The sequence below is a fragment of the Neolamprologus multifasciatus genome, chromosome 22 (genome assembly GCF_963576455.1).
Source record: "Neolamprologus multifasciatus chromosome 22, fNeoMul1.2, whole genome shotgun sequence".
Taxonomy (NCBI): Eukaryota; Metazoa; Chordata; class Actinopteri; order Cichliformes; family Cichlidae; genus Neolamprologus; species Neolamprologus multifasciatus.
In genome coordinates, this window is record NC_140459.1 from 20,091,601 (window position 1) to 20,234,530 (window position 142,930).

A 142,930-nucleotide genomic window follows, 5' to 3' on the forward strand; every position below is an offset into this window, starting at 1 on the left:
GAAGAGAGCCAAAAATACTTAGTAAATAACTGAACGTTTTATCCACGAGGAAAACAGCCACGAAGCAAGAAAACACTAGCAACCCAGACCATCTTTGGCCTGCTCGTATCTGGTGGGGGTCTTCAAGGTAAAAGAAACAGAATCAGAATCGTGTTTATTGGCCAAGTATGTGTGCAGACACATACAGGGAATTTGGTTCCGGTAGATGGTGGCTCTCAAGCACAGCATGTAAAAAAAGAATGAAAAGAAAGAAAGAAAGAAAGAAAGAAAGAAAGAAAGAAAGAAAGAAAGAAAGAAAGAAACTCTAGTCTTGTCTTGGCTCCTGGTGAATGCGCCAACGCGCAGCAATAAGATCGTGCTTATCTGCTCTTCTTTGGCCTCCATCTGTTGCTCAGGAGCCTGGAGCAGACCCAGCCGGCCTCTCCTCTCATTCATTCATCCATTCATTCACATAATTTGTCCAATGGGAATTTTTGGAGTGCTGACACCTCCCCATCCACACTCCAAGCAGTCACCCTCAATTATGATAATGATGCAAACACACACCCCACTGTTTTCTAAGTGTGTGAAACATCCCTGAAAAGCAGCTTCCACGCAGTCTCTTTCTTTCTCTCTCTCTCTCTGCCCAGGCTCAAGTCTCTCCTCTCTGCAGGCTGAAGGTGACAGCGACGGTTTCGTGGTGACCAGAGGGCATAAAAAATAGAGGTATTCACTGCTGAGCAAACTTGATAATGGACTCCAGTGTAAACAGGTCCTCTGCCCTGGTCATCAGCACTGGCCTACATCACTATCTTAATGACAGCTGTCATTGTTGTTAACCCGACACAAGCCACTCTTCCTCCGAGTCATTCCTCCCCCACCTTTCCCACCTCCACACCCTCCTCCCCCTTCTCTTCCCTTTCTTCTCCCCCTGCTATGTTTGTGTTAGCAGTCGGCTGGGCTTTCCATCACGCTGGTCTGGCCTCATCGTTCTCCAAACACACACACACGCACACACACGCACACACACACATGCATGTGTGCACAAACACATACATACCATACTCTATTTTGAAGCATCTCAAACACCTGCCCAACTTTATTCTTTCTTTCTTTCTTTCTTTCTTTCTTTCTTTCTTTCTTTCTTTCTTTCTTTCTTTCTTTCTTTCTTTCTTTCTTTCTTTCTTTCTTTCTTTCTTTCTTTCTAAGTGGTCATTCAGAGAGTTCTCAGTGATTTTCTCTCTGAAGCCTCGCCCTCACTCTCCATTCAGCCTCCCATTCTTTGGATAAGCTGATGCGAGGACAAAGTAAGGGGTCAAATGTGAGAGAGGAGCAGAATGGGGATTCTCATACATGGATCCAAACCAGCCACCACAAGTGCACAGAGTGACTGACGTTTGGGGAGATTTGGCACAAATTTTTCTTTGTGTTTCTAAATGTCAGCATTTTTGAGCCTTTTGTTATCGAGTGGAACCGAACAACCACACAGTCATAACAAATTTGCATTTCATCATGATTTAACACTCGACAGTCTAATCTGAAATCCCCTCTTACATTTATATGTCAGCATTTGGCCTTTGGTGAAATGAATTCCCCCTCAAAAATCAGAATCACCTATCATCACCTTCCTACTCATTTTTTTTTCTTCTGATGCTGAATTGTTTTTTTGTTTTGTTCAATTTTATGTTAGGGAGGTGGAGGAGGAGTCGAATCTCAAATTTCCGCTTCTATCAAAATGTCAGTCTAAATAAGGTATTATGTAAAGCAGAATCAAATGTGCCTACTGCTATTATTCACACGCTGACAGCAGCCACGTTTCAGTTTACGTCTGGGAGGTCTAAAAATAGGAAGACCTACTTCTGTTCCTGTTTTGAGTGAATCAGGAAATTTGACACAGAACTGAAATTTTTTGAAGTCATAAAAAAACAGTGTTTTTATTTCACTGTCACACTCTGATCTAGTCTTTTGTTGTGGGTAACCACTAGATTATTTTTAATATGAACAGGAAGCTGCTATGTGAACTCCATATTTGGTCAATGTGAAACGGTAGTGATCAGGTGGTCTAATTTTCTTTTGCGTAAGGTTCAGATGATGTAAAGTTCAGAGTATTTTAATATTTTTAACGATAACATCGGAAAAGTCATTTTGACTCAAGGAAATGTCAACATGGGGAAAAAAACCCAGCATCGCCATGAATACAATAAATTTAGCTGTGAAATCATTTTTTCTAAAGCAATTATAAGAATAGTTTTTTTTTATATGAAAACCTGGGCTTTTAGGAAATAGTACTCTTATAGTAAATAAATAGCAGACATATTTCACCTGAATATCAGTGAAATGGCATAACAAAAAAATAACTATGAAATGTGTCAGTTTTAGTTTACCCCTTGCCACAATCTTGCCTCTTTCCATCAAGACCAAGAAGAGCCCACGAGTCCAAATGACCCCCAGGTTTCAATTTCAAATCCCCAAAGGATTTGCTGGACTCCCAGATTTCCACTCAGAATTATTTTAGTGGCACAAGGGAAATCTACACTGCATTAAGGAGCTAGTTTTGTTCCTGACTGTTATGATTCCAAGGAAAGATCTTTTGAGTATTAGGCTGCTAGCAAGATAAAATCTGTCCTCAGTTCATTGTTGATTTTGGCCTTTAATTTCTTGTTTCTTCAGCTGATAGTCTCGAACTCAAAAAACATTCTACCGCTTACATCCAGCTCTGACTTTTATGCTTACGTGGTGGAGACAGCAACACTGATATCAAAGTTGCTCTTCAATATAAAAAGAAATCTGTCTTTGAAAAAAAAACAAACCCAAAACACATCATGTGGTTGACGTGTGGAGGACATGATGAGTCTTCAGGAAACATAAATGAGAACAAACATTCAAAATAAAGCAAGATGCTGCTTTAACAAAGACATCCTGAAGAAACGAGGCAGCATTTGTTACATAAACAGTAAAATCATTCAGCATAATTTAAACACCTAAAACACAAAGTAATTATCCAAATGTTTTTATTCAGATTAAGATGTCTCTGCTATGCAGTAATCATTTTATCATATTCAGTCTTCTGGTTCGTTAGCTCGTGTGACAGTAATACCCTCACTGGCCACTTTATTAGGCACACCTGTCCAACGGGTTGTTAATAATAAATGTCTAATCAAAAAATCACATGGTAGCAACTGGATGCATTTAGGCACATAGACGTGTTCAAGGCGACGTGCTGATTTTCAAACTGAGCATCAGAGTGACCTTAAATGTAGCAGGGATGCTGGTGCCAGATGGGCTGGTCTGAACACTTCAGAAACTGCTGATCTGTTGGGTTTTTCCCACACAATCATCTCCAGAGTTTACAGAAAATGTTGCAAAAAAAGAAAAAATGTCCAGTGAGGGACAGTTCTCTGAGTGAAAATGACTTGTTGATGCCAGAGGTCAGAGGAATAGCCAGACGGCTTGGAGCAGATGGGAAGGCTACAGTAACTCAAACAGCCAGTCATTACCTCTGAGTTACACAGAAAAGCATCTCTAAAAGTAAAATATGCTGAACCTTGTGTACCCATCTACTGATGGCTGCTTCTAACAGGAAAACTTCCCATGTCACAAAGCTCAGATCACCTCAAACTGGTTTCTTGAACATGACAATGAGTTCACTGTACTCTGATGGCCTCCAGAGATCTCAACTGTTTGGGTAGAAAACAAGAGTCACGTCATGCATGTATAGCTGACCAATCTGCAGCAGCTGTGTTATGCTATTGCACCAACATTGACCAAAATCTCTAAAGAATGTTTCCAGGACCTTGTTGAATCTGTGCCATGATAAATTAAAGCAGTTCTGAAGGCAAATGGGATCCAACTGCAACATGTGTTCGTTTAACTCAATTTAAACTCTGAATTATGTTTCTAAAGGTGAAAATTCAGAACACTTAATTTTTTATGTCACTAGCAGTGTGGGCAGTGGGCCCACACAAAGACTTTGTTCCCCTACAGAAGACCAGCTTCTGTGTAAGTAGTTTCTATACATATAACCAGCCTGTCAGATACCCTTTGAAGTAACTGTAATAGAAGCAACATGAAACATCTTTAACCCGTGGTATAGTTCGCGTGAGAGTTTTTCCATATTAAAACCACAGTACCCATAAACCCCATCGCAGCTGTTTCAAAAACGATGCAGCTACCAGACAAAGTTCCTCCTCGATCTTTCACTTTCATGAAGACATCAAGCCTGATGCTCTACATGGGAATTTCAACGGAAGCACTTCGGCGTTATCAGTAGCATTGAATTTCCGCCTTTGAAGCAACTGATTTAGCGTTCGTATACAATAACACCAAGAAATTTTGCATGTATTTCTTCGAATTGAGTCTGAATTCTTGTGAGGTTTCACGGTTGGAATGATGGCATGTGCTAAGGTTTCAGAAAACATCCGTTTACTCTCCGCTGGACATACCCAAGGAAACCCCGTGGTCACTGCGATGTCACAGCTGATATTTATGGTGGCCTTGTGGCTGAATGCAGACGCAGACAATAGTACAGAAACATGCAGACAGCTACACTTCACTCAACCACGAGCATGACTGTCAGCACATACAAGAACTTCCACAGCAACACATGTTTTTTTGTCATTGTTTTTTCAAAGAAACTGTGGTTTCAGTAAACGATTACAAAAGAAATTATCCCAAATGACTCACTGCTGCTTTCTTGGGCTACATTATCATGATCTGGGATCAGAACTGGTAGTTCTTATCAATCTCTAAAACAGCAGTGTGAACATTTAATCTGTGTATCTTAGCGTCATTTCATAGATTCAGTTTCTAAGGTCAGATGGAGAGTTTACTTGGGTGGCCTAAAACTCTACTATTGCATTTGTGGGGTTTTTAGATTATCCAACTAGAGCAATCAAATCGAACGGAGGCAGCTGCTTCTGGCAAACTACTCGTAGGCAAGACTAGAGCGAAAGACCTGTAATCAGCAAGGATCCTGTAACCAAATGGATGCTGTTTAGTGGTTGTAGAGTAGACAAGGAATATTTCGGATGACTAAGCAGTCCTCAAACTACACACGAAACGAGAAGCAGTCAGAGTGCACAAACATCCGCCAAGACATACTTTTAAGGGAATACTGTTGTATTTTCTATATATTCCTTTTTTATTTTTTTCTTCTTTTTAAAATGAACTTTAAGGAGTGTGTAGCACAGTTGTTTGTCTCTCTGTGTTAGTGCTGCGACAGACTGGTTCACGGTGTACCTCTCGCCCTATGGAAGCTGGAATAGGCTCCAGCAACCCTGATAATGATAAATGGATGAATGATTAGCAAGAAATAGGAAGTGAAAAACTATTTTGAATGTGTTTATTTAAAAAAATTCAATAATATTAATAACAATAATAATAAAATAAATGCCACCAATACAAAACAGAGGCAGTAGAATTTTAAGCATAGTTTGAAAGTTTTAAAGATATTTTAAGAGAGTTTGACTTTATTTGACATTAAAGAAGAGGTCAGAGGTCCAAACTATGGTTATATTTAGATATATATCCCATATATTATTCCTTATATGCTGTAATACAACTAATGGCATTATAGGAAACACCATTTTAAATAGCTCTATACACAGTAGCATTATTATCATTTTAACCTTCAGATCAGTCTAATGAGCAGGAAAGGTTAGAGGTCAAATGTGTTAGGATATTTTAAACATTTATATGGTGCTTAAAAATCATAATCACACTTATTGGAGATTAAGTATCAGAATTTCAGGAGCAGGACCACGCCTCCAAACACGCTCCTTCCTGTTCTCATCTATATAGGTTCCCCCAGTCCTACAAGCTGTTCATTCTCATTTACGTGCCCCACCCTCCTGCCCCTTTTCAATTCTTTAACTTCTTCACTTCTATTTAGTACATGGCGATCTGCCAGGCCCGGGAGCTGCCACCAGTCCCCTTTGAGGCCTTTCCCAAACCGCAGCTCAATTCATGTCCAAGCCAACCTTTACCTGCTAAAATGCTGTCAAACATAAATGAGGACGTGGGCCCAGCTAGTGAAAGACTCATAGTTTCTTAAGTTACAAGCCTTTTTGTCATCTTTCATCCAATAAATCATCAAGCTGACCTTGAAGATCTCGATGGATGTCAGCCTAATTTTAAGCGATGACCTCACTCTACATTCCTACAAAGTTTTATCATCACACATTCAAAACTTTTCAATGAAAACTTTACAGACAGAACGACATGCACACATACAAACCCTACCTACACTGGCAGAGGGAGCAAAGCTATGAAGACTGTGAGATACAAACAACAGCTCGGCCAAAAAAAAATGATTTCAGTCTCGCAATTTAAAGTTGTTTTTCTGTATAATTAAGTACAAAATCTGCATAGCTGAGACAGACATCCTGAATTTCCCATGATTGGGTCAAGCACATAAACACTCCCTTTATTACAGGCTCTTGAGTCTGCAATAAAAATGACCTATAATCAGTTTGTCCTCTCCCAGGTCTCCTGTCTGGTAAATGCCCACATCCATCCTTGTAATTTATTTGCAGAAATAATAGTATCAGGTGCTCAGGGCACCTGTCAGAGATGCACACTCACTGTCCCCTGAATGTGAAAGTGAAACCCAATAATACGGAGATCTTGGTTATCTATGCTCCTCATTGTGCCCACTTCCACTTAACCAGGAGCTGGAATGCCCCTGATTTTCACACACACATCATGGGTGCCGGCTGCACTTTGCACTTTGTTACTGTATTTCTATGAAGGCCAGCAGAGCAGGAGCTCTCTGGCTCAGCGCCATGAGAAAGAAAGGGAGCGTCAGGGAAAGCGAGGAGTGAGGGAAGGAGGGAGGGAAGGAGCGAGGTCACAGCTCTGAAGGACTTTCAGTTATATTCAGGGGAATAACACAATCTGGCCTGCAGGGCTGCAACATGAATGCGTAATGGTGATATGCCACTCTGTGGTTTACGCATACACATCCAGACTCACCGCCGGTTCCTCTAAATCTCCACCCAGGTTGTATTTCCCTGACACAACTGCACTGCTGTGTAATGTGAAGTCACCCAGGAGTCATGTGGGAATCAGATCCGATTCCCAGGTGAATGTCCGGTGATTCAAGGCCAACACAAACACAGATCAAATCTGCAAAATTACATGGCAAAATCAGTGAAAACTAATGAAAGCGACAAAAGGAGAGCCTATTTTTAAAAAGCTTTTGATCTGTGTGTTCTGCTTATAAATGTTACTACAAGGTCAGAGGAAATGAGGAATCACTTTTCACTATTTGACTGAGAAGTCAAGTGTAGAAAGGAAATCTACTTTGTACCAGCAACAGACTGAGCTAAAGGAGAGGAGAAAATAGGATGGGCAGTGATGCTCAAAGATAAGGAAGAAAAGGTCAAACAAGCCGACACAAATGAATCGTTTGTTTTCATCACCCACAGAGAGACGTTTAAAACAGTGTCACCACCAGGGACAGTTCTGGTAAAATCCACCAAATCACATGAAGCATGTCAGTTTTCTGCTTCACCTTCCAGTATTTTTCCTCCTTCTTTCCAAGTAAGTCATAACAGCTAAGACACATTGTAGCTAGCAGATACCAAGGACAGCCAGTACTGTAAACAATAAGTAGAGAAAGATAAGCAGCTTCACACAGTCTCACATCTTTAGCAAAGAACTCATGAATCCATTGCCAGGATGTTCTAGAATGAAACAGATAGTAAGATCAAAAGCATTTGTTAAATAAATGATTACGGTAAATGTCAGGTCAGAGCGTGGCTCATAGAGCAGGAATGCTAAAAAGAGACGGCAGGCTCTTTTTATCCTCAAACTGCATGGAAAAGAAAAATAATTCAGTGATAATTTATTAAAACTGAATGTCATTGTTATCTTTTAATTATTCAGGAATTGAATATCCATTAGCTACCATGAGACCAGCTACCAGAGCAACCGTGCCACCATGAGACTGTTTCATTGTGGTTAATGGCTCAGTCATGTTAAACACGAATAATCAATTACATCACTGCAGTTCTTACAATGACTACAGAGCCTATATTTAGAACATGAGTAAACTATTCCACTAATTCAAAGAGGAAAATGTGCTCAAACAAAATCTTCAAGATCTGCTGAAAACTTCTGTGTAGCTTTAAGGTTTTTTTTTTCCTGATTCAACAGAAGGCTGTGGTGCAGGAGATCTCAGAAACACGCTGCTTCTGTTCTGGTACAAACAAAACCGAAGGAGTAAAGAGAAAGAAAGGAACCTTTTTATGTCAGGGTTGTGGAAAACAACTCGCAGCAGTGATTTCAAGACAGAGGCCAAGCTTTTGCATTGTTATTTTTGTTAAGCGTGACATAACACAGACATGCAGGTTAGGAAGGTGAATCCGATAACCCAGAGTGCTTGGAGCATACTGGAAGTCTTTTTAATGCATCCATTGTAAGTACCGTCTTACAGTTGGCTGAGGCCTGAAGAGGTTTTTCGCCAGTAACTCCAGGAAGCTATTGCATCACCTCTACAACTGTGTGGTTCGTCGGTTAATTGTTTCTCCAAGCATGGCAAGTGTCCCATGTCCCTCCTCCTCCCAAAGTGTGATTCATGAATTTGTCATAATACAATAGAACTTCTTATCCATAGTTTACATTTCACTGTGCTCTGATCTCCTTCATACTGGCAGCGGATATTAAAGAGGACTAAAGTGCTTTGAGAACATATGAGGTGGGATGGGATTGTTTTTACAAGTTAAAAGAAGCTGCGAGTATCAGTATGAGGCTCTCCGATGGTTTACGGTACACTTGAATGAACTGGCTATTGACACAGCTCGCCCCCCTTTCCTCTTTCTGTTTCAGAAACACAAACAAGCACACACACTCACACACAGCTGTAAATCCTGTGCTGACGTCCTTTGGGAAAACAGGGAGTTTCCTTCCTGGGTGAACAAGCTTCGTCGTCATTCAGTGTACTGCTGCCTCTGTGGCCAGGAGTGAGGTGGAGAATGAAAGCATCAAAGTGGCACTTTTCACCCTCAGGGTGGATGTGAACTCCACTCCTGCCTTATACTGAACAAATGTAAGCCCAGCCTTCCTTTACTTGCTTTCTTTGGAATATAATCCCACTTCCTTTCAACTTGGCATATAAATAAAACCACTGCTTTGGTCACAAAGTACAAACATGTGTTTTATAGAATTGCGTTAATTGTAATTTACATAATTTCAAATTAAATCTGATTGAATGTGATGAGGTTTATGACTCTTGAACAAAGAAACATATTTGAGGAAGCTGGACACTGTTATTACTTACTTATTAGAAGAACAAGGATTAAATCAAGCAGTGTAATGGCTGATTTAAGGAACATCAGTCCCACAGTACGTAATGATCTTCACTAACTTGCTGTGATGTTGCTGTATTTAAGTAACCAGCCATTTTTGGGCTTTAACTGTGTGACAGAGCCCCCTAGTGGTTAAACCTTGCAATCATAAATAACGATATGAGATATGCAGCTGAGAGAAATATCCAAGATCTTACATTTTTGTCTCCTTCCAGCATTCCTAGTTTAACCTTACTGCTCAGAAACAAGCATTAGGTGAGTGTCGTACAAATGCGAGAGTAATCTCCGGAGTTTCAGGGCACATCTGTCCTTAATTTAACTTCAGGACGGTATCTGGTGGTTACTCACATGGCGTACTCGCTAGAGAGAAAGAGAGAGAGCATGTTTCAATCTCCCAGGAGTGAGTGGTAGAGCTGAATCAGACTGGCAAGCACTCTGCTTACTAAGTCATTCATGCCTCTCGCCCAATAGAGGGCGAGAGGGGACGTGGACAGCCTGACGTTAGAGCGTACAACCTCCTCAAAGAGGATGGAGAGAGACGGAGCGATCTAATTTCACTGTGACTGAAAGAAAAAAAAGAAGCTACTGACTCTGCACATTTACCTACTCTTCAAACGTACTTGCATTTGTGCAACTTTGTGTTAATGTGCAAAGCTGTATGTGTGTGCGTGGCTGCTTTGCGGTCCCTGCTGTGAAGTGTTTAATAGTTAATAAGAGCCTTGTTTACTTGGCAGGGCTGCGGCCCACACAGCAGATGCTGCTCAAATGCTGAGAGACACAACTTACGCAATACGGGAAACAGATCCAGAATGTAGTTTGGATATTTTAACAGTTTGAAAACAAAGCGATGCTCATTGTTTGAGAGTTTGTTCCAGTCTTCAGATTTATGTGGTGTTGTTTTTTGTGTTTTTAAAGAGGAAAATGTTGGGAAGCCTAACAGTAAGAGCCGTGTATTTCTTCTTCTGCGTAAACATTTTAACAAAATGAAATGTTGTCAGCATTTGAAATTGAGTGTAATTCAAACCCCCACGACCAAAGACGCACTCTCATTCCACCGTTTCTCGCTGTTTTATTTTTCTGTAAACAAAAATCACGCAAAATATTTATGAACCACAATTAAAACACAGCTCACACACACACTCACAGCCTGGCTCCAGACACTACACAAAGGACACACAATAAATCATCCTTCATCGCTTGTTGCACAAACACATATTTGCTTCATTTCACTCTGGTACAAACACACTCTTGTTGTGATAAATCCTACCACGTTTCAAGTACTGTCAACTTTCCCCTCTTTACAATACAAGAAGGAAAAAACAACACAAATAAGAGAGATTTGCATCTCAGGACCATGAACAACCACCAGAGGTGGGAGGGAGAACCTCATGGTACCCTGTGCAGCTGTTTGTGTGTGTACTCTATAGTGATGGATAATGCATGAACCGTAGTTTAAAATTTAAGGGTGATAATGTAACCGTGGCAAAACAAATAACCTTACTGACAGGTGAGCCAGGCCACATCGGGACAGAGAACGAAGGAACACTTAAAAGGCCAAAAAGTGCCTGAAGAACAAAAGCACTGAGGCAGACCTGCAGAGAGAGTCAGCAGCAGGCGTTCATATATAAGCAGGTGAGGAGTTTCTCTCCCTGTTTGTGGTTTGTTTTAATTACACTGTCTGTCTGTGAGTAATGACAGTGGATGTCATGTCATCTTCTGCAGGAAGGAATCATTTATTTTACATGCACTGATGGTTTTAAGAGGCTTCTATATTTTATTGTCTGCTATTTTTTGGTCTATTTCAAACAGCTGCAATAAAGAAACACAAGTTTATAGTCGGCTGACAGCTGATAAGTTACTGCTGTTGCAGTAAATAATATCTCTCTGCAGCTGGATGAAGATTTTTTCTTATCATAGATCTCTGTTTATCTTTTTTTCCCACGCCAGTGGAAGTCATTTCCAAGTTTTTTGCACAGCTTTGCACATTATTTGCAGATAATGGGGGGGGGGGGGGGGGGGGGGGGCTGAGTGAAAATGTATTTTTACATCATGTTTCTTGGTGACATCATTTCTGACATTATGTCTATCCATCTGCACCTTCCCTCATTTCAGCAAAAAAAAATGGAATTTGATCCACGTGATATGGGATATCACACATTGGCCTGGGAGTTGTGGACAAGTTTATAGGGCACATCATCCTGAAGCAACAGTCTGTTGAGACCTGGTATTTCCAGCTTTTGATAAATGAAGAGTTGATTAGATGAAAATCTTCGATTGCAGGCAGAGACCGCAGAGACTGAACGCGTCATTATCCAAGATTTCAATTGGTTGTGCCAAACCATACGCACATACAGCTCACTGACAGCAAATGACCCAAACCCCCTTGCTCTTAGAGAAACTGTGCTTAGTGTCTTAGTGTGTGGGCATGCTTTATTTAGTCTGTCTGAATTATAATAGTTTGAATGGTCTGACATGGGATGATTCACTCTCATATACTACCCAAAACTACAGCCGGCCAGTGACAAGGCTGTAGAATTACACTGTACAAAGCAATAACTTTGTCCTTATAATCAGTGTTGTAACTATAACAAATTTTAATATCTTATTTTGAGGCAACGTCAGCAGCGATTTTAAGTGACATGCAGTTTTTATACTCTGGTGACCACTGAAATCAAACTTAATTCTGTTGTAAGCTTTAAAATTCCTAAATAATTTAATTCCCATAATATCTGAAGAGTGACTTTTTCTATAAGGCTGTGGCTACAGTCATTATTTTCTGGGTCACATATTTTCAAGGCTCAGCATGAACGTTTTTGGCTTCCATCAAGTTGTGTTTTTGGATCCATAAGTGACAATAATTGGAGAAGAGGTCTGAGTACATTATCCTAAGTTATCCTAAACACTAGCATGTTGGGTTATCAGCATGCATCATCTTGGTTATCAGCTGTATGAATGCATAGCACAGACACAGATACCTGCTAATTAATGCTAATTATAAGCCCAGAATGTCACTCACCACACTGGAGCACAGTCTTCTTGGCTGGGCTGTGCTAAACAGCAGGTCTGGCAGTTCCTATGCTATTAGCTTAACTTCACATAAAAAAAAAAAATAGTGCAAAAAAAAATCCTTTGGACCACATTAAGATAAGATAGAGCACTCCAGTTCAGTGACATCAGTTACCTGAGGTAAGCTGCCATGTTAGCACCTGTTAGTCAAAGTGACCACATCCCTCACTTTGATCCTCTTTAGAAATCCAACAGCATCTGTACAGTTCTTATGATTGGAGAAACAGATCATATAGATATGAACCTGTTTAGTTTGCACAAGAATATAAAAACATTAGCTTCATAGCTTTTTAAAAATATTTTTAACCTGGAGGAGTTTGGGTCTGATTCACATTTGGCGTTAACCTCAGGTGGAGGTTATGGAGATTATGACACCTCCTGTATTATTTATTTTAGCTAACCTGATGTCGTGCTGGTTGTAGCTTACGTCTGAGAGAAGTAATGTGAAAATGCCTGTTGAATTAGCGAGCTCTAGAAGTGCTTTCATGAATTTGTTTAACTGCTCGACAAAGAGCCTAAATGTTTTAGTTACTTGTGCTATGCTATGCTATGCTAGGTGCTGCTGAAACGTCAGCCAAATGGGGAAGTTATGGTTCAAAGGTGGCAGCTCTTCAGCAGTCCGCAGGCAACTTAAGACTGCCCGTCAACCTGTAGACAGCGTCTACACTCTGTGGGCTACTCTTGCTTGTGTTGTTGTAAGTACATCACCTAGCCATGGAGAAGAGCCCGGTTATAACACAAGAGCAGCCATTGTCTGTGCTTTTCATGCTGTATTTTTCATCCTTAAAGTCTTTTCCTTTTTTCCTGGTGAGCTCTGTTGTTGCTTCTTCCCTTTTTTGGCCCACGCATGGACCAATCAGCTTTGTCCCAGCTTTGCACAATGTCATCCACGTCAACAGGAAACAAGAAAAGACAAAAACAGAAATCTCATATGTGGTGTTTGTGGAGTCTGTGTGAGTGGCAATTAGAGGTTTTCTTGCTCTCTTTCTTTTTTTGGGGGGGGACACCAAGACAGTAGCCAACTCCCGTGTCTCTCTCTGTCTCTCTGTGTGTATGTGTGTGTGAGTGTGTGTGTCTGTCCTGTGTTCAAGGGCATCCCCCACCAGTCTCTTGGCTCTGACTACAGTAACATGCCCTGGAGTTGAAAGAAATGCACATTTTCACGCTGCATGCCCCATCACTTGAAGCCAGCACGCATATGCAGAATGAAAAAGCACTTTGCTTGTGTTATGAAACAGGAAATGGGTGCTTTGCTTCATGGTTTTTGACCTGATGTGACAGGTGATTTGAAGCCTACGTCTCCTCAGGGTGAAGGAGCAAAATGACTTAGTGACTTCACATGTTTGCTAACAGACACACAGAAGTTACTTTACACTCAGGGTGGTGTCACCTTTTCACGTGAGCAACCTGACCCTTTTTTATTGACCTTTCCCACTGCAAAGGCATTCATTAAGCAAGCCATCGATGTGACCTTTGATCTCCAGTGGCTGGTGCTATCTCGTTGTCAGGAGCTGATGGAGGTGAGGGTGGATATTTGAGCACTGCTAATGTATATAGATTCAACAGCGTACATTGAAAAAGTCATTAGAAGAGCAAAATCGAGAGGCAGTAAGGGAGAAAGGGAGAAAGGGAGAGCGTTACCTCTTTGCTATGAGCCTCAGAGAGGGAATTGATTTTAGAATTGGTTGTTCTGGTCAGAGCACACACAGTAAGAATCTATTGATTGATTGCACAATCTTTCTTCATCTCCTCCTCCTCCCTCGGCTTACATCCTCAGTTCCTCTTTCCTTCATTCCCCTGTACCCATGTCCTCACTTGTCCATTTATTCATTTACCACAGTTTCTGGATGGCTTTTTTATTCTCCTTTCATTTCTCCTTTTCCTAACAGTCCCACTCCAGACACATTCACACACACAGAGGCAGACGTCAATCTCTCAGGTAGATTCTGGTATGTAAAACACTGACCTTCTCATATCTTACTCCTTAAGAGAAAGAAAGAATGAATGAATTGCAAAGCCCCAGTTTGAATGGAGTTGTGTGTCTGAATGTGTGGGTGGTTGGCAGCAACTGCAGAATAGGATAGTGACAGCTGACCAGCTCTCCATATCTGCTGGAATTAATTAGAGTGGAACAGAATGAGACGTTTCTGCACATTATGGAGCTCACCAACGGGTCCAAGCCGGCCCACAGCATGGTTTTAAAAAGAGTGAAACTTGAAGAAAAGGAAAGACGTCAACCGCAGTGTTGGGTTTAACTTGCTACAAAGTAATGGATTACTGTAACGTAATGCATTCCTGTACTAAACAGGGATCGTATCACAGTTAAAATTATTTCATTACTAGTGTTACAAAGATTCCTCATTTATCTGTGGTGGATGGAAAGAAGAAGGGAGGAGAATGGTGAAGCAGTACAGCGATAAAGCTTTTAAGGAGCGGAGATGGGCATTACTTTTACTCAAAAGGACAAGAGCGCAATGGGGAAGCAGAAAATGCATTACATTGCTAACAGGAATACTGCTCTCTGCAAGCATTTGCACAAACAGCATGCTAACACTAAGCTAGCAAAGAACCTAAGGTGATGTTAAAGTTGAGTGAATGCTGGCCCCAGCCCAGCAGCCAGACCCTGAACCTTAACAGGTAACCGAAGCAGTGATGAGCAGTCAGCCTGCAGTTTCTACCTGTTCATGTCTCTAAAGTAGAATCTATGTGCTGCGAAGTCGCTTTTGGCTGGTTTTCATCTTTGCTTCATGTTGTTGGCTTTGTGTTCAAACATAAAAACTAAAAGAACAACAGTGTGTGTGTCCTCATTACACCGTGTGCACAATTATTAGGCAAGTTGTATTTTTGAGGATTAATTTCATTATGGATCAAGGACAGTGCTCTCGGTCAATCCAAAATGTTAATGAGCCTAAACTTAAATGTTTAAGAATGTAAAAGTGAGGTTTTGTCTTTAAGAGAATATATATATTTATGTGCAGAATTACTACGCAACTAATTGAAAAAAACAAACATTTTCCCATCTCACTAGTTTATTTACAAATGTTAAACTGGGAATAATAAAACAACTCAAAATGTACATATAAACATTTCTGACATGTCAAAATAAAAAAAATAAAAAAATCAGTGACCAGTATAGCCTCCCTTCTTTTCAATAACTGTCACAAGCCTTCCATTCATGGAGTCTGTCAGTTTCTTGATCTGATGACGATCAACATTTTGTGCAGCAGCAACCACAGCCTCCCACACACTGTTCAGAGAGGTGTACTGTTTCCCTACACTGTAAATCTCCCGTTTAAGCAAGGCCCACAGGTTCTCAATAGGGTTTAGGTCAGGGGAGGAAGGGGGCCATGTCATTATCTTTTCATCCTTAAGGCCTGTCCTGGCTAGCCATGCAGTGGAGTACTTCGATGCATGCGAGGGAGCATTGTCCTGCATGAAAATCATGGTCTTCTTAAAAGATGCAGACTTTATCCTGTACCACTGCTTGAAGAAAGTGTCTTCTAAAAACTGGCAGTAGGTTTTGGAGTTGATTTTCAGGCCATCTTCAACCCGAAAAGGTCCAACCAGCTCATCTTTAATAATCCCAGCCCATACCAGTACCCCACCTCCACCTTGCTGCCGTTTGAGTCGAAGTGGGGCTCTGTGTCCATTACTGATCCAGCCACTGGCCCATCCATCTGGTCCATCAAGAGTCACTCTCATCTCATCAGTCCATCAAACCTTTGAAAAATCTGTCTTCAGATATTTCTTGGACCAGTCTTGTCGTTTCAACTTGTGTGCTTTGCTCAGTGGTGGTCGGGTTTCAGCCTTCCTTACCTTGGCCATGTCTCTAAGCACTGAACACCTTGTACTTCTGGACACTCCGGGTAGGTTGCAGTTCAGGAATATGGCAGCACTGGAGGATAATGGGTTCCTGGTAGCTTCACATTTGATTCTTCTCAAATCTTTGGCAGTTAACTTGCGTCTTTTTTCTCAACACGTTTCTTGTGACCCTGTTGGCTATTTGCAACAAAACGTTTGATGGTTCTGTGGTCAAGCCCCAATATCTTCGTAATTTGCTGCATCCTTGTGAAAGACTTTTTACAATTTTTGACTTTTCAGAGTCCATTAAATCTCTTTTTTGCCCATTTTGCCTGAGGGAGAGAAGCTGCCTAATTATAATGCACACCTTTATATAGAGTGTTGATCTCCTTTTGCCACACCCTCACTCGTTATGCAAATACAGATCACCTAATATACTTAAATCCAATAAGCACTCAAGTTTATACAGCTTGAAGTTGAAAAATATGCGTAAAAATTATGATATGGCCAAAATACCCACTTGCTTAATAATTGTGCACACAGTGTAGGATAGAAATTTGTATTGTTGTGTGGGACTGTAGCCTCAGGTTTTTGTTGTTAACTCGTAATTATCAGACAATGTTTCATTTTACAGTGTAACAAGAGAGTAATGTAGTGTCACGCATTACTTTCTACAGTGAGTAATTAAGTAAAATACTGCATTACCTTTAAGAAAAGTAATGAGTATACGTAATACATTTTGCTGATGTCAAGGAGCTGCACTGTCGGATTTCTTTGATTTACAGCACTAATGTTTCTTTGTAATGACAGCAGGTTGAGTGTAGCGCATCTCTTTTTAAATTGTTTTTATGGAGTCAGTTAACTGGTCCTGCTTAAGATCGAATTACAAATGACTTTGACACCCTTTGTGTGTTTGGAGTGATACAATCGATGCAGTCGAATTACTTGGTAATGCTTGGCAGTGTGTTTTTTTTCTTGTACTGCATATACAATACAATGCTCTTTAAAAATATTTATGCCTGAAACTGTGAAGGTGAGTCTTTGTGTATTTGACGTTTGAGTTAATGATGCCTGGTCGTCTCATTTCTTTCATATTAACACTTTTTTTCCAAATTGAGAGAAGAGGATGTTTAAGTAGTTTGAATAAACAGCACAGAAAGACGTCCCTGAGGGGAAAGACCTTTAAAACCAGGTTTCTCTGCCAGGTTGATCATAGCTGCAGACTTTAAGTACAGTTGCTCTTTAATCAGTGTCTCTCAACTGTAGAGCAAACAAATCAGTGTAACCTACTGCCAGATGTGACAGCCCAGTACCAAAAAAAGGTGGTCTTACAGTGTTTCATTATTCCTCGCTGCTATCAGTATATCTCAACAGCTCTTGAAATCTGCAGGAGGCAATAAAACAGTAAATTTGCTGTCACAGCTACGGTGAAGCATCTGGGGTACAAAGGCAGTCTCCAAGTGGCCTGTGGTATCTTCGATTTCCTTCACTTATCTCGTATCCTGGGAGCAATGACAGATAGACATTTGCCCACTGCTACACTAATTATGTGCCGGCAGCCATATATCTCCTAGTGATTCTAAGTCACCCAGAGAAGCAGTATAATGGGCCTCTGGGGACGCTGTACTTCCAGGCTCTTCAGGAGATCTCGCATCTTTATCCACTTAGCTAGATAGGAGTACATATGTCTTCTATATCTGCACTCTGCTGCTGCATTGGTTCACTAAAATGGAAGAGTTTGTGGAAAAGCAGGATTTTATGATTGTTTTACTGGAGTTTCAGCTTCGTTCAGTGTAGCAAATCAGTACTACGAGACTAAATGATTTTTCAGAACTGAAAAGAACACCTTAAACATCTTCAAACTCGTAGAAGGCAGTTATTGTATTTGTTGTTTGTAACAAGTTGTTATTTGACTTGCTGTTGCTTTCCTACTGGCTTGAAGCACTCTGACTATTTTCTCTGTTTTAGATTATTCTGTGTGAACCCTAGACATGACCTTGTTGGAAAATCACAGCAGATCAACAGTTTCTGAAATATTCAGACCGGCCTGTGTGGCTCACAACCATGCCACGTTTAAAGTTACATAAATCACCTTTCTTCATATTAATTCAACCTTTTCTCCATGTTTCTTCCCCTGCAGTGGCTCCCGCCCCACAGTTTGAGAACCACTGCTGTAGATCACCACACAGAAATTTACATGCACTCTTAAAATGCACACGGGAACACAAATAAATCCACAAGTGTTTTGAGAACACGGGAAAAGAACAAAGAAAGGGAAAGAAAGAAAGGACGATTCAATGAGACATTAAATTCTGCTGATATGGTGGAGACAAAATAATTAATTGGGTGGTGTCTGTTGGTTTGAAAACCAAAGCAATAAGAGAGAAATCTAGAGTGTCATCAAGTCTGCCATTGATCAGAAGTTTATTGGTTCACATGCAGCAAGCCAAAAGCAACATCTTATCCCAAACTAATAGCAGCCTGCTGGACCAAGACAACAGCAATTCACTACTGTGAAACATTCTTATGTAACCAAAGGTTTCAAAGTATTCCACTAATGCTTATTTAATCTTTTTTATTTTATTCTGAAAAAGTGAAAGTTTGTGGTTTAGCATGTCTACATTATGAGACTCACTCAGACAGACAGCTGACAGAGGGGGAGACAAGACTATACTCACACTGAGCTGAATGGACACAGGTGGAAGTAAAGAGGGAAATGCAAAGACAGCAAAGACCCAAACACAGAAAGTTATCATCACAATAAAACAGGAAGTGAATATTTCTGAGAAGCACGTAGGCAACACCAGGGAAGAGAAATTCACAGAAACAAAGATGTGAGAAAGGGAAACAAAAAGAAAAACAGGAACCAAAAATCCATTTGTAAAAATTCATTATTAACGATGGACAAAAGAAACCAGAACAATCTCACGTGAGGGACTTTATGAACTATATATAGTGTATGGCCAGGGTTTTAAACATAAGGCACGTGGACCAGAATTAGCCCAGCAAAAACTCCAATCTGGCCCACTAGATTTCTTTGGAAAATGTGAAGGAAGCCATACATTTGTGGACTTTTAAATGTATTTTAGTAAGTTTTGGGTCTTTTCCTTCTGATAAAGACTCTCCCCATCGCTAGTTATACTACAGTAATAGATTACATTAAATAACAGAAAATTTCCCTTTTTTCACTACAGACTTTTTTCTTCTGTTTTTTCTACAGTGGGCCACCAAAAAGCGCATTTGCTATTCGGCTTTGTAATTACAGCACCATCTGTGTGAGTGCAATGAGGTATCAGGATGATTTTTTCTGTAATTTTACACATTTATTTCTTACAATTTAAACCCAAAGATTAATGCTGAAAGATGTTTCCCATTTATTACAGCATTTCTGTGCTGCTGATATTGCACTTATTTTCTAATATTAATTTATCTATATGTTATGTGTCTTTATGTGGCCCACGATGTAAAATGGGTTTCACATCCCTGGTGTATCGCCTCCTATAGCCTTTCATAACACAGCAACACAGTTACAAAAAATAATTTCCAATCATTCAAGCAATCATAGCATATATGGATTTCCAGCTTTATAGCCGGCTGTCCAACACATTTCAGCTGGTCTCCCCCTGGTTCAGTACATCTACAACTTCTGCATCTATCAACTCAGCTTCATCAAGAATTCAATCAACAGCTTGACAAAGACAAAGATTGGAAGATTGTTCTCCCGACATTTGTAAGGAACACTCAGTGCTTAGTCCATATCTGTCTCTGTGACCTTTTCAAAACAAAGCACCTCACTGAAAGATTCTCCTAAATTAGTCCTTTTGATAATCTGTCTTAACCCAGTTGTCACTAGAGTCTTAGTGTAACACGTTGTCATCAACAAAGTACATGTCACAGCATCTAACATTTACACATGGCTCTTCATCTGCAATAAAAGCATCTACACACACAAACCAAGACAAAAAACCTTTGTCAACACATGACATGTTAGTACTCAACAAATACTAAACCAAAAAGCAGAAGCAGTGTGTGAAATGCTGAGTACACGCTTGCTGCCTCTATAGGAATCAACAGGGTAGGTATCAGTGAGCTGCTACTAATCGAATGCACTTAATTAACTGGTCATCATGATGGCAAGTGTGAGCAACTCTGTAAAAGTAGGTTTGGCATTCAGGTGTGTGTTCACACAATGCCAAGGAGGAAAAACACCAGCAATGATCTCAGTATATATTTTGCTCTCTAGTAATACAGAGCAAAGGCTCTTCTATAGAATCTCTATTTAAATATTTCCCAGACTTACTTCACTTGTTCTTTGTTTTCTATGTCTGCTTGAAGCATTCACTTTGAACTCACTCACCTGTCCCTAGAGTCCCCTCTGGCTTGTGAGGACACTCACCTCACTTATGCTGCTCTGTGAATAAAGTCTGCAAAGCTAGTGTCACACTGTCACGGTGTCTGTGTTCAGGTCCACAGTTCTTGTGAAGCCATGACAGTGTTGTTGAGAAAACAGTTCCCCAACAAAGTCTACTGAGAGCCGAATAATCTTGATAAGCAGGCACATTATGATATATTAGCAAACCAAATGTCCAATTTTTTTCTCAAGCAGAAAAATCATTATCGAAGACAAAAGCTGAGTTTTGGCCCCTGTTTCCTCGGATCTGTGGTATTCTAAAATAAGAAGATAAAAAATTGGCCAAACTGGATGTGCAGCAACGGGGAAGAAAGGCAGCAAAGACAACTTTTTAGCCTTGCAATAATCAGAACTTGATTACATGCACACTACAGGCTAAAGTAAACTTAAGGACTGTGTGTGTTCACCATGCAGTTCATCTGCAGCAGCTGATACTGGAAGTGAACTCATGTTGAGCTCCGAGTAAACACTCCCCTGAAACAGCACAGCGTACAGTAACACAGCTCGATGATGCTGTATCCCACAGCAGCTGCTTAGCCTCTGTCAATCTATCATCGATCAGTTGGAAACCTTTACGTGCAGAAAACACATTTAAAAAGCCAGAATCAGTTAATTATCTTTAAGCTGCTTGGCTAGCTCTACCATCTCCTGAAGGTGAGTTCAAATGTTTTGATTTTTTGTAGTGGGAAAGGCGGTATGTGGGATTACTGAATATTTAAGTAACGTTGAAAAGGCTGGGAGCAGCGCGCTTTTTTTTTTTCTTTTTTCTTTTGCTTATAACCAACAAGTCCAAAGGTGTTTTTCTGTTTTCTGCCTGTGTCTGGCACTTTTAAATCGCAGACGTCACTCATCTGATGTTTCTGAATGCATCCACCCTGAATATTAACCCTTTATCTCAGAATTGTATCTCTGATAAAGCATTAGCGTGACTAATGAGTAGGCGGGGCATTGGCCAAATGTAAAAGAAAAACCCCAAAACATGGTGTTTTGAAACCTCTACTTTGATTTTCACTCAAATCTGTGCAGTTCTATGGTGGCTCACAAAGAAAGTATCAGGTTGTCTCTGTAAGTTTTATTTACCTTTGCAAAGGCGTCAAACAACAATACACAGAACGACAGCAGTATCTTTGACCAAAGAGCGATTGTAAACCTACAATATTTATAGACACAAGTCGTCAATCTGCCACGGTCACAGGATGCTGTTAGAACACCGTGTGATAAACATTAACTCGTACATCAGCATGTGCTGTAGTTGAAATATGACATGTAGACACAATAAGGCAATGCGGAGCTTGTTGTTCAGTTAGGACAGTTTGACACAAAGAAGTAGTTTAGTTATAAAATCTTCCACAACACTTTGAAATCGTCACCAGTTGTCTTTTACTGAAAGGTATTATGAGAATTTTCCCCAGCGTTGCCCCTGAGTCCCTCCTCGGTTTGAATAAGGTAAATGAGGCTTATATGAGATATTTTAATTGGTGAGGATTCTGCACTGAATGACTGATGGAGTTCACATCTGCAGTATGAACTGTGGTTAAAATAAATCAATACATTACAGTGGTTAAGTTTTTATTTAGAGAACAGCTCTGACATGAATATCTACCCAACGTCCATTATTAGCATCATGATTGCAAAGCTTTGCTGTCCTTCAGCTTAAACAATCTATTTAATTCAATATAGCACACACGAAACAACTAATACACCACTGGATTGGTTCTTTCTTGACCCAGAAGCTGTCATTTTTAGTTTGCAGAACTAACACATGCTCAATTTCATGATAAATTCACATTATTTACAATTTTTTTGTCACATTTTCACAAATAACAGCAAGTCACCTGCCTCTAGAGTCTTGTTTTCCACATCAGCTTCAGATTACGTCACTCAAAATGTCCCATGTTGCTTAAATATTTATGAGTTGATAGAGAGCAGAGATCACAGCAGATGCTCACGATCTAAACTAACATTCACTGTTATTGAGTTAACCATATTAAATGCAACTTCCTTCAGGTGAAACTCTCAGAAAAGCGAATTAAATCCAGGAATAGAAGAGCGCAGAAGTGTGAAAACATGGTTAATCATTTCTGGTTGTAGACATGCACATGCTGGAAAAGCAGAGTCACGAGCTGTCACCTAAAGACTGTAAATATCACTAAAGACGCAGAAGTGGATAAATCTATTACCCAAAGTTGGAACTAATATATAAAGAGAACAAAACTGAGTTCCAGAATGTTTGAAGAAAACAACAAAAACAAACAAAAAAACAAGAACTAAACAAGTTTTTTTTCAGTTTTTGATAAAATAATCGCTGTTCTGTTTTATCCATTTATAAAACTTACATATCAGTGTAGCTTTTATATTTATATTTAAGTGACAGGTGTTTCCTGTCTGTGGTTCCGTTTAACGAACGTCACCATATATTACGTTTCATCGCTGTGGGCGGAGGCTGAGACTCACGAACTCCTAGTAACGGCCCTGGATGTGCACGCGTGCACTGTTTGTGTGTGTATATGGGTGCATGCTTGCGCGCGCCACGGCGTTTAAGTACCCTGGACAGCGCCGTGCGTTGTGCACAGAGGAACTTCAGCCGAACGCTCCTTTACCACAATAATCTCCAACCAGAGAGCAAACGCTTCCCCCACCTCCTTGTTTAAATAGTTTGTTAGCCGCTTCTGTAAGTTCGCTCCTCTTCTCTTTGCGCTTGGATACACTTTTTTCGCCTCTTCCAGTCGGATATGAAGCAGTAGAGCAGCGCCGCCCTCGGAGCATCGAGAAGCGGACTCCCGCCTCAGCGCCTCCCTCCTGCTGGAGCTGGAGAGATGCCCGGGGCAGGATGTGCTCCAGCCGCAAGATTCTGTGGAGCCTGCTCCTACTGTCCTTGGTGGAGGTGGGCCTGGGTGTGGCGAGCATCGTCCTGGGAGCGGTGGGCATCAGCTGGGTCCGGGGCGATCATAAACCGCAGCAGGGAGACGCTTCTCCGGTCTGGAGTGGACTCTGTGTACGTCCTTGGAGCAACTCTTGTCGCTACTTTTTGTCTTTGTCTCACTTCCCCAGAGGATAAGTATCTCCAGGGATCGTGCTGAAAGATGAGACCGTTAAAACTCAAGGGAATTACCTTGCTCTTTATAGAGCCTGCTAGAGACAGCATGTGCTGCATGTCTGTAAGCATTAGAATATCAAAATAAGGGAAACATATTCTGGTCATATAAGGGCTGAAGGACTAGACTAGAACTTTATTATATTTATACACCATAAATTACAGCACCTAGGTTAACACTGATATTTAAAATGTGCAGAAAATCAAAGAAAAATCTGAAAGATTTTTGTATTTTTCCCTCTAAAACTTCTCAAAAAACTAATTGACTCCAAATATTTTTGTCTTATTTAAGCTCCTATCAAATAAATCCATTCTGCTTACAGAAATTCTTTGTTTGAAAAAGTGGAATTTCTGTTCATATTTGTGGTTGTTTTCAAACTTTCAATACCTGGCGTGGTTTTGCTGACACAGCTTCATATGGTATTTGCCTATAAAAGCCTGGCAGACACACAGCCATTTGGCCTGGCGCACTGGAGCTAAAGATTGGCTTTATTAATTGATGCTTGATTTACTGCTCATTGCTCGGAAGGGTCGGAGCTTTTAGACCCATCTACGTCCTCTCAGTCTATTGAATGTGTCTGCTCCTGTTTCTGCGCTGCTCTGAGCCTCATTGTCTCGATTTTGCCACAGAACATTTAAAAAGTTTTGTTCCTGGCGTCTTAAGCAGCCACATACCTTGAATCATCTACTTTACTGTGACAGTCGCTCCAGCGGGGGATATATAGTCTATCTGTCAGCATTTATAGCTGAGAATTACTATAAATGCCAGGAGCTGAAGCACTATGAGTCATAAAGAGTCATCTATAACATTATCATTGGTGTGAGATGGCTGCTTTGAAAGACTGCTTAAGTGTAAATATGTGGGTGTGCATCAGACGGAGAAAAAAAAGCATTTACTGATATATCACAGTATATAGGTTCCATATCTGGGCGTGAGTGCACTTAAAGTGCGCGTGATTCCAGCGGTGTAGATGAAGTTCCTGCAAAGATGTTATGCAACGGGTCGTCTGTGAGTTCAACCACGCAGCTGTTGAGCTCTGTCTGCTGAGTCAGCCACCCAACTGTCCAAGAGTTTCAGTCTTCTTTCGGGACCTGGGAATTATTGTAACCCACTGACCGGTGACTTTAGAGGACACTGACTCTCCAACCTTTGGTGCCTTATTGTGTTGAAACAGTGTGCATTAATAATTTATCATTTCTGCAACTTTGGATTAAGTTTCAGAACAGTGGAGCAGTTTGGGTTTTGGTTTGTTTTTCTTTGCAATGAACAGCAAACCTGAATCATGAGAGTTTTTGTAAAACAGGAGAATTGTCTATTTAAAAGATCTCCAGTTTTGAAAGCAGGCAGAGCCCTAAAATGATAAAATCATATATTCTAATCTATCTACTGTCTAATTACCTGATTAGGTTAGATTGTAAGAATGTTTTTACAGTGAAACAAGAAACTAAACCACAATTTTAAACTGGCAAATATTATCCTATAAAGTACACATGAAGATTTGTGTGTGTGTGTGTGTGTGTGTGTGTGTGTGTGCGTGTGTGTGCGTGTGAGTGTGTGTGTGTGTGTGTGTGTGTGTGTGTGTGTGTGTTGTAGGTATGTGTGTGTGTGTGTGTGTGTGTGTGTCAGCTCAACAACTTGATCCATAGGTAGGAGACTTTATAAAGAGCTGAAAGCTCTTGAGGGACTCTAATAAGTGCACCTGGCTCTTAGAAATATTTATCCATCCATTTTCTTCTCCTTATCCAATTATCTAAGGTTGGGGTGGGGCTGGAGTTTATCCCAGCTGCCATAGGGTGAGAGGCGAGGCTAACACGGAGAGGCTGTCTAGAAACATTTATATATTAAATAATAATAACCAGACAGTGTAAATTATCCTGGAATAAAAAATAAGAGGACGTGTCTCCTTTTTCCACCAAGATCCTTCTGGAAATGTTATTTTTAGAGGGAGAAAACCACACGTGAATAACTGATTTCAATGACTGTTATTTTCAGCATTTCCCATTGTTGCATCAGGGACGGGTGCCATAAAAAAAGAAACTAAAAATTTCTCATGACAAACTAACTTGAACTCACAGAGGTGTTAATTTACTTGCTGTCTTTCTTTGTTTCCAGTTTCTGGTCTGCGGGATGTGCGGAGTGCTGTGTGCTCGAAAGAGGACTGGCCTTATCGTAAGTACATACATCCTGAAGGAGCTCGGTTTATTTCTCCAAGTAATTTCCTTTTTTTAATGCCTGTTAGTCTGTAGTGTACAAACAACAGGAGCCCTATGTGAATGCAGTGAAATGATATGATGCATGGGAGGGGTACCAAAATCCAACTTTAAACACACTCCAGGTCATTAGTGATTCACATTTCAGCAGTTTGTACTGAGCTATTTCCAGGATGGTACCAGTTTCTAGGAATTAGGCAGAGACACCAGGAAATAGTTCGAGAAGGCCTGTAGCCTTTGCTAGAGGTAGAAGGTGGATATTGTTTTTTTAGCTTTGAACTGAGACAGGTTGTTTTCTTGTTTCTACCTTTTATGCTGAGCTCAGTGAAGCTAACTGTCACGTGCCTGCGAGCCTTTTTCATTTAGTATTTGCTGGAATTATGATGCAGATGTCTTCTGTTGTGGATGTCAGATGCAAAGTCATCTGTATCAGGAATACTGAACGCAAAGCATACACAAAGTCTGCATATTCGACAATGAAAGAACTCCTAAAGGTGTGTGTGTGTGTGTTGCAGCAGGTGCAGTCAGTGTGCTCTGAGAGAGACATCTGAGGAAATAAGAGGAGACAAGCAGTCACCTCTCTTCCCTTTCTGTCGCTCTTTCTGTCTTTTTTACAGTCTCTCAGTGTCTCCCAGTCCTGGTGTTTCTCTCTGACTCCCTGTCTCCTGCAGGGAGGAGACTAATGATGGATCAATGTCAGCGCAATCTGCTGTAACAGAGACATCCCTCAACCTTTCTTTCCCCCATCTCACCCTGTCCAACTTTTGTCTCTCTGTCTATCTCCTCCTACTCATGCTTTTCCTTTTTTTCATCACTATATCTATCCATCTGCCTCTTCCATTCACTCTGTCCCGGCCGTTATGTCGACGCTGCGACTCTCTCCATTTTTCTCTCCATCCTCCTCCAGCGCCCTCCCCATGTCTGCCTGTGGGGTGATGATTGTATTAGGTTGGTTTGGCTCCGGACCCCTGCCAGCCACTTTCCACACTTCCCTGGGTAACGACTGAAATAGGAGATGCCGTTTTCCATGTGGTTAAAGGCACTAACGGCATCTGCACAGGGAGCGGTGAAAGAGGGCTCGCTCTCCAGATGGAATACAAACACATTCACAATTAGTGGAAAGTATATGAATCATCTGGATTTTATTATCTTGATAAGAAGGTGATGGAAGTCTAACCGTTTTCTCATCAGATTCTACCCAGAAACAAATAAATAAAAAGATGAAAAAATTGGATTCTGAAACTGGGATTTAGTTTTCCCGGTTCCGATCACAATTTCCGGAGAAGTAATCTGTAAAATGCGATTCATTAAACACACAAATCAGACACACACTTTAACACAGACACGCACACACAAATACAGCAAGTGAGTGATGCAAGCATATTTACAAGCTGCACATCGCTCCTGGAACCGGCAGTCGGCTTTGAGAGTGATCCAATTTTCTAATGGCGAATGAGATTTATTTTGACTGATAGCCATTACTCATCGCTGCAGCCTCGTTCGAAAACAGCAGAATGATGGAGATGGAAGTTCAGTAGTAATTTGTATATCTCCGGTCTCATCGCATTTTGTCACTTGGTTTACAGATTGGTTGATAAGGTCTCAATTTTGCAGCTTACCTCCCTTGTCTTTCAGATGATCCTCTTTTCAGCGTGCTGCATCTGTGGTCTCATTGCCGGGATCTTAAACGTCCAGTTTGTTCGGGCACTGAACAAACGGCCGGACAAGATGCAAACAATCCACCTGGCTGCAATGACTCTGGCTTGTCTAGGTAAAGATAATAACAAGGACACAAGACGTAACACAATCTGATGTGACGCAATTGAAAACAATTCACGTCTTTGTCTATTTTTCATCGTAAGATAAGAACGTTATTAGTCTCTGTTCAAGTATTTGAAAGGGACTAAATGTGGGGGTAAAGATAAAGCATCTCTTTATTAGTCACCTGTCAATACTAACAGTATACCAAGCATTTCTTATTACTGCTAATCACATTTATCTCAGCTCTATCTCAACAACTCTCCAGTGCTCCTCCACCCTCCCCAAAAAAGCTTTGTCAGTTTTATTCAGAGAAGAAGTGCCTCTTCGTTTCTTTTCTGAAGGTCTGCCGGTGTACTAGTCGCTCCATGAGGTTGTGCTTGGAGCTAAATGTTGATGCCAGTGTTAATATGGATCCTTTAGTAGGTATGTAACAGTTTTAGCATGCAAACCACATTAGGAACATAATATTTGCTAGTTAGCGATACATCAAAGTCACTTTGGCTTAAAGAAATTGTCAGGGATTAAATGCCCTAGAAGTCTCTGAATGGGGCCATAATTTCAAAAGTAATCAACCAGCAACTGAGTCCATAAGCCCATTAGGAGAGAATTTACAGAGGACATAAATCAAGAGCGAGGTAGTTTAATTTTCTCATAGATATTACACACACACACACACACAACTCTAATTTGGATAAGTGGAAGAAAATGGATGGCTTGATAACTAAATAACTGAAATCAAACGAGGCATTGCAGCGTTGGCTTCACTTGTACCCGAAGGCTACATCCATCTTTTATGCAGTCCATATACAGACTTTGGCTGAGACATAGAACTTCATAAGTGAAACTCTTTTCATACTAGCATTAAAAAATAGAAATCAGACGATCATCCAGTACAGTATGTTTTATCCTCTGGGGACTGAGTCTTTTTCTGTTCACTTCTGTGTAAAATACCCTTTTCCGGTCTTATCCAGGGATCTCGACCTGTACCTTATCCACGTGGCTGACTTGTCGTCTGGCAAGCTCGGAGCAGCAAAGGATGTTCTTGGAGAGGGAACACTCGCTACATCATTCCCATGAGATGACAGAGAAGGTAGTAAACTGCATGATTCATCTTTAGCTGCTGTCAGAAGTTTTTTTCCTAAGCAGGTTTGTGTTTGTGTGTCTCTAACAGGAGGTCCTGGACAACTCCAGTAATGGTATTCCTCAGATCTCCTATAATGGACACACCGCGGCGTCTCCTTGAGGAAGTTTCAGCAGGAGGTGACTTGCAGACTTAAACAGAAGCAGTTACTAAAACTCGTGCTGTCACGCAGCTAATGCAGCTTGTAGTAGACTGCATTTAACTGTATCCTGACTGCAGGAACTGAACCAAATTTGTCGCCTTGGAACCCGTTTACCTGCTGACTGATGAAACGGAGAGCATGAAGGAGCTGTTTGTGCTTCTGAATATTATGCAAACATGGGTTCAAATACCTTCGGTTTAAATCTCACCAAAGCTGGGATTGTGAACATGACAAATGAAGCGACAGACATCTGCGTGAAATCCTCCAATTTGTGAGCGGGAAGGATACATTTCATCCAGTCAGATCAAAGCGATGAGCACAAACCAAGCATGCAACTGATTCACTTGTTTAGAAGAGCTATTTCAGTCTCATCGTCCTTATTCTCTCTCTCTCTGTCATGTTATTGGTTTATGGAATCCAGATATTGAGATAGCCTTTGGTAAACTGTATGTATCATCTGATAATGGAATGCTTTGAGAGAAAAAAGTTACAGTGATGCACAATGTACTGTATGTATCCATGCTTGTAAATCAAACATATTTTTATAATGCTTCTTATAAAGTTCATTCAATTAAAGTACGACTAATAAAAGAATTGCACAGTCTTGCATTTTGTTTTACTGCTGCTCTGTTAAATACGTGTTGAGATGAATCTGGTTTTATGATCACAGTTTATGCAGATTAGCCTTTTTTTTTAATTATACAGTTGCCAATTTGTGTGTTTATAGTACATGAACACACACGTTTGAGGAAGTGTGTTTGTGTTTGTGAAGTATGTGAGGTTTGAGTAAAAATGTGATGGGAGTGACTTTTCAGTTTGTAAGCCAGATTACAGCATTTTAATCAATACACTACATCATTGTAGGTGATAGTAACACACTGAAAAATCGCACACTATGAAGAACCGTATTTAAATGACTCAGTCATATTAACGAGATCCATGTGTTTTTTAAAAGCAAACAAAACAAAACACACACAGAGCAACCATCTCACACCTTGTGGGCTGTCTTCAAGCTCAGGTCCTCTACCAGAACCTGGGAGCTTGAGGGTCCTGCGCAGTACCTTTGCTGTTTCTAGGACTGTGCTCTTCTGTACACAGATCTCACATGTTGTTCCTGGGATCTGCTGGAGCTACTCGCCCTGTTCAGGGAGTCACTGCACAGAGTAATCCGATTACCACTGGGACCACTGTTACCTTCACCCTCCACATCTTCTAGAGTTCCTCTCTCAGCCAGTGGTACTTCTCAAGCTTCTCGTGATCCTTCTTCCTAATTGCTATCACTCGGTATACAGCCGTCTTCCTCTGTTTGTCCACCACTACTCGTTGGTTAGCCGTTACCAGTTTGTCTGTCTGTATCTGGAAGTCCCACAGGGTCTTAGCTTGGTCATTCTCGACAACCCAGGGGGTGTGTCCCATTTTGATCTTGGGACTTCAAGGTGATACTCAGCACGGATGTTTCTGTATCCTATGTCGGCCACTTGGTTATGGCGTTCCACGTATGCCATGCCTGTCAGCATCTTGCATCCTGCTGTTATGTGTTGGATTGTCTCAGGGGCATCTTTATACAGCCTGCACCTGTGGTCTTACCTGGTGTGGTAGACCCCCTCTATGGATCTTGTACTTAGAGCTTGTTCCTGTGCTGCCATTGTTGGTGCCTCTGTGCTGTTGCTGTCTTTCAGTCCAGCTTCGTCTACCACTTGTGGATGTCAGCCACTTCCTCTATCTGCCGGTGGCACATACCATGCAGTGCCTGTCCTTCCGTGATGGTCCTTATTTTTTGTGTTATACCTCATCAGTCACTTATTGCAATAGTAGTTGCATCTTGTGGATGTTGGAGCACTGAAGTTCAAGTAGTTTTGATGTTAGTCTAAATGCTGGGTGTCAAAGAACCCATAGGTCCCACATCTTCATGTAATCCCTGTGTAATACCATCCACCAGTTATCTATTTTCTCTTGTAAACTCATGCCTTATACTTGTCCTTCTTTCATTTTATATGCCATTTTATTTATTGAGTCATTTACAAACTATGTACTTATGCACTATTTCCTCTACCACATTTGTCCCCAATATATTTAACATTTTTAATTTCTTTATCCAGTATGGTTCTTTTATAACTAAGCTATTAAATAATGATAAAATCAGTAAATAACAAGGGAAGTTATATTGAAAAATACATAACAGGAGAATTTATAGAGATTGGATTAAATACAAAGAAAAGCAAAATATCCATGTTGATATCCATGGATATAATGAACCACAGTTTAAGGCAATGATGATGCTGTTCAGGGTTCCCACTCTTGTCGTAAAGTTAAGTGACAAAGTAAATCAGTTTCATAGCACCCGTCAGACCTGCAAGCTTAAAATGCTTCACAGAGGAGGAAGAGCAATAAAAACCTGTTTCCTCCACACACATGCTTGCACACAAACACAGCTGTGACCTGTTATGAAGATAAGCTCTGACAACATCATTGCTGCTCAGCACCTCATTACAGTGTTTGCCTACTCCAGAGAAAAGCTCCAAACAGAGATGTGTGTGCATCTGCGTGCATTTATGCGTGTTTGTGTGTTGACTGGGGCCCACAGCAGCAGAAGCCGCAGGGAGCTAAGAAATCATGCACTATTTATCACTGTGACAGCAGACAGGAAAGGGCCATGGCTCCTAACAGAGCACCGGGTCTGCGATTCCTGTGAGAGTGTGTGTGATAAAGAGAGAGAAACGCTGAATCATGTGACCTCCTGCGGTGCTGCCCTGTCAGAAAACAGTAACACTAGATTCATCGGTGCATGTGTCAGGATATTTTCAGTGTATACCTGTGTGTATGGCTGGACACGCTGCACTAGTTGCACTAATTGACACCTCAGGTCACCCTAATGATCTTAATGTGGCTCTGCGGGTGAGAATGGGATACAGAATCAATGATCATCTCCTACCACACGAGCTCCCTAACAGCATCCCTGCTAGGACTATCAGGGCCGAACTTGTAGATACATAACAAAGGGCATCAGGTAACTTACGTAAGCATCATAACAGCTACTTACAACAGCAAAGCTGCATGGTGTTCATTTGAATTTGCTAAAATTTTGTCTAAAGTTAAAAGTGATGCCGGTGAATGCCTGGGCCTACTTCTGCAGGAGGTTTTCTTCCTGTTAAAGAGCAGTTCTTCCTTCCCACTGCCACCAGGTGCTTGCTCAAATGAAACACATTTATCTGTGGCTGCAGTTACTTTGCAGGGCTAAATTTTATTTATAAATTTAAAATGTGAAAATGAAATAGCCACTCAGAATAAGTTCACCATGTTACACAGGACATTCATTATTTAAACTAATAGTTTGGCCACATGCAACATTTAAATCCATCAACATGTTATGCCAGGAAACATTAAAGCATTACTGCACACAGACTAGCCATGTACAGCCATTAAGTCTGCAGTCGCTCATTTATAATCATTAAAGAGTGTAAAAGTGTTTTGATAATGATTCAGTCTGTGCTCTGCAGACAAAAGGGGCAGTGAGTTATACAATTCTTCATATTTTCTAATGCTTTCAAGGATTTTACAATATTTCTGTGTCTAAAAAAACAATTAAACACAATACTTTTTGACAATCATTACTTAAAGATAGTGAATGGGATCTAAAATAAACTATGAAATAAGCTTGCAGTGTGAAGTTTGTGGAGGGCGCTTCTCTTCTTCACCAGCAGGGGGCAACAATAACAAATGTTTTTAACAGCAGTTCAACAATCGGCAAAGCGGAAGTCACCTCTTGTTTGTCTTCCGGTCTTTCTACGCAGCATGGCGAATTTGGAGCACGGTGAGGACGACCCAAAACATGTGAGAATGTCCGGTGAAACTCCCGACGCGTCCGTCCCGGACCAGGCGGCCCAAGAGACCCCAGCACCGGTAAAGACTGCTGCCGCTCTCCCGTTATCGATCCCGTCGTTCGCCGCTGCCTCCGAGCTGTTGTCAGCGCCCTACTCGTGTCTGGTCATGAACACCCACCGGAGACACATCGCCCTGCCGCCCGTGTATCTGAACAAGAAGAAGACGGGGATAAAGGAGGAGCTGGAGGCCGAGCTCCTCAAGTTCTCTCAAAGGTGCTTTTTTTTTTTTTCCCGCCGACGATTTTATCCAGTCAATAAAGCATTTTGAGCCGGAAAGTCCACTTTCCCACGAACACAAACATGCACACAAGCTGTGATGTCCTCTAGCCGCTGAGTTTTCGTGTTGCTGTCTCCTGTGTTTTAAAAGAACCTAGTAGCTACTCGTGAAACATCCTGTTAGGTCCTTTATCGGACACGCACCTGCTGACGAGGTGGTGCTTTTAGGGGTTAAGAAGGTGGTGTTGGGAGGCTGTCACTGAAATGCTGACTTTTTGCTTTAATTCAGGGACTGTAACAAAATCAGTGCATCGATTGTCCGGAAAATACAGCCATAGACACATAATCTAACTCAGTTTAAATGTGGTTTTAAATCCTTTACAGTCAATGAGTGCCTAAAGTCTAAAAGTCATGAACATCACATCACTAACTGCTGTTTCTTCCTTTGAGAAGCTCTGCCAGGTCTTTACTGCAGCCACCAGTTGCTGCTTATTTGTGGGCAATAACTGCATTCAGTTGTTTGTTCAGTAACTGAAAACTTGCTGTATTTAGTAGAGATCAGGTGACTGACTTGGCCATTGACGATTATCTCTGCTCTTTGCCTCGGGAAACGCTTGGGTTTGTGATTTGCAGTGTGCTTCGGGCCATTGTCCATTTGCACTGTGAAATCAGTTTTGCAGCATTTGTCTGAATCTGAGCAGAGACGATCGCCAGGTCGTCCTGCTGTCACATCATCTATAAACACCAGTGATCCGGCTCCACTGGCAGCCACGCATGCTCATGCTTTAACACTTCCTCCACCGGGATGACGGATGACTTTGCTCTCTCTTATAGCTTTACTTTGGTTTTTCAGTCTGATGAAGATCATCTTTGTGTGCACTGATTCTTCTCCTTTAAGTAAAGCATTGTCAGTTTAAATAAACTCTTCATGCACAAGATGACCCTGTTACTGTTGTCTCTTTCAGTCTGAACGGAGTCCCCTTAGCCTACGACAACATCAGGATAGTGAGACACCTCGGAGACATTTACGACGACAGCGGCTACGTCCACGTGGACGTGGAAGCCAGCTTTATTGTTTTTCAGCCACAAAAAGGACAAAAACTACGGGTGAGATTTACATTCACATTATTTAGTAGAAGCAGAGAAGCTGACGGGACCTTACCTGACATATAGTGTCTGTTAAGAGAGACCTGCACTTTTCAGTGTTTACTATTGTTGTAATATACAAGTGACATATTAAAACCTGGGGCTTTGAGGCATCCCTGTATTTTGTGGGAGTGATAAATTGCCTCTGATAAAATACAATAACTAACAGCATGTATCACGTATTCGTCTGTTTGTAGGGTAAGGTAAATAAACTGGGAATAAGCCACGTGGGCTGCTTGGTGCACGGCTGCTTCAACGCCAGCATTCCCAGACCGAATCTGGTTACTGTGGAAACATGGAGAGACGCGGGGCCGAGGATCGGATCGGAGGTGGAGTTTGATGTGACGGCGCTCGACGCCGACACTGCTGGGGTGCTGCTGATCAGAGGACGACTGGACAAGACCAGGCAAGTGTGCAGTATCAGTGAGGATGATTTTAGTAGCTTCGGGGCAAAACTAAAGGCCTCAGTATGCTCGCCGCTTTGTGGCTGCCGGTAGCATCATCACACCAGTAGTCACTGCAGTATTCTCCTGAACGATAGGCAAGCAACTCAGACCTTCACATCAGCGCTGGTATGGCGCTGGCCTATATTGATTGTTTTTGTCTTTGTGTGCCTCAGGGTGCAGGAGCTGCTGGCCATGTGTGAGGGCACAGAAACCAGTGTGCCTGCAGGCGAGGAGGACCCAGAACCCACCCAGGATGCTTCTGAAGAAACCCCGAAGAAGAAAAAGAAAAAGAAGAAAGTCAAAGAAGAGGAGATAGAAGAAGAGATACCAACCATATCTGCATGCCAGCTGGACAACGGTGTAACACCAGAGCCGAATGGGATGAGGGATGAGGTAAATGGCAATGAAGCCGCAGAGAACAAAAAGAAGAAGAAAAAGAAGAAGGAAAAATGTATAAAAGAAGAGGAGGAGGAGATGGATGTCTCTCAGGTGGCGATTCACGGGAGCGACTCCAGCGGTTACATTAGTGACAAGCCAAGCAAGAAAAGGAAACGTGAATCAGGAAACGATGTGACAACATCTTTTAGTGAAGATCCCGACCCGGTGAAACCAAAGAAAAAGAGAAAAGTCAAAATAGAGCAGCATGTCTAAAACATGGTATCTTTACAAATTAAGTGAAACATTTGGAATAATCAAGGACATACTGAGTGTGTTAGTGATAGCGACGGCCCTGGAGGAATATCCTGACGTGCCTTAATCATTAAAGAGCCTGACTGTCATCCCAAAGTTGGCTCCTCACCTCATAAACATAATGTTGGACATGCAAGAGAACATGGAAATGAGAGATCAGGAGTGGGCTTGACAGATTTTCCTCGCTTGTAGTTCCAGCCTTCGCCACATGGTGGAGCCAAACTGCTTCTTACAATCAGTCTGGCAGACAAAAATCCAGAGGCAAAAACTCACCAGCAGAGACAGTTTGATCATCTTTTGCTTTACTGCTGTTTTTATGTTTTCTCCTGTTCAGCATTTAAGAAACAAAAGCCAAACAACTAATGCTGCCCAGCTGACTTCTAGACTTTGGCTCATGCTTCCATACAGGTCTTAAACAAATTGTTCTGATTGTGACTGCAAAGCAAGGAGAACATGTTTTACTTAAATCCACAGTATTCAGTGAAAGGCCTGGAAATGAATCAGGCACAGTGAAGCCATAAAATATTACTTTCATGTCGCTCACTTCCTTTTGTCTTTAAATGGATTTTCTTTGACCGAGAGCAGAAATTAGCTGACAATAAAAAATATATATTATTCTCACCCTTTTAAAGAGTTCTTTATTTTGATATTTTGTCATGATGTCTACTTTTCAGTGATGATTTGACAGACCTGTGTTTTGTAAACACACTCCTGAGCAGCGCTTCGACTTCAGAGAGACAGAAATTCCTGTATTTTTGCAGTGTGCCGTGAAAAGTTTTGCAGCAAGCTCTTTTGCTTTGACCGATGGGAGTTGAGTGATAAAAAGCTGAGAGATAAGACTAAAGATCTAAGTGTTTTCTTTACTCTCTCTCTCACACACACACACACAGAGTGAGGGAGAGAAATCCCCCTGCTTTTCAGTGGGGAGTCTAATTAGCTGTTAGGTGCTAAGAGTTGGAGAGCTTATCGGAAGCTGCCTAAGAGGAGAGATAAGGGGATGCGATTAACTTGGCTCATCTTCATCAGTCACACCTGATCTTACTTTTCTGTCATCTGCATGAGCTGCACCATCTGTGTGTGCATCTTTTTTGGGTGGACAGGAGAACACTGCAGAGAGCCATAAAAAAGGGCTGCTTGTATCCAAAGGATCCAGTCTGACAAGAAACAACAGCAAAACTTCATCGTGAACTTTTTTTAAACTGTTTATCAATCATACACTAATAGAAAAAAAACATTAATAAGAAAAACTTGCGAAATATTTCCATTCCATTTTTCTTTTTAATCTTCAGCTGTCTGTACACAGTGTTGCTTAATTTTATTGAGGCTTGCAGAGATGTTTTTAAGCACAGCTCTCTTAAGGTCCCACCACAGCATTTCAGTCAGGTTCAGGTTGGAGCTTTAGTTGGAGGAGGAGAATCAAGGGTTTGCAATGACCGGGTCCTTTTGTTGTAGATTCACTGCTGTGCTTGGGAACATTGTTCTGTTGCATGAACCAGACTCGCTCAAGTTTTAGCTGTCGGACAGATGGTCTCGCATTTGACTCTAGAATGTCCTGTCACTGCAAAACAAGCCCAAATCAACACGTCTCCACCTCCGTGCTTGACAGCTGCTACTGTATTCGGCTTTTGGTTTGGCTGTGCATTATGGCCAAACAGCTCCAAATGGAGATCTCTCAAAATCTCAAAAGTTTTGTTGTAGGCTCTGGACTTTTACTTTTACCATGATTCTTTTCTTTTTCAGCCATTGCTGTACTTTTAATCATCGTCCTGTTGCTTTACTAGTCAGACAGATGGTCTCAAGTTTGATTCTTGAATACTTTGGTCCACAGAGGAGTTCATGGTCGACTGAGTGACTGCCAGGTTTATTTGTTCTTGTCTGACCAAAAGGACTGCTCCACTATTCCTGTAGTTTGTTCTTTATAAACCCAAACCATGATGTCATGTTCTTCTTATAGAGAAGAGGTTTCTTCTGGCAAGCCTTCCAAACAAACTGTGCTGTCATATACTTTAAATTTTAATTTGCTAACTGAGATTTGTAGAGCCTGAGATGTAGCTCTACCTTTTTGTTTTTTTGTAATGTTTCTGAGCATTGCATGGTCTGATGCTGGGATGAATTTGCCGAGACGTCCGCTTTGGCAGATTAGCAATTGTCTTGAATGTTTTGCACTTGCTAGTGATCAGTAAACTAGGTGCCCTTGATTAGCTGCACTCGCTGCTGCTTACCTTCTTAATTCCTATGCAAGCAGAAGGACAGACCTACTTGTTGACAGAACTGCACAAAGTCATGTGAAAACTTTCTGTCTCACAAGACTGTACCTCACTAATGGTTAACAAGAAAAAAGAAAAACAAACATTTCAGCATAAAAATGTCAGTTACCAACATAAACCATCATCTCCTCAATAGACACAATAAAAACATTAACTCAAACTGTTTGAGGTGTATATGTTGGCTTCCTAAACTGGCACTCAGTCATTAAAACTGTGAGAAACCCTGCAGGTTAAGATAGCATGTCTAAAAGTTACAGATAAAGACATTATATCATCTTTGTTTAACCTGCGCAAGAACCAAAGTGTAGGAGAAAAGGAAAAAAAACCTGGCATTTTACAGAGAATTATGAGTATCAGATTATTTCTTGGCTGGGATCAGCTACTTCCTGGAGTCTCTGCTGGTTCCCTAGCATTTAATGTAAGCCCAGAAATAGTTCACATTTTTAAATACTTAATCGTGGCATTAACCCTTTACATCCAAACCTCAGCGAAAGGGTGAAGGAGGATATTTCACAACATTTCAAGCTGTTCCTTTAACGAATTGTCAGAATTCCTATTTTTTATGACTTGGCTTGAAAAGAAAATCTTTGATAAAGACATTTTTTACAACTTATCAAGTGTGAGTAAGTAGATAGCTTTGACCCAAAATTACCCGAGTGTTTCGTATATTGAAACACTGGCACACAAAATACATACATATAAATGCTCCCATTACACATATTTCATTCCTCTGCAGAAAAAAAAAACAACTACTCCATTTAAGTTTTCACCATCTTGCGTTCTTGTAATCACACAGTCATTACAGCGTTCCCAGAATGCCGTGGATGACCTCAAATTGCACAACTGTGAAAATACGCAAAACACTTGTAATCTTAAAGACATTTAGAAACAATTATGTGAGAAGTTCAAGTGATTGTTCGCTGCAATCCGTCCTCCCGTGACCTCCTTCGTGCGTCTTCACTTTCATTCGCCCAGTTCCAACCCCAGCCCGGGGGCACTTCTTTTGCACCTGTGCCCTCCCCTCCCTCCGTCTTCGCTCATTCCTCTTGTCATTCCTCCTATCACTCCCTAAAGCTGACTGCCCCCCTTTCCTGCTTTACCTCTCCTTCTTGGCCTCCTCCTCCTTCTCCTACTTGTCTCCCTGATTTATACGAGGCAGTGTGCAGTTCACACACATTCCACTTCTGACACCCCTCAGCCCACCACCACCACCTCCCCCTCCTGCAACTGGACTCTCATATCTGTGCACGGTCATTTATCTTTGTGATCCTCGGATGGGAAGAAGAAGAGGGAGGGTGGGAGAGATGAGACAATAGGAGGAGTGTTGTTTTTGCTGAGGAGGCCAGACTGTCTTTTCATATACTTCATAGACTTCTGTCAGCCTTGATAGGAGTACTATCTGAGTATGTGTGTGTGTGCGTGTGTGTAAGTGTTAATGAGTGTGTAGGCTGGCTGCCGGCCTCTATCTCCTGTGTCAAAGTTTCCAGGCCTGGCGGCTCCTCACCTACATGAAAGGCCCAGTAGAGTCTTTATGGAGAACAAACAGCGCTCTGACGCAATTCTCCAGGTTCGGGACACATGCACACACACGTGCATGCACACACACACACACACAACCTGTGCCATACATTCACTGGCTCGCTAATTCAGTCATGCAGACACACCACATCCACAACCCACAATCCACAAATCCCCATCCTTACACACCTCTGTTGGCCAAGTCTAATTAGTTATGTGGTCGGCACTCTGCTCTATCCCAGAGCCCCAAATGGCAGGAGGTCATAAAACCTTAAGTGTTCCACCAGTCAGAGCCGTGCAACTGTGGTCATATATCCTCCCAACACGACTCAGGCAGGGCCGACTTGTATCAAAGCCCATCTCTCACAGGCCTACTGACATCCATGAAATCTCTTTATGGCATTTTCAAAGGCATTTCTGGGAGATTTTTTGTGGCACTTCTGCTTTGCGTCTCTGCTTTTTGTGCTCGCTCAGGTAGGCGAATAGCCCGTCTCACACCACAGTCGCACAGGATCAAGCGTTCAGATCTTTCTCGAGGAATCAGCGTCTGCACACAAACATATTCAGGCATACGCACACACACTACTAACACCCAAAGTAAACATCACATATGGTTGGTGACCAGTTTGACTGCCATGCTTAGTTTGTTTTCTTTGGCACAATCCTGTCCTTAGTAACCTTCACAACTACAGATGTCTACAACTACATTTTGCTCAAGGGAGTAGTTTTGTGTGAGAAGCTGTCTAAAATGTAAATAAAAAAAAAAAAAAGAATGTATTTTATTTTACAATAAAACAGAAAACAAAATATTTAAACTGAGAAAATGTGCCAATTTAATAAAAAAAAATAAGCTAATTTGATGGCAGCAACATGAGGGGGTAACAAGAGGCTAAAAAAGTACTAAAAAAGAAACAGCTGGAGGAAATCGTATTATGTTTATTGGCACCTGATCAGTAACAAGATTAAGTATAAAAAGAGCATCTTAGAGAGGCAATTATAGAATAATGTTACTCTGGTGTAAAATAGTGAAAATATCTCATTGTGTACCATTCATAATATCATACCAAGGTTCTGAGAATCTGGAGAAACCTCTGTGCTCAAGGGACAAGCCCAAAAATCAGTATTGGAAGCCTTTGATTTTTGGGTCCTCACACTGCACAGTGTTAAAAAGGAAAAACACTGCGCGGGCTCAGAAACACTTCCAAAAATGACTGTCATGGAAAAAATGGACACCACATCCTCTGGATTAAAGAAAACAGGGACCATCCCACTTCTTATCAGGGCTAACTTTAAAAGTCTTTCTGATGGTATTGGGGTTCATTACTGCCTTTGGATTTGGCAGCTTGCACATCTGGGAAGGAACCATCAATGCTCAAAGGTTTTAGAGAAACATATAGTCACATACAGATGCTGTCTTTTTCAGTCAAGGCCTTGCAAACATTTAAGCATCATTAAATAAAAATAGGATAAAGAAGACTCAGGACTGCTGAGCGTTAGCTGATTTTCTTGCTTCAGTGTTTAATGAAGGATGTTCAGTTTTAGAATTCAGAGAAAGTATAAAAAATGTGTAAGCTTGTTTCTTTTAACCCAAAAAGAACGCAATGACTTGCAAATGATTTGAAGCCATATTTAACTGAAAATGGTTGAGAGACGCATCACATGTTGCAACCTGTATGAACTGAATTTTATGCAGGTTTGGAAAGGGCAAGAAAAGATTGTATTTGAGTGTCTTAGAGTCTGCCCAGGGCTCAGTATAATCAGGAGGTAATGGGAGGCTCATAGGCGTCTAGACAGTGTCCAGAGCAGACAGACTATAACTCCTACACCCAAAACAGTGAGAAAAAATAGCAGGGAAAGGACAACGGGTACATACTGGGAGTTACAGTTAAGATTAAAATGAAGTATGCTGCTATTATGGTGATCTGCAGATACAAAGATAATTAAAATAAAGAGGCTATAACATATGAGCAGATGAGAATTACAAAACAAGCTGAATTTTAAAATAAATCTTTATCACTCCTTATACCTTTTGTATATAGATTTAAAGAAAAGCAAACATGGAGAGGAGTTATAAGGGGAGGGGTAAGGAGAGGAACACACACAGCATATCATCAGACATTCAGCCCAACCTCCCGAAACCACAGAAAAATAAATAAGCCAAGAGGAGAAAAAAAAAATTTAGGACTGGAAAAAATGATCTCATGTTTAGTCACGTAGCTTGTCAGGACAATACCCAGGACGCAACTAAATGTTTTATTATTGTATTTTAATGACGACCTTGTCAAACTGCAGAGGAGACTGAAGGCACTGCTGGGCAACACTGAGATGGAACGGGAGTAAGATGAAAAGAAAGTGAAACGTGGGTGGCCTATACTGCTGGTGATGTGCACATTAGAGCCAAATTCTGGAAAAGCACTTACAGGATAAGTATGTCCCCTGATCAGTGAGCCATCTTCTGACTCTAATGTGCAAACAAATTTTGATTACAGAAAACTAAAAAATACTGCAGAAAGATAATATAGCTATTAAATCATTGCCACTGTGATTATGGTGCGAAAAGAGCAAGGATCAACACATGCGACAGGTGCAACAGCAACTACCGAACATCTCTTTAATAACAGGATGAAGTCGTGTACATACAGGCTGGAGAGGGGGTTTTCTTTTTTTCCCCAAAAACAACAACATAATTATTTGTCTTCTTTCACTTCTATTTTAAGTCTGCATCATGGTGCAAGCACATTTTCAGAAGATGATTTATATTCCCAAGAACTGAGGTAAAACTGGAAATTACCAGCCTTTCCAGTGTGTGTTCTCTCAACTTCCTAGAAACCCCAGGCACTCATATTAGTCATACTGAGTAAAAGCATTTCCATCTTTTGAATTTTGCCCAGAGCAGCAAAGTGGTGCATCAGGACCTTTCTGTTCAGAGTTTGAATGTTCTCCCTGTGTCTGCCTGGGCTCTCTCTGAGTCCCTCGGCTCCTTCCTGCAGTCCAAAGACAAGCGTGTTAGCTTAATGGGTGATTGTAAACTGGCTCTAGGTGTGAATTTAGTCTGTCTTTCTGTGTTAGCACTGTGATAGACTGTCCAGGGCATATCCTGGAAGAGGCTCCAGTCCCTGCCACCCAGATGGATGGATGGACGGATGGATGGACGGATGGATGGACGGACGGACGGACGGATGGACGGACGGACGGACGGATGGATGGACGGACGGATAGACGGATAGACGGATGGATGGACGGATGGATGGACGGACGAACGGACGAACGGACGAACGGATGGATGGATGGATGGATGGATGGATGGATGGATGGACGGATGGATGGATGGATGGATGGATGGAGGGACGGATGGATGGACGGATGGATGGATGGACGGATGGATGGATGGATGGACGGATGGATGAATGGGTGGATGGTATTTACTTGCACAAATACAGCATGTGCAAATAATCCCCGCGAGTCAAAAGCTCCGGCTAAGTGTTGAGCTCCTCTGAACACTTAGTTTCAGACAGTTTTTATTATTTTTGTACCCATGTGATGGCTTAGAGAGGGGATATCCTTAATATGGTCATGTCAGACACACAGCTTTGCCTGTGAGAACAGCAGTCCCACCAACTCGCTGTTCAAACCTTCTGTTTGCTAGGAGCAGCAAATCCACGTGAAGCTGTACTTCTCAAACTTCCCATCTAATCACTGATAGAAACACTTCCGATAGGATGCAGATGACCAGGAAAACAAATATGGAGTAAAATAACAGTTTAGTAAATATAATCTCTTTGAATGGAAAACAAAGAAAAACAAATCTGCAGATATTTTTGTGTTGAGCAAAAGTGCACTTAGAGATAAGCAAAAGGTGGCCTGAACCCCTGCTCCTCCAGTCCACGTGCTGGAAGACCGAACCCCAAATTGGTCCGGATACATCTATGTGTGAAAGTTCTGTAATGCATCAACAACACAGGAAAAGTAGAGCAGTATCAGAGAAGAGCTATCTGACACTGCATAAAAACACTGAAAAGACTGATGCTGTGTTCCTTGCTAAATGTTAAGGTAGAGTCCTGTGGAAAAAGAAATCACAGGACTGGTCTGCAAACCTCAATGGTGTGAAGTAATGTTGTAAAAAAGAGTGGGCCACAATTCCTTTACAACAATGTAAGAGACTGATAGTCCTACAGAAAATGATTACTTCAAGTTATTGCTTGACATTTTTTCTGCATGATTGTATCTGATGAAACTGGCTGGAAGCCCAGAGGTGTTAACAGAGGTGTAGCTCATGCAGGTCTGCCTATTATCAATAGTTCCCCTGGGAGATTAAAAATGTTATTTATTTGTGTGAGAGTTACTGGCATTTCTCTTTGGTGCTGTGCATATTTTCAAGCTTGTTTGTCCTACAAAAAAAATCCTAATCTGTGAAACACTCAGAAGTTTTTCTACTAACCTGTTCCACATAAATAATCTTGGTGTAAAGAGGAGAAAACAATGTCTCGAGCTACATACAAACAAACCCAGACGAGGGCAAACCCAGAGGGCCGAAGCACATACTCGTTCTGCTACTATCTACGTTGTCATCATCATCATCATCATCATCAAAGAATAACATCTGTTGCCTAGGAAACTCAGACATCTGAGCACACGGGCTGAAGGTTGAGAATATGACTCTTAAAACAAATGAAATACGGCACCCTAAAAATACACAGTAAAGAGTGGGTGAGAGTAAACACAGACATTACTCAGACAGAACGGGAGTGGGGAGGGCTGGGGAGGGCGAGGGGGGGAGGGGAAAGGTGCTGACATGGGTGAGGGTGGATAGAGGAGCCACGTGGTGAGTGAGCTTGGATTAAAAGAAGGAGGGTTATTCAGAACAGAGTAACTGAAGGCATGCAGCGGTTTGGCGAATGGGAGGTGTAGATCTGGAGGAGGAGGGGGGAGGTATGGGAGGGTGGGGTTAAGAAGATATATTATGTGGTATCAGGGTTTGTCCAAGGCATGAGCCCTATCTTTCACATGGCCACCCAGCTGTCTAAACAGCCCGTGACTGGTTGCTGGCTAAAGGGTCTGGCCAATGGGAGGGGGGAGATGTAGCAGAAGGTGGAGCGAGTGGACAGTTGAGTCAGCTTCAGGATGTGCAGAGAGCCAGAGTGACACAATGAAGACTAGGCACACAGGTCAGGAGTTAAACACATCTTCCTCACTCCCTCCCTTTCACTTTGACTCTCCTCCCTCTCAGATTTTCAAATTTGAAAATTTGCTTTATTAGTATGAAATGTTTGGCAGAAACACGATTTGCAGGGTGGGTGAAATTATTCTTCCACGCACATGAGTGTAATCCGCACACAAACTGAATAACAACTTTGTGCCTCTGTAAGTAAGAAACAGTGAGTGTCTCAGCATGGATGTGTATTAAATCACCGTTGTGAAAACAAGCAATGAAACAGTTCAGCACAAGAAAACTTGAGAAAGAGACACGGAGAGAGACAGAAAGAAACAGAGCGAGAGAGAGGTGTCTAGTTTCAGATTTACAGTGGTGGTGGTGGGCGAGATTTGGCCATGCTCTTACAGCACACAGAGGACACAGCCAGAGGAGGAGGAGGAGGAGGACAGATTTACATGGTGAGAACAGCTATGGCTGCTCTGGAGCGGCACACTGTGAGCTCTCTGGTGAGCTCCATATTTAAAAACTAATATATGGAAGCCATCACCGTGTAATAATACAACCAAGAAATGTCACCCTCAGAATTGTGACTTGATGAAATGTGTGATTTCTTAACTGACATGAAACCAGGTATGTTCTTTTCAGGGTTCCCTCTTACATTTACTGCAGTATTATGTTGATTTGCGGACCCCTAATCCGTTAGGATTAAGTGTCGAGATGCTCTTTCTTTGGGGGCTGAGCGACTGTTAATTTACTCAGCACAAACTCCGCATTGATTTCACAAATACTTCAAAATGCGTTAATGAAATTCACGGCACAATTATACAATCGCTGAAAAACCACCTTCTTCGACTGAGCATCCAGACTTTGTGGAAAGGATTTGGTTTAACACTCAGTTTGTATCTGCTAAAACGCCGACTGTTTACTTCCATAAACATTTAGTCACACCACAAACTATCATTAATTTCACCCTGTGTAACCAGTAATAACAGAGCAGAGCAGGAAATGAACCATTATGAGTGTCTGTGTGAAGGTCTGTCCTGTCTCATACAAAGTTGGGATAAACCCTTGTAGGTGTGTGTGTGTGTGTGTGTGTGTGTGTGTGTGTGTGTGTGTGTGTGTGTGTGTGTGTGTGTGTGTGTGTGTGTGTGTGTGTGTGTGTGTTTGTGTGCCTCTTTTGGGGTTTTACTCCTTATTTAAGACCAATATTTACAAAGTAGCCCCAGGGTGAGATTACCTCATATTCTCCCGCCCAGCTGTGCTTTCTCAGCGTTTCCACCACAACCAGAGGAATGTCCCATCATGTTTATCTGCGTGCCAGGAAAACACAGAAAGAGAGGAAGAAGAGGCAGCAGAGGGAGATGGAGAAGTATGCTTAGGTTGGAGTGTGTATACAAGACAGACACTTGTACATTCACACTCTTGGGTATGGAATAATCACACAAGAATGCATAAAAAACTTTAAATAAAAAAAACAACTTGTGAGCATGCTCTTGATGTTACTGTTAACTCAACCAGGAGGACATTCAACATCCTACTGGAGGATTAGCTGTGTCAATCACACTCTTGGTGTTCTACTTTCATGAGAAAAGTCTTAATGCCCGCTATGAATTCAAGGTGGGTAAGGTTAAATTGAACTTAAAATCTATGACAAATATTTATTTTTTATATTCTGCTAGTAAGATGGGAAATATGAGGGCAGCACGGTGGCATGGTGGTTAGCACTGTTGCCGCACAGCAAGAAGGTCCTGAGTTCAATTCCAACATCAGGCCGGGGTCTTTCTGTGTGGAGTTTGCATGTTCTCCCCGTGTTTGCGTGGGTTCTCTCCGGGTACTCCGGCTTCCTCCCACCGTCCAAAGGCATGCAACTTGTGGGGATAGGTTAATTGGAAAATCCAAATTGCCATTAGGTGTGAATGTGCGAGTGAATGTGAGCGCGAATGGTTGTCTGTCCCTGTGTGTTGGCCCTGCGACAGACTGGCGACCTGTCCAGGGTGTACCCCGCCTCTCGCCCTATGACAGCTGGGATAGGCTCCAGTGCCCCCCGCGACCCTGAAAAGGATAAGCGGAAACGAATAGATGGATGAATTTTTTTATAAACATTTTATAAATTTTATAAACAAAATTGGAGTTGGTACAATTCTAACAAGCTTATAAGTCGATATTTGATATGAACACCTTTATTCTTCAACACAGTCTGAACTCTCTTAGGAAAGCGTTCCTTTAAGTAGTCTTCAGGAATAGTTTTCCAGGCTTCTTGAAGGACCTTCAAAGCTCTTCTTTGAATGTTTGCTGCCTTTTTTATGTTCTCTGTCAAGATGATCGCACACCATCAGTAATGTTGAGGTCTGAGCTCTGGGGAGCCTAATCCATGACTAATAGTGTTCCAGTGGGTGTTTTTATTTCCAGGTATGCTTTTACTGTGCTGCCAGTGTGTTTACGGTCATTGTCATGATGAAAAATGAAACTATAGCTAGTCAGATGCTTTTGATATGGTATTGCATGGTGGATCAAACCTGATCTCTAAGTGCAACCCCAAACCATGACAGAGCCTCCACTGTGGTTTACAGATGGCTGTAGACACTCCCGTTTGTACCTCTCTCACGACCTCCTCCTGACTTACTTACAAGGATTTGTATGAATAATTTCAAGTTTGTAATCATCACTCCATGAGACCTGTTGTCACTGATTGATAACGTGTCTAATGAGGCTTCAGCAAACAATACTTTCTTAACTATATGAATTTCAGAAACTGCTCATCTGCTGCTGAAGAAGTTTTAAGCCTGCCACATCTTCTTGTGTTCTTCTTTTGCTCTTTGGGAATCAACTTGTTGCTCAAAAAATACAAATTGTGTTACCTTTGGCATTTTTATGTAGATTCAACTAAAGAAATTGGAACAAAGTATGTGTTTTTGCAAGAGACTGCTAGTGACTAAGGATACAATTTAAAATTGGCTCTCTGCTATGTTGTCTGTTATGTACAGACACAACACGGATTCTTCCTTGAGTTAGATGCCTTTTATGCTTCAGTGACTCTTAAATCAGTGTTAAATAGTTAAAACAATTAAACAAGCAAACAAACATTCATCAGAAAAAGTGGACAGAAGAGAAAATTAGTGGGACTAAAATAGTGAATGTCCAAAGAAAAACTTTGAAAGTCCACTTTAACCCTGGAGAACCCATGGGGTTGGCTCTGACCCCATGGGTTCTCCAGGGTTAAGAAATCAGAAGAAAGTCTGGCTTCTTGGAAGCAAAATATAAAAAAGAGGGGTAGCAGACATAATCAGTGCTCAGCGATACTCCTGAGATGCAATTCTAGGATCCAGAATAAAACCCAACTTTCCAAGATGGACAAAGAAAAAAAACTTATTAAAGATTAGCTCATTTTCAGATGATTCATAAAACATGTTATGAAAGGCTGATATAAGAAATGTCTCTGGAACAGCTTGTCAGCATATGAGTTTGCTGCGAAACCACCGGCAAAGCTGAATTCAGCAACTTTCAGACCAGCGCATTCACTTCCCGACACCACAGTAATTCCTGTTGCTAAATATGCACATGCAGGTGACCCTTTCTGCTGGCAATTCATTTATGAGGTAAAAGGTAAAACAGCAAATGGACTGTACTTATATAGCACTTTTCTACTCAGCTGGATCTGAATTTATGCTCTTGGTCTTTGTGGCTGGTTAAGGTAATATCACATTAAGCTGGAAAATTTTAAATGATCAAGAAAAATAAAATAAGGGATTCCGCTGTTTGATGTGCCGTTCAAGTGAACGCTCACATAATGTCAGTGAAAAACACTCTAAACTCACAGAAGTAGGAATTTGGGGTATTGCTGTGAATTTATTTAGGTTAGCTGAATACAGTCTGACAAAAATCATTATTTTTAGATCATAAACACAGCAAGGAGCCTCTGGCTTTAAAGCCTCCATCCTTTTGTCCACCCTTATACCTTCATATCTCCAGGGTTTCTCCTATAACCCTGGGATATTCAAGATATGCTAAGGTAACGTGAATGAGTAAGTATAAAACTGATCTGCAACTTTAAAATGCCAAAAATGCTCTGATTAAATCAAAGTCATAATATTATCAATACAGGCATAAACGGTGTCTGTATACGTTACAAACCACAAGTGTGCAGTGCAGTAACCTTATCAGTTTATTGGAATTACCTTGCCTTAAAGTGCATTATTTTCTGAGAGTGCAGTGTTTTAGGCTGAGCAGTGGCTCTCTTGTTGGTCCCTGCAGTGTGGACACTGTCCTGCCATGGGAACGGACAGTTATTTGCTTTAATTTGCAACAGAAAAGCTTGTGGTGTGTAGTGACTGTTAGAGAATGTTCTGTTTGGCCTTCTCCTGGCTGGTTTAAGTGATAAAAGTGTCATTATTTAGCCTCTGAGGCAGAGGAGAGAGTGCAAACAAGACTGCATGACCCTCTGTTAAGAGCCCTCGTTCTTCAGATGCTCATTAAAGGCCTCCAGGAGGACAGTGCATCAACTGGCAGGGCCGTTGAGCTTGCCTTTTTTTTAAAAAAAGTCTTTCTCATCCCAGTCACCGGTCGACTGACGGCAAAAATGGACTCAATTTAGAGCAAGAGGGACATGAAAGATGTCGCGCTGTGAGGTGGTAGAGGCGACTTATTAAAACAGCAGGAAGAAGCTCTTGGACTTGGGCCCAATAGGATCTAACCCTGTAGCGCACTGACCGGATTTGGAGAAAGTTGGATTTATTTGATTGGGTGCTTTGGATTCTGTGTCTGGTGAACGACTTTAGTCCGTCTGAGAGCTCTGATTGGAGTCAGTTTCTTAACAGAAAACCAAAAGAGAGACTTTCTCTCAAACTGCAGCCACGGTGCACTCCACGGTGATGAACATTAATGTTATGGAGTGTCCCCACAAATATGCTTTAGCACCAAAGCAGCAGGTGGATGCTGCTCCATCCTGTCCAATCAGCCAAAGGCAGTTAAACGAGCCTTCCTGGAGCCGGGAAGCGGAGGACGGTGTACGCACTGCTCAGGTGGCGATATGCTCGCCGAGATACTACAGCCGCGGGGCCCGGGGGAACACGAAGGCCAAGCGGAGGAGGATCATCACGGTGGTCCAGCGGCAGGCGGCCAATGTGCGGGAGAGAAAGCGAATGTTCAGTCTGAATGAGGCGTTTGACGAACTAAGGAGAAAAGTTCCTACATTCGCATACGAGAAGAGGCTGTCCCGTATCGAGACGCTGCGTCTGGCCATCGTCTACATCTCCTTCATGATGGACCTGCTGGAGAACACCTGAGACACAACAGCTCAGCTTTATCTATGGCAGACTGAACTAGACTGAAGGCGCCACTCAACCCACCAATGACACGGACATAAATGAGCAGCTGACTTTCCGTGTATGGACCAACAAGAGGGATTCTATTAAGAAATGTCAGATTTTTTTGTGGCTGTAAAAACACATACATCGTTGGAGAAAGCTCACTAGGTCAGTGAGAACCGTAATTTCATTAGTTGCATGTGAATCGATGTTGCTTGAAAATAAAAGTACCGCTGTGGTCATGTTTGTGTTCTTTGCCTGGACTGCCACGACAAAGAAAGCAACGTGAAATTTAATTTTGACTGACCTTACTAAAGTTAATAAGACCACAATGTCCGCTTAAATGGACAGTTTACAGGCAGTGTTGGGTCAAAACATATTTACACTGTCGCATTTAATAAATCCGTTAAGAGGACATGCACATGAATGTCAGCATCTTATGGTTGTTGTTACAGCTCTGAAGCGGTGTGGTTTTCAGCACCGTGGAGAGCTACAGAGGCACGCGCCTCACCTGGCCACTTGAAGGGTGTGGCAAAAGAAAAAGAAAAAGAAAAGCAACTCGAGGTTTTCCTCACTCAGAAAGCGAGAGCACATGAATCATGATTGTTTTCTCCTTGATGGCCAAATATCCTCAAAAGAGTTTAAACGTGGATCTAAACCACAAATCAAGGGCTCACGGCATGAAGCTGCAGATTATCTTTGTCACTAAGGTGTAAATTGAGTTATTCATGGAGGTGAGATGAAGGTAAACTGAGTGACAAAAACACCACCCACACCAGATGCCCTCTTTCAGTCCTGGATTGATGGAAGAAGCAGAGCTGTTTAGCGCTGGGGGACAGTGTCTCCACAAGAGAGCGGGGCTGGGCCCTCTGTGGTCCTCTTGTGTCATCCTTCCTCATCAGAAGTGAGGCTTCTCGGTGGGCCATTCTCACCACAGACTACCTCCAAGAAGTTGCCAGGTCTAGTTTCAACCACATGAAGACGTATTTTTTGTTTTTTGACTAGGATATTAGATCACAGCAGAGCAGGCCACGTAGCTGGGTGGTCATGTGTAGGTGTTTCGACTTTGTGTGAGCCAGTGAAGTGCTTTTTTCCTCTCTCCTCGGTCCATCTTTATCACGTCCGGTATTTGCGTTGTGCTCCAGCCGAACACCGCCTTTCAGCGTCCCCGCTGTGAGCACGGATCCGCCCTGAGAGCTCCCTGTGACGGCCGTCTTTTAAACCTGAGCCGCGGTGCCGAGATCCCTGCGGGAGTCAAACCCTTTAAGTGCATACCTCAACCGCGAGGCCGTTGACGGGAAAATAAACACACAGGTCTACTAGAGCAGCGACCTCCTGCTGTGACAGCCTCATGTGTTTTTCAGTGGGCCTGATCGCTGCTCCCTTTTCAAACGCCTGCACAGAAACACTTTAATGTTTAAAACTAGAGGAAGAGTTCTGTTCTGTGTCATTGGATTTGAATTATTTTCAGCAAGAGGGGGAAAGCATGAAATTTCCACACACGATGACACAGCGGTAAAACTGCTGGGCGATTTCCATTTGTAAGTTTTATTGTCAGTGACGCAAACAGTGGATAAAGTCTGTGCAGCAAATATGGAAAAACAACAAAACCTGCTATTCATACTTTAAAAAAACGAGCCTGAAACTAAATAATAAATAACACAGGAAAACAACAACAACAGGTCTCTATTTAACATTGAGCAAAAGAAGAGCCTGGACATTTAATGAGGTCTGCTCTAATTCAATGTAATAATAATAATAATAATAATAATAATAATAATTATTATTATTATTATTATTATTATTATTATTATTATTATAACACCGCATCTGTAATAAATGCGGTGTGTGTGTGTGTGGGGGGGGGGGGGGGCATTGTGCTTTTGGGGAAGAAATAATTTGGGGTGGAGCAGAGACAAATAATTCTCTAAGACAGGTCTTACAGTGCTTGCACAAAGCTACACGATCCAATAGCAAACACTGCCCCCACTACATCCTTCCAGTCTCGAATAAAAAACACTCCATCTCTTAATTCCTAATATTATAGCAAGAACTCTCTTTTTCTGCGGTATTATGTTACAGCCCTCCCCACCCAATCACAGCAAGCCCCAAAATCCTCCTGCCTGCTCCCCGTTATAAGAGCTAGGGTCGTCCCAGTCTGGCAGACACCTCTCCCATTCTGTGGCGCACGAGATTTACCGTAATACCAGCTCACACACAAGCGCGGGCCACGCTCCTGTTACCTCTCGTGTTTGTTGATGTTGTGACCGCTTCAGTGGATTTGAGTCAGGGATTCGTGACTCTCTGACAGGACACAGAAAACCTTTCTGAAAAGACAATGCGGGAAGACGACTCCTCCCCAATTGATAGCGCTGGCAACAGTGAGGAGGAGACCGACCGACAGCTGCCGCGGAGAGGCGCGAGGAAGAGGCGGACGGCGCGGAGGAGCACGGACGAAGAGGAGGAAGCGGACGTGGAGAGCCCCGGTCCGGTGAAAAAGAAATGCAGGAAGAGCGGAGACGGAGGAGGAGGCAGCACCGGGAGCGGCGGAAGCGAGGCCAGCAGTAGCCCCGCGCGCTCATTCGACGACCTGCAGACGCAGCGCGTGATGGCCAACATCCGCGAGCGCCAAAGGACGCAGTCCCTCAACGAGGCATTCACGTCGTTACGTAAGATCATTCCCACTCTGCCGTCGGACAAACTCAGCAAGATCCAGACCCTGAAGCTGGCAGCGCGGTACATCGACTTCCTTTGCCAAGTTCTACAAAGCGACGAGCTGGACGCGCGAGGGACCAGCTGCAACTACGTGGCGCACGAGCGCCTAAGCTATGCGTTCTCAGTCTGGAGGATGGGGGGCGCGTGGTCCTTGTCGACTACGTCCCACTAGCAGGGCTGCTCCTGGTGGCACAGTACGGTAGGTTGAGCTCCTTTCACTTTTTATCCAGCAGGAATTCGAGCCGTGCCAAAATGTTCCGGTTATGCGCATTTTACGCACAGGCCCAAGATAAACAAACTAATACAGTCATGTATAATCCTCCAGTAGGTCGCTGTAGTTTTTCTGTCTCACTCTTTTAAACTTCCTCTAATATTAATTAGGGTTGATTCATTTCATTATGAAAGAGATGTCAACTACAACTTTATGCGTCAACAGACCAGAGTTATCCCTGTAAACATGGCATTCTCATATCATCTTATAGCTACAAAGAAATAGACATAGCATTTCTTCCACGAAATCCAAGCTTCATGTTTATTTTCTTCACCTAAGCCCACAACCAGGTTTTGTCATTTACATAAATGGCCAACACGCACCAACATATATGTCATTCATTTCTTGTTTTCACTTGTTTTAACCAGAGTATTTCTTTCACAGATTACTCAGACTGAGGAACCAGTGGATCAGACAGACTAAAATAGGCCAAACACACCTGGGCCCCAGTCTCGGCTGCTGTGCTTCAGGCCTCAGAGGAAAGCAGCTTTTTTCATATTTCCCTTTGCACGGACTGAAATGTTTGCAAGGGAGCACTTAGGACAGACAGGACGGATATGAAGAAAGAAAGACCACTGCGACTATGAATGTTGTAAAGGAAAAAAAACTGACAAAAACACGAGAGAAAGATGACAGACCATTCCACATTCCCTGTGACACCGCATCACAGAAAATGAAGTATTTTGTATTTATTTTTCTACACAGGTCTGAAACTTCTTCCTCCCCCTATTTCAAATAAAGGTTATTTATTTTTGCAGTATCACAGAATTCCAATTGGATCTAGAGTCTTTGCATTTTGAGTGTTGTAAATATTTGGTAATATCTTAAATAAAATTATGAAAGTATCGTACATTCTTCTGGTCTGGATATTCCTTAAAGGTCTAACTAGAGGCTGCGTCAAAGAAATTTCATGCCCATCAGCTGAATTTAGAAGCCTCTGTTTTTACACAGAAGAATAAATGCCACTTTTTTTAAAAGAAATGTGTTTTATTTATTTATTTTTTGTTAGTGGAAACATATTCATTTTTCATGGTCTTTGTACTTTGAGTCTTTGTAGAGAGCTTATTTTCTTGCTTGATGTTGAATCCCCATGTAACCAAACTACAGTGGAGCGGGGCAAAAGAAAACATCTCATTCCAGTGGCTTATTTCGTAGTGATTTCTTGAGCTTGGGGATCTGGGGAAGCCATAATTAGCCAATGGTCTGTTTGAACAAGGTGAATCTGGAGCTGTGGGAGGCATGCATGATATTCCCAGATGTCCACTGAGCTGCAGGTCAGCATGGGAGTCTCCTGCAGGTGCTGCAGCAGTTATACCCAGAGAGGCTTGACAGATTGATGGGGTGGAGAGAAGTGAAAATGCAAACAGAATAGGCTGGATGGAATTTACAAATACCAACAAGTTATAGTCCACATAAAACACATTGGATTATCAGAGTATTTCTACTTAACAACAACACAGCTGATAAAATTGGCCCAAAGTGTAAATGGGATTAACTAATAAAACTCCATGTAGCTGTTAAATAATAAAAGCCAAAAAACAAACAAACAAACAAACAAACAAACAAATTGCAAATTATGTGAAAAGGAATAATGGCGTTTTTTTTAAAAAATATATATATTTTTATTATATTTTTAGGATGGTTTACCACAGGTTTGGACAGAAATAATCTTTCCACCTAAATGCTGAATGTGATATGTCCAAATACCAAATCAGCATCTGGGCTGTTACACACCATTAAAGTCAAGATGGAAGAAGAAGAAAAATGGAAGGACTAGATTATATTAAGACAAGAAGACTACATGGGAAGTATCTCATTGGCTGATGCTGTATCTACCACATATAAGTCCTGACTGAATTCTTCAAGGCTACTATTTCCCATAAAATAAAGTAGGATTAGGCTATTTTATGAGTGCAACAGGAATATCACTTTGAGATGAAACACACCGATGTCATTCATGACTCACTTAAGGGAGTTCTCTATCTCTCTGTAGGGTTGTTAAGAGATGATGATGGGAGCATCGCCGTGTTTTTGTATCACGGGTTGCGTGCGGAAGGTAAAGCCATCTGCGCTGACCCAAAGCCCTCGCCAGCCACCGGGGGGAATCGATTCCCACCCTTAGATCACCGTGGACGTGTTATCTTAAACTTGAGGCTGTTGCTCTGACACAGAGGAATGTCACCTCTGAGGCTTCAAAACACACACGCGCACACAAACACATATAGGTTATACACACACACAGGGAGATTTCTCACGCCTACTAAACAGGGAAATACATTTCACACAGAGAAGGAGAGAGAGGGAGAAACGAATCGGGGGGGCTCCTGAACCTCAGCTCCTGCTCGACTTTGATGTTTGAAAGTAATGGGATGACCGCTTGTTATCAGTGTGAAGGCATCTGGCTCTCTAGTTTTAAGTGTGCTATGATTTATAGGCTCTTTGAATACTGACACACACACGTACTCACGCGCTCTCTCTCTCATTAATCACCGTTTATATCTCCTCGCTTTGAGCTTGCAGTCCTTAAACTGATCTAGAAGCCAAAGGTGCAGGCCTGTGTGTATTTTAGTAACGCCAGGAGCTGTAAATCTTTCCAAACATGGATTTCTCACTGCTATACATGGAAAGCAAGACCAGGTAGTTTAACAGTGGTTTACTTGTCTCCTTTACTTCTTTTAGTGTTGTGTCTCCTTCACTTCCCATCTCTCTGTGAAGTTTCCCATTATGGGGTAACAAGCCCTGGTTTACATTAACCCTCAACACCACAAAAAGACAAGGTGGAGGGGGAGGAAGTTGGGTGAGACAGAGGGGGGGGGGGGGGGGACTCGATTTCTAAGTCTGGTTTCCATTAGAGGTAATTATCTGTGTTTCATCGCAACCTGAGGCAGTTAGCATGTGTGTGTGTGTGTGTGTGTAGGTGTATATATGTATTTGTGTTTCTTTTTTACTTGTGCTCTGCTGCAGTTTCGTCATATAGCTCAAATTAAGATCTGCATAGCATTCTCTGACTCTCTGAAGTGAAATTAAACAAATAGTGCTTTGCGTATCACTCCAACCTTCCATGTCTGCTGGTCAGTGATGTAATATATCAGTAAACTGGACAAAAATAGAGTCCATACACTTCTTTGGTTTTTGCTATATAAGAGTAGTAATAAGCATTTTTAGATTTATTATTGCTTTAGAGTTGCCCTCCTCCTCTGAGCCAGACTTTGTTGTAATCTTTAAAGTGGTCTTGAGCAGTAGGTCTTCAGGCTTTCTGAAGGTCTTTCAAAGTTTGTCTGTGGACATTGGCTGCTTTTTCACTAATTTTTAGTCCAGTTCCTGCATCTTACCATTTTCAGAGTAATGTTTATTTGTTTGTTAAGCCACTTAACACTGACTGATGAATTATTCAGACATGAAAAAAGCACCTAACTCAAGGGATGAGCCAGCGTTTTGTCTTCACACAACACACAGCTTAGCAAAGAAGCCTCATCAGAAATGGAGGATGTCCGCATAGAGGAACGACAGTGAGTGTCAGTCATCTGCAAAAAATGGCAGAGGCTGTGGCATGGTTTGTGGCTGCAATTCAGCTAGTGGTTTTGGAGATTTTGCCAAACTGATAGAATTATGATCACAGAAAAGTATCGACAGATTTCCACCATGCAAAATCATTTGGAAAGTGTTTGATTGGCTGCAATTTTTCTGTTTGGGAATGATCCCAAACACAGGTGCTAATGCAATAAAAGCATATAAAGCATATAGATGTATTGGTATTCCCAGATCCTGGACCTCTACATTTTTAGAGCAGTGTGGGATCATCTTGACAAAGAACAGAACTAAAGGCAGAAACATCAAAAGAGAGAGCCTAGAGAAGTATTCCTGAAGACTATGACAAGAAACGACAAGAAAGGCTTCCTAAGAGAGGTCAGACTGTGTTGAAAAATAAAGGTGGTCATACCGATTATTGCCTTTCAAACTGTTTTTGCCTTATAAACTGTGTAGTTTCTATTTATGTTTTCACATATTTTAATAAACTGTTGCGTCTATTTTCCATTTTCATGGTAAAATATGAAGAAATAAAGGGTGGATCAAGAGTTTTGCACAATACTGTGCATCTTGTCGAGGAGCGCAGTCTGAAATTTACCAAAGAATAATAAAACCTTCTTAATATTTTAAACTTCCCATGTGTTTGTTAGTAAAACAATGTATTCATCTAAGTCAAATAAGCATGCATTAAGTCAAAATGGTTTATTTATTTATTTTGCAAAAGAATTTAAGTTTCCTTGTCATGATGTGACAATGTCTCTGAAGTCAGAAAAGAGAAAAATAACCAAATCCTATCTGGCAGGAGGACGAGATGATGTAGAGGTATATTATAAAATGGTTTGTTGTTTTAATGGTACAGGAACAGAGAGTGACAGGAAGTCCAGGTAGAAACCGTTAATATAATGAGCTCTAATTCGCACACGTTCCCTGAGGTCGGTGCCAACTGCATCCATCAGTGCTGACCTGTGACCTCTCAAACTGACCCTGTCCCCAGAATGCTGTGACCCCCAAGCTGGACCACGGGCCACCAATTCATCTCCACAAAATGCCCCACTCAGTTCTCTAATACTTGTCAAATGCAGCACAGAGTATGAGAACAGCAAGAAAGATGGAGCCTGGATTACAGTGGGAGGTGAAAAATGAACACGCTGATAAAGCTGTGAGAAAAAGCAAAAGAAGAAGAAAACTCAAGAGGGAAAAAAAAGTATACGCATCCTCTCAGCTCTCTTGCCTAAGGCTGTTTATCTTTCAGACTGAGTTAAACATAAGCCTCTTATAACTCTCCACATACCAGACAATATCACAGTGGCCCCGCTTTACCAGTATAAACATAGGCTCTTTATCAAAGGGCAGCACGACTCATTCAAACATATAGGCTCTTTGTCCTAACTTAATTTACTGCACCCTATACAAAGATCCTTTATTGGATTTAAGCTTTCCAAATGTTTAATGGGGAACTTTGGTGGTGGTGGCGGGGGGTGTCTGTTGATGAAGGTTAAAGGGGCTTCATGTGTTTATGTTAGAAAACCACAGTGGTTCCTTATCATGCACAAATCTGTGGACTATCAGTACTGAAAAGGCCCAGTTCAAGCACAACACGTTGTGTGTTATTTCCACAGAGAGAGGGAATTGTCTGACACCACATTGGGCCATTCACACAGATGGGATTGTGGCTTTCTGCAGGGGAAATGCATGTTTCCTGGCTGCGTTAATAGCAGAGATGATAGTTTCAACTCTGTTCACAGTAACCAAGACTTTTCTGATGCGCAACAGAGTGTTGCATCATCCCGTCTTATATAAAGTTTTCGAGCTTTTCCTCGTTGCAGGCAATAAGCAGAGCGCAGCCGTGGTTTACTAGCGTTCTGGGGGCCCCGTCATGAGTCAGTATGTGCGTGCACACATGTAGAAGGGCAGAGTGAGGGATGGCTTGGCAGTAAGATCGACTCCTGCTTTGGGTGTTGGTTTAAGGAGAGCTGTGCTGGGAGAGAAATAAGATTTTAAAATCTGCACGGCGTTCCCGCTGGTGTTCACTGTGGGGTGGTCTCTCTTGGTTTCTTTCCCCACTTTTCTATATTTCTATCTCCTCGGTCCCTCTCTCATTACTTTGAGGTGGTCTGTTTCTGTCTTTCCAGCTCTCTCCAGTTCCCTCTTTCCCAGTCCAAATCCCCTCCACCCACCCCACTTCTCCCTCCTCTTGGTCATATTTGCTCCTTTGCTTACTCCTTTTATCATCAAATCAACTCTCTCTCTCTGTGCTCTCATTTCCTCGTCTTTCTCAAACTCCTTCCTTTTCTCCTCATTTTGTTTACTGGCATGCACAAACCCAAAAACACCCGTCAGGCCTCTGTATTTGCTGGCTAAAAATTTGCGTGTGTGGAGAATGTAGGTGAAAGGAATAAAACCACAGCGAGATAAAGAGAACGATTCAGGGACTGCATGAAAACAAAGTCTTGCTGATGCAATGATTATTGTGGGCCAGCATTTTTTAGCCAATTGTGCTCTGAATCTGTGTGTGTGTGTTTTACTCTGTTCAGTATTAGTTTAGTATTGTAATTTTGGTCTTCTGACTGTTGTTTTTCTGTCTCTGCCTCTCCCCCCTCCCCCCCCCCTTTTCTGTGATTTTATAAGCCTGGAGGTTGGTGTCATATGACCTATTTGCATGTTTTTTCAAGTCCAGTAAAACTAGCCTGAATGCCCCATAATTCTGTTCCCCTGGCTGCCTGGTAAAGGTAAGTGCCAACTTTCAAACCCCCCCACCCACCCACTCTCTTTCTCCACACACACACACACACACACACACACACACACACACACACACACACACACACACACACACACACACATACTCTTAGACACACATGGGTAAACTCTAGTCATGGCATACCAACAGGAAAAGTGTAAAGTAACACCGCCTCTTAAAAAGGGGTGGCAAAAGGTCCTGAGACTAAAAGTAGAGTAAAATGCGAAGACAGACATATTAGAGAAACCGTGTGTGTGCGTTTGTATGTGCGTGTGTTTCGAACAAACTCATCTCAAGAAAAGATGGCTTAGTAAAAATCCAGGCAGTGGGATTACAACAGGCGAGAGTAGTAAAGTTGTGTGTGTGTGTGTGTGTGTGTGTGTGTGTGTGTGTGCGTGCGTGTGAGTTATAAATAGTTGGATCATCTGGAGTACATTAGAGGTACAGTGTTTAAGTGAACAGGTCCGCTACCTGCAGCCACAGAAACCTCAGAGGAGACGCTGCCAAGCCCTAAGCTGGACACACACGTGCACACAGCAAAGCATAAAGAGAAGAAGAGAGAAAAGAAGGAAATTAATGAAGAGAGGCAAATTAATTTAACAAATTAAAAGGATAAAGCAAAGAACTGATCAAAATAAAAAGGTGGGACATCTGAGAGGAAGAGTCTTATGCAATAACAGACCATGACTGTTGTTAAATCTCGGCTCTGTAGCTTTAAGGTAAACACGGGTTATTAGGAAAGGCACCGCTGGGATATCAACTCTCCTATTAAAAGGTGGGCTGGTGTGAATGTACAGAGGGAGGAAAAACATAATGTCTGAACAAGGTTGTTTAGCTTAGAAGTGGCTAACACTTCCCGAGGCCACACACATGTAATCAGCACCTGCATGGACTAAGGTATACATCCTCATTTTTATCCCATACATAAAAAATATGCAGGTAAAGAAGCTTAAATACTGATATAATATAGATCCACATTGTTAAAACTTCTTAATTTTTGTTATTCATATGGTCTATATTTGGTATATGAAATGTAAATGTTTCCATTTGCACTTTATAACCTCTTTTTAAAATAAATAAATAAATAAATGCTGTCTCTCCAAAGCTTTTTTGGAAAGGGGGTGTAACTTCTCAGTTTATTCCCATTGCACTCCATTATAAATCTACAATAAAGATTTTTTTTGATCTTTAAGAAAATCCTCAACTTGCTGCATATTGTTCCCAACTTTTTCCATAACCCCCGCAAAAAGCTCAGGAAACAGACCCTCCCCCCATAGCACATTTACACACTGAAACCTGAGCCACAGGAAGTGGTCCTGCACAGCATCATGTCAGGGCGTACAAATTATTCACCGTTTAAAAAATGCACTTTTTCTCATCTCCTGTATTTTCCCTACCCTGCACCCAATACTCCTGCCTTGTCTCCTTCTCTCCGTTTACTGGATTTAATTTCTGGTCCTCTAGAGAGTCACAGTCAGGGAGACAAACAAGCTCTGCTACCTGTGATATCTCAAAATGAGCTGCGCTCTGACTCAAAATGAACCACCGTTGCTGCTGTTGCTGTGGGTGTACAGGCCCCCAAAATTCCGGGAAATATTCTGCTCTGGTGTTCCCTGAAGACTTGTGGTATTCCTGCCCACAACGCTTTTGTGGAATTTCCTAAATGGATATAAAGCAGGTTTATTTGAACTCTTCTGAACAGTGAAACATTCACAGATCTACCTTATCGCCACATAGACGTATTATTTTACTGTATAAACCAAACTGCAAAAAGGGTGAGGGGGAGACTAAAAAGAACTGTTTTGTACTGGTAGGATGAAAATAGAGTTGAAAAGACAATAAAACCACCCGGCTGAACACAAAGTGTGGGCGAATGACATTGTAAAAAATAAGCTCCTTTTAGTGACCTCACCACTTTTCTTAGCACGTCCAGTCAAAACAGGATGAAAAATAGCTTTTTTTTTCTTTCTTCCTGTAAGAAAAATATTATTAAAATTAGATACAGAGAGTTTTTACACAAGCCTGATTTTGACTATAAACTGATGTGGGATGAAAATGGTAAAACTGAGACTAGCAAAAATGCTTGGTGGTTAAAATGCTGGTTTAAACTCTCTTGTTATGAAAAAAGGTGCTAACTAAATTTTTTTGGCAAAAAAGGGACCTTTTATTCTTATTTTCAGATGCACATAATCCTTGGACTCTGCTGCAGTCTGATTCACTCTTTACATTAACCCTTATTTATCTGTCCCTCGGAGCCACTACTCACTGTTTGAAAAAAAGGTAACTTTCTTCTGATATGCTGCCTTTTTGCAAACAGGAGGGTTGAAAGGCAGGTGAGTGGGACTTGTACCCACATAGCAAAATCGGTATGGCCCTGATTTGGCCCACACAATGTGCTTACACATGGCCCACATACCACAAAGAATGACGGCCCTTTGGTGGCCCAGATCTGGTTTGCCAGAGGTGGCCCACACATGGGCCATCACAAGGTCAGTTGCAGACACACTGGTGGTCCTGTGCTGGCCCATGTGTGGATTACCTCTGGCAAACCTGATCTGGGCCACCAAAGGGCCATCATTCTTTGCAGTATGTGGGCCATGCGTAAGTTGTGTGCAGCCACAAGGCAGTTGCAGACACACTGCTGGCCCTGTGCTGGGCCAGATGTCAGTCTGATGTGTACTTTAATCAAGTCATGTAATAAAATCATGTGCTGGAACATAATAGTAATAACATCATGAAACTCTGTTCAGACAGTGAATGGGACTGATTCTTTTATAGTGTTTTTCTACCCTCCTGGGTTACTTAAAGTGCTCTAAACTGAGTGCTTCCTAACTACATTCATACTCTTGACATGCAGACAGGAGGAACCAGTGATCGAACCACTAACCTTCCGATTAATAGGTGACCTGCTCTACCGCCTGAGCTACAGCCACCCAGTGGTAAACGTGAGTAAACCCTCACTAGGTTTGGATAAAGTGTACACTCACAAACCTGTCAAACCTGCTTTTGAAACATTGGCTACCATAGCAGTATAGTATTGCAACATGGCATTTGGATCTTCTAACTAAAATAGGAAAATAGGAACATAAATAGTGCCATCATTACCAGACCTGGCCCACATCTGGGTGACATCTCTGCCATGACACCAGTCAGTCCGAAGTGCCAGCTTGATGCCAGATCTGGGCCAGACCTGTTTTCTATTAGCCTGGGCCACATAAACCAAAACACAATTGAGCCAGTTGTGGCATGCCATTACATAGACAGTGCCGTCTATGCCAGGCCTGGCCCATATCTGGATGACACACGTCTTCTTGTGCCAGAAGTCAGTCAACAGTGCCAGCTTGATACCAGATCCGGGTCATACCTACTTGCTATGTGGGTATGTGCGTTTTAACATATCTACAAAGTGCCTGTTACTAGACATCTTTAAAAAATGCTCAATCGATGTTAGCGAGAGTAATTTTTAAATGTGACCTCCTCCCAACCTGTAATGCCTTTTGGTGAGTATGTGGCATTCTCAAGACCTCTGTGCAGCTCTGTGATGTAATTTTGGAGCCTGCTCTCTGCGCTGAGGTGGCATGTGGCTTGTTATTCTGTCTTTGTGCAATATCAAACCAAATGTTATTCAGTGAGAAGTATATTTCCCATGAGGACAGTGAACTAGCCAGCTTATGGTGTGTATGCCTGCCATGGCTACTACTGGACCATGGGAATGTGCACACAGCACTAAAATGAATGCGTTGTTGGCCATTAGGAAGTGTCCACTCACTTCATCCTGCCAAGACTACGACAGTGTGGATTATTATGCTGAGGTTAGGGGGGAGGAGGTCGTGTTAAGTGAAGTTTAGAAGAGCACTGACCAAGCACACTTTTCCCTCAGGCATGTGGTCAAGGGACAATTGAGGGCACACACACACGTACGCAAGCGTGTGCGCACACACAAACAGCTTCCTCATGCACACATTCATACCCACAATCTGATTCTGAAATAAACATCTTGCCCCATAATACCCCTGGGCTAGTTGGCCCATTGGCCCATCCTGGTGACCCTTGTTACCATGGTGATTAAATATTGGGAGCCCTCATCTGCAAACATTTAGCCAGTGTCACCCCTAATCTGCCTCATGTCACCCTGCCACTATAACCTACAGGAGATAGCAACACACTACCAAACCAACCAAAACATGCAACCAAAGATCAGCATTGTGCCGCAAAGTTCATCTTCCCCCATCACTATAGACAAGTGCAAAATGTTTAAGACCAATATATGTAAAATGTTTTTACAGAGACAAAGTTAATATCAAATGTATGGAGGGCAAGGACTGTCAAATTAATTCAATTAAATACATTACTAAACGATTAAATGTGCCCTTGATTAATTAAAACTGGAAATCAATTATTTATAAAATGTTTTAAATGCAGCTCTTTGAGCTTCAATTCATTATTTATAGATTTAATTAATTAATTACATATTTATTTAAATAGTTAATGATATATTTAGTTCGTTCATTTTGGCACTTGTGACCCCCCATACAAGGGTGTCTATGGACATTTTATAGTGTCATTTTTGACAGAAACAGTAATTAACAGTAATGTTTTTATTCAGCAACAAAGACATATATCATATATCTATATCAGATTCTTTTTTTAGTCATTACATTACCATTGGCTGTCACATTCCACCTCCTGACCTTTGAACTATGACTTCCTCTAGGCCAAACCATCATGAGTGCCATGCCTCGGGTCACTTGATGGCTTACAAAAAAGAGCAGGAGTGTACTATACTTATTAAGAAGTTAGCAAATCCTTTTTTTAAAAAGTAATAATTTTCAAGTTGTATGTGACTACACAATAAGCTTAACTGATAAATGGTCCTTGGTCCTTTCTGCTATTTTGTAGCTTTAGTGCAATTTCTTCCCTCAGCCTGGAAAATCTAGTCTCTCAGAGTCAAAAGTATCTGAGCTATAGCAAGCTTTAGCTTTAGCTGGGCATGCTCATTTGGGTGTTGGTGATTCAGCTGTCTCATGAGCTTTTTAGTTATGAACATTTTAGTGTGGTTCTTCTACACTTTGGTTTAGTGAACTTTGTATCTTCCTCACTCACAGTGAAAAACTGACTGATACCCACAGCCAAACGTTAGTGTGTGAGGCGCTGTTTATCTGCACCACTGTGCATGTGTATGTAAAGGACCAATTCATAATCTAACATACAAGAATGCCTGACTGGTGGATTTGTGCATCTCTATTAGTGACACTGTGTATCATGTTTAAAGATGTAAACATAAAAAGGTTTAGATTAGTTTACAGAGTTGGGATAACCTCAGCACAGCTAGCAGCACCAGCTTTGATTTCTTCCATGTTTGTGTCCACATCCTGTTACAGGAACATGCTTGCAGGTGGCAGTTGCCTGCTTATATTCTAGTTTATTCAGACAAATCTGACCTACAGCCAATTCTTTTTTCTACATCAAAGTACCTCAGAACAGTGCTGGTGATGATAGCTGTCATCTGTTTACTTTTCCCCTTGCTGGTTTACAGCTTCCATTTACAGATAGAGCAGTGGCACAGCCATCTGTCAGGGCAACAGCCCCAGGTAGTGGCCGGTGGTGTTAGAACATCTTTGAATCACTAAATACTGTATTATCATTAATGCAATAATAATAATTAGAAAAGAAGATTAATTTGAATAATAAAAACTACGAATAATACCTTGACTGACTAATATTTCTGTTGCAAACTAACACAGTTTCTCACCTGTCTAGAAAAGATTGAACAAAACCACTGGAGGGAGGAGGACATAATGAAAATATTAAGGTATATTACACCTGATGCTACCCTTGCAAACAGTGCCACATGCCAAAAGCAACGTCACATCTGCTAGTGTGCTGTAGTGTTGTTTCAGCCAGACCTCTTGAATGGTCGATCATGAACATATACAGTAAAAGATGATCACTGTGATTCAGTGTAATCATATACTAGAACTCACTAGTCCACAATATGCCTGAATTGAGTGAGTCAGATGCGTTTGTTCAAATGCAGAGGAGATTTAAAAGGAAAGAGAATAACTAGGAAGAAGTATGTTGACTGTTAATGACAATAACTACCTTTTCATGGTATCTATTTATGCAATCTTTTGGCTGGAGTTGGCTGTTGTCTCTGGAAGCAGGATTAACTCCTCTTGAATATAGAGCGACTAAAATCAGTGTGGGTAAGTGGTCTCAAAGTTAACAGCGGCTGGTGTTTGTCAAGCTAAAAGGCAGCAGCTTCTTCTATTTTTTGTAAATGCATATTGTGGATAAACCTCTGGTCTTTGATGGGAAACTGATGGTAGATTAACATGCTAGACAAGGTGCTGTTGACTGCTTCCACGTCTCTGAGATCAGTTACCATCTGCTTTGTGTGGAAACAGAAGAAGCATTAGCAAGAAAATGAGCACTCACATTTATCATTTTACCAGATAACTATTCTCTTAATAACCACCTTGGCCAACATTTGTGACTTTTAAAAGCTTGTTTAACCTGTTAGTAATGAAACCTTTAATGACAGAGAGATGAGCTCCTAACATGTCGAGTTTTAAAAAAACCAAGAAAGTTAAAGAGATGCAGGCTCCACAAACAATTTCAAATTACCAGAGAAATTACTCAATTTCTCAAATGTACAACGTTTAACCAGCTGTTTTGATACAGCTAGTTATACGCCAACAAAAATATTTGAATCCTGCTGTTGATATAGACAGTTAACAACATCACACAGTCTATATTAAATATTTTTAATATACTTCTCAAAGATACTTCTGTGTTTCTGACCCAGTTAAAAGCTGTATTTGTTTATGGGTTTGTTTGTTTTTTAGAAACATGTGACTCTCACATTACAGCTACACGGTTTGGGACAGCTACATTACAAACATGTGATGTACTACTGTGGAATAAACAGAATAAAAGGCAGTAATAGAAAATATCCATATAACACGGATGTTCTGATTCTGTAGAATAAATACGTTTACTTTTGATACTTTATGTAAAATTTGCCAATAATACATATTTATGCATAGTGAGGTGTTTTCTTTATGCTTTATTGACACTTTTGCTAAAGTAAATGTTGTTCTTGTTATTGTTTGTTTGTTTTTTAAATTTCACCACTCATCATTGTCAACTAATAGTAGATTTTTAGATTATAAACACATAAGTACATAAGCAATTCTTCCTCAGAAGTACAGAAAGGAGTAGACATCCAGAAAATGGGCAGCAAGAGGCTGTCAGAATTGTATGTTTTAATGAGGTCCAGAGTGGAAGATTGAAGGAAAGTTTGTTTGCTTGTCTGCTTGTTTATATTGGAGGTGGGGGTCCTCACGGTTTGCCTTCGTGCAAAAGTCACGGCACACCCCTTGTCTACAGGATGATTTATTTGACACTGGAGTTTCCTCCATTGGAGTTTAACTTGGGTTGACGGTGACATCTAGTGGTAAAGATGCAACAACGTCAATTAGAAGCTGCACCTGCTTTTGTATTGGCCTTATTTAAAAAAAACAAACAAAAAAAACAAGCCCTATGATGCAAACATGAGCATACCTCCCAAACAGGTTGATCAACAAGTGATTGTTATTTTTGTTACTGCATACGATAAATAGCCTCATATTAACCTAGGTGTATCTACACCTTGCAAAGGCACCATTTAGTTCATCGCGTGTTTTGATTACAACAGCGGTGTAACTCATAAACCAAGGGTATAAAGTCTACTGTTATTAACTTTCACTGTGCCCATGTGAGACTGAGAGCGAGCAATCAGCTGACAGAAACAAGAAACAGTAAAGGGATTTAGAGACATAAGAAACATGAAAGGCTTAAGGAGCTTCCTCTTATGTGTTGCTGTGTATTAAAGAATGGATAGTCCGACGTGTGCTCTCTGCTCTCGCGGACCTGCAGGCACCTGTTTTGTCTTCTTTCACCCTTACCTGCTGTGTGACTCAGATGTGGCTGTCACTTCGGAGACAGGTACTGTGACCTAGAACAACACATAGATCTCTGTTGCATCCATCTTTTTTATTCACTCTGAGATCCTTTGTCTCTGCCCCTTTGTGCAACCTCCTCCAATGTCCTCTCTTTGCCAGGCAATGTAAGGTAGAGCACAGGTTAACGAAGATCGCATTCGGGCAATGAATTATGCATTGGTACCATGTTTGCAGGTAGCCACTGCCAAACACGTGATCAAACTGCACACTGATCTTTCTTTGTTATCATGTATTTGATGAGGTTGACTGCCAGGCATATTATTAAACCATACATTTATTAGGCTTCACATACTGCAGTAAAAAATTCTTCTATTTATTAGAGCACTGGAGAATCAAAGCAAAACTACTAAATACCACTGAGTGAAAGAAAGTCATGTTAGCATTTAATTATTGATGTTTCTTTAAAATAGTAGCTATTTTGACATGAAATATTATGTAAAACACTTGTTACAAATAACATTAAGGAAGGTTTGGCTGTTTCAGGTGCAAAGCCTTAATTAACATTATTAGTGGCACCTCTGTTTACCTACCATTTTCATGTAGTGAAAGAGGTCTGTTTATGTAGGTGGAGCCATTGTTAACTACTTTGTGTTTTACTGGGTGGTGCAAGCTATGACCTCTGTACAGAATCTTTTGCAGTAAATGAACTAATGCAGTGCCAAGAAACAGTATTTGCCAGCTTCCTGATGTTTTCCTGTTTTTTGCACATTTTTCATACTTACATTTTTCACGTTATCAAACAAATGTTTATACTGATAAAAAATAATCTTGGTAAACCAAACAAAATGCAGTTTTTCAACCAAGATTCTATTTATTAAGGGGAAAGCTATCTAAGCCATGAACTGACTGTGATTAACTAGATTTTCTGGAAAGCTGAGTTCAGTTTAAGTAGCCACATCCAGGCTTGATTACTGCCAGACCTGTTGGGTCAAGAAATCACTTAAATAGAACAAGTCAAAGTGAAGTAGGCTAAAAGATTTAAAAATACAGCACTTACTGCCACAATCTTAAGAAGCAGGTGAGAAACAAATTCATTGACGTCCCTCAGTCTAGAAAGGTTTACAAAGCCATTTTTAAAGCTTTGAGACTCCAGTGAACCACGATGAGAGCCATTATTTAAAAATGGTAAAAACTTGGAACAGTAGTGAACCTTCCCAGGAGTGGTCAACCTACCAGAATTACCCCAAGAGTGCACTGATGACTCATCCAGGTCACAAAGAACCCAGAAAAACATCTAAAGAGTTTATGATTCAACAATAAGAAAGAGCGTGGGAAAAATGGCAACCATGGGAGAGATCCAAAGAGAAAACCACTGCTGACCAAAAAGAAGTAAAAGGCTTGACTCACATTTAGCAAAAATCATATTCATGACTTTTGGAAAAATATTCTGTGGCATTACAAGAAAAAGAGCTGAAATTTTTTGGAAGGTTTAGATCTGGTTTCATCTGGCGTAAAACTAACACCGCATTTCATAATAAGAACATAAAACAGTCAACAGTCAATCATAGGGCTGGTAGTGTGATGGTCTGGTGATGCTTTAGGCTTCAACGACTTGCTGTAATTGCATTTACTGGAAACTGTTAATGCTGTTGTTAACTTGATGTTTTATTATTTACTCTTTTTCATGAGGCCTGGTGCGAGATAACAAGAGATAAAAAAATATTGGCTGAAAATGACTTACAGTTTGGGTACAGTCTGTCAGAAATTTGTGAACTAATAATTTATTTAGGTCAGCCAATCGTGATTATCGCTGCATGTGGCGTCATCGCCTCCCAGCCAATGGCGTGACCACGTCCAGAAACGGGGCACCCACGACGTAAACCTTGCAAACATGGCGACGCTCCGAAGACAGTACGGAGATTGGAAATACGACCGATTTTAACCAAGAAAATCACCTCCTCTTCGCATGTTACAATGTGGTGGGGTTAGCCAGAGCCGCCGCAACTTACAGCCTTTTAGACGATGTTTGCAGAGGTAAGTTATCTCCCGTGAAAAAGTCTCGCGTGTGTTGGTACAGTAGTTTGTGGCTGACATAGCTAGTTAGCTTGGAGCAGCTAGCGCCTAGCCCCGCAGGTAAACACGGGAGCCGGGAGAGAGGACTGTTCGCTGCCGCTGTGTTTTCACAAAGCATGTCAGCTATAAGTGGCAGTCAGCGCGGGATTACACCGTTAACGCTAAGTTAATACGACGGGCTTAGGATATGCGCACTGTCAACACTGCGCTGGAATTAGCTCGACACAGGCAGTGTCGGTAGTCTGCGTTTATATTATGAATGAAGATACTCACAAGCGAATTTCTACATTACAGCGAACACAGGTGAGCTGGGCGTTATATTGGCTGACGGCTAGAGAGACTAACTAGGGAAAGTTACATTTTTGTATCGGCGCAGTTGCAGTCCACTGTTGATCAATCAGCATTGGATGCAAACATTTATGTCGATAATAAACGTGTTACGCTGTTACACCTAGATACAGACAGTCTGAATGGTGTGGGAAATAAATTTTCAGGCATTAATGACTGATGTTAAGTTGAAATGTAGTGGATAAGCTTGTCAGTCATACAGGCTTCTTCCCTCCTTTCATACACATCTAAACGGCCTAACCCAGGCTTGTCTTGAAATATTAATAAAGGCCATTGTTGTTGATCAGTGGTTGCAGAGATTTTTTTTTCTTTACATCTCACGGGATGCCCCCCAGTTTAGCGACCTGAAAGTACAGCTAACAGAGCAGACTGCCCACCTCATCTGAGCTGCAGGTGAGGTGGGCAGTCACGTGTTACACTTAGTTGGCTTAGTTGCTATTTGGAAATGTTAGTCTCTGGTAACCTTAGTAAGAAATCAATGAAAGATATCGCTTTGTTTTATGTAGTCCTTTGTAGTTTAGTTGCTTCTGTGAGTGAGTGGCCTGTCTGCACAACTTGATCAATTCACCTTTGTATATTGAGTTTGATGGGAGTGCATGTGTGCTCGTCCACAGTCACACAGCGTTATCTCTGTGCTTTTTAGCACTTGCTAAACCTCGTTAAGCTCCCTTAATCAAAGCTTGGTAGATATTAAGTCCAGCATGCTGTCACATCAGGCCTGCTAGTGTACCTCCTCTTCCTTCTACGTGCTGTACAAGTTGTTGCCCTGCCAAAGAGGCTCACAGCTCTCATGAATTAAGCTCTGTTCAGACCTGTCTTTTCATCCAGATATATGTACAGTGTGTCTAGGTCATGTCGAGACAAGACGCAGCTCACATGATTCATCAGATTTGGAGTTGTTAACAGTCATGATTACTGCAGCGCCTCGATAAGGCTTAAGTTCCGTTCCCACCGCATGCTCCTTGGTTGTGTGTTACAGTTTCAGTTCTAGTTGGGTTACTGCCAACCTGATGATCGCTACTAGCTGAATACATAATGAGTATAAATACCCAGTTATTGCCTTCCTGGGGCTGCTTCTCACTGGAAGGTGAAAAGTAGCAGCTGGGGACACTGTTTGTGACAGAGGAGGGGTGTGGCTCACTTTACCCTCCCCAGGGTAATAACAGTATCAAACCACAGCTCAGGGGAACTAGACAAAACAAGCTGGACCATTTGATCATTCAGTTTTCAGGGTCATTAGTATGCTGTTATTAATTTGTAATAAAGTTCAAATCCTGGAGAAAAGTGAACTACAACATTTCTTGTCCTCTCTGGAAATTAACATCATTACTACTTCTGCCTTTTTGATCCTAAGGTTAATATAGCAGCTCTTTGCATTTCAGTGGTCCTGGTGGATTAGGCCAGCACAATCAGTCAGACCCATTTACTTTCTCTCTCTCTCAGGCATGATCTCCCACAGGAGAGCTTTAATGGGCTGAGTTAACCTTTCACCTAATGACTACACTGCCCAGGGTTTGCAGCTAAGCACCTGAGGACTTACATTGATCACAAAAATAGAAATATCTACCCTTGAGTAGTTCTTCATGCGTGTGTGTGCACGTCCATGGTGGAAAGTTAGGGAAAAAATATTCTCAGACACACTGATAAGAGGCTACGTGTGAATATCTGAATGTGCCTGGAGTCAAGGGCATCCAGAGCGTTCTTCAAAACACACTGCCTCTGTGTGTTTCACTCCTTTTAAATTCTAGATTGTCTTCTACTTTGTAAGTAAATTTGTAAGAAATATTAAAACACAAATATTAAATTGGTTATAATTAAAGTTTAGAAAATAAAAATATGTCTTTGTTTGAAGCCTAGTAAAGTCCACAATTATATTGTTGTATTTGATCCTTGGCCAGCATATTCACACAGGTAATGATTTTTATCCCTGAGCATCCTTTCAGGATGATGAAGCAGGTTTTGACAGATGTTTTTAAACATGTCTTCTGAAATTCTCTTTGAAGCCATGCTGTAACATCCAGCCACTTTTTAACTATTTGAAATGCACGAGAGCGGTACTTCAGTGCCCATCTGCATCTGTGATCTCGCCCAGTGCCTTTAATACTGTCACTTTTGTGTTAATGAGTGTCTGTTTAGTGTGTATTGCATAAGGAATTGCCTAGATATTCAGATGTGAGGATCCCTGATGGGCTTGGGTGTTAATCACTGGAACAGATGGTTCATGTTTTAAGCCCTGTGTAAGCTGTAATGACTCACGAGTGTCAGTTATCATCTCTTCTATAGAGCCAAGCCTCCACAGTCTCATCACACAGTCCTACTGATAGCGTGCACATTCACTGCTGCTTACTAGCACCACTGACGTCGAACATATACTTGCATTTCCCTTTTGAACTACATTCAGGCTCTTTCTCAGGAGTCACAGAATTTTAAAGGGTGTAATTGATCAGACTGTATATGCTTCAGTACATCTAAAAACACTCTTTCTCATAAGTGTACTTATTACTTACCTTTTGTGTTTTTAATTTATTAAAAAACATGTTTAAGATGATTAATAAAATTATTTGCCTAACTAACTGCTGGATGCTGCAGTAAGCACAGCATAGCTTGTGGTTTTCTCTGGTGAGTACAGAGTCACTGTTGTCACTGTACTCTGTACACAGTGACATATGTACAGAGTACATATGTCACTGTTTTGGTCCTATTTTAGTATAGACAAAGCACAACACATTACACTCTGCACCAGCTGGAAGGAAAACACAAATATATATTATACATATCTAGGAGCTGAAATGCAAATGAAATGCTTCTAGCTGGTTTCAGCCACGTCTGATGTTGGTTCCGTGTTGACAGGCTGCTGTAGTTTCGTGAAGCCACTTGATAGGGAGGCACCTTCACCAAATACAAAGTCAGTGGAAAGTTGGTTGCCCCTCCACTGTGGGCTAAATTTAGTTGCACTCTGCCTTTATTCAGGTGTTTGTCACAAGCATTAGCTTTGCTAACTTTGGACCCGGATCTTATTTAGCGGAAATCTTTAACAAAATCCATAAGTTACTACTACACCATCACACTGTTAGCGTGTGTGATGGTAATGTATTATAATTGTTCTTTACTACCATCAGGCTGAGCATGTAGTTTATGGTAGTAAATATTAGGGGTGCAACGATACTCGTATCGATATCGAACCGTTCGATACAGTGCTTTCGGTTCGGTACGCATATGTATCGAACGATACAACATTTTTAATTTATTTTATCAACTTTCCTTCTGACGATGCTGTCTGTGTTGAGCGCTCAGTGGATCTGCGCTCGACAGTGCAGCCTAGGCGGCGTAGTCGAACACAGATTCACTGAGCGCAGGGCAAGCTAGCGAGACAGAAGCTAGGCTAGTTGCAACATGGCAAATTGAACCTCCCCCACCCTCATTCAGATCTGGCGTTTGGAACTATTTTGGTTTTCATGTGATGTATGACCCTGAAGGTAAGCGAGTCATGGACAAAAGTAAAACAGTATGTTGGATGTGCCAGCAATGCTCAATTGGTGGGAACTAGTGTGTTAGCGCAGTTAGCTCGTTAATGTGTTGACGTCTTCCAGCCCCACTCATGAGGTGATCCGCGGTAGCTCGTTAATGGAGATTTGCCGTGTTGTGACGTTAATGTCATTTCAGATTAACGCTGACAGCACTAGTGGGAACACAACCAATATGACTGCACATTTACTCGGACATCATCCTAGTGCAAAGACAAGTGGAAGCAGACAAAAACAAGCAGGCATGCTACAAACGTTACCCGAGTCATTTAGACAGCCGTTAGCACATGATTCTCCTTATGGGGACCTGATATGTTTAATATGCTGCTGAGAATATAGCCCAGAAGAAGCGTATAGTATAGCTTTTATTTTGGAAAGAGACATTTCTCCATAATAAACTCTCTTTTCCAAAGATGAGTGATTCCTCAATCAGATACAGGGCTCGCAAAATCGCTAGCCCGACGTCCTGGGGCTTTTTTCCAGTCGGGCTACCAAAATCTATCTCTGCCCTGCCCGTCGGCCTATCGTAGGAAGGAAAAATATATGTCAATGCTTTTGCATTCTTTCGGAAATGTATCTGGGTAATTATGTCATTGGCATCGGCCACTGTCAATATGTGACATACTGAAATCGCGTTTGAATTTGCGCTTGTTTTTTGCTTTCACTTTGCAATCGCGTGAACTGTGTATAGAGAGCGACAGTACTGATTGGTGAGTGATGATAATTTGCGCACCAATTCCTCTGACATCGTCTTATCAATCGTTAGCTTACTATGCAAACATGACAAGTGAAATCTCCTGCAGCTTAAACATGTGAGAGGTTGATCGCGCAGAGAATCGCTGAGCGTTATGTTAGTGCGTGTGTAAAAGCAGCAGGATATATATTTTAGTTCTGCTGAGCCAAATAAGACAGGTCAGGGTGAAGAAGTGACAGCCAAAGAAAAGCTTACCACAAAACGGAAACGTTATGACAAATCAGACTATAAGGCAAAAAGAAAGAGCAGCTTTATGGTTTCATGGACAAAAGAATTTTTGTGGCTGCAATATGACGAGCTAAATAACCAGGGCTGCACATAAGTGGTCCGCAGGTGCGCATTCGCTGTCAAAATAAAAACCCGCACAAGATAAGAAGTTGCAACGCGTGTTTGCGTACTTAAGATTTTCTGGAGGAGGACAGACAGAGCTCTTAAAGATGTCGAAGAAGCTCCTTTAAGCAATTACTGTGATGTTCCTCCACCTCCAAAGAAATGTCAGAAGGAGTCCGAACCACAAAAGAAGCGCGTATTCTCGGAAAAGTGGTTGCAGGAGGTGAGCTGGCTTCAAACAAATGATGAACGCACAGAGATGTGGTGCAGAATGTGCCGTGAAAATTTAATAAATGACAAATTAATAAAAAGGCATGAACATTTTTTTTGTATCGAAAAAATATCGAACCGTGACACCAAAGTATCGAACCGAACCGAACCGTGAATTTTGTGTATCGTTGCACCCCTAGTAAATATGACTTTGTTGGTTTGGTAAAAAAGTTTTCGAACACTCCTGAAAATGTACCTGCTTGGTTCCCTGTGATGCAAGTGTGGGAGGAAATTGAACAACAGTTCAGACTGTTTCTTTGTTTGCACGGCGGTTTAATTTGGATCTCCTTTAAATGATAAAAGGATTCTGGCTGATATGTTATAGTTCTCTTGGTTGTGTTAGATATCAGGACACGTGGATCTGTTTTAGATGGTCACATTTTGTGGCAACCTTTCTGAAAAGCATTCCTCTGTGTTGCTACACTCCTAGTTAAATTGTAATAATGGTTCTCTCTACTGGCCAGCCCTATTTCTCCTCCCAACCCTGCAATCAGTGACTTTGTTCTTGCCCTTTATGACTCAAGGAAGAGGGTTAGTCTAGCCAGTTTGAACACGTTCTGCAGCCTGGACTTCAGTTTATTCATATAAGTTTGAGACATTTTATTATAGTCAATGTTCGCAGTAGTTGATTTCTTTACATCCATATAGATCAAAATTGTGCTTTTTATAGTAGAGGCAAGAAATTGAGGAAAAGGTTGGAAATTGTCCTTCCAGTGTTTGTGTAGTCAGTTAAGGTGTTTCAACAATAAGAAAAACTGCAATGTCTTATGCAACTGAGATAGTGAAATTATGTCACCCTTTGTACAAGACAGGGTGAAATATAGGGTGGAGAACTGCATGTACCCAACAGGGTTTTTACACTGTATATAAATGTCCTCTAATACTTCCTGCCTCTCCCATAACCACATTTGTAAACAAAGTGACAGGCAGGTATGCAGCATTTATTCCAAGGCACTCTCAAAGATCCTGCTGTTCTGTTAATGTGACCCATATGTCTTGGCCTGCACATTGTCAGTGCCTGTCTAGTTGACTCTGATGAGTAAGCAACATCAGGGTCAGAAGGTCCTCAGTGACAGCCATCAGCCTCAGGTTTTAATTTATCCTATTTACTGTGAAACTAGCCTCAGCTGATGTGGTGAGGAGGGACGTCACAAGTTCACCTCAAGTCAGATTTACTTATGTAACACTATTCGTGCGCATATGCGGTCCAAAGTGCTTCAGAGTAAGACTTTAAAAATGCTTTGCTTTAAGATCTGAACGAGTACTAGTGAAGTTATTGTTTCAAATTGCCCGTTATCAGCTTTTTCCATCCTGATCCAACTGAGAGGCTGTGTTTGTTCTAGTTTTATTTGCTCCAGTTCTGGACCAGGACAAACAATTATGGCCAGTTTTAATAAAGACGTTCATGCTGACACGGTCAAGTCAGCAAGCACACCCATCTGAACAATAGCAACCAGTATTAGACTACTTAAATTCAGAATCTATAAATTCAGAGATATTGTATGAAGTAAGTGGGCAGTGCATACTAAAATTTACATATTTCACATTTTTTTAACATGAAAAACATTCATAAACATATTGGGCTCTGTAGTAGATAAAAAAGAGAGTTCTACATTGTACTCCTCACTGAGCATTCCTGCGTGTAGGAACTTTGTTTTGAATGAAAAGAAGCTTCACAGTTGTCTTTAAACCTATCATGACCCAGATGTTAGGATACCTATCCCTTTCTTCTTCTTCTTCTTCAGGCCTGTCCCTGTGGGGACACCACAGCAGATAATCTGCTTCCATCTCACCCTATCGTCAGGATCCTTTTTAGTCACACCCAACCTTTGCATGTCCTTCTTTAATGCATGCAGGAATCTTCTTCTTTTCCTCCTGCCTGGCAGCTCTGTATAAAATTTTAGCATGTTCAACTCTGCCACCTGCAGTTCGGTCTCCTGTCATTTTTTCCCAGTGCAGCCATCTCCAAGCCGTACATCATAGCAGGTTTCACTGTTATTTATACATGTGACTGAAACCAGTCTATGGTCAGTTTGCTTCATAGTCCAATTGTCCTGTTGTCCGCTGTGGCATCGCTGATGTCATAAAATTCACTGGCTCTTTCCTTTTTAATTTATTAATTTAATTAATTTATTCACTTTTAATTAGAGTTCTGCCATATAAACAAAAATGTCAGGCTGAAGTTTGAAATATCCTCCTGTTTCCTCTAGTGACCTCGTAAGTACACCGTGCAATAATGTGTGTGCACGTACCTGTGTGCTCTGAGGCTGCATGTGCGACATCAAACTATAGCGAGACAGATTAAATTTATTATGAATGATATTGAGTAATGCATCAGTGGGGAAAAAATACCTCTCTATTGCCTATAGCTCTGACCATTGTTGGTCCTTAACGTCATAATCTGTCAATGCATCACAGCAGCTCCTCCACAGTAGCTTGAAGCTTGATTTATAGTCTTGAACTCCTCCATCGAGCCAATATTGCAGTGGGCAATGTGCTGGTGTTTGTGTATTCTTCTGCTATCACAAATGTCACAAACGTAATGAATATTGTGCAGTTTGTTTTGTTGTTGTCGTTGTTTTAAAACTGAAATGCATAAAACCGGTGACACCAGTGTTAATTAAGTTAATAAACAGATTGGTGCCTCAAGGTCTTCATGGGCGGTGGCTGTAGCTCAGGTGGTAGAGCAGGTCTTCTGCTAATCGGAAGGTTGGTGTTCATGCAGCCTGCATTTGTTTGCATGGCACAGTATGCTTGGGCAAGATACTAACCCCAAGTTGCTCTCCAATGTGTCTGTCAGAGAATGAATGAAAGCACTTACATAGAAAGAGCATAGAAAAAAGTGATTGTGTGAATTGGTAAATGAGTCAATTAGTCAAGTGCTATGATGAGTAGAATAGTGTAATATAAGAACCAGTCCATTTACCGTAGATATAGCATATTTTTACTCCTAAATTATAATGGTAACAAAATGTGTGTAACTGGATATTATTGAAAGACCTAACATAGCTTTCATATGTGTACTTTTCACATCAGGCTACAGTGTAGAGTGTACATTTAAGCCAGTACTGTAAATTGAGGTTCATTAATTCAAACATGTTCACTCCTCTTTTATCATCATTTATCTAGATCACCGACTCTGTTCATAGTTGTTATGGCGTAGTCAAGTGGCGGACGATTTCCACTTGGGTGGTCTCAGAATCTCGTCTCTGCTTTTCGTAAATGATGTGATTCTGTTGGCTTTATCAAGTGGTGGCCTCCAGCTCGCGCTGGAGCAGTTTACAGCTGAGTGAAGCACCGGGAATGAGAATCGGCACCTCCAAGTCTGAGGCCCTGGGGCAGACCTAGAACACGCTGGAGAGATTATGTCTCTCGGGTGGCCCCCGAGCACTTTGGTGTTCCCCCAGATAAACTGAAGGTCTAGGCTTCTGTGCTTGGACTGCTGCCCCCAGAACCAGGCCTTGGATGAACTGAAGAAGATGGATGTTTGGATAGCTAAGTTATCCTTTAGCGTTAAGCAAGAAAACTGTGCATTTGCATGTCTGTGGAGCCACAGATCACTCTTCATTATTCTTTTCATTTGTCCATATGCCTTAATAGTATTTGGCACTAATTAGTAGGGCTGTGTGATATGACCAAAACTCATATCCCGATATAAGACATCTATCGTCCGATAACAATATAAATCACAAAGATTTATTCACAGAGATTCACAGATTTTTTGTAAATTCTGTGAATCTTGGGCAGCTCGACTTGCGTGAAGTGTTTCCAGCTGGGTGTCGTGTATCTGGAGTCGAGTGTTTTAACCGATGCATTAAAGGATGCATTTTTAGACATAAGTTGTAACGGCCGCCGTTTTCTTTGTGAGTATTTATTACACAGCGTAAAAGCCTGTTCTAAGGTTTATTTTTCTGCACCTGACGGCTCTTTTTTGCTTCTCATCCGTAAATACTCTGCATACTCTTTCACGTGATTCAGTTTATTTTGAAAAGTCTCATCAAGATCTTGAGCTTTATTGTGAAAGGTTTATGTGGAACATAAACAAGCGGACACGCGATGGGTTTACCGTCGTTGTTGCTAACGACAACGCATAAAAACAGTCGCTTGTCTGTCCGTAGTGTGTTTATATGAAATATAAGCGAAAGAGAGAACTGTAAGAAATTAATATAGTCAGTGACCATCAAAACGATGAAAAATATTGCCGTAAACAGTTTATTTTGCGACACCACGAAACAAACGATAGCGTAAAATGAAACGATAGACGTTTTTATATCGTCATCCCATATATATCGTTATATCAAACAGCCCTACTAATTAGTCTAGCTCTGTATATATACACAGTAAACTGACTGGCCTCTGTTTAGTCTAATGTGTGTCATCCGACTGTAACAGTGAGAACAATGTCTCAGTGTCCAAAGGAAGCTCTGTGTGCTCCTCTCTGGCTCCGTCACAGGATTTGTTTATCTAAGGAACTCTAACATGAATGTAAGGCAGCCGAAGATCATCACCACTGATCATGATGCCTGTCAGTGACTCTGATGGCTTCACAGTGAGAACATTTTTGAAGGCTTCTTTTTTCCTTGAACATTTAAGGATCCTTGTATAAGCAGCTGTAACTCATAACGACACATTCACAGCTATTTTCTAAGGTGCCGCGGCCTGGTTTAATATGTGCAGCAGACCCCTCCTGAGGTTTCATACCTGCTATCATGACCTTAAGCATACACTTAGGGGACATAACTTATCAGTATAGCTTATGTTTTCGTTTGTTTTGTTTTTTAAAAAGCTTCTTCTGTACCTTTTAATATGATAAGGCTAAAAAAGGAGACACTCAAGTAACTATGGGCTAAAGTTGGAGCTGGAAAAGGGTCGAAACGAGCTCTGTTTCCTGTACAACAGGAACACCATAGGATGTGATTGTACAGGATTATACACACACACAGTTTCTGTCTGACACTCTTTTATGTAATGTCTTCCTGCGCAGACATCTCCCTCCCCTCTGCTCTGTGGAGGACCATTGATGGTCATTATATGTGTTTATAGAATATTATCATCAGTCTAGCTGAGTATGGGGTGAATTGAATTGTGTATTGAGTATGTGTTTTTTTTTTGTCTTGTGTGTTTCAGGCCAGTCTGTCCATCTGGGGATGGGGGGGTCTTGGAGTTGTGCTGTTCCTCGTCACTTTTGGACCCTTTGCCATATTCTACCTGGCCTTTTATATCTTCTGCTTCATTGGAGGGTGAGCAGTGAGACCTTTGGAGACAATCTAACCTCTTTAAGCTTCACAGTTAACCACAACACATCAGGAGCTTGGCTCATAGGTGTTTTGCTGATTTCTAAATTACACTTCTGTTTTGCAGGGGCTTTGCGGTCACTTTGCTTTATGGAAAGATTAACTCGGAGAAACACCTGGAAAAGTGCGAGCACTCGTACTTACCACCCACACAAATTGGTATACTGAAGGTAAAATACACGCACTTCGACCTCGCCTGCACAAACAGATGACCCGGCCTGCCAGATGTCACGGAGGTCACTAAAGTTTTCTCTGATTACTTTACTCCTGTCTCACTGTGGGTTATGTTTTGTCTCTTTCAGACGTTGGATGAGATGAAGTTGGAGATGAAGCCTATAAAAATTGACAGAAGACTCACAGGCTCTAGTTTCATAGATGAACCACTACAGCAGGTGTGTGTTTGTGTGCCTCTCTTTGTGATAGGTCTTGTGATTCCCTGTACATGTGTTTCATAGGTAGGGAAGCATAGATTACCAGTTTTATTGTATGGCATACAACACATGGCCAAAGCTCTGTGTCAATACTAATTGTATTCATTTCTTTATAAGCACACCTTGCCCCTTTCATCATGTCACTACCACAACAAGTGCATGTTTACATTTTATAAGATGATTAACTAATAATTTGCAAGAAATTGGTTGAGTTTTGATAAGTATTATTTTCTAAATTCAAAATTTTATATTACTTGTAATGCCTTGATAGCACTGCCTTTAAAGGAGCTGGGTCTAACTTCAGAAAATGACACTCATGATCATTAAAGCCTCTTTTCCACTAGCATCTACTCAACACTGCTGGACTTTGCTCTACTCAGTTTTGGTTATTTTCTATTAAATTTGAGTACCACCTCAATGTAGGTAGAGTTGTTACAGCAAGGTGACCCAAACATCCTGTAATGTCATTTGATGATTACACAAAAACAGAATACATGAAGAAGATGTTATACGTGCTGCTCGGTGTATGGCTTTTTGTCAGACTTCCTAAAATTAGAGAGCCAAGGAGGCGGCATGCATGTCCATGTCCATATTCCTCAGTGCCAGGTTTGCAAAAATGGCTGGTTTGATTCTTGTGAAGGAGTCATGAATCATGCAGTGACGCCACTCCATTCAGTCTGTTGATGTCACATTTTTGGCTCAGCTCATTACATTAATGTCTCCAGCCCTTTAAAAAAAGGGCCTCTTATTACCTGAGTGAGACTAAGTGTCAAAAATCATTATAAGGAATTACATACAAATGAGCCCAAAGGCAGTTACAGGAAACTGAAAGAATTGATGTAGAACACTTTTTTTTTACTTGTGTAACATTCAGACATTTACAATAAAATGTTTTAGCTAATGTGGGTTTAAGAGAGGTTTAATCACTGCCCACCCAGCTAAGAGTGGGCAGTGTACTTGTGATAATGGGACAGCAGCTACAGGGAGAAGCTTAGAGAAGGTCCCTGCCTGACAAATGCTAATACTCCAGACTTTTTGGATTCCGGCTCCTTTAAATCTCTGTCTGACCCATCAGCTCAGCTGGCCCAGGTCAGTGACTTAATGGCATCAAGCCAGAGAGAAGTACAGGCTGTCAAACACTGCATGACCCAATAACGTCTGCATTTCAGGTGTTTTCTTCTGTGAGCTGTGTGTCTTTCTTGTGATGTATTGTTTTGTCAGAGCAAAATTAATTTTTCCAACATGCCAAAAGCAGGAAAATGTGACATGATTCAATTATAAAATGACTTAATTAAATTATTTTGTGTACCAGTGTCGTGCTTTGTAATAGAAACCATGTTGGTGGTACATGCTTGCAGAGGCATTCTTCACATTAAGCAGAATGAAGCTCCTCCGGTGTTGTTAAATGTTTACTTTCTGCCACAGCTTGCAATGTTTTGTCTTTTTCCCCTGTCAGTTTTTATATAAAAATCCTTACATCTGTCACACAGCGACTTTTTCACAGTGAGATTCTTTTTATTGTTTTATTTGACAACTAGTCTGACATCATTGGAAACTCTGTACGATTACACCAAAGCTCTTTGTGTAATTTGTCCTTTGTAAACTGTGACATGTGAGACATGTGATGCAACAGTGTTTGTTGCATCATTGTTGCTTTTTTTGTTTGTTTGTTTGTTTTTTTTAAATTCATCTTGACACATTTGCAAGTTGATCGTCTAACTGATTGTTCCTATGCAAGCATTGCAGAATGGAAAGAACGACTTTGTGGCTTGTGCTTATTAGTCAGTTTTTCTTTCCATGCCGCTCTGTGGTTACCACACTTGCAGCAGAAAACTTTTTAGCACGTCCTCAGCAAAGCGGTGTGGCCGGCAGAGTTAAGTGCAGACACAACAGTTAGTGCCGGTCAGATGACGCTAACGGCTCTAGCGTGGCATCTCTCCTCTCCCCTCGCCCGTTCCTAGGAATTCTCATTTATCTTTTCAGTTCCATGTGAACCTTGAGATCTTGCACAGAGAAATGTAAAGTCGCACAATGCTGCATCTTGCGTCCTGAAATAAATGTGTGGTCACTACTTTCTGACACATTGTCTGGGCATTTTTTTCCCCTCTCGTATGTGCTCACATAAGCACTTTTTTCATTAGTCACAGCTCCCTCTCATCATATTCATATTGTAGCTTGAGCTGATGGGACTTCCATACCCTTTCATTTTAAAACCTGTAACTTTTTACGTGGTTTATACTTGGCATCCACGGCTCCAGTCAGAAACATTGCTGGTGTAGTTTTAGTTAGAAAAGTCCTGGTTTGTGTTTTATTGCAGAATTGGTGTCCTTTTTTTTGTAAATGATTTCGCAGACAATCGTGTCATCAAGGAATTTTAGTGTTTGATCTTATCGGTCAGGTTGAGGTTTGGACTTTCTCTGACTTTCTGTCCTGTTGCATGACCCAGTTTGATCCAGGCTTAAGTGGCTTAGTTGTTGGACAGATGACACCTTTAACCAGAATACTTGGGCATGCAGAGGAGTTCACGGTCGACTTAGTGGCTGAAAAACAAGCCAATATCATCACCCCTCCACCACTGTGCTGACACATGGTATGAAGTGTTTGTGCTGATTTGCTGTATTTGGTATTCAGCTTTGTTTACTTTTCCCCGCCGAGGCTTCTAGACTTCTGATTGGCCAACATTTCTACACGGTTAGGAATATATCGCCACCTGTTGCATTGGCATGTTCCTAGCAGCGTTTTCCTTCATTTCTGCGTTTACGTGTGGACGGGATTATTTTTTAAAACGAAAATGGAAAATCTGCCTTTTCAGTCTAGTCTCTAGTTCTCACTTCACTCAGTCTGAATTGTCTTTACAGAATTTTGCCTAACTCCTCACTTTTTCCTTATGTCTCTTTAGGTGATCCAGTTTGCACTGAGAGACTACATCCAATACTGGTACTACACCCTGAGTGAAGATGAGTCCTTCTTACTAGAGATCAGACAGACGCTGCAAAATGCCCTTGTCCAGTTCTCCACACGGTACCACACACACACACACACACACACACACACACACACACACACACACACACACACACACACACACATTCAAACACATTTTCTGTCTAATATATTTAGCAAAAAATCAAGCAATCTATATTTTGTGTATATTTGTATGCAAAGGTCCAAAGAGGTGGACTGGCAGCCTTACTTCACCACTCGCCTGGTGGACGACTTTGCCACACATTTACGTGTTTTCAGAAAAGCCCAGGATCGCCTCGGTGACAGAGAAGACAAACTAAGTACGTGCATACATCACACTCCCTGCAGTTATTAACGTGTTTGCAGTGTCTTGAGAGCTGATTATATTTTTTTTTTTTTATGAACCCAGAGTGATCATTTCTAAGAATAGTGACGACTGTAACTAAATAGTGATTTCTGAACAGGGGACATAACAGATGATCTGATGGAGTCTTTCTTTGAGGCTGAGGTGGAGATGGAAAGGAAGATTTGTCGAGATGTTGTGTGCACCTCACACAAAGATGAAGAAGGTAAACACGCCTCTGTTTCTGGCTTTACATTTCACAGTTATGAGGAACTTTTTTGTTCTAGCTTGTAACCCTGTTCTGCATGTGTGTGTCAGGGTTTCTTCGGGACTTGTGTGAATTGCTTCTGTACCTGTTACTACCTCCTGGAGACTTCCACAATAAGAATATGAGATACTTCCTAAGGGTGAGTGCATGAAAAAAAACTAGTGTGAGGTGCAAATAAGAGATAAAAAATGCATATGTATGCCATTAACCAGTGTTTGTGTATTCATCACAAAAAAGCCACATGCCAAATGCTACCATGTTGGTTGCCAGGCCGCCACGGCATCCCCCTGAATGTGCTGTGCAGTAACATGTTTGTAGTGTAAATTACAGCGAGCATGCCTGGAAATACACTGTGGTGTGTTTTTTAGGAGGTGCTAGCGCGTGGTGTGCTGCTTCCTTTGATCAACCAGCTGAGTGACCCAGACTACATCAACCAGTTTGTCATATGGATGGTGAGGTTTAACACCACCCCAAACTGTCCAAGAAACAGTTTAATTTAAGGGTTGGGAGACCAAATGTGATTTGGTGCTGGTGTTTGTAGCTGTATGTCCTGTTTTATGTGTAGATCCGGGATAACAGCTGTAACTATGAAGCCTTCATGAACATCCTGAAGTTAACAGATAAGCCTGCTGAGCTGGAGGCCGTTAGAGACAAGGTGCTGGAGGAGCTGCAGTTTCTCCGCTCCCTGGACACTGCTGGAGATGGTGGGCGCTTGCTTTTTTCTTTCCATTTGCATCAGACACACACTCAAAACTGATTGTTTTCATTCACTAACTACAGAATGTTAATTGAAACAGCACACTGCTTTCCTCTTCTGCCCTGATGGCTTTTTGTTTCTCTGTCCTTCAGACATTAACGTGATCAAGAACCAGATCAACAGTCTTCTGTTTGTGAAGAAGGTGTGTGAGACCAGGATCCAGAGACTGCAGTCTGGCAAGGTGAGAAACTGCAGGGGAGTAAACATGCATCGCACAGCCTTGTCTGCACAGCTGTCAGCTGGTTTTGCTCAAAGTCCGCGTTGGTTATGTTAATGTTTTGCTCTCTTCTTCTTTACTTATTCGGCTCCTGTGTTGTGTAGGAGGTTGATGCCTTTAAGCTGGCAGCCAACTTTGGAAAGCTATGTGTCATCCCGCTGGATCACATCCTCGTCCACAACATAGCCCTGCAGTTCTTCATGGGTAAGTGCATCAACACCTCACGTATCACATAGACGCCAAAGGTCACTGTAGTTATAACTCTGAACTTTTCTGTTAATCATATGTTTTTTAAAGCCCTAACACATGAATGTTAGGGCTTTAGTGTATGACTCCAGCCTCTGTTTTTTTTAGACATGCTCTTTTGCTGTCACTTATGTCGGTGTGAGAATCTTTAAAGGTTGGAGAATTCCCATTAGCCTAAACATAATGACAAAAACAATACAATACAATACAACTTTATTTATAGAGCACATTTAAAAACCAACGATGTACCAAAGTGCTTCACATAAAAGAAAATAAAACATAAATACTATAAGACCATAACAAAGTACCAAATGTGCTAACAGGTCAATGTCACTAACACACAAGAATAGCATAAAATGCATATCAAGTAAAAACATGTTAAAAGCACAAAGCCATAAAAGATATGTATAAAAGGGAAAATAGAGTAAGTGTAGGAATCAGATACAGGCATTAACGAGCAGGAAAGGCAAGGTTAAATAAAAAGGTTTTTAACCATGATTTAAATGATTGGATAGAATCAGATGCGCGGATGGCAATAGGAAGGTTATTCCACAAATTGGGTGCAGCCAAGGCAAATGCACGGTCACCTCTAGACTAGGGATGGGTACCGGTATCCGGTTCTGACATAAACGGTAGTAACCAGACTGAAAAGCAGCGCACATTTTGGTGCTTTATTTCGGTGCTTTATTTCGGTGCTTTATTTCGGTGCTTTTTTTTTCCTGAGATGTCATGCACTTTGGATTCTAGCCAATCGTTTTACCTTTCCAAGGATAGTAGGCGAGCCCAGGTGCGTACGTTCCTTTAGAGCAGAGCTACAGATTAAAAATGCCCAAAGCGAAGCGGTCAAAAGTCTGGCTGTACTTCACAGCAAAAGATGCAAACTCAGCAGCCTGCAACAAGTGCTTTAAGGTGCAAAGGAGGTAACACCTCGAATCTGATGAAACACCTGGCGACATATAGCGTTTTTTTAAAAGCCGAGAAATGTGCCGTATTTGATAGCTTGCTGCGAGACATCACACTTTTTTTTTCTTTTGTTTAAGCACTGCTTCCAGCCAAGAGTGATACCATATATGCCCTATAGCAGCAGAAAAGGTTAACATTGTTATCTTTTTACAAAAAAACAGCTGAACGTGAGAGGTTTTTGGACAAAGTTTGTGTTCTCCATTCTTTAAGCACCAGCACCGTTTCAAAAGTAGTGGTTTGGCACCGGTATCGGATAAAACCTAAATGATACCCATCCCTACTCTAGACTTCAGCTGAGATCTTGGCTGCACCAAGAAACAAAAACAAAAGAATGCTAATGTTTACGCTGGCTAAAATGTTTTAATTTGTGGCACAGCATAGGAAAAGTCAGATTGAAAATCCCAGCTGTGCACCAAAACAGCCAAGCAATGATGCATTTCTGAACAGTTGGACTCTCCAATATTTCCAATATCATAACTTCACCGTCTCCAAATATCTCTTAGAACTGTCTGACAATTGATCAGTGTCCGATCCATAAACTGTCAATAAATCACTCGCCTTTTTTGCCCCAAATGCTCAATCAGCAAACACTCAGCTGTGAGTAATCTAGAAATTTTGAAGGAAAGATGAAGTTAAAAAAAGTTAACATTTTTTGCTATAGCTTGGTTTTCAAATGCCGTGTAACATTTTTGTACTTAGATCAAAGCAAAACTCAAAACTGTAAACAAGTAGAAGTTTGATATCATAACTTGATCTTTAGGAACGAGGCTGCCAGAAACCAAAGGCTGCCAAAAATACTGAGTATAAAATTTACTGGCCGTGATTGCTGTGTATGTATGTGTAGCCAGAGTCTTAATCATAAGCAGACACCTGTGAGTACATCATATGCATCATATGATTTAGGAGACTAAATGCTGTCTGTCTGTTGACCCAGACTTCATGCAGGCAGCGGGGGCCCAGGCCGAGCTGTTCTTCTGGCTCACAGTGGAGGGATACAGGGTGACGGCGCAGCAGCAGCTGGAGGCCATGCAGAGCTGGCAGAAGGACGGCAAGAAGCAGCCTAGTGACACTAAAGGGCTGCTGAAGGCAGCTGCACTGGGTGTCTATGAACAATACCTCTCTGACAAGGTAGCTGAAAATGTCATGCATCCACAGTCTCCTCGGATATTTTAAGCCAGACTCATTTCAGCTATATTTTACACATTGTCTGAACTTCTCTTTTAGAAACAGGGACGTTTATTTATAGATAAATTTAAAGAGCTGTCTTTCATCTCTGTAGTTATAGATGTGAAAAGTTAACCTCTTTGTTCTGTCTGCTCTAACAGGCGTCCCCCAGGGTGCAGGTGGACGAGGCATCACTAACAAGGCTTGGGGAGAAGCTACGGAAAGACGACCCCACGCCAGAGATATTTGATGAAATCCAGAGAAAGGTACCCCCCCTCCCTTTCGGGTTTGTTTTTTTCCTGCTTACGCTGCATTTTTCCCCCAGTCTAACAAAAACTAATGCTTGTACTTTACAACAGGTGTATGACATGATGCTACGCGATGAGCGGTATTACCCGTCCTTCAAGCAGAGCCCTCTCTATGTCCGCATGCTTGCAGAGCTGGACATGTTGAAAGAGCCAAGCTACCGAGGGTCTGACGATGGTGATGGAGAGTCCTTTAATGGTTCTCCAACAGGAAGCATAAACCTAGTGAGTCCTTTTCATTTAATATTTATGGGTTATCTGTCTGTGCTGTTTATTATTACTAGTTTATGATGATTTGTTTCCTGTGATTTCAGTCTTTGGATGACTTGCCCAATTCCTGCCATGATGAATCTATGCACCTTCATGCCTTCATCTCTGACACAGGTACGCCAACCGAGTGGTTTAGTTTTATATTCTTCTAACATGTTGAATTGTGTGTGTGTGATTTTTCTTTTGGATATTGGGTATCTGTTACTTCCTTTTAGTCCTTCCCGGCATGTTTTCTATCAGCATTTCACCTCTAAGCTCGTTTCATCTGCATGTGCCTGTTGTTTCGTGCCACATTGTTCCAGTATTCTTTATTTCTATCACTCCATTACCTTCACTATTTTTCTGTTTTTCCCTTTCCCTCCTCCCTCCCTCCCTCACCTTTCCTGCCATTCTGTTACACTTTTCCTCTCTTTTATCCCATTCATACACACTTTTCCCCTCTGCTTGCTCTTTTACTGCCCTATATTACACCTGCAACACTTCCCTTTTGTCCACTTCCTGTCTTTCTGCTGCTCTTTTCAACCCATCCCCCATTTTCCAATTCACTATTTTGGATGTATTACCGGATCGGGTAGCTGATGCTTGTCTCTCCGGCTTCTGGGGTGCTGCAGGGGTGTGCAATGACCACGGTAAGACCTACGCACTGTACACCATCACTGTGGTTAGACGCAACCAAGATGGCAGTGAGGATGCCTGGAAGACCTACCGCCGCTACTCAGACTTCCATGACTTCCATATGAGAATCACTGAACAGGTGTGTGTGGGACTTAACTCTATTACACCACTTTTACGCGATTTAAAGCAAAAAACAAAGGCCCGTGGTGCCTGGTGGCTGACTGATGTGACCGTATCGCCATATTGACGGCACAAGAGAAAAAAATGTTGGAGGCAACTTTGTGAACCTAAACGTCAGACTCACTGGAATTACTTATAGATACACTGACCTCATTATTTCTATCATAGAAACTTTGGCCTGGCATCCAACATTGTTACAATAAATGTAAACGTGACAGAAAATAAGGGAAAGTCATCAGCTGCATTTTCTTCTTCTGAGTCTCAGTTTGTAATCTTGCTCTGCTTTAGTTTGAGAACCTGGCATCAATCCTCAAGCTGCCAGGAAAGAAGACCTTCAATAACATGGACAGAGACTTCTTGGAGAAGAGAAAAAAAGACCTCAATGCTTACCTACAGGTAATGTTGTTATGTGATAGTTTATATATGTTATTCTTTTTTTATTGTCATGCATTTTTCCTTCCATTAATAGTTCTTGGTGCACATTTGTTGCAGTTGCTGCTGAACCCAGAGATGGTGAAGGCCTGCCCAACTCTGATCCCTTACGTGTATGACTTCCTAGAGAACAAGGCCTATAGCAAGGGCAAAGGAGAGTTTGCACGGAAGGTATTTCCTTTTCTCAAATGCAAATACCTGTTTAACTGTTGTGCAGTTTGTTTTTTAATTACTACATATATAGGGATGGGTATCGTTTAGGTTTTATCCGATACCGGTGCCAAACCGGTACTTTTGAAACGGTGCCGGTGCTTAAACGGTGCTCAAACCGGTGCTTAAAGAATGGAAAACACAAAAGTGGTCCAAAAACCTCTCATGTTCAGCTGTTTTTTTGTAAAAAGATAACAATGTTAGCCTTTTCTGCAGCTATGGGGCATATATGGTATCATTCTTGGCTGGAAGCAGTGCTTAAACAATGGAAAAAAACACAAACTTTGTCCAAAAACCTCTCATGTTTAACTGTTTTCCACTTTTTCTTTGGTCATTTTAGCCTTTTTGGCCAGGGTGAAGGGAGTATCTGCCATCAAACAAGAAGACAGCTGCATGTAGCTATGATGGTGTTTGCTGTTCACCTTACATGCATTAATGTAATAACGTGGTTAGCCTACTCAACGTAAATTACACACGAACAACATTAAGCTACTCACGCAGAGAAGAACGGCTGCTGCTGCCATCATCATCCGTCATCATTTCTGCTACACTGGCAGGGCTAGGGGCCAGGACTCTCCTCTTCGGGTTTTTGGGGGATGTTGCTAATTCCGGGTCCGATAACAGGCAACCCACAAGCAGTAGATGTGCTCGGTGTGAGGTCTCGCAGCAAGCTATCAAATACGGCGCATTTCTCGGCTTTAAAAAAAAACACTATGCGTCGCCAGGTGTTTCATCAGATTTGAGGTGTTACCTTCTTTGACAGTATCACAGTATCAGCTTAAAGCACTTGTTGCAGCTGCTGAGTTTGCATCTTTTGCTGTGAAGTACAGCCAGACTTTTGACCGCTTCGCCTTGGGCATTTTAATCTGTAGCTCTGCTCTAAAAGAACGTACGTACCTGGACCCGCCTACTATTCTCGGAAACTTAAAATGATTGGCTAGAATCTAAAGTGTATCATTCCATACCAGTTGGTGGCGGTAATGCACCTTTCAGTTGTTTGCCAACCGCCAATACAAATGTAAGGAAGAAGAAAGTGTATCACAGCTCAGGAAAAAAAGCACCGAAATAAAGCACCGAAATGTGCGCTGCTTTTCGGTCTGGTTACTACCGTTTATGTCAGAACCGGTGCCATCATGGCACCGGATACCGGTACCCATCCCTATACATATATTATAGTAGATATTATATGTAGATATTGTGTTAGAATGTTTTAGTATGTTGGAGAATCATTCATTACTGATCAGCTGTTTATTCACCATGTGACTGGCATTTTGTCTATAAAGTACATTTTCTGCTTTTGTTTTATTCCCCCATCAGATAGACACATTTGTGAACCCTCTGCGGAGCTCCATGAGAAACGTGTCCAATGCAGTAAAAGCCTTCCCAGACAGTTTAGCAGAGGGAGTGAACAAAGTCTCCGATAACATGGGCCGCATGTCAGAAAAACTGGGTCAGGATATCAAACAATCCATACTGAAGGTAGAACCGTTTAATACTGCAAGTGTTTTGAGTTAACGTTGTGAAGCACGGGCTTCGCTTGATCCTCTGTAGTCGTTAATCTAACCTCTGATTTTTCCAGGTGCCTCCAATCCTCCCCAAGTCTGAAATCGACCCTGAGCACTGTCGAGTCTCTGCTCAGCTCGATGACAATGTGAGCAAAGTCCTTCCAAAGTTTTCTTGAAATGCCTCAGAGTACAAACATCGGCTCATCAGTTAAATGTGATGAGAAACTGCTTAAAAAGTTCCCACTAAAATGAGGATTTAAAAAACTTTTATCCTTCTGCCATTATCTTTGCTGTTAGGAATAACCCTGTAGATTTTAATTCAGCATTCCTTGCATTGACATGTCTCTGCAAAAGTCTCTGATGTGAGTCAGTGTGCTGCTGTTTTTCCATTCCTTTAACTGTGCTTTAAATTAACTGCTTCCAGGTGGATGATAATATCCCACTCCGGGTAATGCTGCTGCTGATGGACGAGGTGTTTGATCTCAAAGAGAAGAACCAGTGGCTGCGCAGGAATATTAAGAACCTTCTGCAGCAGCTCATCAGGGCCACATATGGGGACACAATCAACAGGTGAGTGTCACATTAAACCCGCAAAAAAGACTGACATACAGTTAAAGGTGGGAAAATGTTATCACTTATACAAATAGTAGTTTGAAATATTTAAAGTTTCCTTCTTTCTGTAGAAAAATCGTAGAACATGTGGACTACCTGACGTCACCAGAGCAGGTGGCAGATTACGTCAAGAGGTTCAGGTAACTCATCGCCTTTTGTTTTAAAGACCTCTGATTAGTCAGAGGAGTACTATATAACTTTTAGTGCTCCGCCTCCGAACAGGGATTCCTACTGGCCCAATGGTATTCTAGCTGAGACCCCGCCCCGCCGGGACAAGAACATCCGCATGAGGACACGAGTAGCTGCCAAAACCAGCCTTCTGGGAATCATGCCAGGTGAAAACACACACACACACACACACACACACACACAGACACTCACACTTTATAAAGCTAGCACCTCGCCATAAATGGAGAGAGCCACATCTACTCATTATCTTTGAAGCATTCATACTTAAAATGAAAAGCAGTTCTCAGTCCCTGCTCGTCCCACTGAATATGAAAGTAAAAGCTGTGAGGAGGGAGGAATCAGTGACGTCTTTCTGGGTGTCACCAACAGCTTTTTAATAAAGGGGTTTGTCAGTCTCATATTAGGAATCCGCTGCTCTTCTGTGTACTACCACTCCAAACTATGACAAACAATTTTGATGTAAGACGATATCTTGTATGTGTGAAGAAACGATTGAAGTACAGCACAATAGTATTCTAGTTTAGGAGTGTGAGAATCTGGATAAGTTAGTGATGACCACCCAGAGACTGACCTCTGTGTGATTTGTCACAGGCTGTATCCCAATTCAGGGTCTGCAGCCTTAACGGTCCACAAGGGCCGCGTACTCAAAGACCGCTAAGGCCGGAAGTGCGAGGCTTGTGAAATGGGACGGTCTAGCCTCCGTCGCGCTGCCCAGGTTGCCTAGCAACCATGATACTAACAGCTGGAAACGTTTCATACAGCTTTGTTTGACAGAAATGAAGGAGAAAATCTTTTGTTCATTTGTTTGTTTGTTTCTACATGAGCTTTGATCATTCTCTGTAAGATTAAGCTCAGCTATTGAACGGCGTATATTTTAAAGTAAAGGCTTTAAAACCAAGTTAGTACAAACGTCACTAATGTCACATAACTTTGCCGACATGTGGCCAACAGTAATGTTTTAATGTTCTTCGTTATTAAACATTTGCACATAAATAAGTGACATAATATTCAGTACTTAAAGTTTACTCTTCTTGCGCCCCTCATCCACCTTTTTTTTTTTTTTTTTTTTTGGCAAAATTATCCACCCCACCGCCGCGCTATGCATTCTAGGATATGTTAGGCCACGAAGGCTACACCACCACATCCTTAAAATTCAGGGAAAGGAAGGACGCATTTGAGGGCCGCATTTCGAGCAGCCTTCGAATTGGGACAGCCTTTGTCGCGTCGCTGTGACGTAATCGGCCTTAAAATGCACCCTTTAAGGCGGCAGACCCTGAATTGGGATACAGCCTAAGTCTGCTTTTAAGAAATGACTGAAATGAACTCATTACCCCCCTCTTGTGTCCAGGCGGTATAAATGCTGTTTAACCATCATTTGTTCAATAAGCTAATTATGAGGCAGAGAAAAGCATATTGGAAAACTGAAAGGGTGACATCAAACTAGACGATTTGCCAGTTACACACTTTCCTTGATGGTTTGCACCTCTGATAAAGCACACAGCTAGAAATATAGTTTTACACAGAAAATACAAGAATTGAGAGGCTGTATTATCAGGTATCTATGTGAAGGTAGCCAAGCCCTAATGAGGTGCAGTGAGGACATCTGTATGACTCATGCTCGCTTTTCTTTAGTGCCATCTCCTTACTTTGTTTCTGCCGTCAGACTAAAAATTCCAGTAATATTATTGCAACCCAAAGGAAAGGTGGAATTCTTTGCAGTGCTGTAAACTCATACAAAAAAATCAATTTCATTCAGTTTTAATTATTAAGCACCAAATAACTGTCGCCTTAAAAGTAAAGATGCTAAAGCGTTAGAGAGAACAATAAAAAACAACAGAAAACTCCCCCTGAGCAAGCATTTGGTGACAGTGGGAAGGAAAGACACAGTTTTAACAGGAAGGAAACTCTGACAGAACCAAACTTGTTCACACTGCTGATATCTACGTCTCCCTCCCCCTTCTTCCTCAGATGAGCTAAAGCACATCATCGGAGCCGATACCACGAGGAAGGGCATCCTCCGCGTCTTTGACATGTTTCAGTACCAACCCATGAACCGTCGCCTAGTCTACGTTTTCCTGGAGGGCTTCCTGGAGACCATGTTCCCTCAGTACAAATTCCCCGAGCTCTTTGTCAAGCTGCACTCCCGTTCGCCACGCATCCATAGATACAACCAGAAACTGAAATCCACCTCCCTCAAGAGGTGACAAGAGAGGACAGAGGCAGCAGGACAAGGGCCGATAAGATACACAGACTTGAGAGCTGAGGGTGTGAGTGGCAGTGGTGGGGATTGATATGACTGTTGTTGAGGGGTGTGTGTGTGTGTGTGAGAGAGAGAGAATTCTGCCCTTCCTCTTCCCTCACACATTGCTGAAGGTGAAATCACTCCATTTTATCTGGCTGATTATTTCTGTCAAGACAGAAACGAAGGATGTGTAACACTTGGACACACGCGCAAACACAAATCTCATAATTTGCACCAAGACTGAACTTGGCTGTGTTTTCTTTTTAGTTCCCCTGCTCCATTTGAGACTTTTTTTTGTTGTTGTTGTGTTGAGCGTCATTCTGGGCCAGCTGATGCTGCTTTTTCATGGTCCAGAGAGGGCAACCACAGATATCGTTGTTTTTAAACTGCAGGACTCAATAGCATTAGACCCACACCTTGCCTTACCTTCCTGCTTCTATCTGTTGGCCAGTGCGGTCCTCCTCCACGTCAGCGAAGTGGCTGCACAGCTGTAATCAAACCCACCCTCATGCTGTAGACATCTAAGCTGCAAAAATCACTTGCAAACTGTGTTTTCGCAACCAAAAAACGTCGATTGCACTGGGTTTAAGAGCCGCTGTTTTTAAAATGTGACAGATATCTCTTTTTTTTTTCTCTCCTCAGCCTCAGTGCTTGTCTTGACTTTCTTCCACCCTTGCTCTCTCTCTCTCTCAAGTCTTAGATCACCTGTACTTCCCTCGATCATCCAATCAAAGAACCCTTTTTAATGCTACTCTCATATCCTGCAGCAACCAAAGCTCATGCTGTTCGTATGTGTGTGTACTGTTCTGACATTGGGGAAACATTACTGTGTTTCATATCACGTAAAGAAAAAGAATGCAACGTTGACCTTTAATGACCTTTAAGGTGAGGCTGTGACGACACACTGAGGTGTGTTATTGTCAGGAACTATTCAAGAATGTACTCTCTGGTCTGTTCTGTATCTGGCTTGAGCAGAAGTCTGTGTGTGTGCGTGTGCGTGCGTGTGCGTGTGTGTGTGTGTGTGTGTGTGTGTGTGGTTAGCACAAAGATGCAACCCTCTTCTGTCAGAAACTGTGCCAGTGTGAGCTAGGGGAACCAGCCTTAAGTCTATATACAGTGTACACTGATCAAGAGATGCACGCTAGAGGTAACTCTCCTTCACATGACTGAACATAACAAGGAAATCAGGACAGAGATATGGAGATGTGTCCCTAACCACCTTTGGTCAGAGGAAAAACGACTTGGATTTGGTGCAATATTTTTTTTGTTTTCTTTAAGGCATGTGCATTTTTGAATCATTGTATTACTGAAAATTGTTTTAATAGTAGAAAAAGCGAGAGCTCTTTTCCCAGAGATGTCCTCTTACCCCAGACAACTTAACATTCCGTTGTTATAAAAGTACAATGTTTAATTTTACAGACTTGTTTTATAAGTCTGATTTTTCTTTTTTAGTTTTTGTTTTTTTTCTTTTCGGTGTGCAGGGGGTTATTTTCCCATTCATCCCCAGCTGACTCTTGCAGAAATAATCAGAGATGATTATTAGACTGTGGTGGGGGGACAGCTACTTCAGAGGTGGCCTTGAACAACTGCTCTTTCTTTCATGCATTGAAGCCTGTGAAGTGTGAAAAGAGGTTTGTTATTATGAACTGACCGCTGAAAAGACACTCCCACCCCCCACTCACCCCCCTTCGACACCCAAAAATTGGGTGAGACAGGTTCACAGAAGAGCTGTGTCTTGTGACCACTAGAATCACTACTAATAAGCACTTACTGTAGCAAGTGTGGGAGTCCCACTCCCCCATTGACTAAACGGCGCCCCATTCTGCTGCAGTCATTGGACGGAAACTTCCTCGTCTGCTGTGATTTGCTTGCACCGAGCTGCCCCGATGGACTCTGATTGGCTGAGCAGGATAACATGGCTTGGACTGGACTGGAGCCTCTCTTAGTGGGAGGTGAATAATGTGTCCCTTATGATGGCGAAGGCGGTATCACCTTTAACTTTCTGCACACCTCTCCATACAGGAAGGCTCATGTTTTTTTTAACCCCAGTATATATGAATATGATAATGAAAATTGTGCATATCTGTGTACAGTATGTGTTAATAGTGTGCCTAAATGTACTGTCAACTCTATTTTCATATTTTTCTTTAACCTAAAAAAAAAAGAAAAGAAAACATCAGAATGTCATGATCATTTTAAGCGACTGAAAAATGACTTTAGGGTGTTTTGGTTTATTTTGGCATCATGCTTATCAAAATTTTCCTTGTGAGCATTGTGCTCAGAACAGTACAACACTAATAAAAAGGTAATTCAGACTAACTGAACCACAGTGTGCATGGTGTGTAAGTATTTGCTTGCAGCATTTCTTTTTTTGTAAAGACTCCATTCAATTGGAAACGGTATGTAACTGCTATTTTTTTCCACACTGCTGAAGGGTTTCCTAACAGCTTCTGTCACACTAAACAAACAGCTTACAGACATGAGGCGGACTTATTGGTGCTCTGGAAATTGGAAAGTCCTCCAACAGGTGTGAAGAGCTTCTGTGTGAGCTGCTATAGTGTGATAAGTGCAGTCCTGACACTTTTGGGCACTGTTTCTTTATCAGTAACACAGATGGCTGCCACGTGCAGCAAAAAACACATGCAAAGTATGGAAAAACAAAAGGTAAACAATCACAGGAGCAACAGCTGACGAGAAAGCTACAGATTTAAAGTTAAATCAGGGTCATGTGCTTTATTAAACACGGAGTAAATTCAGTAATCTTTTTTATAATCCCCATGTCGACTCAAGACTTAAACTGTTTTTAATACTTGGGAGGTTGTCCTGAGACATCAAGGCAGTTTGGCCTAATTCACTGTTTTTATAGTAACTATTTAGTCACAAACTGCGTACTACCTGCAGAGGTTTTGAACTGTAATCTCCAGGTAGTGTTCCAGTGATATACTAGTGAACCAAGATGCAAAATGGCACGGTTTCATGCACCCACTGTCAGTTTAACCGTGCTTTTTCTGTTTTGACATTTTAAAAAGTGTGAAAAAGGTCAGTCAGTGACAACCTAATGATGAGAGCTGAGTATACAAGTAGTTTGCATCACCATTGGTTTCACTTTTTTGTACTACAATAAATCGTCTTTAATGCAGGTAATAAAACGAGTCAACATTATTTACCACACACGTCTGATGCTGATAAAGAGACTTAAACTCACACATATAGACAAATAGTTGTTTTAATTTAAGAAGTCAGCAGCTTCCAGCAGTAGAGTACATAGTCCAGCCATACAACGTCAGTACACATCCACTGTCATTACAGGTCTCTGCGGACTGTCCAGAGCAGTGTCTTTGCCTCGGTGTCCGGTGAATGCTCCCACGCAGTCCTGAGCTCATTTACACGCACGCTTTCTAAAGAGTCCTCAAGTCTTCCTCTGCGCTTTTCCTACAGGATCCGTGATGACAACTACCCCCCAGGCAGCCAAACCTTGAACACAAGTGCGCATTTCTTCATTAAAAGACTCCTGATGCAGCAAACAGTCAGAAAACTGATTGACTTACTTGCAGCGAAAGTGATCTGTGCCACTGTCCCCATAGAGGTGGGTCCTCCCTGCCGCATCACCTTCCGCGCTGCGTGAAACACATAAGCTCCGGACAGAATCAGCCCACCTCCGGAGATAAGCCTGCAGCTCCAGCAGCTCTTAAACATCTGGCTGGGTTTGGACACGGGGGCATCTGCTCCTCCTGTTGGCGGCTCTGGCCCTGTTGACATTGTACCACAGGGTGCTGCTAATGCTAATGCTAATGCCCTTGGTTATAAACTCCTAGAAACGTCAAACATGAAAAATAAACCGGAAACTGTTCCGGTTTTGTTTGAATAACTCGCCCAAATGAAGAACAAAGTTAAAGACTTAACACAAATGCTATTTTCACTGGCTGAAGAAAGGTCGGATTTAGCAAAGTGGTTCCAGGTCATGGCACTAATGTTTCCTATCTGGTATTTTCAAAATAAAAGTTGTACTTTGCCACTCGAAACAAACGCTGGTCTTTGGGGGAGGGACAAAGATCGACAGAAAACATAAAAACATTGTGATAAATGTTTAACAATTGTCCATTAATAAAAACATATTGTCTTATTTCATCTATTTCTAAGAGGAAATTTCTTTCCAAAAGAAGTTGCAATTTCATTTTAACCTCTTAAGCCCCAAGGGGGTTTCTGAGTTTCCTGCTAGAAAATGTAATGCCCAAATTTAATTTGTAGCAATGGGAATTGCATTTACCCGTGTGTTCCGCCCGGAGTCTTGAGAGTGTAACACCGGAAGGTGAGAAGTAGAGGGCCTTTCTCAATATGCGTACTTGTGCGTACTTGCGTCCTCGTGTACTCGTGTTACGTCATCAGTCGGAGACCAAGTACTGTTCCAATTCGAAGTACGCATCAAGCCGAGAACGCGAAAAAGTCCCGGATGTGTTCTCGCTCCGCCCGTTTTATCGAGCATGCATCGGTGGTGACTTGTGTGGACTTGGTACAGCTAAATATCCCAGAATGCATTTCGTCCAAAACTCAAACGCGGCAATGGCGGACGAGCGGGACTAAAAACTTTTAAATATTACTCTTTCTGGGTCACAAAATAAACTTTTAAGTCTTCTCAAGCGAGAATGTAGTTGTGTAAACTTCAAATATCTGCTCGATTTATCAAGATATCATATATTTCCAAACGAGCTCCGACGTTTTCGGAGACGTCTGTGACCCGCCAGCTCCATAGCAGACAGCGAGGTCGAGGATTATTACAGCCGGCGAGAACAGCGGACTCCCGGCACATTGTTTTCAACACCCCCACCCCCACCCCCCCGCGGTCTTTTCGCTACTCAGGTTAAACAAACCCCAAACCCCAGTAGCTGTCTAATGTATTGAGTGTCCACTAAAATAAAAATAAAAGCGTTCTAACATCTCACCTGCTTGTTTTTATTAAGGTATGTACACGTATGTACATGTACACTATTTTTATTAATAGAGATTTCACTACTGAGGTTAAACATGATATATAAGTCACTTAGATCACTTCTAAATGTTAATGTTTGGTTTATTTCAGTGTTTTATTTGTTCCTGAGTAAACCGGTTTGGCTGTGATTAAAGTTAAGCTTCATAACATATTACTCACAGTTAAATTAAGAGGGGACGGCAGTAAAAACTCCGGACCTGTGACATCATCAAGTACGCTGGTGTTCCAATTGTACAAATCGCGAGTAAGTGCTTGCGTTCTCGGCGAGTCCGTACTCCCGTGTGTTCTCGGCGAGTACGTACTCACCGAGAACGCGAGTACGTACTTGCGTACTTGAGAATTGAGAAAGGGCCAGAGACTCGTGACTGCTTGTTAAGAGTTTAATAAAAGTTTACCTCGGAGGAGGGAAAGTTCAACCGAGCATCTTGATTATTTCTCTGCAATTACAAACTCTGTCCTTACAATCTTGGTATCAAAATAAAGCTAACACTTGGGAACTTTCATCAGAGGTGTAAATATTGAAGCAGATGTTACTGTGTCAAAGTTACTGAGACTGGAACACAGAAAAAGTAAGTAGATTTTATCCTCGCCTAATTATTTTTTTTTTTTTTTCCTCATTTTTAGCATATAACCCTTTGAAAAATATGCCTCAGATCACATTTGGTTCCAGAAATTCAGTAACCAACATATAAACATCATCTATGCAAAGATGTATGTTTCTAGAGTGAAACAGTGAAAAATTACAGCCCTGTCAATACATGAATATCCAGACCTTGTACAAAAATGTCCAATTTTGGCACACAATTGGACACCATGCCAGTTGATTTTTTTTAGGTATTAAAGAGCAGAAATTGATCAATTTTACTAACAGGCCTAAAAATGCTTTTATATATATATATATATATATTTGAAGAATTAACCACACATTTACATGGCAATGGCCCTTTTCTGCAGCGGCGCATAGAGCGTTCATTGGCCTCTGGCCCTTTAAACTCCGAGGGGCTGTAACTTTGGTTTCTTTTGGTCAATTTGCGTGATTGACACCTCTTTTTAATCATTTGAGCCAATAGATTCACAGTAAAGATGCCACGTTCACGTCACCCCAACCAATCAGACGTTGTGATGCCAAAACCCACGTGTGGCCAAATTTACTGCATGTGGCGTCTGTCCAGTCACGTGTCTGTAGGTGGGTCTAAAATGGAGGTTGTTGACAGAAACAGGAATGGTAACTACTGTTAATCACGTGGCTACCGGCGAAAATAACAAGGAAATCGGGAAGGTAAGCCAATTTCTGTCTTAGCGCATTTGCTCCGCTGTGTGTTTTTGTGGTCTTCTTTTGTGGCTCATTCAGTGAATTTTGGTCTGATCGTGGTGAAACTTGGTGTGTGGAGTCAGTGATAGCCCTGGAAGCTAACCAGCCTATCTTTAGCTGGTTACATGAAGTGTGAAGCATTTCTGGTTCGGTTTTGTTTGTTTAGCGGACTTCTGCGCATTTACATAACTGCTCGTTTAATTACGGCTTGTTTTCGGTGTGTTTGATGGTTGTAGAAATGGTTTATATGACATTTTAGCAGAGATTCTGAGGTTTCTGTGGATACCACACATGTCTGGACTTATATTTCTCAACCCGCGTTATAACCGATTAAACGTGATCTCCTCCTTTTTGCCCCCGGTACCGGGGGCGTGGGGCTTAGTTGGTTAAATGTGAACTTACCGATCTAAAGGTATATTGAATTCATATTCCGTATTCAGTTTGGTGAAGTGACAGATCTCATTATACAGGTGCATGTGGTACTAAAAGGAAAAGCCTGACTCACAAAAAAATAACGGCCAGACTTATTGAACCTTCTGATAATTGAATCAGAAGGTTCATGTTTATATATATATATATATATATATATATATATATATATATATATATATATATATCAGATAGAAGTAAAAAAAATGAATTAGAAGAGGCAAACATGGAAAATCAAAAAGTAAACAATAACACAGACATTGTAAAACAGAAAACTGAAACAGCAAAGAAGAAGTTCCTGGAAATCCAAGAGCCCTTGAGGAAATTTAAAAACGAATAGAAGAGGTAAAGAGAGAAAATGAAATAACAAAAAAGAAAATGCAACGATTGAAAGAGAAATTGCAAAGATGGCAGCCAAAAATGCAAAGAGGGAATAGGCCCAAGTATCCTCTCCATCATCAACAATTCTTTGTCTACTAGTGTTATGCCATCTGTCTTCAAGCAGGCAGGTGGTAGTTCAGCCTCTGCTAAAAATGATCAACATATCTCTAAACTTCAATTCCTTTCATACGTTTTGGAAAAAGTCATTCTTCATTAACTTTGTCCTCACTTACAACAAAACCTTTTTGAGAAGTTCCAGTCAGGTTTCATGGTCAATCACAGTACAGAGCCCGGCCTACTAAAAGTTTCTAATCATCTGACCTTGAGTGCTGTTATTTATTTTTGCATGTACTAAGTCTTGATGGTACAAAATAATCTTGTTGTTTGGTAATGTCCTAAATACAGTTGTTTTGCTCGTTTTTTTTCAAGTTTCCGGCTAATGTAACACATCCTTAGGTCTGTTTTTGGAAAATCACAGTGCTTGGCACGAGGAGTTTCTTATAACGTCTTAACTATAAAATTGAGCTGAGTCATCGTGCCTCGTGGACGACTTTTGCCCTCTTCTATTAGCACACAGCCGGCATGCCTCGTGTGAAGGAAACTGGAAGAAAGATGTTGTTCGTCATAGCTGTTGTCAGTGTTTATTTGGCATCTGTCATCAGTCCAACGGACTCCACTGCAGACTCATCGTATGTTGCCGCTGTGTACGAGCACAAAGTAATCCTGAACCCGGACCCCCGCACACCCGTATCCCGCCACGAAGCTCTGCAGCACATGCAGAAAAACCTGGAAATCTACGAGGAGCAGGCAGCCCGGGCAGCCCAGCAAGTATGCACACATTTAAATGTTGTGTTTCATGTTTTTAGTCACATGATAGCTTGACTCAATGAATTGTAGCAACTTCTGTTGAGATGTTCTTCAAATGAATGAACTTGTAATGGACAAAAATTAATATAGTTAAGGCTACTGCAGAAGAAAATCAAGACAAACATGATTCAAAAGCCTTACAGTAAGGCTTCCTTTATCTCTGACTTTTTACTGAACTGGTAATTGATGTTCATATGGTCTAATATGACAACTGTCCACCCTTTAGTATCACTTTATAGCTGTTGGTTGACAGTTATTAATGCTTCACCCTGCATGAAGTTTACTGTCACTACCAGAGGTGTAGTCCTGCCATAACGCATAGGAGCAGACTATATTGTAAACTATATGTATATATGTCTGTATACACACAACTATATATATATGTTTGTGTGTGTGTGTGTGTGTGTGTGTGTACATACTAGAGATGGACCGATCCGATATTACGTATCGGTATCGGTCCGATACTGACCTAAATTACTGGATCGGATATCGGAGAGAAATAAAAAATATAATCCGATCCATTAAATATCAAAAAAGCACCTCACAAAACTTGGCGACGTGGCGAGCTGGAGCAGTGTGGTCACGTGATAGAGCGGCTGTGTGTATTTGTAGCCTGCTAGCAAACATTTCATCTCCGAGGAAGTTATCTCAGAGAGAAGTAAAGCAAGTGTGTAAGTTCATCTCTGAATGTTTGTAAAGCATTCCCGCGTTAAGCTTAACAACCGATATATAGAGCAACTGCCTCTTCTCTCTCTCTCCTGCTGCTACTTCAATCGTGAAACTGCTTAATGATCAGCTGATCGGCTTTTCTGTCGCGAGTCCGTCTCTCTTCTTTGTTTTTGGCCCACTTCTCACCAGAAAGAGGAAACCAGCGGCTGAACAACAGCAGCACTATTAAGCTTGATAAGCTGTTGTTAGAATTTATTTAATATTACTTTCTACACCAGGATCTTTTTCTATGCAGCTGACGGCTGGTAACTGCAGGGGCGGATCTAGCAAAGTTTAGCCAGGGGGGCCGATAGGGCATGAACAGGCAAAAGGGGGCACAAAGACATACTTTTCTTTCTCATTCTCATTTAAAATATCTAGCTTTTAATTATTTAATAATTATCTGAATCTTACACCCAAGTTTTAATCTGATGTAAAATGTATAGAAGTCCATTACTGTATATAGTAACTGTTAAGTCTAATATACCCTAGTACTTTTTAGTAGTAGTACTTTTTCCTTTGGGAAGGTACCATCTGTGCAGTCTGCAATTCTGTTGAAGAGAGATGTTGAATCTATTTAATTATTCTTGAAAAATAATTTATTTCTGTGAATTTTTTTCACCCTGCATCAAATTAAAGTTGATTACATTGATTAAGCATCATGAGGAAGAGGGTGGTTCCCTATTTTCTTTTGCTGGGAGTTTGCAACCCTATTAGTTAGGTTGCTTAATATTTCTGCTAAGTACTCTGTAAAATACCAGAATAGGGAGGATGGGGTAGGTTTAACTTTATTAGATTGATCAGTGTTGCTGATCTATGAAATATTTTGGGTGCAGTGTGTTTTTTTTACATGCAGGTATAACAGAATAGCTTTAGTGTTGTTGTTTTTTAACTTGAGTATGAACTTATACAAAAAGCAGCAAGATATTAAAAAAACAGTTTTACTTATTAAAAAACACACTATATCGGATTCATATCGGTATCGGCAGATATCCAAATTTATGATATCGGTATCGGTATCGGACATAAAAAAGTGGTATCGTGCCATCTCTAGTACATACATGCATGTAAAATATTTGTATGTAAATGTGTTTATGTAAAACTCTGACTTTAACAATACTGTGAAAAGTTCACGAGAGAATACCTGAGTAAGAGAGATGGAATCAAACGTGGAGAGAGACAGGCAACTAAAAAGACATCCAGAGAGGAGAGCTGATGAACATCATCACACAGATCACTTTATGTTGTTAAATTCAGTGTGACATTTGAGCAAGTAGAAATAAGTAACTCAAAAGTTACTGCAACAGACTTCATATCTCTCTGTCATCTTCGTTTCACTCTCAGGGGGCCCAGATCTTGGTGTTTCCAGAAAATGGTATTCATGGGTTTAACTTCACTCGGTTATCCATCGTTGGCTACCTGGAAACCATTCCCAACCCTCAGGAGGAGAGCTGGAATCCGTGCACGGAGCCGGAAAGACACAACAACACTGAGGTTCACAATCATATATTTAGATTTTGTGATGGCAAGAAAACTCTACTCTCACGACATCTCACTGTGTCTGAATCTAATCATATTTGATTACTCAAAGGTTCTCCAGAGATTGAGCTGTATGGCTCGTCGTAACAACCTCTACTTGGTGGCCAACATGCCCGACCTGCAACCCTGTCCCCTGAAGACCAGCCCCTCCTCCACCTGTCCTCCTGATGGGCGCTGGCAGTTCAACACAAATGTGGCTTTCAGGTACATGTTAACTCTTAATATGGATTTCTAGAGAACGGAAAATAAAAGGTTTATTTTTCTATAACTTCTTGTCCACAGATGCAGTGCTTGTGCCTAAATAAAAGAGCAGTTCTCCACATTTCCATCAAAAAATGTTGGCACTACTGCCAAAAATACCACAGAGTCAAAGCTGAAACTTCTCTTGTCAGTAGCTACTGGAGAAGCTACTGCAAGAAATACCAGCTACACTGAATACAACAACTACAGTGGTGGAAATAATTATTTGATCCCCTGCTGAATGTGTAATTTTGGTCACATCCAATCAAATGAATGGAAAGAGACAGACTATAAACCAAAAATCCACAAAAAATATTTAGTAATAAATTGATTTTGATGTTATTAAGTTAAATAAATATTTTATCCCCAAGCAAAACTTTATGATTGGCAAAGAAACCCTTTTTGGCAAGCAGTGGTACAACATTTGTTGTAGTTGGTTACCAAGTTCGCAGATTTCAGGAGGGGGTTTTGGCCCACTCTTCTATACAGAAACCTTTGAAATCCTTTAGGTTTCTTGGCTCCTGCTTAGCAATCTGCAGTTTCAGCTCCCTCCTCAGATTTTCTATAAGACTGAGGTCTGGAGCCTGGCTAGGCCACTCCCTGACATTAATGTGCTTCTTCTTCAGCCACTCCTTTGTTGCATTGGTTGTGTGTTTTGGGTCATTGTCATGTCAGGACGACCCATCCACGACCCATCTTCAATGTTCTAGCTGAAGGAAGGAGGTTATCGTCCAAAGTTTTACAGTACATGACCCTGTTCAGTACAGTGAAGTTGTCCTGTACCCAGACAAACAGCCCCAAAGCAAGATGTTTCCACCTCTGTGCTTGACTGTAGCGATTGTGTTCTTTGCTTTAGAGTTAACATTCCTCTTTCTCCAAGCACAGCGGGTTGATTTTGGTTTTACATGACCATAGCGTTTTCTCCCAAACGTTCTCTGAATCAATTAGATGTTCACTGGCAAACTTAAGACAGACCTGTACATACGCTTTCCTGGGCACTATGCTACTTCCTGCCGTAGTGTGTTACCAATAGGGATGGGTATCGAAAACCGGTTCTTGTTGAGAACCGGTTCCCAGTGTTTCAATTCCTTGGAATTGTTTGCCATTTTTGCAAACGATTCCCTTATCGATTCCAGTCGCCCCGAATGACGTCACCACGTCGCGGAGCGTCATTTACCTGGCAGGAAACACGGCGCCTAAGCGGCTCAAACGCTCAAAAGTTTGGTTTTGCTTTACGAGAATGGATGACAACAGGGCAACTTACAATACTTGCAAAGTAGATATTTTATTTAAGGGAGGAAACACTACAAATATACAAAAGCATTTGCTCACAAAACACACAATGACCTTAAATGAATGTCGTGTTTTTAATTCCGCTCCGGACTCGTGAATCTCAACCCAGCAGCAGCGGTAACGTTTGCACGTCCTCTCCCGTTAATGCGGCAGGTAAATAATCAACTAACAGTGCATATTATGTTAGCGCGATCTGCCTTATTACAAAACCTGCCATTACTGTGCATTTAGATGACCATGATGAGAGAGACAGACAGAGTCTGGCTCAGATGCTGGCAGTTCTCACTGCAGTCTACCGTTAGCGTCTCCTTTCAGGCTAGGATAGACGAATGTCACCGAGCAGTGACTAAGTTTGTGGTCAAAGGTTTGCACCCATTTGCCACAGCAGATGATTTTCGGTAAGTGAATGTGTTTAATTGTAGGCAGGGACATTACTGGATATTCTTGTGTAATTGCTACAGAATAATTGATGTTATACTTTGTTATTGCTACAGAAGAATATTTATTTTATTATTTTACATTTACATTTTTTTTTCCTGGGGACCCTGTGACACCCCATTGAAGAGCCGTAGGCTGTGGATCTCTTAAGATCTCACTGTTGGGTTTGTAAGGCCATGTTACTCCTAAATTTCTATCTTGTTCAAAGAGAAGATATAAAACAAAGTTCTAAGCTATTAGACCTTAGTGTTCTCCTTTTTTAAAAAGAATCGATAAGAGAATCGATAAAGAATCGAATCGTTAAACAGAATCGAAAATGGAATTGGGATCGTGAAAATCTTATCAATACCCATCCCTAGTTACCAATGATGTTCTTGCTGACAGTGGTCCCAGGGGTAGACATCCATATCGGGTGGCTGTGGTTTAGAAGGTAGAGCAGATCAACAATCTTTGAATTAATAGATAACACTAACAGATGTCACCCTCTCACCAAGCTCGTTCCAGCCTTGTGCAGGTCTACAATCTTCTCCCTACAATTTTAATCTTGTTTACATTTTATAAACTAAATTTACTCAATTGACTAAGAAACAATGTTACCTGTTTCTTAGGAATGACGTGTGCTTCTCATTATGGTGATTCGGAACCAGAATTTTCAGGTTTAAAATATTTCTTCAACATTAAAGTAATCCAGTGACAGTTGTCAGTATTTCCACTGCTGCACAGCAACGATAACAGCTGATAATTAATTTGGCAAACTTTACTTTTCAAATTGTAAACAAGTATGGCTTAAAACGGCATTTCTGTCGTTGCCACAGTGTAACTCAGTTTAACGCAGAAGCCTGAACTGTCCATCAAACTGACTAAATCTCATTAGGAACATATCCTCCTTTGGGCTCCGCCTTCAAACAAAGTCAAAAGTGAGTTGATTCGCACGAACAGGATTTCTCTCCAAGCGCAGAGAGCTGCCTGCCACAGATTGAAACAGCAGCAGCGCACGCAGAGCAGACACTCGTGTGTGTGATGGCTTCTTTGTGTGTGCAGCTGCAGAGTTCCACGCGCACAGTTGTCGAATTTACGTGCGGAATTTTATTGTGCCCAAAATTATTTGCTCGGATTATGGTTTTGCTCGCACTTTTGTTATGACATAAATATAATTCAGTAATATATCCTGAACTGACTGCATCAGTGACAAAGAGCTGTTAGTGACCTGCTTAAAATATCCTCTTTCATACAGGTCAGACGGCCTTCTAATTGCACGCTACCACAAACAAAACCTTTTCTTTGAGCAATCCTTTGACACACCTCCAGAACCTGAAGTCATAACATTTGATACACCTTTTGCTGGGAAGTTTGGCCTCTTCATCTGCTTTGACATCCTCTTTCATGATCCTGCAGTGGTGCTGGTGGAGATGGTATAAAATATAACCACATACGCACTCAGAATATATATCCAACATTGTTGGGATTGACTTTGATATCCATAGTTTCTTCTTTGTGCCTCTTTAAGGGTGTGCGTCAGTTGATCTTTCCAACAGCGTGGATGAATGCACTCCCCCTGCTGGATTCAGTTCAGTTTCACAGTGCATTCAGTCTGGGTGCCAACGTCACTCTACTATCTGCCAACATTCGCAATGATCAACGCATCATGAAAGGAAGCGGTATCTACACCCCTTTTTCTGCCACCTACCACCATGCCTGGAAAGGAGACCCAGAGGAGGGCAGGCTGCTGGTGGCCAGAGTGCCAGTTTTGGAGCCACTGGAGGTAAAACAAAGTGCAGCCAAAGAGGTGGAGGCTGGTGGTGTTGAGTCTGCGTCATCAGTGGCTACAGACTCTGGACGCTGTCATCAAGACAGCTGTGATGATCACTCTCCTGATTCGGTCCATCCCTCTAACCCCACCTTCATCTCCTTCATGTTCCACGACCCGTTTACATTTGTCCTCTTAAATGAGACACAAGGTGACGTTAAAGTGTGCAACGGCACTTTCTGCTGCCGCCTGCAGTACAGGTGGTTACTGCAAGACCATAAAGAGCTCTATGCTCTCGGCGCATTTGCAGGACTGCACACCGTTGATGGACGTTATGCACTGCAGGTAGGAATGAAAGAATTTTTAATATTTATAAACTTTTAGAAACTGACCAGGACCCTGCTCACTTTTATTTGCCACATGTCAAATATCTGCAGGTTTGTGCAGTAGTCCGTTGTGGAGGGTTGGATCAGAGCTCTTGTGGACAAGTAGTAGAAGAAGCAGAGTCAAAAATGGACTTCCTGTTGGCGGGGAACTTTGACACCAAATACGTGTACCCATCTATTCTGACAAGCCGAATGGTCCTGGAGCAGCCCGAGAGTCTGGAGAAAGCTCCAGACGGGAGAGTGACCATGAAACATTCAAACACGAAGGGTGGCCTGGTCACCACCTGCCTGTATGGACGAATGTACCACCTGGACAATGAATAAAGTTTGGAGGGATCAGGAAAATAAAGTTCAGTGTTATGGTTAAGAGCTGCTCCAACCTTCAGCTGTTACACATTTGTTTCATGTCTTATAAAATAAACCAAAACAAATGTCTTTATTCATCTGTTACTTAATCTTTACAATACAAACATTGCACCAAGTAGCATTCATCCTCTCTTTGAATGTTGCATACTCCTCAAAAGGCATATGCAACACCCTCTAATGGCTCGTATACATAATGATGAACTAAATGAACAACACTCATTTAGTTCATCAGTTGCATAGTATACTCATTATACATGCACTGAATGATTCAACCTCCACCTGTAATTAATATGTGGGTATCAATATTGACTTTCTCTCCTAAGACTTATGAATGCAGCATTACAAGTGACAGCCAGTGGGTACTGTAAAAGCTCAAGGACAGTAGGTAATAAAATGCTTCTTCAGCTGATCCCATAAGATTGTCCCTCAATTTTTTCATATCTCAAAAAACAAACTTCACCAGATGAATCTCTGGTAAATGCGAATCAAAATCTCTAAAAATACTCAAAACAGAAGGAGCTTAATTTAAAAATGAAAACATTACTTACCCTGTGATTTATTTGCTTGTTGTTGTTTTTTTTCTTCTAAAAAACGGGATAGTAATTTTGTCACTGGTAAGTTATACATGTGTTTACCCCTCTGGGATAAGAGTAAATGGCTGTTGTGAAATGGCCTTTTTAATATCACCACTCATTTAAGAAGTTACAAATTACAGTGTTGTAGTTGAGGTGTCGAACGGATGGATGGTAAAAGCTGTTTTTGAGTCTTGTAGTCCGAGCATACAGACTCCTGTAACATCTGCCAGATGGTAACAAGGAGAACAGCTGACGTGCTGGGTGGCTGTGGTCCTTGATGATGCTGTGTGCTTTCTGGAGGCACCGTTGAAGATGTCCTGAATGGTAGGAAGCCTCATGCCAGTTATGTGCTCTGCTGCTTTCACGACCCTCTGTAGTTATTTACGGCTGATGGCAGAGCATTCCGTACCAAACTGTAATTTTTGTGCTACAATAAATTACCTGATAATAAATGAGTCTGATAATAAAATGAGTAATAAGATGTTTTGATTTAAGAACTGGGTTTAGCTGAATTATCATAAGTTTGGTCTAAACTTTAACATAACTGCTCCTTTCACTGGCTGAATTTATCGGTTATGTGCAGACGTTTCCGATGTGATATTTTCAAAATAAAAGCTGGGTGTTTATGTATTTTTTCCACTGAAGTCATGTTTCAGTAAAAAAAACACAAAAAAAAACAGCCCTAACGAATTCAGTTCAAATGTAAATGTTTATTATTATTATTTTAGCCACACTTTAAATTTATAAAAGGAACCCCATCCCCGCAAAAGAAAAAGAAAGTTACAATTTTTACACATAAACAAACCGATCTAAGCATACATTTCAAACATTTCTATATTCTAAAAGTAAACGATAAATATATGTGATATTTAGTATTATTGGATGGTTACTTGGTTATTTAAACCGCTATAGTTATATATTTCATAGATGAACTTTTCTTTTTCGGTACTAAAATATTTGTTATTTATTATATTGAGATTTTAACTGTAATTTAGTCTTAAAGTTACATGTTACATAAATGTTTAATATTCCTTTAACGTTTTTCTGTCCGGTTACATGCCAATAAAGTTATTTGGGGGAAAAAATGGGGGGAAGAGGTCACGAGATAAACCGCAGCATAACAGGGGCTATAACACTGTTTGGCACGAGGAGCTTCTTATCACTTTTTAACTAGAAAATTATCGTCTGAGTCATCATGCCTCGTGGAAGACTTTTGACCGCTTATTTATGGTCTGTGTTAGCACATAGGTGTCATGCCTGACGGTGGAGGAACGATGTTGTTCGTTATAGCTGTTGTCAGTGTTTATTTAGCGTCTGTTGTCGGTGTAACTGACTCCACTCCAGACTCGTGGTATGTTGCCGCTGTGTACGAGCACAAAGTAATCCTGAACCCAGATCCGCGCGTAACCGTGTCCCGCCACGATGCCCTGCAGCACATGCAGAAAAACCTGGATATCTACGAGGCGCAGGCAGCCCGGGCAGCCCAGCAGGTATGCACATATTTAAAACAGTATTACTCATTGACCTTTACATAATTCTGTTGGCATGTCCTTCAAATTAACGAATGAATTAAATTAAGTCGACAGTGAAGACGAACAGTATTCAGAAGCCTTACAGTGCCGACCTCTTTTAACCTTGTCACATTTTCTGTTTTTTATGAAAACTGTCAAACTGTGATCTGTCATAGTCAATTTTTAACAGACTTTTTACTGAAGCAGTCATTGCTGCTTCAGAAAAAGCTGTCCACCCTTTAGTACTACTTAAAACAAGAAATTCTTTATATTGTATCAGCATTATGTTTCTAAATAAACAACCACTAATTCTTCCCCTGTATAAAGGTGTTTACTTTCACTGCAACAGATTACTGAATCTTCTTCTCTCTCACTGTCGTCTCTCTCAGGGGGCCCAGATCCTGGTGTTTCCAGAAGATGGTATTCATGGATTTAACTTCACTCGATTATCCATCACTAGCTACCTGGAAACCATTCCTGACCCTCAGGAGGAGAGCTGGAATCCATGCATGGAGCCAGAAAGACACAACAACACTGAGGTTCACAGTCATATATTTCGATCTTGGTGATGGCAAGCACCACAGGCTTAACACTGCTGTGTAGGGCTGCTCAATTAATCGAATTTTAATCACGATTACAATCTGGAAAATTTAGTTTTTACTTGTAAGCCTTAAAAGCCTATACTGGTGTTTTTATAAGTCATGTTTGACTCTATACTTTTCTGAATAGTTTCTGGGATGCTTAGAACTCGAATTGCACTGCTGGAAATAGTTTATTTTGATGCACATGCTGTTTTCTTTGCAAATTTGCATCACAGGATTGTTTTTCGTTTTTCCTGCAGTATATAAAAATTGCTGTATCTCCAAAATAAAACTATGAACACACTCAAAATAAATTTCCTGTTGTTGTAAACTATTTTTTGCAATTTTTTGGTATTTAAAGTTTTGAGGGATAAACCTCTTAAATTTCTCCAAGTAGAAATATATGTAAAAAAAAACAAAAACGATTTTCAATTTTTTTGTAGTTTATTGCACTTTTTTGCAATTAATGTAGTTACTATGGACTTAATGCATACATATTATTAAAATATGGGCTATAACAGTTGTATTGATGTATAGCAACTTGAAATGCTCCCAAAAATGGCACTACAACATGTAAAAAAAATAATATAAGCTCTGGCGGACTTGGTTCTATGGTAGGTCTTAAAGGGTTAAATAAATATCGTCAAATAATCGAGATCTCAATTTCAGTGAAAATAATCGAGCAGCCCTAATGCTGTGATGTTTTTTTTTCTTGATCAGCACCATGGACTACTGAGCCAATGTTTGTAGTGGTAAAAGCTAAGGAAAACATCCATCGATCCATTCTTTTCCACTTATCCTTTTCAGGGTCACAGGGAGGCTGGAGCCTATCCCAGCTGTCTTAGGGTGAGAGGCAGGCACAGGTCGCCAGTCTGTCACAGGGCTAACACATAGACACAGACAACCATTCGCACTCACACCTATAGGCAATTTTGGGTTTCCAATTAACCCAACCCCACTAACTGCATGTCGTTGGACTGTGCGAGGAAACCGGCGTACCCAGAGAAAACCCACGCAAACACGGGGAGAACATGCAAACTCTACACAGAAAGACCCCGGCCTGATGGTGGAACTCAGGATTTTTTTTTTTTTGAGGCAACAGTGCTAACCACCATGCCACCGTGCTGCCCTAAAGAAAACGTATACAGGATAAATAAAGTTAAACGTACGTTCACAAGATAGAGTGCTGACTTAAACATATAGTGGAACTAATAATTTGTCCACTTTACTGTAATACTCTGAATATGAGAATCCAGTCTAAAGTATAGGAAGAGCACTTTTGATAGTCTTTGACTGGGCACTCTTATCTTCAGGGCCCCAGGGGAGCTGACCCATCTACTCTGTTGGATGTAACATGCCACTGTGTCTAAATCTCATCATATTTGATTATGTTTGTTACTCAAAGGTTCTCCAGAGATTGAGCTGTATGGCTCGTCGTAACAACCTCTACTTGGTGGCCAACATGCCCGACCTGCAACCCTGTCCCCTGAAGACCAGCCCCTCCTCCACCTGTCCTCCTGATGGGCGCTGGCAGTTCAACACAAATGTGGCTTTCAGGTACATGTTAACTCTTAAAATGAAAATAAAGGGAGCGGACAAATAAACAGTTCTTTTCTATGGCCTCCTCTCCACAGATGGAGTGCATGTGTTTGTGCCTAAATAAAGACCAGTTCTCCACAATTCCCAAAAAAATGATTGACCCTAGTGCCAAAAACACCAAACATTTCCTGGAGTCAAAGTTGACACTTCTTGTTTCAATAGCTATAACAGAAACTACTACAAGAACTACCATGTATAGTAATTATTACAACTCTGAATCAAATATGTCTTCTTTCATACAGGTCAGATGGCCTTCTGGTGGCACGCTACCACAAACACAACCTATACTTTGAGGCCTCCTGTGACACACCTCCAGAACCTGAAATCATAACATTTGACACTCCTTTTGCTGGGAAGTTTGGCCTCTTCATCTGTTTCGACATCCTCTTTCATGATCCTGCAGTGCTGCTAGTGCAGAGGGTATAAAATATAACCACATATGCACTCAGAGTATATATGTAACATTTTAAAATCTCTGAAATTCAACATTTCTTGTTTATGCCTTTTTTAGGGTGTGCGTCAGTTGATCTTTCCAACAGCCTGGATGAACCAGCTCCCCCTGCTGGATTCAATCCAGTTTCAGCAGGCATTCAGCCTGGGTGCCAACGTCACCCTACTAGCTGTCAACATTCGTAATGACAGGCTCATCATGACAGGAAGTGGCATCTACACCCCTTTTTCTGCCACCTACCACCACGCCAGGAAAGGAGACCCAGAGGAGGGCAGGCTGCTGGTGGCCAGAGTGCCAGTTTTGGACCCACCTGAGTTTGAGGTGGAGGCTGGTGGTGGTGAGTCAACAATATCAGTGGCTACAGACTCTGGATACTGCTACCAAGACAACTGTGATGACCCTCCTCCTCCCTCCTACCCCACTTTCATCTCCTCTATGATGTATGACACATTTACATTTGTCCTCTTAAACGAGACACAAGGTGACGTTAAAGTGTGCAACAGCACTTTCTGCTGCCGCCTGCAGTACAGGTGGTTACTGCATGACCATAAAGAGCTCTATGCTCTTGGCGCATTTGCAGGAATACACACAGTCAACGGACGTTACGCACTGCAGGCAAGAATCACATGAATTTTAATATTTCTAAAAAGGTTAAAACTGACAACTCACTACCTTTATTTGCCACATGTTAAATATCTACAGGTTTGTGCAGTAGTCCGTTGTGGAGGGTTGGATCAGAGCTCTTGTGGACAGGAAGTGGAAGAAGCAGAGTCTAAAATGGACTTCCTGTTGGAGGGGAACTTTGACACCAAATACGTGTACCCATCTATTCTGACAAGCCGAATGGTCCTGGAGCAGCCCGAGAGTCTGGAGAAAGCTGCCGACGGGAGAGTGACCATGAAACATTCAAACACAAAGGGTGGCCTGCTCACCACCTGCCTGTATGGACGAACGTACCACCTGGACAATGAATGAAATGTGGAGGGATCAGGAAAATAAAGTTCAGTGTTATGGTTAAGAACTGCTCCAACCTTCAGCTGTTACACATTTGTTTTATGTCTTATAAAATAAACCAAAACAAATGTCTTTAATCATCTGTTACTTAATCTTTACAGTACAAACATTGCACCAAGTAGCATTCATCCTCTCTTTGAATGTTGCATATTCCTCAAAAGGCAATATTTAATAGTTTCTCTCACACACACACTCGCACACAAACAAATCCACACAGTGACAGCCACCTTCTCTTGTCTCTTGTACACAACACAAACATTAAGAAAGTACAGCACTGCAAGTTATCCATTCCTTGGGCTGCTCATTCAGTTCATCAGTTGTACAGTACATTGGTCTTACATCCACCTGCTGTCACAATCCGCTCTCAACGATTCAATCGCCACCTGGAATAAATACGTAGGTTTCAATATTGACTTCCTCTCCTAGGAATCAAGAAGTCGATCCTAATCATGAATGCAGCATTATAAGTGTCCCAGAGTGACAGTCAGTGGCTGCTGTGAAAGCTCAAAGAACTCTGAATAAAATCTCAAGTACAGTAGGGAAAACACTTCTTCAGCTGGTCCCATAAGATTGTCCCTCAGTTTCTGTGTCTTAACAAAGAAAAAAAAAAAGCAGTCCTCTGAGCTTTTCTTCACCAGATGCTCCATTAGTAAATGTAAATGAAAAATCTTTGAAAAGATTTAAAACCACTCCAGAAAGTATCCTCAAACAGAAAGAGTTCAACATAAAAATAAAAACGCTGCTTTAAATTGAAAAGGACGCTGGGCATGTTACTGGTCGTACAGTGATGCCGTGGGGAAAAAAAAAGTGGCAAATTATTCTTTATTTTACCAAATTATTACATTAGTGCATCTTTTCCACTGTGTATGCACCTGAAGGAAGCAAGCATGTGGTTCAGAAGAGGATTATTTTTAGATTTGAAGAGACTTACCTAAGAATACTCTGCTTGTATTTACTGCCCTGTCAAGCTTTTGTCAGTAATCTATTAAGGCTCCTGAGTGGCTGGCTAACCTGCCAATATTGAGGTTCCACTAGTCCTCAGTACGTTTCTGAATCTGAGTCGTTCATTTCATCATCTCCAGAGACAGAGGACAGCGGACGTTCTGGCCTGCAGTAGGAGGCGTGGTCAGGCCTCAGTGGGGCTGGAGTATCAAAGGCCACACCTTTGGAAATGTGGTTTGAAATAGGGTGGTGGTTGATGACTGTTTGAGTAAGCGAGAGAGTGGGCAAAGCTGCTATGGTGACCATGGGCGAGGTGGGCATCATTGAGTTAAGGATGAGGGCCAAGCAGTCAGCTACATCCCGATTGGGAGCACAAGCCAAAGCTGGAGTGTAACCTGGGAATAAAAGGAGAAAAGGGGTTCATAGTACACATTAGAATTACACCTGAAGAGTACGTGTGAGTACAGTGAGATGAAAGCTGACCATTCTCATCCACAGCTAACACACTGGCTCCTTTCACCAGCAGCTCCTGGACCACCACTGTCAATCCCTTCCTGGCTGCTACATGCAAGGGCCTGCAGGTAGAAGAGTGTTACAGTAAGTTCACACTGGGTTTTGGAGGTTATCCTGCTGTTTACAGTAGGTGCAACCTTCAGGTTCTACATACGTCTGCAGAGCAGCGTTGGTGCAGTTAATGAGATTTCTGTCGCTGATTTTCTCCAGAATCAACAAGGCACTTGTCTCGTGAGCCTGAGAAGAGCAGAGAGTACCAAAGTCATCTGCAGTGACCATGTGAGATGTGCAACAATCCTGCCTTTGTCAATATGTTAAAGAGATGACGTTCTGAGCTTCACATAAATGTTAATCACGCAAAACTTTAAAAAGCTCTTTGTGTGACAGTTACGGACCAGTGCTTGTGTGTGTGGCAAAAATTATTGTTCACAATAATATGACATTCTCCAAATTGTGCATTTTAGTGATGCAAGTGAAACATGTGATGATGTGGTTAAATGTGTCTGCCAGATGTGTCCAAAGTGATATATAAATGTTCCAAGGGTCAGGGCCAAAACATACACGTCCCACACATTGCAAAAATATAAAATCTGAATGGTAACTACTTTCAACTTAAAATCTGAGACCACAAGAAAATCGCAACATTTTTAATACTGAATGACTAAATAACATTTCCTGTCTCTGAAATGCCTTTACCTTGCTGCAGGCCAAATGCAATGCTGTGTTCCTGTCTGCATCTTGCAGTGCCAGGTCTGCCTTAGCAACGCTCGCCATCACCTCTGTAACACAACACAACAGTGGAGATTAATACAAGTGAAAGGTTAAGAAATCAAGGACCATTATTTCCACAAGTTTATCCCTGTAACAGTTAGTGTACTGACCCACAGCATTGGTCTGTCCATTTAGAGCTGCCATCATCAGTGGTGTTCTGTGCATGTGGGTGTCAACAACATTTGCCTGAGCTCCATGGCTCAGAAGAAGGGAAACGCACTCCACATGGTCAGAAAAAGCTGCAGCATGAAGAGGAGTCCTGCATCAACATCAATACAGTTATTGTAAATACATTCCTGCTCACTAAGAACAAATACAAAAAAACAACAACAAAAAAATCCCTCCACGCATGATTTTAAGTCTGCATCTCTCACCTGCCCTTGGAGTCCGTTGCATTCACAATATTTGCACCCAGGGAGTCAATTAACATCTCTGCCACTCCCTCATTATCATTTATCCTAAAACACACAACGCAGCCTGTCACACACCCTCAGAGCAAATCGATCCACATAAACATTCGTGGATATAAACAGACAGAGCCTTACACAGCACAGTGCAGTGGGCTGAATGAGTTCCCTGTAATCTTCCTGAACACCTCCTGATCTAACAACACCTCCACACATGCGTCATACCCTGGAAAACAGAGAAAGACAGATGTAAAAACTGAAGAAAGTACAGTGCTGTGTCTTTAAAAAAACCCAGGTTGACATGGTTCTCAATCATTTCATGTTGTGTCCCAATACCGTTATAGCAGGCCCAGTGCAGTGGTGTGTAGCCCATGCTGTCAGTGAGGTGTGTGTGACTGTGTGAAGTGTTGGTGGCCTGCAGCAGGGCACCCAGGGCACCCACACGGCCAGAAGCAGATGCCAGGTGCAGGGGGGAGCGGCCCCGGATGTCCTTTACACTCACGCTGGCTCCCCGCTGGAGAAGGGCCTCTACACATTCCTCCTGGCCTGTCACAGCCTATGTGAAACATACAGAAAACACTAGAGAGTATAAATACCAAAATAAATTTTTAAAAAGCATATATTAAAATTTAATATGCGATTTCAGTAGACACGTGTGCCTATCTCACCCCTCGGTGTAGTGCTGTCCTGCCCCAGCGGTCCTGATTCTCCACACTGGCTCCTTGACTGAGCAGAGAGTACACACAGTCTGTATGTCCGCTCAACACTGCCAACATCAGAGGAGTCCTGAACACAGTGTGGAGATCAGGCACAACTCAGTAAGAATATTTAAGTGATTAGTTGAATCGCACAAAACAGTAGCCTACGATTTATATTTTTATTTATTTATTTATTTAAACACACATGCACACACTCACTGTCCGTTGCTGTCTTGTGCATCCACATCAATGTGTTGGTTATTGTTGTTCAACAGCAGGCGCAGGCACTCTGGGTGGCCATTCATAGCTACAGCAAAATGAAATTTTAACTTTAAAAGCCAGAAAATTCACCCTTTTCACACAATGGGAAGGCAACTGCCTGCTTATATACCTGCGGTATGTATGGCTGTCTGTTTGTGAATGTAATCCCGAGTCATGGGTGAGGCGCCGTGGTGCAGCAGCAGAGACACACACTCCTGATGACCTCTTGAGCAGGCCAGAATGAGGGGGGTGCATCCCTCTGGGCTCCGAACATCCACATCAAGCAGGGATGACAAGAGCACCTCTAAGGCTCCACAGTGTCCATGATAAGCCTGGACAAAGTGAAAAAAGCACACACACACATTATGTTAAATGGGATGGCTGTGGCTTACTAATCTGAAGGTTGGTGGTTCAATACCCAGCTCCTCTATATAACTGTCAAAAGGATGAGTGTGTAACATTAAAATTGCTTGAGCATAGGAGAAAGTGCTTATATGAGTGGGTGAGTGTTCAGATAGAATAGAAAAGCCCTAAATAGTAATAATCCTTCTTTAATGAATGCAGAGTCAAAGATACATAGAAAAGAAAACATGCTTTAAAGAAAAAATCTTAAAACTCACTGCCAGATGGAGAGGACTAATGGGAGCGTGGCTCTCTGAATCACTCAGCATGTCTGTTCCTGATGTCTCCATTAGCTGAAACAGCAATATTACTCATTTCAGATCCAGGTTTGCACAAATGCCAGCTGCTGTATGTGCTCTACATATACTGATGGATGAAAATTGGTTGAAAACTGAAAGACTATAAAAGGTAGGAGGGCATAAGATTAGGTAAGGTAACAGGTAAAACAACGTAACATGAGAAAAAAGGGCTTTATTTACATAGAAATGTGTCATGATTTCAAAAAGTACATCAATCTATATATAAACAGATTTTAGTTTTGTACAAAATACAGATAAAAACAGCCTTTTTAATTTGATGCCATAATAAGCCAGAGGAGGGTTCACAGCTTTATCTGTGCAGCAGTTGTCGTAGCCACTACACTACAACAGAGGGAGCTCCTCGCAAAGCTCAATGGTGCTACAGTGAGAGACTGAAATTCCTCTTACCACATCAAGGGGCGTCTCAGTTGCCATCTAAAAGAAACAAAGAGACTTTTTGATATAGGGTCAGAAAACAGATTTATCAGCCTTTATGGCCAATTTTTCCCCATTCAGTGCAGCAGCTGTACACACCAGCTCCAGGCAGAGTGTGCGTCCGTAGGCCGAGGCATAGTGCACTGCACTATAACCCTGTTTGTCTCTCACACCTGGATCTGCGTCATTCCTCAGAAGGTATTCCACACATCTGGGAAAGACAATAGACAGGGTATTTCTTTTATCTCTTTTAAAGAAACACTTTAAACTTGGCATTAGGGATTCTCTGAAACATAATATTTACACATTGAACACAGAGCAGAACTTACTTCCCATCAGTGTCAGCAGCAGCAGCGTAGTGCAAGGGGCTACAGCCTCTCTTGTCCAGCTCATTGATGCTTGCCCCGGAGCCCACCAAGGCAAACACACACTGGTAGTTACAGTTGGCTGATGCATAGTGTAGTGGAGCTCTGTGAGGATCAATAAATTAAGTTAGCCACTATTCGCAGATTTAATGTGGTCAAAACTTTACCATTGTCTCCATCTCTTATTTTACTCCATTTCTAGCATCCACCTTTGTGACACCAGCACTGTACTCTTAATCCAATTTTCACATTTTATCTTACCTGCCGAAGTTGTCATTCCTGTTAAAGTCTGCTCCGATGTTTAACAGCAGGTTCAGACACTCCAGGTTCCTGTGTGGAGAGGGGGACAGCTGTGTTAATGTACCACTCACTGGTACAACAGTTAACCGCATGACATTTACAAAGTACATACACAAGCTTTCAGTTCAACCAAAACATGTGTCAGATTGTTGAAAAGAGAAAGGAAGAGTACAATGACAGCAGAATAAGTAAACTAATAATACTGAAGCAGTAAAGAAAAACAATCACCCTCCAGCTGCAGCAGCATGTAGACAGGTCCTTCCCAAGTCGTCGGGAGTGTCTATGACAAACCCTGCACAAATATGCAAGCTGCATTAATTTGGATGTCAACTGGGTAATACCACAGGCCTGAATAGTGTCAGCATTAATGTACCTGAGGACAGCAGCTTCCTGCAGCAATCTGAGAAGCCGCTGAGAGCTGCCAGGTGTAGGGGGAACATCCCATGAATGCCTCTCCTTAAAAGACAAGCCATTGCATGCAAGCATTTTTATGACAGAAAAAAAGAAAGAGATTTTATTTATCCTGACTTAACCATTTCCAGGCTTAGAGCTGCTCACTTGCATTTGATCCTTTAACACTACTGCACAGATAAAATGAAGCAAGAAGAGAGACAGATGGTGAATGTCAGTTGTTACTAACTTGGCTGTGTTGGCTCCGTGTTTGATGAGCGCTGTAATGATTAGCTCGTGGCCATAGCGGGCAGCAATGTGAAGGGCAGTGTTTCTGCTCTTGTCCTCACAATCAATTTCAGCTCCTACACCCACATAAATCAGATAGAATTATATTTTCCATTAAAAAAGCCGGAGCAATATCAAGAAAAAAAAGAGCATATTGTGCAACATATGGGGCATACAGCACACTCTGAGATCCAAACTAATTTGAATCCATGCATGAGACAGACAGCACTCGGCGAGGGCTCTCACCATTTTGAATGAGAGCCTGAGAGCAGGAGAACCTTCCATGTGTAGCTGCCATGTGCAGGGGAGTCTTCCCATCTTTACTCTGAAGAGAGAGAAGGCAGAGAAAGAGACATTTATTATTGCAAAATGTACATATTACAAATATGAAATCATTAAAACATCAGCTATTCAACTATGAGTCTAACTCAGAAGTGTTAGAAAGATAAAATGAACAGAAGCTATCACAGACGCCACTGTGGACCACCCACACACACAAAATGCTTGAGCAGCTTGCTGCCTTAGGGAGTCTCCCTCCCCCTCCATCATCCATATGGCCTTGCACCTTGTTGCTGTAGGGACCCAATATCAGTTTCCATCACTGCTACCAAAGTGCTAAAAAGACAGTCCCTCTAGCTTTCAACTCAATTCGGAGCAGGATGCATACTAGTAAACACTGAGGACATACAAGATAAAATTTATCCTTTTTTAATACATAGACAAAGGAGCATTATGCACATACTTCCTTCTTTGGAAAGCAAATACTCTCCCTTGGATGAATTTCTAGTTTCAGCTTTTTTAACTGCATGTTAACATTACCTGCAAGTTGATTTGAGCCCCATGGGCCAATAGCAGCTCCTGGCACAGCGCCCCCTGGCGTGAGGAGGAAGCAAAGTGGAGGGCAGAGAAGCCCCTCTCGTTCACCTGAACCCAAGGGACCAAGTAACAGGATAAACACACAATTACTATGCACATGCAACGTGGCAGAGAGTGATGCGCACACACCTGGTTAACACTGGCTCCTGCCTTGATCAGCTCACCGACAACCACATCCTGTCCATTGTAACAAGCCAAATGGAGTGGTGTGTTGCCATAGGCATTAGCCTCATTTACCTATGCACAGAGGAACAACATTTTCAATTTAACCATTACTAACTACAGTAAGAAATTTTGGTGACACAGACGGCATTTTAAGGACACTGTCCGTATGTCTGTACTGACATTAACCCCGAGGCTCAGCAGGTAGTGCACTGTGCTGCTCATGCCACTGGAGGCAGCTGCATGCAGTGGGGTATAAGCCTTCTTGTCCTTACAGTCGACCTCAGCTCCACTGGCAACCAATAACTTCACTACCTCCAGGTGACCTGATACAGAGAGATGAGAAGGAGATGAGTCAAATTCACTTCTGTCAAGAACTACATGCCAGCATCTACCATTCACATCAACACTATGACCACTATGAACACTCTCACCCATGTAGGCTGCCCAGTGGATGGCTCTCCTGTCCTTCTTATCAAACGCATTAATGTTGGCTCCTCTTGACAGCAGCAACTTCACCATCTGACACACAGAATCAGATTGACAAGGAGCTGATGTGTAGTCGCCTCTGTATCTGTGTGTGTGGGAGTGAAGAAAGACTGACCTCTACATGTCCACTGAAGGCAGCGTGGTGCAGGGCAGTGCGTCCCGCCCGATCAGATACGTTGACATTGCTTAGCAACGGGACCAAAGCCTCAGCACAGTGTACCGCCTTATTGCTAGCTGCTACATGGAGCGGCGTCTGCCAGTTCTTGTCGCGAGCATTCACATCCGCACTGTGCTTTAGTAACACTGCCACAGCATCCTGAATAAAGAGTGAGCAATCATAAGGTCTACTGGAAAACAGTCTCAGTGCTCTAAGAATGTAAGCACCATGGTTTGCAGGTGGCTGTGTGGGTGTTTAGAAAGTTCATATTCTATTCATAGAGGGCTTTCATCCTGAAATCAAAATGCTGGAAAGTAGAAACTACACAAGGGACTATGTTAGTTTGGGCATGTCGCCCAGGACTAAGAAGAATAGGCAGACATTTTGACGTTTATCAAACACAAAGCCATAGCACAGGGGTTATTTCCATTTGCCCCTTTAAGGCCAGATTCAGGGAAAGATTCCCTTAACTTTATCACAACAGACCTTTCTCTAAACCATGTTAGTAAAGCAGCTAAAACATATTCTAAGCAGAAAGGGTTTGCGAAATCTCCCTTAAAAAAGGATTTGTTTACCATTACTTGTGACAGGGTCAAAGTTGTAGCGGATTCCCTAGAGGTCACATTTGCATGTGTGTTTGTGTAATGTGTTACCTCACTACAAGAAGCCACAGCTCGGTGAAGAGGAGTTAACCACTTGTTATCTTTGGCATTAACTCGGGCTCCTTGAGTGAGAAGAAGAGAGTGAGACAGGGTAAGAAAAAGGAGATGTCAGAGCAGTCACATAGTGGCATACGCAGAATCGCAGAATGTGCAAAAAGGAGGGGAAGAGCTAAATATCTTAAAGGCAAACTATCTTGTAAAAAAAGAAATAAAAAAGGCTTTTATGGGAAGGAGGATGAGCCAACAGTGGCTGGAAGATATAAAATGCCCATGATCCCCTTTTGGCACGACCCGTGTGTTAAAATAGCCCTGCAGCTGCACCTGTTACTTGCACTTCATTGAGAAACACTGAATGCGCACACAGTCTCACATTTATACGCGCACTACAGCACCCTACTCTCTCGTGTTACACGTATGCTTACACTCAGGCGTTTAAGTGTAAGCTCCTCCCACTGATGTGCTCAGCTTGCTTCACAGAAAATGAAGCCAAAAAAACACTCGTATCAGATTGTTGACAGATCACAAGAGCGGTCACTAGTCACCATGAGACTGTAACTGAGCAGTGAGCACAGCATGGAAATTACTGAGAAACTGCGTGTTATGATAAAAGAGATGACAAACAGTCAGGCTTTTATCCCGGTTTAAAATGCACTGAGCTGTATGGAAGTAGGGAACTACAGGGGGAAAAGGGTAACATAGCATTAATAAAATACAAAAAAAAAAAGTTGTCTGTGAAGATTCTCAGTCATCCAGGTCATCATAGTCTAAGAAGCTTGGAAAGAAAAGCGTTCCTCTTGGGAGGACACTCCCACGAGGCTCTCACAAATTGCATATTTTAATAAGGAGAGAACAGCTAATTATTCAGTATTGCTTTGAGTATCTTACTGATCAATCAGCATGATGTAAATAATGCTTTTAAGACTCGTGCCTAAAAAATACTACAATTTGAGTGAAGGGATATAAACATACAGAAGGGGTAATGAGGATACAGACATAACTGTATTTGTCCATCCACCCAGGCATTATAACTAGAGGTCCATAATTAGGTAGAAATTAAATCAAATGATGGCCTTAACAGGCAGCACGGTGGCACGGTGGTTAGCACTGTTGCCGCACAGCAAGAAGGTCCTGAGTTCAATTCCACCATCAGGCCGGGGTCTTTCTGTGTGGAGTTTGCATGTTCTCCCTGTGTTTGCGTGGGTTCCCTCCGGGTACTCCAGCTTCCTCTCACCGTCCAAAGACATGCAGCTTGTGGGGATAGGTTAATTGGTGTGAATGTGAGAGTGAATGTGAGTGTGAATGGTTGTCTGTCCCTGTGTGTTCGCCCTGTGACAGACTGGCGACCTGTCTAGGGTGTACCCCGCCTCTCGCCCTATGACAGCTAGGATAGGCTCCAGTGCCCCCCGCGACCCTGAAAAGGATAAGCGAATGGATGGATGATTAGCTTAACAGGTGAGCTGAGATGTAATGTTTACCTGAGAGGATGAGAAGTTCAATGATCTCAGCATCTCCCAGGTAAGCTGCAGCATGCAGCGGGGTCCGCTTCTCGTTGTCCTGGGAGGACGTTATGAAACAAAAACAATCAGTAAAGAATAGGTTTCACTTCTCGTTCAGGTCACACAGACACACATCCTGAGCTGTGACATCATGTGCGGCATGCCAGAACAGAATCAATAGACCTTACAGTGTTGCAGACCACAGGAAGTGCCATTCAGTAAAAATATCCATCATCGGGTCCCTTTTATTCTTCACTTCAACACACATCTCACCCTTTCAGTACAATTGAGACCAATCAGTGAGGTGGGGCTATAAACAAATCTCATGTGACTGGAATAGGCCTGGGCTACTGTAGCTGACTCCAGGGAGAGCTGGTGTTATGACCCCACCATTATAGACCCACAGAAATCATACTGGGAAAACACACAGGAAGACTGGGACACAGACTGAATGAAATTGGGGAAAAAGGAGAGAGCCAGTGAAGCTCGTGTCCTTTCTCCTCTGAAAGGTTAGAGTGTTACAAACAGTTCATATGCCCTGTCTGGCTGGCAGCTACATAGGATGCAGAATACAGAAAGCTGCCAAAAAAGCACTCCGCCAGCCAATCGATAAACCCAGATCAGCTGTGGGCTGCCGGCTGCCTGCTGCTCCCCTCGCTGTTGTTTATGTGCCCTGTGGCAGTGAAAGGCAATGCTAATGTGTTTGTGTAAATTATTCTAAAACTAAACGACCTGAAGCAACAAAAGTGTGTGATTTACCTGAATGTTGACATCCTCTTTCTTGAATATGAGGGCGCGAACTTCATCTGGGTCCACATTGAAGATGGCTCTCAACAGAGATGGCTATAGAGATTAAAAAAAGAAAGAATGATGAGAAAATGCCAGCGTATAGCACTATTGGAAAGGCAGTAATTTTCTATGCTGACAAGTGTGTTATCAGAGAGAGTTATGAGTGTTTCAGACGGAAGAGTCTTGCACACACACAGAGTATAATCCCAGGCTGGGACAGAGCCATAGGTCACATATGGCTGTATATCACCTATTTGTTTATGAGTAGCAGTTTTGGCACATAACTGTTCAAATCTGTAAGGGAGGGGTTAATCCTGAGCATTCTTGCCACGTTGTGCTGCAACAGAAAGTAAATAAAATGTAAAAATAGAATAAAATAAAAATGAATAAAATACGTTTATGAATAAAGAAGAATTTTGAGTACATTTGCTAAATTTAAACAAGTTATACAAGGTCCTCCTCAAGAAAGAAACTGTGAATGAATGACAGGCACATGGTTTATCTTTAGCCTCTGTTTAATCTATGCTCACGGTCATAAATGTAAACAGCTGCCATGAGGTTGACAGCATACTGAGCGGGATTTGTAGCCAGCGATGCCCTGCAGTCATGATAAAAGTAAGATTAAGAAAAAACAGCATCCTCCTTTTCCTTGCATCAGCCTTTATTTTAAAACTGCTTTCAGCTTTCAGAAGTGATGAATTCATAATAAAGGGTAATTTGTCATCTCTGAGATTTAACCGTTTGTGTCTTTGATAGAGAAAAATAACAAAACTCATGCAGCACAGCAGACATTTGGTATTATAATAAATCGCCTTAAAGACTGCCCTAGTGAGCCTCATCTTTGTTACCAAGATTTGAGCAATGTAGAAATTTTAAATGAATGCTACTGTTCTCTAATTGCAGCTTCCTTCTTTCAACACCTATAAATAAAAAAAGTGTTTTTCATTTGCTGCAACAGTAGTGAAAGTGCCTAACGCTAATATGATGGTGCTGATTTTGGCGAGGCTCTAATCTTCAAATGCTGCCGTTCGCTCTTTTGCAACCTATCAAGTATGTTGCTGAGGCTCCATGTCTCTTACTGACAAACCTTTTTTGCTAGAGTGGTTCGCCATGGTCAAACACTGCTGTTCAGTCTATACTTAGTACTATCTAGTGTTAATAAGCACTACAACAAACACTTCACCTTATTTTCAGCCTTCTTCTGTTTTCCCCAACCTACTCTCATTACCTCCAAACTAAAAATAAGTAGGGCTGTCTAGCATGCCGGCATCCATCTCTTGCCTATTACAATGATGACCACTAAGCTAATGTAAGTGATTGAAGGAGGTCCCCATGCATAAACCCTGTCATCACAGCTGGCACATCTTCTTTGGCTTCCCCCTCTTCAGTGCATGCTTCAAAGAGCAGTTATCATAAGATGAAACGACTTATTAGCATGTTCCAGCAGAAAGCTTGCCCTTTATACATCCAACAGCGGAGACTACAAAGACCAGGGCTTGCTTTTAATCTATACAAACCAGAGCAGTTCTCATGTGGCAGGACAACACTAGTGCTATATTTAGTGGCACAAACCATGTGCCGAAAGTGCACTGTATTTTTTTAGAATTGTACATGAAACAGTACAGGTATAAACATCAGACCAGAACTAAAAAGTGCAGTGGTCTACCTTAAATCCCAGTTAATGCTGTCATTTACACACAAAACTGTAGATGGTACCCTCGTTAAAACCAGCAATTTAGAGATTCAGCAAACAGTCCCATCTCACCTTGTCATCCTCAGTGGCTACCTTTCGAGAGGCATGATGGGATCTGCGGTCTGGGGATGATTTGGGCCGTGGAGGTGGGGATGAAGAGCAGGACTCATCCTCCTCTACCTCCTCCAGCACCACAATACACACACGGCTAGCCCGCTCAGACCGCATCGGGAACAAACATTCACACGCCACACAATCACTCACTCACACACACACGCTCTGTCACTCACGCACATGAATACAGAGTGTTCCTTCTCACATATGTGCACAATTCAGCGGCACAAAGGTCAGCAGTAAATCCCGCACACATAGTGTTTTCCTCGTAAACAAGCGCTGCACATCTTCGCAGAAAAAAAACCCACTCTGAAATCCGGCTCTGTCCTCTATCTGTCAGTGTTGCTTTGCGGCATGTCTCTTTATCCTCCTCCTCTCTCGTCTCCACACTCACACTCTGTGAGCAGCAGTAGCGGAGACGGCAGGGAATTCCTTTGCGTAATGGTGGCAGTAAGAGGCATGCGGCAGAATGAGCTGCGCACAGGAAGCTACATATCCTCGCTGCTGTGCTGCAGCCAGGAGCACATACGCAACTGATGCAAACACACACGCGTGAGCGCACACACACAGATTAGCATAAACGTGGGAGGGGGCAGCAGCACCTAATGTATGTGTGGGTATGCATCGCTCATTTCAGGCAGACTGCTGAAGCCAGCTCTTTCAAAAGAAGAGAGGGATAGGAGAGGGAAAGGAGGGGGAGGGGAGAGGAGAGAGAAAAAGAGAGCCAGGGAAGAGAAAGAGAAGGGAGGGAAAGGGGAGTAGAGATAAAAGGGGTGAGAGACAGAGAGAAATAAAAAGAAAAGGAGTGGGAATGGGAGGGGATGATTGTAGGCAGGTACCTGGAGCACTACAGAACAGCTGTGTAAGTTAACAGTGGAAAAAAAGAAGAGCAGATAAAAGAGAATCAAGGTAAAAAAAGAGTGACGAGAGAAGTAAGATTTACTGGGACAAAGGACAGCTATTTGATGCGTCACTGTAACCAGGTCACTTCCTGGTCAGGGCTTATCCTGACTGTCCAGCTAACGAGCATGACAGTACTTCCACTGTTTTAACTGTAAGAACAAAAGCGAAAGTCTAATAATGCTTTTCGAGTAAAAGCTTCCCTCTCAAGGAACAGAAACCATGCTGTTTGTTGGACGTTTGAGCTCGGTCCAGATCCTTGCTTGTTTACAACTCTACCTAACTCAATCTACCCTTTGTCTTATCATTAAGTACCGATGTAATAAAACTCCTGTGTCTGTTATTGCCCATTAAAGTAATAATGTCAAAGACTGCTCATATTTTGTTAACTGGCCATGCTTCAGGCATCTTAAAAGCTATAATCAACATAGATTGTTAAAAGCAACAACAACAACAAAAAAAACCCACATACACACTTAAATGTAGTGCTGTTTTTAGCTAAATGGGGTGTAAATTATCTGCATTTTATAAAGCTGGTGCTACAATAGAAGTCCCCTTTCATTTTGTATGCTGAAGAATCAAAGAAAATGAATACCACATTGTTGTTGTTTTAGTTTGTGTGTGCCCCTGTCCTCTTTGGTGTACTGGTGGCATAGCTTTAGAAGTTCCCATCTCCTCATTATAAAACTGGAACCAAATGGCTTTGCCAGAGAATGTGAGGGTAGCTAACAAGACCAGTCTGTGCGTGCAATACTGTGTGTGTGTGTGTGTGTCTCCTTCATATTCAACGCAGATCCTAAAAAGAGCAATCTTGCCAAGCCACACATCCCTATTAACTCAGTGGGAGGGATGGCACAAGGCAAATGAGAGAGAGCGATTCATTTAGAAAGAGCCTTTGTGCAGGCCTAAATTTTAAGTCTAATGGTTTTAGCATTTAGAAACGTAATATGAAACACAACATACAATTTCCCTTTTCCTACAGTAATCACTCTGCCATTACAGATTTGCATCAAAAGCACAAACAAAGAATGATTTTCAAGAAGCAAAGCATGTAAACAACCAGCGTTTTGTCTATCCCACTTGCTAGCACTGGGGAAACTCTAAGCAGAGCAGCCCGAAGATATTTACAAAGCAAATTTGTTGTAATCCGCTAAACAGAAGTGAGTATTTCTGTCTGTATCCATCCAAACTCAAAAGCAAAGCCAAAGCAGTGGATGTGGAACAGGCTGGAAAACTCCAGATACAGTAAAATGAATGATCAACATCATGTGAAAAAACAATCTAACAAATAAATAAACATTTTGTTAGGTTGGTCTTGTGTGGTGTGAAAAGTCCAGTGTGACTGCAGCTACTTCACGAGAGACCTGGCGTGACAGTGTGCATGTGTAAGAGAAAGTATGCAGGCCTGCACTGACCTCTGCTCTGACCCAGCAATAGGATGCACGGTGTGTAACATAATCCCAGAAACACAAAGGGCAGTGCGTGAGAGTCTGTGCTGGCACAGACAGCAGTAATAAACCTGCTGATATCAGCTGATACTGTGAGATATATTAAAAGGTTTCAAAGATCATCATGAGATTATCTGTAGTATAACTTTGCTGTTTTGATGTGTCGCCAGAGCCATCTAGAGCTATTATACCTCTAGAAAAACTACAAACAGAGCAGCAAAAACTACAAGTGGAAGATGGCGATTAGTGCAGCTGCTGCGATAGCTCTCCCTTGACTCATTATGTATGAAAGTACTGTGCGTTGCTATCCTAAAATACAGGTTACCATTTTGCTCAAGAAAGCTGATATTACCTTTATGAAATCATCTGTATGATAGGCTGAAATGTTTGTAATGGCTAATGTTGTAAATTGCTTAAGCTAAGATAATCTAACTAACTTTATACCTCGTGGTATCGTTAACCACCTACTCTGCATCCATTCAACACTTTAATCATCATTAATTGGTGTCCCATCAACAAATTATTTAAACATTTTAAATAAATGGTCTGCTACCATCACGTCAGTGTTTTAATACAACCTTTGAACTAGTACGCGGGATAGACTTTTTAAATTATTATTATTACTGTGATATTGAACTGGCCTCAAGATATTGATAACGATTACTAACTTTCTGGTAATACGACACAACTGGTATGATGTGTACTAGGTATGTCACAATGACTGCGCTGACAATAACTGTGATATTTAAAAATGAAATATCAATATTGTATCAGTGACATTCATATGAATCTAAATAACTCTGATTTGGCTTTGGGCTTTTTTACATGTAAGGTCACAGATTCTCGCCATCTCTTTGACTTTAATTTATTTTCCAAAAAATACTAAACAAAAATAAACAGAGTTAAAGAATTTGACTGATTTAGTTATTGCTTTTTAAAATATTTTTGGCAGATTTTCTATAGCACTGGCAATTATATTATTTTGATTAATTTAGTTTTAAATGGATAATTGTTTAGTGAAAATCTGATGTGATGTGAAGTTCTACCTTTTTCTTTTAAAATCCTTCATTTGAACTGTAAGAAGAACTCTGCAGATTTATTTTAACACCATCTAACCTTGAGCCAAGATCATCTTTAATGTATTGTTAATGCGGGAGAAACAGGAACGCCGATAAAGAACAAGAACAAGCAAATTCCACACAGAACGGTCAGTTTTAACCACTGGGTCAGCTTTTGCTTTGATTATACTCAGACACAGACACGGACAGCTGGAGACCCAACAGACAAGGAGTTATTCCCGTTATAATTCTATGAACTATGCCTAAATTCCACTTCCTTGGGCGCACGTGTAGTTGATGTCACTCAGACACAAGCGGCCTCAAGCGGACCCCAGCTGACTCGCAGATCTGAAAATTCTGATCAAACTTACACTAACTATGACTAAATAAACTAAAACAAACTGTGACTCCTAATGGTTTTTCTTGTATAAGTCACTACTTTTAGCCAGATTAACCTAGAATAGACTACATACTCTCCAGGACTATAAAACTGAAAACTAAAGCAATAAAGCAATTAAGCTGTATAAGTTCTGTACACACTGCACTTGTCCAAACAACTTGGTGCATGATGGTCAGAAGCCCTCTGGTGACCGGCTATTGCATCCCATGATTCTGCTGAATAGAGACAGTTCTTTTGAGAAGTCGCAGGCCAGTAAACACATAGAAGGAGAAACATTTGAAATGCTAATGATAGTATATATATATATTTTTTTTTTTTTTTAAAAAGGGAGAAGGAGAAGAAGAAATGATTCAATCACTTCTTAGCTGGGTCAAACAGCCTGGTTTCTAAGCAACAGGACGCCCTCTGCAGGACAAACATACGCCGTTGCCAAGAAAAATGACATTCTCGTCTCCACTTTGGCCCTCTGAGCACTCTAAGTGTGACTATTTTTGTCCCTTTGTCAACTTGTCAGCAAACAGCACAGAGAACAATAGAGAATAGAGAGAGAGATCTGACCACACACACTCTTCCGCTCATTGCGTGCTTGATGTAAGACTGGAAGACTGTTCAGGCCAGGACAGGCCACTGAGCCCCACAATACCTGACCCACTTTTTCTTGACCAAACTCATCAGAGCTTCAATCAAAGCCAATTGTGACTCAACATATAACTGAATTTCTAAGCAGTCAGTGTCACTATACTGACTCCTTGATAAGTCATTAAGAGTATAAAACATAAATTTAAAAAAATGAAAGCTTTAAATCGATAATTTTAGCCTAATGCAGAGTTTCATCTTTATTATAAAATGTATTATTAAAGAAGTTTAGCACCAGCACTACAACAGAAACACAGTACTTTGACTCACGGTGTAAAAGTCTGAGTCTCAGTTAACCTGTTCTTCATGTATGTTGACAAATCAACAAATTCCATGCCAAAAAATATTCTGTCTTTTAAATAGATTGCTCCACAATACAATTTCATTTTTAAATATACATATATATAATTCCATTTTTATTTCTGTTAAGCTTACACACTTGATTTCCTAATTTATTACATCTATCTATCAACCAATCAACCAACCAATTTTCCTTTCAAATGTTATATAACATACAAACTGCTGTCAATGTGGCTGGCTTCTCAGTGGGCCAAACGTGGAATATAAATAAATAAATAGTATGTGTCAAAACATTAATCCGACCTTTGGCTAATGATGAACCTGCCCACTTGCTATCACTACCCTGAAGACAGGAGCGTTTCCAGCAGCTGATCTGAGCCTGAGGATAATGTCTGACCGGTGAACACAGCTGAGCAGACTTGAGGGCCAGCACCAGCTGCTACTTCCTGTGACAGCCTTTCTTATCTCCAGCAACAGGTGACTGCCCGAAGCTGCCCTCGGGGGCTGAGACGGACAGCTGACAAACCTACTGGGCAACAAATTCGATCTGCAGTCTTTTAATTTGGAAGGTGCAATCCAATCCACGATATCGGCTACCTTTTACGTTATTAACCTGGCAAGGTGTACCACGCGTTAAGGATTGCGGTTGCTTATTCGCATTTAACAGGGCGCAGGAGTTAGCTAGCCACCCAGATAACCTCGTAGCTATCCAGCTGTGTTCATCGGTCCATCACCACCAGCACCAGCAACACACACACAAACAGTCAAAAGCACCCAGCCTTTGGCATGAAACTACTTTAACTGAACAAAGTTAATGTAAGGCAACAGGTGCTAACACGTTAGCATACTTCTTGCTGTTTTTTTCTTTTTTTTCTGTTTACGGCTATAGCTAGTTAGCTAACATGTTAGTTGACTTAATGATAAGAATGATGCAACATTAGCCTAGCATTTAGACTTTTATTTCAAAAATAACATTTTCACGGCAGGCTTAAGTCACTATCGACAAACCTAATAGTTTTATGTTACACAACTTAAAGGAAAAATGAGCAGTCGACGTGACACGCCGCTCCTTATCTCCATACTGTAAAAACTCGAGCAAACTGGCGTTAATCAGTTTTCCTCAAAAGTGTGGAGTTGACTACACCCCAACTAACTGAATTCATAGGTGAGCATTACCTGGTCTTGTATCTTCAACACAGCCATATTCCTTGAGTTAAGACCAAAGGAGGCAGCAACTCGCACGGGAGTTACTGTAAATTACCCGGGGTAGACTGAAAGGGAAAAGACGCTCCGCGGCGGCTTCTCCCTCTTCCTGTCACGGACGCACTCACTGGGAATACACAGCATCAACTTCCCCATATTTTCACTGTTATGTATCCCACTTATCAGGGAAATCATAATCTTGTTTCCCATAAACACAAAACGCAGACTCCAGCGCCCTCGCCATATGTCAATATGAATTGTATACTGATTGAAAATAAAGTAGTTTTGTATTAACTACGCTGAGATAAATTCAAAATCACATTTTTTCCTGTTTGTACAGTGTAAAAACAATCATTGTGCCACATAGAGTGAAGGCATGAAGCAACTATAGACAAACATATGAAGTAAAAAAAATTTTATTTAATTTTCAGCGTTCAATATTATAAAAACATATAGTTAGGTCAATATATAATTGGACAGAAACACAACACCATTTTTAAATTTAATTGGTAACAGAAGCTTATTATTATTATTATAAAATGAATTTGAGAACGGAACACCGGCTTTAGTTCAAGGGTAGTCAAATCATTGTATGTGTTGCATTTGTTTTCTTGAAGGTGAGGAAGTGGAATATTTTGGAAGGACTCGTTCTCAACTCAGTCAGCAAACCTTTAACCAAAAAATTAGATAGTGCCAGTGAATTTCTGGCCTAACTGCTTTATTTCAAAATTTTAAAGTCTTAAAATCATTTTTAATTACTTTCAGAAATACGAATTGAGTGCACAAGTTTGAATTTAGTTTTGGATTTTGTCACAGAGGCTCAAATATGTACATACACCCCCACAAATATTTGGTTAAACTCTCTAGGGGACATTGCTTTTAGTAGTCATCAAAAAACCTCTCGGCATAATTCTGTTTGGACCACTCTTATTTGCAAATTTAGTAGAATTCATTAAGATTGGTTTCTTTCCTTGCACAGACCCGAAATTCAAGCATAGTCCATAAATTTTCAATATGGTTGAATCCATTCCAGAAGCTTAATGTTAGCCTGCTTTATCCATCCCAATGTGCGATGTGTTTCAGATCACTGTCCTGTTGGAACAGCCAATTGTATCCAAGTTTCAGTCGTCTTGTTGTTAATTTGAGGTGACGTTGAAGAAGTTTGAGGTATCCCTTCTTCTTCTTTACTATTCCAACCACTTTTTTTTTTTTACTTTTTTTTTTTTTTTTTTTTTTTTTTTGCCTGTCCCGTTTGGCTCTTTTGCCATCAGAATTATTGTCTAAAGGCGAAGAAAGATGCCCAACAGATTTTCTTTACCAAATTGACCATCCCAGCTTTGCCGTAATGGTCCATTTGATTCACCTTTTATTCTTTATTTTATTTTCACTTGCTGAATACGGGACAGACTTGACTGGGGGAAAGAAAAGGGAGAAAGAAAGAGGGAAAGAAAAACAGTTGAGAAGAGGGACGGGGGAGAAGGGCAAAAAACAAAAACCAACAGAATAAGCAGAAAAAAAAAATAGAAAAAAAATACATATATCGATCACCTGGATCACCTGTTGAGAAAGAAAAAAGAAAACAAGCAGAAGAAAACGAGAGTAATACAATAAACAACATCACAATGATATATGGGAATATGACAGTAAATACTAAATATTAAACATTATTGTGCAGCACGTAAGATCGACAGCACAGTGTGCATTGAGGTAGGAGCCAAAAAGGGTGTAGTTTGTGTGTGTGATCACCCGTGTGTACACCTGTGAGCATGGACGCGCTTGTTTTCTTAAAAGGTTCCCTCATGTAATGATCTGCTAGAGGGTGTGGGGGGCCACTGCCCCGTCCTCCAGGGCATGAAGCAGGTATGGAGGAGATCAAAACTCCAGACATCCAGAGGCCCCCAGAACACAAGAGACCAAGGAAGACCAACAGAGGGGCAGCCGTGCCACTGTCCCAGAAAGAGCTGAGGAGAGTCCCAGATGAGGGGTCACCCAGCAGCCACGGAGCAGAAGCCAGGGGGGGTTGCAGTGACGTGCCCGTGAGCTCCGCCAGCAGCCAGCTGTGCCTGAGTGACCGAGCCCCAGGCCGAGAGGCCCCGATAAGCAGCCGCCAAGGAGTGAGCCGGTGTGTACCCGGACGACCACCCCCGGACACAAAGAACCACCAACGCACCGATGTCTGAGGGAGTCCGCCCCCGGCAGGGGAAGTGGTGGGGGGAGATAGGCCTCCAAACCTTGGAGGGCCTGAGCTGTCCTCAGAGAGGTGGCGTCTGATACCCAACCTGACATATGGACACAGACATACAGGCACACACAGATACAAACATCCATTCCCACCCTCATGCTCTCATATGCACTTACTCCACACTCAACCAATGTGGAGACAGACATAAAGAGACGCTGTACACACAATCACACTCCCCAAGCGTACTCTACGAACCGGGTCTAGGTACCCTTGCCCCTGGAGGGGGGAACTGCACCCAGACCCAGGTTGTGTTACCCTTTTCCCTGCGGTGGGGAGAAGCAGACCGCCCCGACTCCGCAGCAGCAGGGAGGCCCCACATTCCGGACCCCAGTCGGACGGCCAACTCCTCCTCCAACCCCCCCTGCTCCAGCAGACCGCAGAGAACGAGGGTGAGAGAAGACTCCTAACCTCCCTCCACCCGCTCATTGTAGTGTTGATGTATGTGTGTTCTAAGGTGCATTTAAAACCCAGGAGGGCATGGAGCTACCTGCCAGAGAGCAGCAGGTAAGCGCATAGTCCCTCCTGCTAGCCCTCAATGTCTACGTGTATTTAAAATTGAGAGGTGGGCAACGACGCCAGGGGTGAGGTGTACACCCTGATGGTAATTGGGATTCCGTGTAGCGTGCCCACCCCCAAGATCCTATATGTATGTGTAATGAGAGTGTGAGTAATGTGAATGTCTAAGTTGCGGGATAAAATTGAGGCAGAGGCAGCCAGAAGGGGACAGAGGGGGGGGTTACCTCCTCTGCACCCTGGTGACACACCCCTACTCCAAGGCCCTGCATGTGTGGGTGGTTGTGGTGGAGCGGGAAGAGGGAGGCAGCTGGAGATGGGGAGGGAAGGAAGGGAGGGGCAAGTGACCCCTCCCTGGGGCCAGCTCCCCCGCTGACCCCAGTAGGCACCCCCATACTCCGCGACCCGCCAGGGAAGGGGGGCCCAGGCCCATCCGAACCGGGGCCCAGTGCAGCGGCGCCGCCCGGCCCCACAGAGCCCGGGGCAGTCCACCCAACCCCACCACAGAGAAAACTGCACCCACCCCATCATCCACTCATCTTCCAGACTACATAAGACAATAGACGCCCAGGCTGAGATCTTCCTCCACCTCTCCTGTATCTCCCCCTCTTGCAGAGAGAGTTCCTGAGAGAGGAAAGCTCCTGCAAGATGTGACAACCCCCCCCCCCCCCCCCCAGTTGAAGAGCCCCCCAGGTGGCTCGGCGCACCGGCGGCACCCTGCGCCAGTGGTGGGTTGTGGGCGCACCGGCCCACAACCCCGGCAACACACCAACCAGGACCCAGGCCCCCGAGGCCCGGCCAGGGCCCCAGGCCAGAGCCGGAGCGCCCCCAGAACTTCACGCCCGTCCCGGACCCACCCAGGGGCAGCCAGGCTACCAGGTCAGTAACCCCCGTCCATCAGCACAGACCCTCCCCTAGCCCTGCTGCACGTAGCCACGAGGAAACCGTCACCTAAGAGCCAACAGAGCCCCTAATTGGCCATGACCGCTACCCCGGGTTGAGCCCCCCAAGGAAGATGCTCCCGGGGAACCCCCCGACGCCCTAAGCCTGACCCTACCCCCACACCAATCACAACAGTGAAGGCGAGACCAAAATATGACCCCCCACCCCCACTAGGTGATGGAGCTGATCAGAGGAGCCCAGAGCGATTGATCTGATGTGGTGGCAGAGGCTGTATCAAGACTAATGTAATCTAATAGATAATTTCTATATTGGTTAGAATTAAGATTGTTTTTATTTTTCCAGTTCATGAGGACTGTTTTCTTGGCTATGCATAGGGCAGTGAAAACCATATGGGCTATATTCTTTTCTGAAGTGACATTATCTAAGCTGTCCAACAAACACACTAAGGGGGAAGTTGGAATGTTACATTTCAGACACTTTGATAAGTCTTCACATATCTCGCGCCAAAACTTCTGAACTGGTGGACAGAACCAAAGAGCATGGATATAATTGTCCGGTGAATTGGTTTGGCAGTGTGAGCAGTTGTTGGTAGATGCAAAGCCCATCTTGAACATCCGATGACCTGTATAGTGCACTCTATGTAGTATTTTGTATTGAATTAATTGAAGACTGGGATTTCTGATTAGATGAAAGGTTTTTAAGCAAATCTGAGACCAGAAGTTTTGGTCTAAGTTAACTGATAAATCCGCTTCCCATTTTGCAATAGGAAGTGATATTGATTCATCTGTTTTAGAAAGCATTCTGTATATTTTGGATAGTAATTTGGGGGTTTTAAGAGTAAAAAATTGAACCACACTTGGTGGTGTTTGTAGTTCAACTTGACCCGGTTTAAATTTCTTTTTTATCATGGATTTAATTTCTTGATATTCTAAAAATCTTTTCTTGTTGATCCCATATTGTGTAACTAGTCTGTCAAATGAAATAAATTCTGTTCCTTCTAGTATATGTTCTACATATTTGATTCCTTTACCATTCCAATCTGAAAAGTTTATCATATTATTGTTTTGTAATATGTCAGGGTTGTTCCAGATAGGTGTACGTTTGCATGGGATTAATGAAGACTCTGTCAACTTCAGAAACTCCCACCATGCTGTCAGAGAAGAGCTGATGTTGATGCTTTTGAAGCATTCATGTCGTTGGATGTTTGAGCTGATAAATGGTAGATCTGAAATCTCTAGATTATTGCAAAGTGCTTGTTCTACATCTAGCCAAGGTTCATCTAAAAGGGTATGTTTTAGCCATCCTGAGATAAACTGAAGCCTGTTGGCTAAGAAGTAGTGCTGAAAGTTAGGTAGTTCTAATCCTCCTTTATCCTTGGTCTTTTGTAGTGTTTTTAAGCTTATACGTGGGGGCTTATTTTTCCAAAGGAATTTGGACATATATGAATCTAGAGATCTGAACCAATCTTGCGGCGGTTTAGTTGGGATCATTGAGAATAAATAATTTATTTTTGGTAATACCATCATTTTTATAGCAGCAACCCTTCCCATGAGTGATATGGGTAGACATTTCCATCTAGCCAGATCACCTTCTACTTTCTTTAAAAGTGGTGTATGGTTTAATTTAGTTAGATCTGCAAGCTTGGGAGAAATATTAATACCTAAATATTTTATATTTCCCGATTGCAGTGGAGTAGAAGAGGAATTATGGAAGCAGCAATTAATAGGAAGGACTGTAGATTTTGACCAGTTAATTGAGTAATCTGATATTCTTGCAAAAGAGTTTATCAATTCAATCACCCCAGAGATATTGGTTTGTGAATTTTGGAGAAAGAGTAACACATCATCAGCATAAAGGCTGATTTTATGTTCCACGTTCTTGCATTTTATGCCCTTAATTGCTGAATTCTGTCTAATTGCTGCTGCTAGTGGTTCGATAAAAATTGCAAACAGTGAAGGGGAGAGTGGGCATCCCTGCCTGGTGCCCCTCAGGAGACATAAGCTGGAGGATGTCTGGTCATTTGTTCTGACACAAGCTGTTGGGGAATTATATAATATTTTTAACCAGTTGATGAAAGAAGATCCAAAACCAAATTTGTGTAAAGTTGCAAATAGAAATTTCCAGTTAACTCTGTCAAACGCTTTTTCTGCATCTAAGGAAAATATTGTAGTTTCAAGGTTTTTACTGTATGAGTAGTCTATCAAATTAAGTAATCTACGTGTATTTGTTGATGAGTGCCTACCTTTTATGAAACCAGTTTGGTCAGGATGAATTAAGAGGGGGGTTATTTTCTCTAGTCTCTTCGAGAGAGCTTTGCAGATTATTTTGAGGTCTACATTAATAAGGGATATTGGACGATAGCTTGAGGGATATACAGGGTCTTTGCCTGGTTTTAGCAGGAGATTAATGTTTGCAGAATTCATATTTGATGGAAGTCTGCCCTTTTCTTTGATTTCTAACAACGTTCTGTAAAAAAACTGGTGCTAGAATCGTCCAGAATTCTTTGTAGAATTCTGCAGGAAAGCCGTCTGGACCTGGAGCCTTATTATTGGACATACTTATCAGGGCTTCCTGGAGTTCACCTGATGTCAGTGGCGAATCCAGTGCCATTGCTTGAGAGTCTAATAATTTTGGGAGAGTTATGTTGTCTAAAAATTGATCAATTTCCTTTTTAGATGGGTTTATTTGTGGTGAATACAACGTTTTATAGAAATCCCTGAAAATGTTGTTTATTTGTTTCGGTTCATATATTGTGTTCCCAGATGAATCTTGAACAGCACATATAGTTGTTTTTTCTTTATTTATTTTTAGCTGGTTTGCTAGAAATTGACCGGATTTATTACTATGTTCATAATTTTGTAAGCGTAGTCTTTGTACTAAGAATTTTGTTTTTCTATCAATTATCTCATTTAATTCTAGTTTTGTTTTGCATATTTTGTTCAATGTTTCCTGATCTTGGTGGGACGCGTAGGCTTCTTCTAGTGATTTGATTTTTTTTTCTAATTCCTGAATATTTTTGTTTTCTTTTTTCTTTTTATGTGATGAGAAAGAAATTATTTTACCTCTCATCACAGCTTTCCCTGCTTCCCATAAAACAGAAGCTGATGTTCCGGGAGTGTCATTAAAGTCTAAATATGAAGTCCACTCTTTTTTAAAATATTTAATAAAGTCTTCATCTTTAAGCAGTGATGTATTAAATCTCCAGTTTTTACTTGGCATAGTATTATTCTTGTGCATTAGTGTTAAAGATACAGGAGCATGATCGCTGACAGCTATAGGGTGAATCTCTACGGTGGCCCCTAGAGACAAAGCACGTACAAACTCCAAAACACTTGCAAACTCCAAAACACTTGCAAACTCCAAAACACATGCAAACTCCAAAACACTTGCAAACTCCAAAACACATGCAAACTCCAAAACACATGCAAACTCCAAAACACTTGCAAACTCCAAAACACATGCAAACTCCAAAACACTTGCAAACTCCAAAACACATGCAAACTCCAAAACACATGCAAACTCCAAAACACATGCAAACTCCAAAACACTTGTAAACCCCAAAGCACATGCAAATTCCAAAACACAACGGAAGTGCTCCAGGACGCTAGGGGCAGTGTTGAGCTTTTGTTACCTAGTAACTACACAAGCCAGGATGTACCAATGACCGGATTTGGGGTCTGCAGCCTTAAAGTCCGCATTTTAAGGCCGATTACGTCACAGCGACACGACGAAGGCTGTCCCAATTCAAAGGCTGCTCGAAATGCGGCCCTCAAATGCGTCCTTAATTTCCCTGAATTTTAAGAATGGGTCGCTGTAGCCTTCATGGCCCAACATATCCCAGATTTCATAGCTCGCCTGTGGTGTGGATAATTTTGCCGAAAAAAACGGCTGAAGCGGAGCCGCCAAGAGTAAACTTTCAGAAGTAAGTACTGAATATTATGTCACTTATTTATGCGCAAATGTTTTTTATAATGAAGAACATTAAAACATTACTGTTGGCCACATGTCGGGAAAGTTATGTGACATTAGCGATGTTTGTACTAACTTGGTTTTAAAGCCTTTACTCCAAAATATACGCCGTTCAATAGTTGACTTTAATCTTACAGAGAATGTGATGATTTTATGGATAATTAAAGTCAGTCATATATCCACAAACACAACAGGCTGAAAGTCAGTGATGCTGCTCGGTTTGCAGTCCTGAATATCACAGCACAAGCAGGATTCACTGCACTGTTAATGTTAGCTATGTTATATTGCTGCCACTGTTCGGTGGTGTAGAGCCAAACGGACTTTAACGTGTGTTTGAACGAGCTGACGGTTCACTCGTTAAGCTGAAAGAAAGGTGCTTTAATCACAGGAGTCACACACGTGTCCACTGTACCATCTGGGAACTCTTCTTGTTTCGTAATAACACAGTCCTCCTTCTTTTGTGCTGTTTTGTAGCAGTGTATACACCTGAGGCTGTCACCTGTCTGTCTGTCCTGCACTCTCTCTCTTTTTCTTTCTCTCTGATTGTGTAATAAAAGTATGAACATGTATTTATAAGTTACATTTGTGTTTGAATCCTGCAGCTTATCACGCATTTGATTTCCATGTGTGACAACTGCAAGTGTCCAGAGTGAGGACAGACTGAGGGACTCACTGCTGCACATCATCTGTGAGGCTTTGCACCCCTGATGATCCACCAGGACTCAGCAGTGTGTGAGGAAGAGCCAGCAGCAGCTGACAGATGGAGAGAATAGACAGACTGTTCCCTGTTTGTGAAGGACTGCTAGGAAAGTTTAACATAACTAATTGTCTGTCCTGAATCAGTCTTATTAGGTAATGTTCAAATAATTTTATCATTCCAGTGTTTGCAGTGTGGGAGAAAGTACTCAGGGCCTTCAAGTTACACACTATGAAAGGAAGAAACAAGTTTAATGTTCAGAAACCTAAAGTATGTATCAGCAGCTGAATGGACCTAAAAATAAATGTTTGTTTCAGTTCTATGAAGCTTTGAGTATTTTGGATTAGTAGCAGTGCTGTGTTTGTTGCATCATATTGCTGTAATTGTTTATATGCTTTATATATTCTGAGGTAAGTTGATCTATAGTGTTACATCATATTCTATAATGATGCTATGTGTTTGTATACTTTCTGCCCAGTTTGACCCATTTAGCAGAAGTCAGCCTGTTTAAGGCTCTGATATCTATTCTGTATGACTTAAAGCAGTTATGACATGGTCTGATTTTCTCACCCAATAAAGGAATATTCAATATATCAGTCTACTCTTCATTTTATCAGAAACAGTTATCACAGCTCATATAATTTCTTTTTACACACGTATGTAAGCAATGAGCCAAATTTAGTAATGCCAACATACTGAAGGAACAACATTTCTCTCTTATATATGATACACCTATATATGCACTGTCAAAGATACTTGTCTTTGAGTGAAGATTTAAGGTGATAAGACCTATAAATAACTGCAACTTGAATCTACTGTGGCTCAGTATTTGACACAGAGTTCATGTTCACTGCTGTAATAGCTAATAATGATTAATATAATAACTATAATATTGGCCATATTATATTTACATTACCAAAGTGATATGACTTTAGTCTCATGAACAACATTAGCTAATTGTTATTTACTAACTAATCTTAAATGACTGTTCAGTACAGAAATGAAGCCCAAAAATCATGTTTTACTGTCCTGTGGTCTCAGCCTCAGATACTTATCAAATCACACAAAGCTCTTGTAGAAACAAACAAACAAATGAACAAAATATGTTTTCCTTCATTTCTGTCAAACAAAATTGTATGACACGTTACCAGCGGTTAGTATCATGGTTGCTAGGCAACCTGGGAAGCGCGACAGAGACTAGACCGTCCCATACAGACAAACTTGCCGTTTATTTTGCAAATCGAGCTCAACACTGCCCCTAGCGTCCTGGAGCACTTCCGTTGTGTTTTGGAATTTGCATGTGCTTTGGGGTTTGCATGTGTTTTGGAGTTTGCAAGTGTTTTGGAGTTTGCATGTGTTTTGGAGTTTGCATGTGTTTTGGAGTTTGCAAGTGTTTTGGAGTTTGCAAGTGTTTTGGAGTTTGCATGTGTTTTGGAGTTTGCAAGTGTTTTGGAGTTTGTACGTGCTTTGTCTCTAGGGGCCACCGTAAATCTCAGTGTCTGAAACGTCACTCAGCAGTGAGCTGCTGACCAAAAAATAATCTAGACGAGAGTAGGAGTGATAAACATGTGAAAAAAAAGTATATTCCTTACTACACTTTTTTTTTACTGACATGATGCATGTGAGGCATGATGCTACCACCAGCTGGCACAGTGTTCTTAGTTTTAAAGCCCCACCATTAGTCCTCCAAACATACCACTTATCATTGAGGCATCTCAAATTCTGCGTCATCTGAGCATAAAACCTTCTCCCAGAAGGCATTTGGCTTGCCTATGTGGGCAGCTGCAAATTTCAGTACATCTTGAATGTGTTGATTTTGAAGCAGGGGCATCTTTCTTGGTCAGCATCCTCTCCGTCCCTGGCAATATAAAACTCACTTTATTGTGGACAGTCATGCTGTTTCAGCAGTTTCCAGTTTTTTGCAGGCTTGAGCCTTGGTGGTTCCTGGGTTATTCCTGAAAATCCTAACTAAATTCTTCTCATCTGAGGGTGAGAGTTTGGGTCTTCTCCCAGACCTTGGGAGAACATCTGAATAATAACTGATGATCTAAACAGTTTCTTAGAAATTTCTCCAAAAATTTCTACAATTTTCCTTCTTAGGTATTCACCAAGTTCACTGGACTTTTCTATTTGATCAATTCACTGAGTGCTGTCAAGCAAACCCTTTTAATGCTGGCAAAGAGAAGCTACCAGTTGTAGTCAATCATGATCACTAAGAAGTGAATTGAGCTCATCAAGTTGGTTGAACAATATGTATACATATATCTAAGCCTGTATGTAATACAGGCTTAGATATATGTATCACTACAACACTACAACAACAATAATGTCTAAATAATTATGGATTCCTGTCTACGCTTTAACAGTGTCAGCGGAACAATAAAAGGGTTAAGATGAGGGGGCGTCACATTTGAATAATCTAATTTGCTAAATGTGGTGGAGCTCTGTGTTGATTGGCTGTCGGCTTTGTGTATATGTGTATATACTTT

General features: G+C 41.6%; 9 protein-coding genes across 13 annotated transcripts; 7 read left to right on the plus strand and 2 right to left on the minus strand.

Moving 5' to 3' along the window:
• The first annotated feature begins 22,868 nt into the window (after positions 1–22,868).
• Positions 22,869–29,530, plus strand: tmem196 (transmembrane protein 196). The gene is made up of 5 exons (XM_085149108.1): positions 22,869–23,560; positions 25,773–25,829; positions 27,506–27,641; positions 28,603–28,721; positions 28,803–29,530. The coding sequence occupies exons 1-5, from the start codon at positions 23,396–23,398 to the stop codon at positions 28,872–28,874; spliced, it is 549 nt and encodes a 182-aa protein (XP_085005234.1). The 5' UTR covers positions 22,869–23,395; the 3' UTR covers positions 28,875–29,530.
• Positions 29,531–32,659: 3,129 nt separating this feature from the next.
• Positions 32,660–35,914, plus strand: polr1f (RNA polymerase I subunit F). The gene is made up of 4 exons (XM_085149340.1): positions 32,660–33,008; positions 33,977–34,118; positions 34,355–34,563; positions 34,777–35,914. Exons 1-4 carry the CDS (start codon positions 32,707–32,709, stop codon positions 35,252–35,254), a joined length of 1,131 nt encoding a protein of 376 aa, XP_085005466.1. The 5' UTR covers positions 32,660–32,706; the 3' UTR covers positions 35,255–35,914.
• Positions 35,915–49,093: 13,179 nt separating this feature from the next.
• LOC146493418 (protein Fer3-like) lies at positions 49,094–50,787 on the plus strand. The gene has a single exon (XM_085149856.1). The coding sequence runs from the start codon at positions 49,099–49,101 to the stop codon at positions 49,510–49,512; it is 414 nt and encodes a 137-aa protein (XP_085005982.1). The 5' UTR covers positions 49,094–49,098; the 3' UTR covers positions 49,513–50,787.
• A 617-nt stretch (positions 50,788–51,404) lies between these two features.
• twist1a (twist family bHLH transcription factor 1a) lies at positions 51,405–57,479 on the plus strand. Its single transcript, XM_085149562.1, has 2 exons — positions 51,405–52,447; positions 52,904–57,479. The coding sequence occupies exon 1, from the start codon at positions 51,872–51,874 to the stop codon at positions 52,418–52,420; it is 549 nt and encodes a 182-aa protein (XP_085005688.1). The 5' UTR covers positions 51,405–51,871; the 3' UTR covers positions 52,421–52,447; positions 52,904–57,479.
• An 11,109-nt stretch (positions 57,480–68,588) lies between these two features.
• snx13 (sorting nexin 13) lies at positions 68,589–95,563 on the plus strand. Of its 4 annotated transcripts, XR_014871950.1 has the most exons (26): positions 68,774–69,109; positions 79,160–79,272; positions 79,394–79,496; positions 79,629–79,718; positions 82,657–82,778; positions 82,923–83,041; positions 83,186–83,290; positions 83,383–83,471; positions 83,701–83,784; positions 83,898–84,036; positions 84,182–84,270; positions 84,411–84,510; positions 86,450–86,643; positions 86,841–86,945; positions 87,039–87,209; positions 87,299–87,368; positions 87,830–88,008; positions 88,338–88,445; positions 88,542–88,652; positions 90,009–90,170; positions 90,271–90,342; positions 90,621–90,766; positions 90,880–90,948; positions 91,031–91,143; positions 92,966–94,250; positions 94,281–95,563. XR_014871950.1 is itself a non-coding variant. In XM_085148687.1 (25 exons), exons 1-25 carry the CDS (start codon positions 68,756–68,758, stop codon positions 93,199–93,201), a joined length of 2,901 nt encoding a protein of 966 aa, XP_085004813.1. In that variant the 5' UTR covers positions 68,589–68,755; the 3' UTR covers positions 93,202–95,563. The 4 variants fall into 4 exon arrangements, 3 of the variants coding, with proteins under 3 accessions (XP_085004813.1, XP_085004812.1, XP_085004814.1); XM_085148687.1 differs by lacking the exon at positions 68,774–69,109 and adding an exon at positions 68,589–68,767 and having other exon boundaries at positions 92,966–95,563; XM_085148686.1 differs by having other exon boundaries at positions 92,966–95,563.
• Positions 95,564–96,449: 886 nt separating this feature from the next.
• On the minus strand, positions 96,450–97,374 carry LOC146493421 (distal membrane-arm assembly complex protein 1-like). Its single transcript, XM_085148689.1, has 2 exons — positions 96,788–97,374; positions 96,450–96,713 (listed from the first exon to the last, which is right to left on the minus strand). Exons 1-2 carry the CDS (start codon positions 96,996–96,998, stop codon positions 96,649–96,651), a joined length of 276 nt encoding a protein of 91 aa, XP_085004815.1. The 5' UTR covers positions 96,999–97,374; the 3' UTR covers positions 96,450–96,648.
• Positions 97,375–100,801: 3,427 nt separating this feature from the next.
• Positions 100,802–107,933, plus strand: btd (biotinidase). The gene is made up of 6 exons (XM_085148659.1): positions 100,802–101,176; positions 103,268–103,417; positions 103,515–103,666; positions 106,668–106,845; positions 106,941–107,525; positions 107,618–107,933. Exons 1-6 carry the CDS (start codon positions 100,931–100,933, stop codon positions 107,888–107,890), a joined length of 1,584 nt encoding a protein of 527 aa, XP_085004785.1. The 5' UTR covers positions 100,802–100,930; the 3' UTR covers positions 107,891–107,933.
• Positions 107,934–109,202: 1,269 nt separating this feature from the next.
• ankrd28a (ankyrin repeat domain 28a) lies at positions 109,203–132,246 on the minus strand. 2 transcript variants are annotated; one of them, XM_085148658.1, is made up of 29 exons: positions 132,091–132,246; positions 124,336–124,419; positions 123,556–123,634; positions 122,072–122,142; positions 121,377–121,577; positions 121,207–121,294; positions 120,956–121,098; positions 120,740–120,847; positions 120,554–120,658; positions 119,981–120,059; positions 119,697–119,811; positions 119,430–119,512; positions 119,285–119,348; positions 119,018–119,086; positions 118,721–118,861; positions 118,491–118,602; positions 118,365–118,391; positions 117,876–117,950; positions 117,386–117,587; positions 117,214–117,301; positions 116,965–117,082; positions 116,633–116,852; positions 116,435–116,522; positions 116,264–116,347; positions 116,000–116,148; positions 115,815–115,897; positions 115,273–115,355; positions 115,089–115,180; positions 109,203–115,000 (listed from the first exon to the last, which is right to left on the minus strand). In XM_085148658.1, exons 1-29 carry the CDS (start codon positions 132,115–132,117, stop codon positions 114,702–114,704), a joined length of 3,177 nt encoding a protein of 1,058 aa, XP_085004784.1. In that variant the 5' UTR covers positions 132,118–132,246; the 3' UTR covers positions 109,203–114,701. The 2 variants fall into 2 exon arrangements, with proteins under 2 accessions (XP_085004784.1, XP_085004783.1); XM_085148657.1 differs by lacking the exon at positions 132,091–132,246 and adding an exon at positions 126,131–132,056.
• Positions 109,761–113,740, plus strand: LOC146493424 (biotinidase-like). The gene is made up of 6 exons (XM_085148660.1): positions 109,761–109,997; positions 110,408–110,557; positions 112,005–112,156; positions 112,441–112,618; positions 112,710–113,264; positions 113,352–113,740. The coding sequence occupies exons 1-6, from the start codon at positions 109,761–109,763 to the stop codon at positions 113,622–113,624; spliced, it is 1,545 nt and encodes a 514-aa protein (XP_085004786.1). The 3' UTR covers positions 113,625–113,740.
• Positions 132,247–142,930: the final 10,684 nt, after the last annotated feature.

Coding starts and splice junctions, on each gene's coding strand:
- tmem196 (XM_085149108.1), top strand. CDS start 23,396: ATGTGCTCCAGCCGCAAGATTCTGTGGAGCCTGCTCCTACTGTCCTTG. Junction 23,561..25,772: donor CGGTCTGGAGTGGACTCTGT/GTACGTCCTTGG, acceptor CTTTGTTTCCAG/TTTCTGGTCTGCGGGATGTG. Junction 27,642..28,602: donor AATGACTCTGGCTTGTCTAG/GTAAAGATAATA, acceptor GGTCTTATCCAG/GGATCTCGACCTGTACCTTA.
- polr1f (XM_085149340.1), top strand. CDS start 32,707: ATGGCGAATTTGGAGCACGGTGAGGACGACCCAAAACATGTGAGAATG. Junction 34,119..34,354: donor AAAAAGGACAAAAACTACGG/GTGAGATTTACA, acceptor GTCTGTTTGTAG/GGTAAGGTAAATAAACTGGG. Junction 34,564..34,776: donor GGACGACTGGACAAGACCAG/GCAAGTGTGCAG, acceptor TGTGTGCCTCAG/GGTGCAGGAGCTGCTGGCCA.
- LOC146493418 (XM_085149856.1), top strand. CDS start 49,099: ATGAACATTAATGTTATGGAGTGTCCCCACAAATATGCTTTAGCACCA.
- twist1a (XM_085149562.1), top strand. CDS start 51,872: ATGCGGGAAGACGACTCCTCCCCAATTGATAGCGCTGGCAACAGTGAG.
- snx13 (XM_085148686.1), top strand. CDS start 69,062: ATGAATGAAGATACTCACAAGCGAATTTCTACATTACAGCGAACACAG. Junction 79,273..79,393: donor ATCTTCTGCTTCATTGGAGG/GTGAGCAGTGAG, acceptor TCTGTTTTGCAG/GGGCTTTGCGGTCACTTTGC. Junction 82,779..82,922: donor CTTGTCCAGTTCTCCACACG/GTACCACACACA, acceptor TTGTATGCAAAG/GTCCAAAGAGGTGGACTGGC.
- LOC146493421 (XM_085148689.1), bottom strand. CDS start 96,998: ATGTCAACAGGGCCAGAGCCGCCAACAGGAGGAGCAGATGCCCCCGTG. Junction 96,714..96,787: donor ACAGATCACTTTCGCTGCAA/GTAAGTCAATCA, acceptor CTTGTGTTCAAG/GTTTGGCTGCCTGGGGGGTA.
- btd (XM_085148659.1), top strand. CDS start 100,931: ATGCCTCGTGTGAAGGAAACTGGAAGAAAGATGTTGTTCGTCATAGCT. Junction 101,177..103,267: donor CAGCCCGGGCAGCCCAGCAA/GTATGCACACAT, acceptor TTTCACTCTCAG/GGGGCCCAGATCTTGGTGTT. Junction 107,526..107,617: donor ATGGACGTTATGCACTGCAG/GTAGGAATGAAA, acceptor AAATATCTGCAG/GTTTGTGCAGTAGTCCGTTG.
- LOC146493424 (XM_085148660.1), top strand. CDS start 109,761: ATGCCTGACGGTGGAGGAACGATGTTGTTCGTTATAGCTGTTGTCAGT. Junction 112,157..112,440: donor AACACAAATGTGGCTTTCAG/GTACATGTTAAC, acceptor TCTTTCATACAG/GTCAGATGGCCTTCTGGTGG. Junction 112,619..112,709: donor CAGTGCTGCTAGTGCAGAGG/GTATAAAATATA, acceptor TGCCTTTTTTAG/GGTGTGCGTCAGTTGATCTT.
- ankrd28a (XM_085148657.1), bottom strand. CDS start 126,286: ATGCGGTCTGAGCGGGCTAGCCGTGTGTGTATTGTGGTGCTGGAGGAG. Junction 116,853..116,964: donor GGACAGCACTACACCGAGGG/GTGAGATAGGCA, acceptor TGTTTCACATAG/GCTGTGACAGGCCAGGAGGA. Junction 115,001..115,088: donor GTTAGCTGTGGATGAGAATG/GTCAGCTTTCAT, acceptor TTTTATTCCCAG/GTTACACTCCAGCTTTGGCT.